The sequence below is a fragment of the Phyllostomus hastatus genome, unplaced genomic scaffold (assembly GCF_019186645.2).
Source record: "Phyllostomus hastatus isolate PE091 unplaced genomic scaffold, TTU_PhHast_1.1 phas_contig_38, whole genome shotgun sequence".
Classification (NCBI taxonomy): Eukaryota; Metazoa; Chordata; class Mammalia; order Chiroptera; family Phyllostomidae; genus Phyllostomus; species Phyllostomus hastatus.
This window is the reverse complement of record NW_025333869.1, coordinates 17,307,119-17,449,936: the sequence shown is the minus strand read 5'-3', so window position 1 is coordinate 17,449,936 and position 142,818 is coordinate 17,307,119. Positions and strand designations below refer to the sequence as shown.

At 45.8% G+C, this 142,818-nt stretch overlaps 2 protein-coding genes and 1 pseudogene across 12 annotated transcripts; all 3 read left to right on the top strand.

Moving 5' to 3' along the window:
- Positions 1-28,647: 28,647 nt before the first annotated feature.
- PRXL2A (peroxiredoxin like 2A) lies at positions 28,648-50,524 on the top strand. 8 transcript variants are annotated; one of them, XM_045842320.1, is made up of 8 exons: positions 28,653-28,819; positions 28,908-29,044; positions 29,422-29,456; positions 41,335-41,497; positions 43,037-43,128; positions 45,579-45,719; positions 46,371-46,535; positions 49,279-50,037. In XM_045842320.1, the coding sequence occupies exons 4-8, from the start codon at positions 41,353-41,355 to the stop codon at positions 49,390-49,392; spliced, it is 657 nt and encodes a 218-aa protein (XP_045698276.1). In that variant the 5' UTR covers positions 28,653-28,819; positions 28,908-29,044; positions 29,422-29,456; positions 41,335-41,352; the 3' UTR covers positions 49,393-50,037. The 8 variants fall into 8 exon arrangements, with proteins under 8 accessions (XP_045698277.1, XP_045698276.1, XP_045698273.1 ...); XM_045842321.1 differs by lacking the exons at positions 28,908-29,044; positions 49,279-50,037 and adding an exon at positions 50,263-50,524 and having other exon boundaries at positions 28,648-28,819; positions 41,318-41,497; XM_045842317.1 differs by lacking the exon at positions 28,908-29,044.
- Positions 50,525-81,871: 31,347 nt separating this feature from the next.
- On the top strand, positions 81,872-132,764 carry TSPAN14 (tetraspanin 14). 4 transcript variants are annotated; one of them, XM_045842079.1, is made up of 10 exons: positions 81,902-81,990; positions 86,459-86,588; positions 106,898-106,995; positions 121,439-121,489; positions 123,136-123,282; positions 124,564-124,734; positions 126,845-126,970; positions 128,110-128,154; positions 129,812-129,931; positions 131,021-132,764. In XM_045842079.1, the coding sequence occupies exons 3-10, from the start codon at positions 106,915-106,917 to the stop codon at positions 131,090-131,092; spliced, it is 813 nt and encodes a 270-aa protein (XP_045698035.1). In that variant the 5' UTR covers positions 81,902-81,990; positions 86,459-86,588; positions 106,898-106,914; the 3' UTR covers positions 131,093-132,764. The 4 variants fall into 4 exon arrangements, with proteins under 4 accessions (XP_045698036.1, XP_045698035.1, XP_045698038.1 ...); XM_045842080.1 differs by lacking the exon at positions 86,459-86,588 and having other exon boundaries at positions 81,872-81,990; XM_045842082.1 differs by lacking the exon at positions 126,845-126,970.
- LOC123820935 lies at positions 100,710-101,025 on the top strand (annotated as a pseudogene).
- Positions 132,765-142,818: the final 10,054 nt, after the last annotated feature.

The window sequence follows — 142,818 nt, the reverse complement described above, 5'->3', positions numbered from 1 at the left end:
CAACCCTTTTCATCCTATGGCACACATAAACTAATTAGTAAAATTCTATGTCACATCAAACAAATATATTTTTGCCAGTCTGACCCAAAAAACCAGGTATAATTTTGATTCACTTATACCAGATGGCTATTGTCATGCTGGATGTTGTTACTTTTTTATTTGATAGTCTAAGGGAAAAGAGGTCAGTGCCCCTGACTAAACAATCACATATTGCGTATTTTAAAAATTCTTGCAACACACCAGTTGAAAATTGCTGGGTTATAGGAATAGGCCCCATAAAATTAGTGATACAACGTAGGAATAGGCCCTCAGGCATGGACTTACTAGACAAGGTGTTGTGATTACACACCAAGAAGGTATGAGAAGATTTATTACTTCCATAATGAAGCTTTCAGGGAACAACAGGACAGGCTCCCCAGGCTGGTTTGACAATGGCTTGAGAGAGCAAGGAAGGGAGACTAGCTTGGGGTTTATATTGTGGTTAGGAAGGGGGCCCAGTAGGAGTTCCCATGCAAGGAAGGGGCTTGCATGGTTTGAAACTCCAAATTTGGAAACACCTGAGCTGATCACCTTGCTCAAATGTGGGGCACAAGACTAAGAGAGTGGAAACCTAAAAGCTGCCTAAAAGCTGCCATAAAAAAAAAGAAAGAAAGAAAGTGGAGCCAGACTCCAATAAAATGGGTAAAATTAGGAAATGAGGTGAGGTACTGCCATTTGTGCCAGCATAGATGGACCTTGAAAATATTATGCTAAGTAAGTCAGTCAGTCAGACAAAGCTAAGAACTGCATGAGCTCACTCCTATGTGGGATATAAACTGAAACTCACAGACACAGACAACAGTATGGTAGTTACCAGGGGGGAGGGGGTGGAGAATAGTAAAAGGTAAAGGAGTACAAATACATGGTGATGAAGATGATTTAATTTTGGGTAGTGAGCACACAATGCAACATACAGATCATGCATCATGGAAATGTACTCTTGAAACCTATATGACCCTATTAACAATGTCACCTCAATAAATGTAACAATTTTTTAAAAGTGGTAAAACTAGGAAACTCTGAGTGGCCTCAATCTATTGAATCTATCAGAAAAGTACTCCAGGCATGTGCTGAGGTCATCAATGCTAGTTTGCACCTGCTAGCAAAGCATGCAACCAGATGTTCCAGAGTAGCTGAAAAAGGCAAGAAGATCCTAAATCTTCACACAGAAGCAAAGAGAGAAGTCCAGAAGCTTGTCCTCTACCCAGGAGCTGCTATGTCTTGGATGTCACAGTCTGTGTGAAGTAAGTTTAACCTTTCCCTACTTTAAAGAAGTCCATGCTGTTTGGTTCAATATTTGATTATACTGAGGGCAGTGATAATTTAATCAATTGCTACTAACATTCTTTACATTGTTTCCAGGGTGGGTTTTGTTTTTGTGTTATTACTAAAAAAAAAAGTTACAGTGAACTTTCTTATACATGTGTATCCTAGTGAGTTTCTGCTGATATAGCTGTGGGTTGCTAAATTGAAAGATACAATTGACTCTTGAATAACACAGAGTTTGGGGTGCTGACCCTCCACATAGTTGAAAATCCACCTATAAATAACTGTTGACTCCCTCAGAACTTAACTACTAATAGCCTACTGTTGACTGGAAATCTTACTGATAACATAAACAGTCAATTAACACATAATTTGTATGTTACATGTATTATATACTATATTCTTACAATAAAACAAACCAGAGAAAAATGTTATTCAAAGAACATCATAAGGAAAAGAAAATTCATTTACAGTATTTATTGGAAAAAAATCCAAGTATAAGTGAACCCATGCAGTTCAAACCCGTGTTGTTCAAGGGTAAACACTATTGCATTTTGGCGGGCAAAGGACACAAACAGACATTTTACCAAAAAGTATGTACATGTGACAATCAAATGCATGAACATAATATGTTCAACATCATTAGCCACTAGGGAAATGCAAATTAAAATTGCAATGATATATCATTATGCACCTATCAGAATGGCACCAGATAAAAAGTAGTGACAACACCAATTGCTGGGGAGGATGAGGGGAAACTGGATAACTCACACTTAAATGGTGGGAATGTAAAATGGTACAGTTACTTCAAAAACTAGTTTGGTAGTTTCTTATAAAAGTACATCTATCCCCTGGCTGTGTAGCTCAGTGGATTGAGTGCTGGCCTGTAAACCAAAAGGTTGCCGGTTTGATTCCCAGTCAGGGCACAGGCCTGGGTTGCAAGTAGTACCCTGTTGGTGGTGTGCAAGAAGCAACATGTACCTCTCACATATTGATGCTTCTCTCTCTTTCTTCCTCCTTCCCTTCACTCTAAAATAAATAAAACCATTATTTTAAAAAAGATTTTTATTTATTTATTTATTTTATAGCGAGGAGAAGGGAGGGAAAAAGAGAGGGAGAGAAACATCAGTGTGTGGTTGCTTCTCGCATGCCCACTACTGGGGACCTGGCCCGCAACCCAGGCATGTGCCCTGACTGAGAATCAAACCAGCAACACTTTGGTTCGCAGGCTGGCAATTGGTCCACTGAGCTACACCAGACAGGGCAAATAAATAAAACCTTTCAAAAAAAAAAAAAGTAAACGTGCAACTACTGTATGACCCAGCAATTGTTCTCTTGGTCACTTAACCCAGAAAAATTAAACTTGTGTTCATACATAAACCTGTATGCAAATGTTTATATAAACTTTATTCAGAAAAGGCAAAAACTTGAAATAACGCAGATATTCTTCAATAGGTGAATAGTTAAACGAACTGTGATACATATGTATGAGCTATTGATACATGATAAGCTTGGATGAATCTGAAGGAAATTATACTGAGTTGAAAACTCTAATCCCAAAGGTAACATACTATATAATTCCTCTTATATAAGGTTCTTGAAATGACAAAACTACAGAAATGGAAACAATTAGTGATTTTCAAGGCAAGGGACAGGGGTTGGGAAAGGAGGTAGATGTGTGGAGACGGAACTGCTTCATATTTTAAGTATGATGGTGGATATATGAACCTACACATCTGAAAAATGTCACTTAGAATTAAATACACAAAAGCATACACACACAAATAAGTACAAGTAGGGGAATAGGAACCAGATTGTTGGATTGTATCAATGCCAATATCATAATTGTTCTATAGTTTTATAAGATGTTACCACTTGGGGAAACTAGTTAAGGACGCATAAAATCTCTCTATATTATTTCATATGAGTGCATGTAAGTCTATCATTGTCTTAAAATGCTTACTTTTTAAAGATAAAATTCTTACCTTTTATATAGTCCATTTTCAAATATCCTCAATTATCCTAATAATGTAATCCAGTTTTTATTTATTTTTCATTATTTATTTAAAAACAGAAAATTTTATTTCTAGTTGCAATTAATTTTGTGAAATTGTCATCTAGAAAGGCTAATTTACACACCGACATGAAAATGGTCATTTTTTTAATACTCTTGCCATCTTGCTTTTTTCTGCCAATCTAATATATGAAAAAAAGTAGACATCTCTATATGTATTCTGGATACAGAACCCTTATCATATACAGTTTTGCACATACATACTGTTATTTTTCCCATTTTACCAATGAACAAACTGAGGCATGGAGATATTAGATAGCGTGCTTGAACCCATGTGGCTAGAAGAACAGTGTTCAAATTCCAAAGTGAGGGTTTGAACTCACTCATCAGCAGTGCTCTCAGAATAGAAGCCACAAGAATCAAATAGTTAGGGGCACTTGGCCCAGGCAGCCCCACTTATCCCTCTCCCAGTGGAGATGGCCCGAGCTTGCGGTCCAGGGCAAACCAAGTCATGACTGGCAGCAATACTGTCACAGGCTTTACCGAGGGCTAGCCTTGTCCAGGACCTGAAAACTGCAACGTAAAAAGACCACCTCTCTCTTCCCTCCCCAGCGCAGTGGTTCTAGGTCACTGACAATGCTTTCACTGCCCCCTCCTGATGGACACAGTCTTTCTAAAGGGAGCTAGCTATATGTCTTCACTCCAAGTATAGTCTTTCTCCCGTCTCTCTCTAAGATAACAGTATGTATCTCACCTCTGACCAAGCTTGCTTTGCTCTTGTTGAGCAACAGAGACTTGTGGCTGGCAGCTCTCTTCACTTGTCCTGTGTACCCAAAAAGGGCAGCTGTGATGGGCAGGGGCGGCGAGGGATTCGGTGCTGAGCATATGGGAGATGTTCAGTGACCACAGCAAGAGTCCAGTGTAGGGAGAGATGATGGCAGAAACAAAGGCAGGTGAAAGACACCACAAGAGTGTTTCAGACCAAGGCAACAACCTGTGCAAAAGCAGGAAGGCAGGAGGGAGTACTGACAAGAGCTTAGGTAGGGTGTGTGTGCAGGAACTGCCAGCAAGGCTCAGGCTGTGGCAAAAGGCTGGTTCTGAGGGAGTCTGGCAGGAGGAACCCGCAGTCAGTGGGAGGGAAAAGTCTGAAAGAAATTCCAGCCTTTATTTGTTTAGCAGAAAATGAAAGGACCCAGTAAATATTTCCTATAATAATGCCTGTTTTTGAAATAACTTTAAAATCAGGACCATTCCCAAAGAGCCAGAACCTAGTATGGAGCACAGCTTCCCCTGCAGCTTGTGTGCTCATCACACCTTCTGTATTCTTCTAAAGGGAGTACGGAAATTCCCACTACACTCAACTTTATTCCTCCATGTGTGTTTAAACAGAGAAACAGACATGATTTATATAGCAGTACCTGAGTTGTCAATCATAGTAATATTTGACTTACATTGGATATTTAATATGTGCCAGGCACTATGCTAAGCACTTAATTACATACCACATTTAATTCTCACAACACTCCAGGAATAGGGCACTTAAATAATCCCCTTGTATGGATGAGGAAGCAACCAACGTTCAAAGGTTAATGGCTGGCCTAAGGTCAGACAACCAGGAGGTGGCGCTCAGGTCTGCCTGCCAGGAGCCCACACACTTGTCTGTCAGGCCATGCTGCCTAATGCCTTCTAACAAAGGAAGACTAATTCCCCTGCCCACGAGCATTTTGCTCCAAGTCACTTACAGTCTCTTTCTTACCTCTTAGGTGAAATGAAATCTTCAAAGAGCTTTCAAAGATCATTGTTATCCAGAAGCATTTAAGTTCACTCATGCATATTTTAGTTTCTTGATTATTAGCCCAAAGTAACTGAGGCTCTAAGCATTTACAATCCCAAACAGAATACTTCACAAATTCATTTTCAGTCTTTTATAATCATATAAGCGATGAAGCCCATATATTAAAGTCCTCGCCAGTGACAGAATAACTTTCAGTGAAAACATTCTTTTGAATAATTACTACTGAGTGATATCATTCTTATTATCCGTACATAAATTTTAAATATTTTTTCAAAAGGTTGAGTACTATTCTATGGAAAAATATATCACCTTTTTCTATCTTTAGAAAAGGAATAAGAAGAATGACTTTTGGGAAACAAAAGCTGTGATATCACAACCAGATGTTTTCAGAATATGAGATAAAAATGGTTATATCAACTAAAAATGTAGCTATAAGAAGATGCTTGTCAGCAAATAAAAGCTAGTGGATAATTTTCCTGGCAGGATAAAAATTTATGATTTGTATGAAGACACTTCAGTTCTTGGGCCGACAGTTCCTCAAGTATAGCTTACAGCTGAGTCATAGTGCATACTTCATTCTAGTAAAGGGAAGGTTCTCTGGATCTTTCTGTTTTCATATTTGAGTTCTATTTTTGAAGAAGAAACTTCTTCCACCTTGGCAAGGGGGCTGAGTTGGTTGGAGCATTGTCCCATACACCAAAGGGTTGTAGGTTCAATCCCCAGTCGGAGTGCATAGGAGAGGCAACCAATTGATGTCTCTTTCTCTCTTCCTTGCTCTCTCTCTAAATCAATAAACACATTCTCTGGTGAGGATTTTAAAGAAAGAAAAAACTTCTGATGTCTTTTAACAAAAGGCAAGTCCAACGTCACAGACGGAAGAGAATCTCAGTAAGTATTCCCAAAAAGCAGACTTTTGGAAGCATGCTGGCACTAGTGGGGTTTCTTGGATTTGCTGTCCTCTACAGTCATGGTCAAAAGATACCCATTCCAAAGAAATAGTTAGAAAAGAAAAAATTTGGTTGTCATAGTCAGGATGGATGACCCCCTGAAATAAAATTACAGGGTCCGAGGATGTCACTGTTGAAAATATCACACTTGTAGATAAGTTTAACTGAAGTGAAATAGAATAATAAAAAATATCAGGAGTGCTTTCCAGCTAGTGCCAAGTCATAAGCATCTTTTGGTGTGGTGGATACCATTCAGCAGTATTCATCTCGGCTGTGGATGCTCGTCGAAACACAAGAAAAAAACATACACAGAGACAACCAGGTCCTGTGGGAAAATAGGAACAGGAGGGCTACTCTCTCTAGTAGGGAGAGCACCATGGCCACTCTCTCTAGTGGAGAGCGCGCCGTATCCATTCCCAAGCAGATTTTTATTGAGAATACAGACTTAGTTTGTGGATTCACAGCCTGGCAGAAAAGATCAAAAAAAGTAGGTGACTTACAAAGGTGCAGACAGAACCCCCGCTGTGATTCTGGGCAGAGATTGGGGTTTTATCTAACAGGGCTCAAAGGGCAGTTTTGGTTTCCTGTCTGTGCCTTCAAATTCTAATCTAATAACATCCTCCAGCAAACAGATCTCACAAGATCTTGCATATTCTATGTCTCAGGCCTGATTACCCTGGGGGTCAGCCGTTTCTCGTCTGGGCTGCACTGCCCCTGCTAATTTCCGCAGGCCTGAGTTAACAGAGAAGACAAAGGCAACCAGGGGACTTGCATTTCTCACAAGGACTCAGGCTTTGACAAAGCCATGTGGGCAGGGGTTGATGTCCATCACCCCTTCATGTCCAGAGCCCCAAGTCTCTTTCCTTAGGACATTCCCATGTGATCACATCTGTCTTAGATTCATTCTCTTTCCTAGAGAATTGTTACCCATCATTGACTGCCGATCATGCCAGGGAAATAAGTTTTGTCTCCTTAGTGGCTCCTGGTCTGGAGGTCTTTCACTCAGCCTAAGTCACAGGGGGTTACAGCTTCCTACGACCAGGCAGGGCAGTCCCCAACATTTTGGGACAACTGGCACAAGTGCTGCAAGACCAGGGACAAGAGAAAGCCCCACCACAAGAAGCAAAAATATTAGCTGGAACACCCTTCAGCCAACACTAATATTGGCCTCTGCTATATGCACATAGTCCGGTGGTGAGGAGGCAGCAAGAAGTACTGAGCTGTGAGGCTGGGCATGGGCAACTTCCCCTGGGGCTTTGAATGTTGTACATGCAAAACAAGGATCATTGATATTCTCTACAATTCATCCAACAACAAACTGGTCCCTACCAAGACCCTAGTAAAGAACTTCATCATGCTCATTGACAGCTCACCAAAATGGCAGTGTTACGAGTCCCACTACGCACTGCCCCTGGGCTGAGTTGGGGGCCAAGCTAACTCCTGAGAAGGAAGAGAATTTAAACAAAAAACAATCAGAGAAAATTCAGAAGAAATATGATGAAAGGAGAAGGAACACCACAATCACCTGTCTTCTTGAGGAGTTCCTGCAGGACAAGCTTCTTGCGTGCACCGCTTTGCCAGGCCGGTGTGGCCGAGCAGATGGCTGTTACTAGAGGGCAAGGAGCTGGAGTTCTATCTGAGGAAAGTCAAGGCCCATGAAGACAAATGAATATTCTTCCCACCCTTCTTAAAATCTCATGTAATAAAGGTGTTCATTCTTGGGGGAAAAAATATCAGGGGAAATAAAGTTCACAGATAAGAGTTGTTGGGGCAAAAATTTCTCAAGAAATACTAGAAAAGAAAGAGTCCATATGTAATGCCAAGAAGGGAGAAACTGATGAGAAATCATTGCCATTAATGATGAAACCTACAGCTTTCTTCAGCCAGGCTACAATTACCTCCTCACTACCTGCCACCCAAAGTCACCATTTTAGGGACATATTCCAAGACTAGACTGGGCCAGAATGAAAAACCTCCAGACCATTTGTTTGAAAAAATTAGCTATGTGGATGCAACTAGCTGAGGAGAGACTGCAAGAATTATCACCAGGGAAGATAAATTCTTCAGATGAGCCTGGCTAAGGAAAACAGTCCTGAGCGATGAACCAACAGAAAATAATTTTATGAGAAAAGCCAGGCAGAAAAAAATTCCTCAATATTCATCACCATCACATTCAGTGCATAAAATCAGTGTTTATGAGACTCCTCAAAAATCAGTTGCTAAGTGAAAAGATCCCATGAATAAAATTAGTCACAGAATAATTAGCCCAAGAGGGTCTGTTGAAGGCCTAAGAACCTTGGTTAAATAAAGCTATTAAGGACAAAGCTCTTCAAAAAGCAATGCTTATAAAATATATAAATATATGTATTTATATAATACATACTTAATATAAATTTTAGTCTTAATTTACATAATTTTATTAAATATATAATTTAATAAATATGAATATATATTTGGCTCACTATATATGAGCTCATTTTAAAAAAGGATATCAGGGCACATTTACTCAAGTGACAGCAATTGATTTCTCAGCAGTGGACAAATGGAACTGGGATCTAATTCTGCAAGCAGCTTTTTCAGGGAGGTTACCATGTAGAAAAGATACCGATCAACAAATGATTCCTCACCCCTATTCAGGAGCATTTGAGTCAAATTGGCAGAGAAATCCAGGGGGAAATTCCCCCCAAATTCTGGTCTGGATAAAGCATTTCCAGTTCTAAATTTAGAGCACAATTACTGAGGAAATGGCCTTAGAAAGAGAAGCTTCCACCAGCAGGATTGGCCAGGAAGATGATGTTCAGAAAGTTTATAGGGAAAAATAATACCTAAAGATCCAGACATTCAGAAAAAAACCTCAAAAGTGGTTGACTCTGAAGGATGACTTATTGACCCAATGAGAAATGCTAAAACTAAGCAAGTCTTGAAATCAGGAGGAGCTGAACCACTGCATAAGGGCAAGCCCCAGGGCTGCATTTCTTGGGATTACTCTTTGGGAACAGCCAGGTTTATGGAAGAGCTTCTGCAGGGTAAATATTCCTGAGCACCTGCCTTCAGGGACATTAATATTCATCTCCAGATCCCTTAAAAACAAAATACCCGAAAAATTATCATTTTGATGGGTAAAGCTCCTAACTAAACAACCCTAAATAAAGAACAAATTTCTCAACAAATGTCACCCCAGAAATGGTATATAAGTCTAGTAAAATAATGTCATCTGGAGATTCAAGTATAAGATTCAAGTATAAGATTAATCAGGATAAAAATCTTCCTAGGAATTCTTTAGGGGAGGAGCAAGGAATGAATACTTGGAGCCAGGGCAACTCTCCCCACAAATGCTGTGAGGAAGTCTATGGAGGGGATCCAACTCAGTGAAATGTCCTGTCCTGGCAAACACTATCCGAGGGAAGAAAACCTTTCAAGAAAGAGAGGACAAAATGTCTAAGCAGCCAGGAGTGGTTTGGAGTGTGACAGAGCTGCCCCTGAGCTCACAGTGCCATCTGCCTGTAGCCCACCAGGAAGAAGTGTTCTTCTGTGTGCTCTCCTGCAGAATTACCTCTGCTGAGCTAGGCTCCATTATCTCAATTCATCTCTTTTCAGGGGAAGCAGATAACACAAGTAAAGTGAATCCAGGCCCATTATTCCCACAGAGGCCATCTTGTAGTGCGAGCTCTGTAGTCAGTATTACCCAAGCCAAAGCTTTAGAAAAAGATCTGCCTTCAGTAGTCTCTGACCCATTTCTAGATAGTCATATAGTGCATGAAGATTTTCTCCACTTCAAGTTTAATTTGTTTATCTTTAGTGCTTCAAAAGCACAGTAGTCCTCCCTTGTCTATGAGGGCTATGTTCCCAGTCTCCCAGTGGATGCCTGAAACCACAGATAGTACCAAACTCTATATATACTATGTTTTTTTCTATACCTGCATACCTGTGATAAAGTTTAATTTCTGTATTAGGCACAATAAGAGACTAACAACAATAACTAACAATAAAATAGAACAATTATAATAATCTGCTGTAATAAAAGTTATGTGAATGGTTTTGGGATCATTATGAAGTAAAATGAGGGTCACTTGAACAAAAGCTCTGTGACGCCACAGTGGTTGACCTGATAACCAAGACAGCCACTAAGTGACGAAGGGACAGGAAGCACACACAGCAGCGTGGTGCACTGGGTGAAGGGATGGGTCACACCCTGGGCGGGACAGAATGGGACAGTGAGAGATTTCATCATGCTACTCAGAGCCACACCTAACTTAAAACCTGCTAATCATTTACTTCTGGAATTTTCCATTTAATATTTTCAGACCACAGTTGACCACAGGTAACTGAAACTGCAGAACTAGAAACCACAGATAAGGGGGACTACTATAATCATTTCAAAAATTTCCACAAGAAGTAACTCCAGACGAGTATCTTAGCAGACAAAAATGAAAGTCACAACATCAAAAAATGAAATCAGTCAGTATGAAGTTACCCCAGGAATGATTCCCAGACTATCTTTTAGAAAGGGATGAAGTTCCCAAAGATTTTCCACCTTAAGAGACAAGTCAGCAGCTGAGAGAGTGTTTCCTTTCCAGGAGAGGTGGTTGTTGGAGGTAAAACCAATGAACAGACACCATTAAAGAAATAAAAGAACCCAGCCAAACTTCATGAGAAATTTTCACCACATGAGTTCCCTGGGACTGTCAATCAAAATTGAATTGCTCCTGATATCCTCCAATCTGAGTAAAATTCCTTCTCAAAAGTGGTTATTCTATAGGTAACTAACTTTTCCACTGTGATTAAGTGATATTCTTTAGACTTGAATAATGATAATGAAATTATCTAAGAAATTATTTTTAAGAGATTATCAACAACATAACAAAATATGAGATCTAAAGGTACATCGGATACTTCAGAAATTCCACCAAAAAATCAAATGATTATATGGGTATCTAAAGGATAAATGAGAGGAGCCCATTAGTTCTATTGGGGAATGAAGACAAAACAAATATAAAGAATTGATAAGACTGGTCAATTTGTACTTGATTTTTCCCTGAGTTGAATTATTATTTAATTATAGAGCAAGCAACACAAAAATTTAAGAGCAAGACTTTTGGCCTTAGCACAACCTGGGTACAAATCCAAGACCTGAGCCTTACTAGCTGTATGACCACAAGCAAGTTACCTAACCTCTCTGTGCCCCTGATGCCTGCCTCCTCTAATATTAAGATACTAAATTGTTTTGGGATTTTCATGAGGCAGTGTATCTGTGTTCAAAAAACAGTAGCTACTTGCCATGTTTCCACAGCTCAACACTGGCCTCTGAAAACCATTACATTAAGAATAATTACCTGTATTTTAGTGGTGTTATTCCATTGCTTACTTTAGATTCTTCCCTAGATTATTTTTGTTATCCCTAGTAGATATGTCATGTGAGCTCATAGAGGACACCATGTAGTTTCTCTCCCACTCAGTGAATTTGCTCCCCAGGCCTCTGCAGTCTGAGGAATAGTTTGAAGGTGTCTCCCACCTGGCATCACTGCTCCCTCCTGCCTCCAGGGCAGCTGCTGCAGCTCTGCTCATCTCCAGGGGTTAAAGCTACACCATGCTTCTCAGAGACAGAGCCCTGAGGCTACAGGGTATTTTGGGAGAAGTAGGTAAAAGAACCTCTTGCCCCTTTGTGCCACCTGTTTCCACATGGCTCTAAAAGCAGGCCATTGTTGCTCCCAGTCTCGAAGAATTCTCTTGAAAGATTTGCAAGTGCTCTCCCAGCCTCTGTTTGCAGTCCCACTGCCCCCACTAAGGAAGAAAGGCATGAGAAGAAGCTTTTCAATTTAGCGAGATGTGTAAAGATGCATGTACAAAGTTGTTCATCAAAATATGCTTACAATGGTGAAAAACCCAAAGGAATCATAAGGTCCACCAATGGGGGAATGTGATGGCTAAACAATCATACAATTTTGGTGTATATATGGAATTATTGGGTATGTGTGTGAGTAAGGGGGCTGCAGAAAGGAAGAGGGGTTTGAAAAGATGCAATAAAAAAAGGTTTGGTTCTTTTACCTTATTCCAAAGCTTTAAATTCCAAAATTTTATTGCACTGAGAATCTACATAAGTAAAAAGGAACCTTCCCTCCCTTTTAGCATTTCTTCCTTCTGGCTAAGTTGTCCCCTTCCAGTAACCAAGGGATGGGAAAAAGAAGGAAAAGACAGGCAGGACTGGAGATTGCTGGGCCCAATCTTGACCACCCACCACCACCACCAGGGGGCAGTATCAGAGAGACAAGAGCAAATGTACAGGTGAGGATGTCTAGGGGTCTTGTTTTACATAACTGGCAAACTGAATGCCAGAGTCTTGTGCTGTTCTATCCTAGGTCCAATCTGCTTAACATCTAATCTTTTCTTAAAACAAAGATGTGAACATTTCCTGAACAACACAGAACAAAAGCAAAAACACACACAGACTGAGAACAATTTTGAGAGCTGATTACAAAAAGAATACTTCGATTTGGTATTTAATGTCTTGTATATTTCAGATTGATAGGTAGATAGAAAGAACAAAAGGCATCACTGGAATTCATCATGGAAATATTCCACTATAATCATCATGCAGTCATTAACAGCAGCAATGTAGAAAGATATGTGATAACATAGCAAACGTGTTATCTCAGGGCCTGCGTGTGTGCGAGCGCATGTGTCCATGCCTGGAGAAAAAAGATGGTCATTTGAGTGACAGTGTTACTGCTGAATTCTCTTTTGGTTTTACTTTTCTGTATCACTTAAACTTCTTCATAATGACAATGAATGCTTTATAAAATTAAAAGAAATAGTTATTATTACCATTAGGGAAGTAAAATTTATTTTTTTAAGTAAAATGTGTCCATACAAATCTAAGCAGCTCAATTTCTTTACTTTAAAAAGTATGACATGTACATTTGTAACTTTAGCTTTCACTGTGACTGTTAGATAGGAGGCTTAACTCCCAAGTCTTTGATTTTCATCAGTATTCTTCTACATCAGCCACCAGAATGGGACAATAATTCTTCTGGTTACTTTCTTCACCAACCTTTCCTCTAGGAGGAAAACCGATCCCTCTGGTTGTTGAGATTGTTAGGGACCTGCTAGGCTTGGGGTCACATTTTTTGCTGGACAGACTAAACATGTTAAATGTCACACTGTTTGTTTTTCCCCATTGTTCTCTTAAAGCTGTCCACATGTGTCAGAATTCAGCAGGTCTTCAGTCTCTCAGTCTCAGCTTCTCCCCTGTAATTTGTGGGAAAGTCAGGCTTGTGGTGGGTGATGGGAGACACGACCACATTCTTCAGTTTAGCTGCTTACCTATCTCTCTGAAGATAAGCCTAAATAGACAATTACTCCACCAAAATACAAGAGGAACTCACTGAAACTATTCTTCTGTCATAACACTACCCTTCAGATTGTAATTACTATAATGGCCTTTTCAATTTCTATTATCCATTGCTCATGGCTAGTCTTTTGATCACTATTATAATCATCATTAGTGAAATGCTTCTAACTCTTCCTACCAGGCATAGTCCTTCAGGCACCTCATAGTCAAAAGTCAGTCTCTAGTTATTCTACTTATGAACATCCACCTCCACCTTCCATTACCCCCTGTGACATTTAAATGAGTTAATTCACATGAAGCACATACAGTATTGTGCCTGGGACATAGAAAATCCTGAATAACATCAGTGCTGCTGCTATTATCATTATCGTTGTTGTCATTGTTATGCTAGACCCATGTAATTTTAAACCCGTATTTTCATTACTGCTGTGGGTTTCCCCCAGTAGCCCTCACTACCTTCACCATTTTCTGCTTTGACAGAAGCCCCAGGCTGTGTTTCCTGTCATCGCCAGATGGTGTCACCAGCACTTCATAAACACTCATCTGAAAAGGCTGGATATTAATAAATAATTTCAGGAGGCCTTTCAGCAGGGATTCAGATATGGAGCACATGTCTGCTTATGCAAAGAGCCAAGCCTAGACAAAGAACCTTTCCACAGATTGCATAAAGGTTTCCTTTCTGTGTTTGTTAGCACTTGATTTTGTGTAAAATATACCTGCTGTAGCCTCCATATTTCTCATTAACTATGCTAAGAAGATGGAAATAGACCAAGGGACAACTTGAAAATAATGGTCATTTATCAGGCACTTATCAGGTGCTAGAACTGTTTTAGGGAAGACAAAGACTCTGCTCTCCTGGAGTTTACAGAGCAAGCTGAGGCCAACTATGAAGATGAAGCTAGAGAAAGGACAAAAGCCACTGGGCAGATCATCTAGTAAAGCTAGAAGCTTAAAAATGGGGCAGCCCTGGACTGAGCCTGGTCCAGTGGCAGCCCCCAAACAGGCAGCTAACAACAGGATGCTGGGCCAGGTCCTCTGAGGGAAGCTGGCTGTCCTCAGTCTTGCATGATGGGTGTAATTTCAGGCTTGATTTTGGGTGTGAGGTGAAAATTTTGCCAATGCAAAGACATGTCAATGTACGTCTGTTTCACTTGGCCATCCATGTATCTATCCATGCATATGGAGATGAATTAAAACCCCAGCTCTTTTTCCTCACTCTATGACCTTGGGTAAGTCATTATTCTCATCTTTAAGAAGAGGATAGTAATGCTTTCTTTACAGAACTGATGTGAGAGTTACCTGAGATAATGTATGTAAAGCCTTAACACTGGGCCAGACAGATCATGAGCATATGGTAATTGGTAGTCATCTTCACTATTATAACAATTAAGTTCACAGTTCACACAAAACCATTTTGTACCAAGCATGAGCCAGGTACCATGCTTGCCTCTGAACACAACAGAGAAATCCTTCTCTAGAACAGATACTTTCCTGCTGAAGTGCCAGTGAAAGCTTCAAAAAGGGGATGGCACTGGAGTGGGCCTTGGTGGGATTTGGGGAAGATGCTCTAGGAAGGAAGAGAGCAAAGCAAGACAGAGGCGAAGGGTGGAATGCACAGACCATGTCGAGATCTGGCAAATAGGCCTGTGTTGCTGGAGCGAAGGACACTTGTGACAAGAACAGAAGCTCCAGTGTCTAAGTACTTCAGAGAGTACTTACGTGGTATCAGGTCTGGGCGAAGGTTTGGAGTGCATTATCTCATCAAATCCTCACCCCTGTCGTCTCCGTTTTTCTTTAACATAGGCTTGGTGCGATGAGTGACTATCTAAGGCTGAAGAAATAAAGGCTGTTAAGACTGGAATTCAACCCTGACCCAAAGTCCAACCTTAAGTCATTCACTTCTACTGAGCTGTGATTAGAAAAGTACACCAAGATTGGGTCAGAGAGGGCCTTGCACACCTAGCAAGGAGTATTGCATTCAGCAACACTGCAGTTCTGCAGTGAGAACATTTTGCAGGCCTCCAAGCTTGTAGTGAAGCCTTCTTAAGCCTAAACAGATAGGTGCATGCAGGCCCAAGCCAATAAACAACCCAACGTGGAGCCAGAAAAACTCTGATTCGAGGTAGGGCAGTGTCTGCTGGGAGTGGGATTGCAGATCCAGAGCACAGGAAAACTCTTTCCCAGGTGCTGGCTGTGCTCACTCTGCTATTCTTTGGCAAAGCTACAGGTTACTGTTATCTTTAGGACCCAAGTGGCATTTGACTTGTTTCTGTAGTTATAGATATCTGTGCCTAGTAAAAATGAGCAACCCAGGAAGCTGCTAAGGGAATGGAAAAGAAGAGAGTGAGACTGATGAGAACTCAGTGCCTCACAGGGCCCCTCCCACTGCTCTGGCTTTGCTTGGGCACACCGCAGGGTCTTGGGCTCCTCCTTTCCCTGATGCAGAAGGAGGAAGGAAAACTCACCAGAACCACAGCAGAAGCAGGCTGCTGGAGCACGAGAAACATCCAGCTGGGAGTCAGGTCACCTTGAATGAATGGATGATGAGTTTGGGTCAATCTCCGTGCCATCGATAAAATAGCAGAGCAGACGAGGTGACCCTGAAGAGTCTTCAGAGTTTTGTTTTATTGCTGTTTTAATTTTTTATTGTAATAAAAATGCATAACATAAAATTTACCATTTTAACCATTTTTAAGTGTACATCCCAGTAGTATTAAGTATATTTACATTGTTGGACAACAGATCTCCAGAACTTTTTTATTTTGCAAAACTGAGACTTCATATCCATGAAACAATAACTCCCATGTCCAACCCTCAACCCCTGGTAACCACCATTCTACTTTCTGTTTCTATGAGTTTGATTACTTTAGATGCAGTATATAAATGAAGTCACACAATTGTCTTTTTGTGACTGGCTTATTTCACTTAGCATAATGTCCTCAAGGTTCATCCACATTGTAATATGTAATGGGATTGTCTTCCTTGTTAAGGCTGAGTGATATTCCATTGTATGTATATATCCCATTTTGTTTTTCCACTCACCAGTTGATGGACATTTGGGTTATTCCCACCCCTTGGCTATTATGAATAATGCTGCTATGAACACAGATGTGCAAATATCTTTTTGAGACACTGCTTGACTCTCAGGTTTAAGATGCAATTAGTTTACTTGCATGTATAATTACTGCTTTGTTTTAAAAAACAAATAAACACAAAGCCTTTTGAAGAGTGAACAAATTGAAATTAACACTTCAGATACTACAGGCTGACATTTATTATGAGAAGTTTGCACAGTTAAAGCAACAATTTTGGCACTCAATAAACTGCTAAAGATGCACCCCCAGAAGGAGCTAGAACAGTCCTAAATTTGGGCCTTGTAGAGAGTCCTGGCATTCTGTAGCATAATTACAAATTTCAGTCACAACATTATCTGGAAAAAAACACTTTCAGCAGAGATCATGGGTATCTGTAAATATAAATCATTTGCTGAATGAGCCATGCATTGACTTGTTGGAAAATATGGGACATTACATGCCAGGTGTGCAGAAAAACATTCTTCAAATTCAGTTATGTATACTGTACCCCCAGGGAAAAACATTTAGAATCCATACACTTTCTTTTGAAAGGAAGGTTGGCTTTACTCTCCATGCTGAGTAGTGTGGTTGAAGGTCTGGCTGATGATCAAGCCCACAGACATGTCCCTAAATATTGGAACCTGCCCCTGCAGCACAATGACTCAGTGGGGGTGGTGGGTGTTTGCTAAGTGATTAATTTTTTAATATACATGTGCCTACTGGTTGGGGCACAGAAGTAACAGAAATCATTAATCACAGAATCCTCTTTAAAGAGAATGATTGATCCATTTCTGGATCCAAAACTGGTAATGGACCAGTTTTCTGACTTATCCATTATAACTTATCTCTTCGGGTTCATTTCCATGATCAGAATTCCTATCTCAGGGATAGCCAAGCCACTCTTCGTAATAACAGTTGCCAGACCCTTGTCTGGGAATGTGGATATAATGAGCACAGTCTCTGCCCTTGAGATCCTAGCCCAGTGGGGGAGGCAGAGAGAAGTAGTGTCTTTGAGAAACAGAAACTGTGAGAGCCCAGAAAGGGGAACTAACTCAGGCAGAGTGTGAGAAAAAGCCTCATGTTTGATATTTGACCTGCATAAGGAGTTTCACAGGAAGAACAGCACAAGGAAGGGCAGCCTAGGCTAGGGGAACAGCATGTGTGCAAAGATATCTTGGTGTTTGGAAATGTGTAAGAAAGTCCCTGTGGCTGAATAACCAAAGTAATGTGAGACTGAGATTTGTGAAGGCCTCTTTGTGAAGTGTGAATACACTAAAACAGGACCACAGAACTCCCAGGGGCCCTGCCAGGAGTCCTGGGCAGGCCCAATTCCATTCCTGGTCTCTCTGGACCACAGTTTTCATGGTGGGCCTGAGTGTCCAGAACCAAGATAGAAAATCGGTGTTGCCTCCTGGGTGGCACAGATGTCAGTTTCATGGCAACTTGGGGTGGAAGAGATAATGCTCATTCACCAAAGAGGATACTTCACCTGGTGTTTCCTCAGGTGAGGTCATGGTGAGTGTGAAGAATGCCCACCTCTGAGCCCCATCCTGCAGTAGGCAAACCACCCCGGCCACTGACCTGAAGCTCATCAACATCCCCAGGGTGCAGAAACAGCATGCACTGGCTCCAACCAGGTCACCAGGTGTTCTAAGCATGTGCCCATGAGGGGAAGTTGTTGATACTTTGAGATATCAGCAAGAGAATATACAGCAAGGTGAGTGGAGTCAGGGAGGAGCCTGTGTCTTCTCTCAGAAGGACTTGCTGGTGGCAACATGTTATTGTCCAAAGCCAGTTATTTGTAGTTTGGAAGATGATGATTTTTATTGTCAAACCTACGGTTTTCCTTTCTGGGACACGTTCTATACTGAATGGGACATTAGGAAAGCAGACAAAAATTTAGACAGTGTTAAGCAAACCTAGAATCTCTCTAATATGCTCTTCCCTCTAAACATTTTTAGAATGAAACTGAGAGTCTATTTGAAGAGCCTCTAATGAATGGTGCAACCAGTCTCACTAGACAGATTTCTCTTTGTCTGGAAGCTCTGAGAGTCTCTCCAACCTCAATGAAAGTGCAGGTGATTTTCAAAATAATAATTAGTAATGAAATGAGAGATAGACGGAGCTGGGAAGAACTATAGAGATATCTAGGGTGAGGGGATATGCTCAAGATAGGGACACTTTTATTTCTTTAACATTAGGGCAATTAAAAAAATTACATTGCTTTAAAAATGCCAACAGGAATCTACACATTGAAGAGTAAATTTCCCTCTCATCTTTTACCTCTCTGCACCTTCCCCCGCAAAATGTAACCATTGTTAGCTCTTTGCAGGGTTTCCTTGTAGACCTGTTCTACGCACACACAAGATCAGCATGCCAATACGGGCCTACACATAACTAGACATAGATACAGAGAAAGACAGAGAACCAGAACTGGCATAGAAACAGGGATAAAGACACATCCACTGTCAGTTGTTCTTTCAGTTCCTTAGGAACAGGGAATCTGAGTTTAGCTCTTGGGAATAGGGGGTGAGGAGTAAAAGTTTTCTGTTTCCAACTGGCTAAGCAGAATTATATTGGAGCCTCCCTTGGGAAGGAGAAACAAGTCAATGCACCCAGGGAGAGGCTGAAAAGCCAGGCACATAGGATGCTGAGATTTCTAAGGGTAACAGAAGAGATAAAATTAGGGGTACCCAATATGATGGAGGGTCTGAGCCCCCTCTGTCCCTAGATTGCTGAGGGATGTTTGTAGAGATTGGACCATTTGCACTAAAGCACCGAGAGTGGCTTCAGGGTGTAATGGCAAGTGTGCTGTCAGTGGAGCAAACCATGGAGGGCAATTGATGATGCCAAGTATTGGTGAGGGTGTGGAGCAGCTGTAACTCCTGTACATTGCTCATGGGAATGAAAATGATGCTCACTTTGCAAAACAGTTTGCGAGTGTCTTTGAAAGTTAAAAATACACTTACTATATAACCATTCCTAGCTATTGATCCAAGAGAAATGGCAATATATGTCCAAACAAAAGTATACAAATGTTCCCAGCATCTTTATTCTAACTTCCAAAAACTTAGAAACAACTCAAACAGTGTTTTGAACTGTGCATCTGATAGATTGCTTATCTCCATCTTGTTTAGTTATTTTTCTGGAGTTCTGTTCTGTTCTTTCATTTGGGCCATGTTCCTTGCCTCCTCATTTTGGAAGTTTCCCTGTGTTTGTTTCTGTGTGTTAGGTAGAGCTTCTTTGACTCCATGTCTTGGTAATATAGGTGTCTTGTAGGGTCCATCAATCAGTACAGCCTCCCCTACTACCCAAGCAGAATACCGTTCATGTGGGCTGAGTACAGCCTCCTTTTGTAGTTGAGCCTTGGTTGCTATTGGCAGATCAATGGGAGGGATTTACCCAGGCCAGTCAGCTGCAAGGACTGGCTGTTGACCACTGACCACCAACCTCTGCCCTACACTGGAGGATCAGCTGTGCAGGGGCAGGTCTGTAGCTGCCCATGGGGTGCGTTGGCCCAGGGGTTTCCCCGGGTGGTGCAAACCAAGGCCAGCCCTCACATGTGTTTTGCCCAGGGCACCCTGCCTTAGCTGTAAAGCCTTGTGAGATGGCTGCTTCTTGTGCTGGGCTTGGAGATTCTCAGGTGAAGCCAAACTGTGACTCTAATCTGGCTGCTATTTGAGCTCACTGATGCCAACTTTGGCTTGTTTGATAGGATTTAGGAGCCAAGACCAGCCATTCTTGTAGGAAACAGCTTGGGTGAGCCCTTAATTTGGGTGAGGTAGAGTCTCTGGTTCTCCAAGGTGGGTCACACTGTATTAGCCAGGTTGATGGAGTCTCAGATATGGCACCAGCACCAACCGGCTCTGTGGGGGTAGGACTTGGTTCAGCAAAGGGACAATGGCCTCTACTCACCCCTGATTGCAGACACTTCAGTCTCTCCTTGTATACCACTGGTGTCCTTCAAGCTGCCCCCAGCCCAGTGCTAGAGCTCAGAGGGAGTGAGTCTGGGTAGGTGAGTTCGTGCATGGGTTCCCCAAGAGGAACTGCTTAGGGCTCCAACAGCTTCCTTCACCAACTCAATACCCCCTGGTTTGCACAGCCAGATGTTGTGTGTACTTATCTTCCTTGCACTAGATCCTGGGCTGGGAGCTTGGTGTGGGTCTGGGACTCCTCACTCCCAAGATATCCCTCCCGAATTTTTATGCAGGTGGGTGTGGAGCCCACTCATTCTACATCCACACCTGTGCCTATGCCTGTCCTACCAGTCTGGATGGATGTGGTTTGTTCAATTCTATAGCCATCAGACTTCTATTCAGCTCAATTTCTGACATTCCTGAGTGATGGTTGTTCTATATTTCAGCTGTAATTTGGATGTGGTTGTGCAAAGAGGTGAGCCATGTCTGCTTATGTCTCCATCTTGACCAGAAGCTAATCTTTTTCATCTCATGGCACACATAAACTGATTTCTAAAATTTGTGTCACACCAAAAAATGGTATATTTCTGCTGATATGACAAAAAATAGTTATAATTTTGATTCATTCACACCAGACAGCTCTTATTGTGTTGGCTGTTGTAATTTTTTAAGTTTGACAATCTAAGGGAGAAGAGGTCAGTGCCCCTAATTAACAGTCAGGTATTGTATGTTCTGAAAATTCTTGTGGCACACTGATTGAAAATCACTGTTCTAAGTGAAAGGAGCCAGACCCAAAATACTATATACTGCATGATTCCATTTATATGAGGTATATTGCAAAAACCAATACTATAGTGACAGAACACAGATCAGTGGTTGTCTGGGGCGAGGGGAAGGGAACTGACAACAAAGGGGCATCGGAGGACTATTGGGGTGGTAGATAGGCTCCATGTAATCATGTGGTGATGGTAGATGCCTGTGTACATTTGTTGCAACTCTTCAAATTGACACTTAAAACTGGTGAATTTATTCTGAACTATAACTTAATTAACTAATACTTTACTGACACACTAACAAAATTTTTTAAATTCAAGCAAAAAGTGTGAAAAGAAAATTGATATCAGAATTGAGAAATGGGATATAACCATAGATAAAACAGAATTTTTAGAAAATCTTTAGTGAAGAACTTTAAGTAAATATACCTTAAAACTTAGTTGAAATGGCCAATGTTTTATTTAAAAAACAATTTAATAAACTGAATCAATGGAAAAGTTCTTGACTGTTTTTTACTCTGCTGGCATAATCCAGATGCCCCCAAACCTACCAAAGACAGTGAAGAATTTGAGGAAGAGTTCCCAAGACTATCCTCACTTCTGACATCAAATGATAATTCAGTGGAGGGGTTCAGAGAGCTTGCTGAAAGATTCTGTGTTGGGAACTGCCCTGACTGGTATCAGAGGCTGAAACCCCCGCCTAGCTAAAGCTAAGGGAATGCCCTTGGAACCGTAAGCCAGCAAGGAGATAAAAGCTTATCTTCCTGGCAGGAATGCTGCTTCTGCTGCTTTATTCATGACTGAACCCCCAAAAGCTTGGTCAGTTAGCCAAAGACGGGTAAGATTCCCCACGGGGGAAACGACCTAAGCCAGGCACGATCACTTTCGGAGGCCCCCCAAAAGAAGGACTTGGGGGGGGGGCTGCAGCAAAAGGGGGTGATGGACCCTCGCTCCTCGGCTCTGACGTAGCCTGAGTTCTCAGCGTCTGGGAGAAAATCTCCTTATCTCTTGGTTGCCTTAGTTCCCTTGCTCCACCTAAGCCTGAAACAATGACAGGGTGGTACAGCTCGGTACTGAGAAGTGCGGATTCCCCAGGGTGATCAGGCCTAAGAAAGAATATGTAAATTACTGTGAAACCTCCTTTGTTTAGAATGCTCTCAGTTGAATGAGAAGGGTCTTAGGAGGAAGTTAGTTTGTTCCTCAGTCTTACAGCTCTTTGACCCCCCAACTCAATAGACCGGCAGAGTTCTTTGTTTTCTATAGTTCCTTACTTCCCCTAATGAGTACTGTACTTTACCTGAATTATTATGCAGCATGAGCCCAATAAAAACAGGTATGGACTGTAAATCGGCGCGCTCCCCACTAGGGGGGGTGGCCATTCCGTCCCTACTTCCCCACAGAAACTAGTCTGTCTCTGTGCATGTGTCGTTTTCTCTCACGTGTTTATCGTCGAGCCATCCACAGCGTTCCGTGGTCACTGCTGGCCGGTGACCCACGCGCAACAATTCTGTGCTCATGGCTATAGTTTATTATAGGGACATGATTAAAGTTAGTCAACAGCAGAAGTGCAAAGAGAAAAGTCCACGAAAATGTCACCAGAAAGGGCCTGGGCTGGCGAAGGCTTCTCTGGAGTGTGTGGGTTCTTGACTTCAGGCAGGAAAGATTTTGCAAGACAGTCCAGGTGATTTTGAGAATATGTTTATTAGAGCTAGGGACAGTGAAACAAAGGAAGGGCTTAAAGGTAGAAGAGGCAAGATCACAGCAACAGGAGTGAGCCTAGACAGAGCTGCCTGGACCCTTTGGAAATGTGAGGAAGAGTTGAGCCTAGGTGAGACCATCTTGGCCCTTTGGAAAGAAAGTCATGGAGACAGAAGAGTGAGCCACCCTGGGCTGGGTGGGCTCAGGAAACAAGTGACAGGGGCAAAAGTAGGGTCCTTGGAGACAGGTCCAGGGGTTAGCCTGGGATGAGCTGCCACAGCCCTCTGCTCCTCTGGGTACAAGTCTTGTGAGAACCTTGCAGGGGTGTTCAACCTGCAGCCCAGGATGGCTATAAATGTGGCCCAACACAAAATCTTAAATTTACTTGAAACCCCCCCTTTTTTTTTGCTTATCAATTTCTGTGTTTGTTTATCTAATGTGTGGTCCAAGACAACTCTTCTTCCAGTGTGGCCCAGAGATGCCAAAAGTTTGAACACCCCTGCTTTAGAGCTTAGGAGAAAGAAAGCAATATACATACCTAAGTAAAGAAAGGTGGGTGGGGGCATGTTCAAGGGAGAACACCCACTGGCAGTTTTTGTTTTAAGGGTTTTTAAAAAATCTGTTTTCTAAAGGTGGGAGTTGTAGGGGAGATCTCATGAGAGGGTCTTAACAGAATATTCATCAGCTTTCCAGGTGTGTCCTTTAATATGCTGATCATCAGGATTAGCTTATGGGTTGGGGGAATCATTCTCTAGTCAGCTTCACCTTTATCTTGTATTCGTCTAGCTCTAAAAGAGTGTTTTGTTATTTATTCCCCTGACTTCACCCATGCCGGGGTTTGGCTGGCACTAGTGGCATCAACTGGGTCTCTGTTATTTAGCTCCCTGACTAGGGCAATTTAAACTACTCACTATCTGGTTAGTGGGGACAGATGTAAACCATTTTCTCCTAAGTGTCCTTGGTTAGAGAAAACAGGACTTTGCAATTTATTCCCTGGCTGTTAATTTTTCTCAGCAGTTCGTTTAGCTATTTGCCTCAGTTTCCCCATCCCACTTGCCAAGGAATTTCCTAGCTTCTTACTAACCTGCTTCAGAAATACTGAACTCAGAGCTTTTAGTTGTTTTCTAACTATGGAATGAATCGTGAACTGTGTTACTTTTCCAGTGGCCATGTGTAACAGTACACAGAGTATTGGCAACTAGAAAAGCTCACCTGGGCCTTGGCCTCCAGAGTCTTTATTAGGATTCAATCTAGCGAACCACATTAACTGTCCACCTGGGTGGCATCAGTCTCCCCACCCTAAATCATCACATTGTTGGTGTTACTCAAAGTCCCCACCCTAAATCACATTGTTACTATCTGGCTATACCAATATCTTATTAATTTGAATTACAATGACTTTATGGTATATTTTGATATTTGGTGAGGCAAATTTCACCTTCTTGGTCTGTCATGTTACTTTCGTAACTACTCTCATATAAAACTTTCATAACTACTCTCCTTATAAAACTTGAATTCTATATTAGTTCAATTGCATTTAGTTACAAGCACCACATTGTTTATACTCCATGAGTTGAGTATAATTGCTGTATAAAAATATTCTCAAAGATTACATTACATTTTGCCACTGAAATGAAAAAGTTATTGTGAATGCATAAATTCATGGAAACAGCAGTGGAATACAAATTTGATATTAGTAAAATAAATTTTGTCATTAGAAGAATAATTTCTTTTTCCTATTTTCTTACAAAGCAACAATAGAGCTTTACAGAACTAAGAGAGAAAGCTATTCCCCAACCTCCACTCCATCCCCCTCACACGCACACAAATGAAGTCTATTATGTTTTGCTTCTAAGATGCATTCAAAAGGATTGTAATGGAATGGAAAAATTTGCCAAATCTCTTGATAGATAAAAGAAATTCCAAAGCAATGGGAGGTTAGTGTCATCAATTCATGTGTTTTGAAGAACTACCATTAAGATGTCAAACATCTATTTATCAAAACTTCCTGCTGGCTTTGAGCAGATGACAGTAGTGAAGCCTGCTTTAAGAAACGCTGCATTACCAGTGTTCCTAATAACCACATAATATTATTGTGTGACAAATCCGGAGATCAGTGACTTTGAGTCCAGAAAGATAGAGAAGATGTGAAGGTGTCTTAGGAACACCTTGACACGTTTATTTCACTTTTTTTTCTTTGAGGTGGGAACTACCCAGACTATTTAGATCAATCAGAATGTAGCAATGCCTTGGCCACAGTGATTAACCAATCACAATGAGGCTCTGAGTTTTGTTCGCTCGATAGTTTGACTGCCCCCAACCCCTTGCCGGATCTTGGAAGACACACTATGACCAAGAGGAACCAGCCTTAAAACTAAGCCAATGCATAGACTGCAGAACACAGTAGCTATCTCTGCTGATGACATTACTGAACTGCAGGATCACCTCAAAGCAGTTAGAGTTAGAATTCCTGTTCCTTGAAAATCAAAGCTTCCTGACTAAATGAAGTTTCAATAAACGTTAATGACTAGAGCAAATGATAATGAGTGAGGGCACTTGAGGAAATGCTGTTATTCCCAACCTGGGGCCAGAACAATCCCACCGTCCAGCCCCCAGTCAGTTGTTGATTCACCTGGTGAACCGTTGGTGGTTGTTTATTGAGGGCTCCCGAGATGAGACCCTAGAGGGTTTACTGTGAGGCACACTGAGGAAGCAGAGCACCTTTATGTACTATTTATACTCTTTAAAAATAAGAAAAATTGGAATTCAGGGATATCAACAAGTAGGAAGATATTTGGAGCTGACCTGTGCATGCTTACAAGGGAGGATCCAAAACAGCCCCCAGAATTATCTTCTGGAAGGCGGGCCCCTTGTAGTATAGGCTTCCTCTGCTAGGTGAGTGTTCTAGGAACCATCAGTGTGCCAGCTGGCGTTGTTGTGTGAAGCTGCATTCCACTTCAGTGAATTTTTTTAAAGACTCTTTCAATGCATTTGCTCATTTCATGATGGGTGATTTACAAGCACCCCTGCCCACACAGCACTGAGCGTTCAGCAGTTTTTGACCAAAAATGGCATGACCCCCATTCCCCACCCTTCCTATTTGCCCGATCTCACTGCGAGTGACGTTTTTTTTGTTTGTTTGTTTTCCTGGATGAAAAAAGTCCTCAAAGGGAAATGTTTTGCTAAGAAGTGAAACAAAACACAGCAGAAGCACTAAAAGGCATCAAAATCGACGAGTTCAAAAACTGTTTTGAGCGGTGGAAAAAAACGTCTGGATAGGTGTAATGCATCAAATGGAGAGTACTTTGAAGGTGACTGAAGTTTAAACATATAATAATAAATACACAATTTTATATAAATTCCAGGTTTGGGGGGCCCCCATATTTTCATGGTTCATACACATTTTTAGATATTGATTTGACTTTCACTCAGCCACAGAATGGGAATCTAGGCCTGAGAGAGTGAAGTCAAGCACTATTTCTACTTTTATTTTCACTTGCATACTAGCTCCTTCCTGAAATTTTCCCACAGAGCCCAGACACAAAGCAGAACCATCAGCTTAAAAAATCATGTCATACTACAGGCACAGATCACTGCTGAATGAGTAGAAGAAGCCAGCTGAATCTGGAGGTGGCTGTGATGCTGAAAGAATCCCGAGCACTTATCCACATCTACCTCTTGCTAGCAGTGTTTTCTGCCTGCCCTATGAGGTTTGTGAAGGACAGAAAAGTTTCCTAGCCCCTGTCAAGAGGGTAACATACCTAAATTACCTAAGTTGTCACAAAGCTCCCAGTCAACCTTAGTTCCTACCCCCCTCAAATTCAAAATCTAGGTTTTTCTATGGTCCTTACAACACCAAAATTACTTTTACCTTTAAAACTTGACAGATTATTTTTTTGTTTTTGTTTTTAATCCTTCAATTTGTAAGTAAGTTTTCCTGTGCCTATTTGCCCATAGTTTAGTCTTCTGGTCTGATGACTGCTTTTTAATTAATTTAGCCTGTGCCTTTTGGGAAAGACTGGGATTGTGTGTTAATTGAAGTCCAGAACTTTGGAATATTACAGAGGTAAAAATATAATCATGGCTTTTGAATTTTGTAATTATATCACAGCTGAAATCTCAGGAATCCTTCTACCCCAGGATCCTGCTACCGCTGACCCCTGAACTGTTCTGCCATTGACATCAGTCTCTGGGGATCCATACCCAAAGGAAACAACTTCCTGTTTTGTTCTAAGTAACCATTATTCCCTGCAACCTTCCTCACTGTTTACCAAACTTCCTATTTCAGGATAGAGAGAATGAGCCTTCTCCTCTTCCTTTCACAGGGTAAGGGGGAATGACACAGGAGCGAGAGAAGTCCTCTACATCAGGGGTCTCCAACCCCCTGGGCCATGGACTGGTACCAGTCTGTGGCCTGTTGGGAACTGGGTCACACAGCAGAAGGTGAGCGGTGGGCAGCAGTGAGTGAAGCTTCACTGGCATCGCTGTCTGAACTCTGCCTCCTGTCCTCCTTCCCCACATCAGTCCCTGGTGCTCAAAATTTGGGGAACATTGCTCTGAGTCTGAAGGGTAAATTGCCTTCTTATGACTGTGCCCATATTGTATCAAATTGTCAATATACCAAATACCTTTGGGTCTTCAGATCAAATACCTGGTGGTATAAGAAGCCTACATGATCATTCAAGCTTAACCCTCTCACCCATAATCTAGAAACAACCTCTGTTTCACCACACTTCCCAAGTACATCTGCATGCTGGCCTTAGGCCAGCCTCTGGGGTCCCAAATGTGAAGCAAAGGATCTCACAGTCTGGTTAAGGAGAGACCTCTTGAATAGACTCTGTAGGTCCACAAGTTTAAAAGGAACCTGGAGACAGAGTGGGAGTTCAGGGAGGTAGATCAGGGAAGCTTTTGGGCTGGTGCACCAGTAGGTTGTTCCCAGGGAGTGGGAGAAGAGCTTTGTAGACAGATGGCCACCTCTGACTAGTGGAGGTGTCAGCCCTGCTCTACTACTTCATTGTACACTGCCCTATGACTGATCAAACCGTTGTCCCAGTGATATTTTAAGTGTTGTATTATGAATCAGTTCTACCTATTTCCGAAAAGGTGTTCTCTCAATCACCTATTTTTATAAAACAGTGTGGATGCAATATATGAGTAAATTATGAATGAATGGGTGGATAGGTGGGGGCCAAACTAGACCACGGTTACTCAAAATCTGAGAGAAGTGGTCAACATCCCAGGAGCCAGTGCTCCTGGCCACCCCTCACCACTGTCTGCCCATTGACTAACATTTTGGGATGAAAGGGAAGGTGGGATGGGGTCAGAGAATGGCAATTCTGAAGCCATTCCTAAATATCGAATGCATTGGTTTTAAGGATTCCTCCTACTGATAACCCCCTGCTCCCCCCACAAAAATAGACATCAAAAAACTGCTCTGAGGACTGAAAGGTGACCGCCTTCAGCTACAGGACAGGTGTGTCCAGATCCAATTACGTGAGTCCTTTTGCTCTGTAAACAGCCTCTAAAGTTAAGAATCAGAAGTCTAGGGTCACCATTCGCGAAGGACTGAACGAAGCTACAAGTGTGAGAGCGATGGACCGCATTTGAACTATCCTTAGGCCCTTAGAGCCTCGGAGAGGCTGGATCGCTTCCTGCACCACCAGCCACAGCACCAAAGAACTGCGGTGGGCCCTGAGCCAGAGCTCCTCCCACCGGGCGCGGGTAGGGGGCAGGTCACGTGGGAGCGACGCGACTCCCGCGCAGGCGTGGACCTGCGCGGGCTCTGGATCCACCCCTGTACCCATGGGGCTGGAGAGAATTAGAGGTTCGGTTCCCGTGCCTCACGCACTAGAGAAAGCGGGCGGGAGGGAAGCACAACCTGGACGTGTTACACACTGGGCTCTGCGAGGCACGTGACCTCCGCGAAGGTGGGCTCCGCCTCCGCGCAGGTGAGGAAACTGAGGCAAAGCTGGGTCGGCGGTGCGCGGATTGATTAGCAGCGGGTTTATTTTGTCCACCTGTCGGTCGGGTCCACAGCAGAGAGAGGAAACCGCTTCCGAACCCGCAGGGCGCTGCCGCGCCTGCCCGGAACCGAGGTAGCCCCAATCTCTTCCAGAGGACGACGCCTCCTCTTGGCTCCGCGGCGCTGATCCGCCCGCCCGAAGCGCCCTGCGGTCAGTGGAAAAACCCAGTGTTTGGGGTCAGAGACCCGGAGCTGGGACCGGCGCCTCTGACTCGCAAGGAACCCCCGTCTGTCTACCCCGCCAGGCTTTGAGCAGGGCATGTGGCACTGACATCCTTGAACTTCCGAGACAAAGAGCTGAGGAAAGGGCTTTGCCTTGGCGCGTAGGTCCCTTGGGGGCCGAGCCCGGGATGGGTCTGCGGGGCTGCCAGGGGTTCTCAAGCAGAACGGCTTGGAGGTGAGCGGGTGTAGCCTGAGGGACCTGGCGACCTCTTCTCTGTATTTGCATAGCGTCATGTGTTTTATGGGCCCATGGTATCTAGCTTTTTCAGAACCTCATAGGCACCTGTTTATCTCCTTTCCCAACAGGTTATAAACTCCTGACACAATTGGAAAGAGCCCAGGTAAACATTTTAAAACACTAGGCTGAAGTCTGGGAATGAAAAGCCAAACAAGGCACCAATCCTCGAGGTTCTTGTAGGGGCCGGGAGGTGAAGGAGATGAAGATGATTAAGACCTAGTCTGAAAGGGACTGTGGGGATGCACACCCATACCGTCCAAAAGCCAAACTGGGTCGGGCCCATCTGATTCTGAGCCTCTTTTCTTTACCACACTATCCTCTTTCCATAGCTCAATTACCTAGACCTCAGTTTAGTTACCGTTTTTTTTTTTTTTCAATTTTAATGTATTTTCCTTTGATCTTGGCAGATGAATAAAAAAGGTGAATAATTATTTAGGATTTATTTTGAAAAGCATTGTCCGAGAGCCAGCCTATATAGTCTTGGATGCTCCTGCTGTGGCCCAGCCTTGGAGACTGAGAATTGGGATTCAAAATGTGAACCCTGACTCCTTGAAACTTGCCCAGTCATCAGAAACCCTTCATTTTCTGTACAAACAGGATTTTAGGGGCAGTTGTTGACTAATCCAGAAAGTAGTAAGAATTATACCTCACATCAACGTCACTCTTTGAAAGGTAGCTTGCAAAGCACCACCTATGCATTTAGTCCTTTGATTCTTACCTGTTGTTAGGAGGCTGTGCAAACCAGGGGCAGATGAGCAGATATTTGGGAGGGTGGTCTCTGTAGCTTCAGGATCACTGATCAGAGAAAAGGACTACTAGCCCCCACATTCCTCCCTCACCCACAGCAGTGTCTAAGAGTTTCTCAGTAGCTTATTATGTTCCCTTATTCTGATTTCAGCATCTGTTCAACAAGTTCTGAATCTGGCCTCTGAGAGGCAGGCTGGGCCAGAGCTAGGCAGCTCATTGCAAATGGCTTCTATGATAGTTAATGACAAGGGTGGGTGGGGGCATATTCCCTAGTGCTCTTGGGGCCCTGGGTGTCTGTCACCAGGCTGCTTAACTGGCATTTTCAAGCCTGTGTTGTCAGCATTAAGAATTAACAGGACCTTTGTTTCTGTGGGTCAGAGAGATGCATAATGGCTTCTCAGCTGAAAATGGACAAGGTGACCCTAATGAAAACATTTGGCTTTGGATTATACAAAGAATTGGGTTTAGAAAGGCTGGTGCTCTTTCTAGCCACTAGATTCCCAGACACTGTTCAGGAGTAATTTTGCTTTCAGCATTCTTCAGGTCAGGGAGTAGACTTCAGAGCCTGTAGGCCCGCCCACCTTCCTGAGCCCTGACCTTCCACACTGTTCTAGCCTCTGCAGGAGTGTCCAGTGCAGGACAAATAATCATAGGCTAGGAGTTGGGGGACCTGGCACAGTCATGGACCAGCTCTCTTCCATGTGACCCTGAACTAGCTAGCCTCTTCTCTGTGCCTTCGTTTCCTTATTTACTCAGTTGAAGAAGGGGCTGAACTACAGCTCTGAGGGTAGGAGAGGGGAACAGAGCAGAGCAAAGAAGGGAGATGAGGCATCCTTTCAAGGCCTGTTCACTGAGGGCCGAGGTGAGGAGGCCATGTGCACCTATAGTTATCTCTTTCCCTCAACACCGCTTTCTTCATTCTGCCCTGGCTGTACCTCAGCCAGCTCATTCTGAGGAGGGAGGATTCCCTGGGTGGGGCTGAACTGGGCAGTTGTACTCTCAGTGTTTAGAATATGATGCTGTCTATACTTGTATCAGGCATGAGTTATCCACCCAGTGATGGTACTTTGTGTTTTGTTTTGTTTTGTTTTAATTATATTTTATTATGCTACTACAGTTGTCCTGATTTTCCCTTTTTGCCTCCCTCCACTCAGTGCCCCCTGAGCACTGAGTCAGGCAGTGCCCCCACCATTGTTCATATCCACAGGTCATGCATATAGGTTCTTTGGCTCCTCCCTTTCCTGTACTGTTCTTTACATCCCAATGACTGTTCTGTAATTACCTATTTGTACTTCTTAATCCCCTCCCCTCTTCACCCATTCTCCCCCCTCCTGCTCCCAGTAACTAACTACTTTTCTCTTGCTTTTAAGAGTCTCTCTTTAGCTTTAACCTTTGGCCTTTTAATAATGATGTGTCTTGGAGTGGGCCTCCTTGCATCCATCATAATTGGAACTCTGCACTTCCTTCACCAAATTAGGGAAGTTTTCTTTCACTGTTTTTCTTATAGATTTCTAATTTATTGCCCTTTCTCTTCTCCTTCTGGCACCCCTATGAGGTGAATATTAGACCTCTTAAAGTTGTTTGTCCCAGAGGCTGTTTATACTGTCCTCGTTGTTTTTGGATTCTTTTTTCTTCTTCTTGTTCTGTGTGGTTCTTTTTTGCTTCCATATGTTCCAAGTCATTGATTTGATTCTCAACTTCATGCACTCTGCTGTTGTTTCCTTGTAAATTGTTCTTTAATTAGTGTATCCTATGTTTCTGACTGGGACTTTTTTATGCTGCTGTGGTCCTCACTGAGTTTGTTGAGCATCCTTATAAACAGTGTTTTCAGCTGTGCATCTGATTGCTCATCTCCATTTCATTTAGCTCTCTTTCTGGAGTTTTGGCCTGTTCTTTCATTTAAGCCATGTTTTTTTTGTCATGTTGTCTTGGCAGCCTCCCTGTGTTTGTTTCTGTGTACTGGGAAGATCTTCTTTGACTCTGTGTCTTTTTAGTGTGGCCTAATATAGTAGGTGTCCTCTGGGGTCCTGTGGCACAGCTTCCCCATCACCCAAGCTGGGTACTCAAGTTGCACCCTCTGTGTGGGCTGAGCACAGCCTCCCCTTGTAGTTGAGCCTTGGTTGCTGTTGGCAGATCAATGGGAGGGATTTACCCAGGCCAGCCAGCTGCAAGGACTGGCTGTGACCACTGACCACCAACCTCTGCCTTACATGGAGGATCAGCTGTGCAGGGGGCAGGTCTGTAGCTGCCCATGGGGTGCGTTGGCCCAGAGGCTTCCCCGGGTGGTGCAGACCAAGGTCAGCCCTCACACGTGTTTTGCCCAGGGCACCCTGCCTTAGCTGTAAAGCCTTGTGAGATGGCTGCTTCTTGTGCTGGGCTTGGAGATTCTCAGGTGAGGCCAAGCTGTGACTCTAATCTGGCTGCTACTTGGGCTCACTGATGCCAACTTTGGCTTGTTTGATAGGATTTAGGAGCCAAGACCAGCCATTCTTGTAGGAAACAGCTTGGGTGAGCCCTTAATTTGGGTGAGGTAGAGTCTCCGTGGTTCTCCAAGGTGGGTCACACTGTATTAGCCAGGTTGATGGAGTCTCAGATATGGCACCAGCCTACTGGCTTTGAGCTCAGCAAAGGGATAATGGCCTCTGCTCACCTTCATGCCACATTTCAGTCTCTCCCTGGTACCCTTCAAGCTGCCCCCAGCCCAGTGCTAGAGCTCAGAGGGAGTGAGTCTGAGTAGGTGAGACTGTGTTTGGATTCCCCAGGAGGAACTGCTTAGGGCTCCAGCAGTCTCCTCCACCAACTCAGTCCCTACTGATTTTCACAGTCAGAAGTTGTGGGGACTTATCTTCCTAGCATTGGAATCTTGGGCTAGGAGCCTAGTGTGGGTCTGGGACTCCTCATTCCTAAGATATACCTCCTGAATTTTTTTTAAAGATTTTATTTATTTTTAGAGAAAGGGGAAGGGAGGGAGAAAGAGATACATCAATTTGTGGTTGCTTGGAGCATCTCCTTCTGGGGAACTGTCGCACAACCCAGGCATATGCCCTGACTGGGAATTGAACCAGAGAGCCTTTGGTTGCAGGCTGGCTCTCAGTCCACTGAGCCACACCAGGCAGGGCGTCCCTCCTGAGTTTTTATCTACATTGGTCTGGGGCCAGCCTGTTCCACATTGGTGTCCATGCTTGCTCCCCTCCTACCAGTCTGGATGGATATGGTTTCTTCAATTTCATAGATGTCAGACTTTCATTCAACTCAATTTCTGATATTCCTGAGTGATGGTTGTTTTTGTTGTAATTCTGATGTGGTTGTTTGAAGAGATGAGCCATGTCTGCCTGCATTGCCATCTTGACCGGAAACTCCTCCAATTATATTTTTCAGTACTTTGTTTTATTAAGACTTTATCAGTTCCTGTGTGTAGATGGTCCCTTGAGCAGGCAGGAGTTAGGCCTGGGGAAGCAGAGAGTGAGGATACACACCCAGCAAGAGAGTAGTAGTAGCAGGTGTTCCCATGGCTTTCTGGATGTCGGATCCCTGTAGTTGCAGTCATGTGGTACTTGAGTGTTTTTGGATGTCAGAACTGAGATAACCTCATGGGTTTTCTAGTTCCTCTCTCTGTGTACAGGTGAGAGACCCAGGCCCAGAGTGTATTTATAGCCTATGTTGGATTGCCCTGCCAGTGAGCAGTTGAGCTAGGACCCAACCTAAAGTTACCTAAACCCTCCCTGGCTGGCTGGCTCAGTGGATTGATTGCTGGCCTGTGAACCAAAGGGTCGCGTGTTCAATTCCCTGTCAAAGCACATGCCTAGATTGTGGGTCAGGTCCCCGGTGGGGGGCACGAGAGAGACAACCACACATCAATCTTTCTCTCCCTGTCTTTCTCTCTCCCTTCCCTTTCTCTAAAAAATAAACAAAATCTTTTAAAAAAATAATTTACCTAAACCCCAGGCTTGAGTATTTTCTTCAAGGTCATGCCAGTGCTGAAATTTGGTTGCTACAAATTAGTTCCAACTCTGCCTCACTGTGGAGTTTAAAGAGTAAAATTTAAATCTTGTCATTAGACATTTAATGCTTGCTAATTGCCAGGACTTCTGTTAAGCGCTGGAGATGCAGAAATGAGTAAGACAGTGGCCCCTGCCCTCATATTGGTCCACCATATTGTGTAGACAGACATGTAAAGAACTCAAATAGACTAAGTCCATTTGCTTATGCAGTGTGCAGAGGTATGTGTGTGTTTGCATATGCAAATCAGAGATAATCAGAGATGAGGAAACAGTCAGTTCTTCAGCCTTTCCAGAAAGGCTTTGGAGAGAAAGTGTGACTTGCTCTGGGCCTTTACATAGTTGGCATGGATGGGGAGCAAGTTCTGGGTAAAGGAAGCAACAGTGTGGAGTCTAACAATACCTGTTCTAGTCCTTCCACATTGAGTGATCTGGCATGGCTGTGAAGGTAGCAGGGATGAGGTTGAATGGTGGGCTGAAGTTAAACTGTGAAGGGCTCCATCAACACACTGAGGAGTTCATGGTGGGAGTCCAAAAGCAAGGGAAAGAGGCAATCAGGTCAGTGTTTTATAGTCACTGTGGCTACAGCATGAAGAACTAATTGCAGAGGACCTGACTAGAGGCAATCCAAGCTCGCTGTGTGTTACTGAAACGGGCCAGGACAGAGTAATAGGGATCTGGGCACAGACAGCAACAGTGAGGTTAAGAAGAGGGTGAGTGGCAAACACATTTTCCTGACTGATTGGATGTAGACTACAAGGGTGAAGGAAGTAAGTGACTCTCCATTTCTGGCTTGAGCTGTTTGCTAAATGTTGTGTCATTCCCTGAGATAAGGAACTCCAGAAGAGAAACTGACTTTAGAGGAGGTCACTTATGGACATAATGCAACAGTGATAACCTACAGAACACACAAGTGGAAACTGAGTCAGGATAGCAATAAAACCTGGAAGTCAATTCCAAGGTGGTGAGTGAAGTGCTAGAAGTTGGGGAAGTTGCCTAGGAAGGGAGTGTGGGTTGGAAGAAGCCACTTAAGTGGCAGAAAAAGAAGGGAAGGCAAATGAGGTAAAGAGCAGATAGCAGGTGAAGGGCCTCAGTTGTGCCAGCTGACTTCCTGGGTGTGGGTGAAGAACGGGGTAAGGTACAGGCTGCACAAGCAGCCACGGAGAAAGAGAAGTCTCCCTTTGATTTTTAGTTATTGCGACACATGGGCTGAAGGGCTTCACTTCATTAGACCACACCAGATAGCAGAGAGGGAGTCTGTTGGCACTTGACAAATGTTATCATTTGCATGACTGCCGATGACTCAAACTTTGCTCAACTATTTGAAGGACTGGGGGCCTTGGCAGCTTTCCATTTTGATATTTTTCTGGAAATTGACTATTGGCAGCTGCTGGAGTCCCAGGGTTGCTGGGTGACCTGGTCCTGCCCATGAAGTGAGTGAGCTTGAGGCCATAGGCAGGACTCTAGAGTCCCTCCCTCAGCCCCTCCCTTGCCGTCTAAGCCTTAATTCCTGTGTGCTCACTGGGTTAGCCTCTCTTAGCAGAAGGAGTGTGGATGCTTTGAATGGTGAGTTCTTTGTTCCCAGGTTTGAACTGCCCAAGGTTGGGGATAAGGGACCATATTGCAGGAAGGGAAGACACCCATGAAACTCTGGGCTGCAGGGAAGAAACACTGTAAATTGAAATGGGGAGGAGAGGGTAGAGTTATGATGAAGAACCAAGAATGTGCAGACTCCAAAGTGAGCTGTTTTTGATAGTCACAGGATTGTCACTGGGGTGCTTTAGGAGCCTTAGCATTCACCTTGGCCAACCCCATCATTTCGAAGTTGAGGAAAATGAGGTGGGGGATTGGTGGTGAGAGAGCTGTGGTGGTGGAAGCAATCCAGCTTGACCTAGGGAGCCTAGCTGGGTCTCCTTCCCTAGCACTGTGCTCTTCCCAACCAGAGCTGCCAATCTGAGCTGCCACAGCTGTTATTAGTTTGGGGTCTTATCCTGCGTCACCGTCTTGCGTGGGAGAGGACAGATCAGATAAGTCCCACAGTGGAGAGCTGAATACTGTGGCTGTCAGGTGGGGGACAATAGGTCTGTAAACAACCTTGCTATTATCTTTCAGAGAAACTGATCCTTTCCTTAAGCAAAGGGGCTGAAAGGGAGGGAAGAGAAGGGACATCTGTCACATGGTAAATTTCCTTTAGAGTAAACATGGTTTGACTATTTGATGACAGGAAAAATGAGTTGATCTTTTAAAATTGTCTTTAAGATGAAGGAGATGGTACCCCTTGATCTCCAGAAACCCACAAATGAATGTGGAGATTGACAAAGTATGACAGTAGAAAGACCACAGGCTTTGGAGTCCTGGTGATTGGGTCCAGGTAGCAAACTGCTGCCTGCTGGATCTACCACCCTGATTTCATTCACCTGGGGAAGGTAATGAATTTATCTGAACTTCAGTGTTGTCAGCTATAAAATAGAGTAATCTCTGCATCGTAAGACTGTTCAGTGAATGAAATCAGGCCATGCATGTTGAGTGACACTAAGTTAATGCTGGCCTTGCTATATTTCTAGTTAGTAGCTTTAGAGACCCATGTGAAGTTCATTGTTCTATTAGATATTAAGGGTCCCTCTTCCCATTGTCTCTATTTTTTCAAATTATATTTTATTGATCATGCTATTACAATTGTCCTGATTTTTCCACTAGGCCTCCTTCCACCCAGCACCACCCACTCCCTTAGGCAATCCTCCACCATTGTTCATGTCCACAGGTCATGCATATAGGTTCTTTGGCTCCTCCCTTTCCTGTACTGTTCTTTACATCCCAATGACTGTTCTGTAATTACCTATTTGTACTTCTTAATCCCCTCCCCTCTTCACCCATTCTCCCCCTCCTGCTCCCAGTAACTAACTACTTTTCTCTTGCTTTTAAGAGTCTCTCTTTAGCTTTAACCTTTGGCCTTTTAATAATGATGTGTCTTGGAGTGGGCCTCCTTGCATCCATCATAATTGGAACTCTGCACTTCCTTCACCAAATTAGGGAAGTTTTCTTTCACTGTTTTTTCTTATAGATTTCTAATTTATTGCCCTTTCTCTTCTCCTTCTGGCACCCCTATGAGGTGAATATTAGACCTCTTAAAGTTGTTTGTCCCAGAGGCTGTTTATACTGTCCTCGTTGTTTTTGGATTCTTTTTTCTTCTTCTTGTTCTGTGTGGTTCTTTTTTGCTTCCATATGTTCCAAGTCATTGATTTGATTCTCAACTTCATGCACTCTGCTGTTGTTTCCTTGTAAATTGTTCTTTAATTAGTGTATCCTATGTTTCTGACTGGGACTTTTTTTATGCTGCTGTGGTCCTCACTGAGTTTGTTGAGCATCCTTATAAACAGTGTTTTCAGCTGTGCATCTGATTGCTCATCTCCATTTCATTTAGCTCTCTTTCTGGAGTTTTGGCCTGTTCTTTCATTTAAGCCATGTTTTTTTGTCATGTTGTCTTGGCAGCCTCCCTGTGTTTGTTTCTGTGTACTGGGAAGATCTTCTTTGACTCTGTGTCTTTTTAGTGTGGCCTAATATAGTAGGTGTCCTCTGGGGTCCTGTGGCACAGCTTCCCCATCACCCAAGCTGGGTACTCAAGTTGCACCCTCTGTGTGGGCTGAGCACAGCCTCCCCTTTGTAGTTGAGCCTTGGTTGCTGTTGGCAGATCAATGGGAGGGATTTACCCAGGCCAGCCAGCTGCAAGGACTGGCTGTGACCACTGACCACCAACCTCTGCCTTACATGGAGGATCAGCTGTGCAGGGGCAGGTCTGTAGCTGCCCATGGGGTGCGTTGGCCCAGAGGCTTCCCCGGGTGGTGCAGACCAAGGTCAGCCCTCACACGTGTTTTGCCCAGGGCACCCTGCCTTAGCTGTAAAGCCTTGTGAGATGGCTGCTTCTTGTGCTGGGCTTGGAGATTCTCAGGTGAGGCCAAGCTGTGACTCTAATCTGGCTGCTACTTGGGCTCACTGATGCCAACTTTGGCTTGTTTGATAGGATTTAGGAGCCAAGACCAGCCATTCTTGTAGGAAACAGCTTGGGTGAGCCCTTAATTTGGGTGAGGTAGAGTCTCCGTGGTTCTCCAAGGTGGGTCACACTGTATTAGCCAGGTTGATGGAGTCTCAGATATGGCACCAGCACCAACCGGCTCTGTGGGGGTAGGACTTGGTTCAGCAAAGGGACAATGGCCTTTACTCACCCCTGATTGCAGACACTTCAGTCTCTCCTTGTATACCACTGGTGTCCTTCAAGCTGCCCCCAGCCCAGTGCTAGAGCTCAGAGGGAGTGAGTCTGGGTAGGTGAGTTCGTGCATGGGTTCCCCAAGAGGAACTGCTTAGGGCTCCAACATCTGGGGACTTGTCTTCCTGGCACTGGATCCTAGGCTGGGAACCTGGTGTGGGTTTGGGTCTGGGACTTGTGGCTCCCAAGATATCCCTCCCAAATTTTTATCCAGAGGGGTCTGGGGTCAGAGTGTTCCACATTGGTGTCCATGCCTGCACCCCTCCATCCCGTCTGGATGGATGTGGTTTCTTCAATTCCGTTGTTTTTTCCATTCAGCTCAATTTTGTAGTTGTCAGACTTCCATTCAACTCAATTTCTGAAGTTCCTGAGTGATAGTGGTTCTGTATTTTAGTTGTAATTTTGATGTGGTTGTATATAGAGGCGAGTCATGTCTGCCTATATTGCCATCATGATCGGAAGCATCATCCTTTTTTTTTTGTAGATGGAAATAGATGTAATTCAGGGTCCAGAGTCAGCTCTATTGTGCAGCAGGTTGCGGTGGTACATCCTTTAAGACTTGCCAGATGGAAATTGCTTTGTAGCTCACAAGGCCTTGGGTGATGGGCTGCACCTACATAATTTCTAGGAGTTTCCCAAGTCAATTTCCACTACTTTCCACTGGCAGAGGAGCCACTGTTAGAGGCCCGCTGGAAGCATATGTAGATGGAGAGGCACGACTGTCACCTCTAGTGCTACGGGGGCTCTCACATATTAGTGCTACAAGGGCTGAGGAGGAGGTCCACACCCTGCTCACACTTTCTGGATCACATCCAGAAGTGGAGGTGGGGTGGTAAACATTGCTCCTGGAGCCCATGTCTTATACTCCATCTCTTGAACTTGAGGTAGACCCTGTCGGACATGGAAGTTTGCATTTTCAGAGTGCCTTCAGTGCTGACATCCACCTCTGCCAGCCTGCTGCTTCTCAGGTTTATTCAGCCCAGGCCTGACGCAGCTCTTCCATCCTGCACTCTGGGTCCTACCTCAGCTCCAAAGACACTTCCTTCTAGGTGCTTCTATGGCTGCCCAGAGCAGATGTAACAGCTTTCAGCCCTGCTCTACCATAGCCCCATGTTCATACCTTTCCCACGGTGCCTTACCTTTCCTCTTGAATTCCTGTTATCCTTGTACTAGGCTTGTCTCTCCTCAGGATTATATATCATTTAGTTTTATAATTGATTAAATTGCCATTTGTTAGACAGATCCATGTTGAATAAATATTTAGAAATAAATATTGAGTCTGGTTGTGTCTGATTCCCTTGTACTCTTGAGCAAACAGGCTAAATGCTTGTTGATGGAGCTTATTTGCCTCTAGCTTGAATAGCTGTGGTGTGTTGGAGGGCTATGGAGCTGACTTTTAGGGTCACTGGACTTCCTGAAGTGCACTGATGTGTTTCAGGAGTTGAAGCAATGCCTTTTGTAGGGTAGATGTAAGCTGGCCTTTGAGTACTGATGTGGAAATGTTATCAGGTCTGTAATCAGAGACTGTGCCACGTGCTCCTGAATCATACACATGTGTCAGAAATCCAGGGATGTTTTGGAAGTGTGTAAAGGTACAGCAGTTGTTCCAGACACTGGGACAACTGGGGAATCACTGGGGAATCTCTTGTTTACAGCAAGCAGGTGAGAGCTGTGATTTTCCTCCTAATTGTTTTGTGCACTGTAATCCAATAATGTGTAACTTTGCTACGTAAAAGAGTTGGAAGCTGGCCCGTGGGAGGTTCTTTCCTGCTTGGCCCAAGGACTTTGGTCTTCCACAAGTCGTCATCTTCCTCATTCAATTCTACTGAATTGATTTCAGCACATATTTATGGAGAACTCACTGTGTACCAAACAAGTACTGTGCAAGGCACAGGAGGTTCAGGGATAAACTGAGGAGCAGAGTCAAAGAAGAGAAAACTGGCCGATAGGTCCAAATCTTATGTTGAGCACATTAGACAGATCCCAGGTGCAATACAGTCACAGTACCAAGGTTGGGGTGAATGAACGAACACCCTTGGGCTGGGAGTTGGATAGGTAGAGCATCCAGGAAGACTTCTTGAAGAGGTACCTGTGTCTTCAAGAATAGACTAATGGGGTAGGGCATTTCAAGCAGAGGTGTGGAGATGTGTTCTGTCTTCGGCTGTCACCATCACTGCCCTCCCGCAGGAGCTGGGGCAACAGAAGTCAAGGCCTTGAGGGCCTCGCTTTCCAAGGCCAGCTTGCCCTTGGGGCCAACCAAACACAAAAATCCTGAATTCTTTGCCCCAAGACAGTGCTTCTCAGATGTTAATGTGCATGTGAATCGCTTGCCTGGTCTGATTAAAATGCAGTTTATGATTCCTTAGTTCTGAGATAAGGGTTGAAATTCTGCGTTTCTATGTGATGCCAATGCTGCCAGTCCATGAGACCACATTTTGAGTGGTGAGGTTATAAGAAACCTCTCCCAGCTTGAGTCCCTCACATCAGAGATACCATAGCAGCATACCCTCCCCCAATACACACACTGGGCTTCCCCTTTCTTCCCCTTCCCTAATATACAGAGATGCCAAATTCTCTTTAAACCCTATTTTCATTTGGTCATTCCTACCCCTACCCAGAGGAGCATCACAGAGCTAGCGTGGGGAGTGGGGGGGCTACAGCCTTGAGCATGGGCAAAGGAAGAGCAAGAGAAGCACCTGAGAGGGCTGTCGTTTCTCTGTCATCACTTTTGACTCACTGGTGAGCTCCTGAAGGCAGGAGCCTCCTTGTGTCTGTTGCTTCCAGCTCTTGTAGTGGTAGGTGCTCAGCAGCCCTTTTGCAGTCCCATGTCTGCTGCTCCCGCTCCCCTTGCCTCTGGACTCCAGGTGGCTGCCCAGCTGGAGCCTTGCACTTTGGGAGATCAGATTCCAGCTGTCTTGTGAGAACAGTAACGTTGTCTTCCTTCCTCTCAATCTCCAGAAATGTCTTTCCTCCAGGATCCAAGTTTCTTCACCATGGGGATGTGGTCGATTGGTGTGGGGGCTGTGGGGGCTGCCGCCCTGGCACTACTGCTGGCCAACACGGACATATTTCTGTCTAAGCCGCAGCAAGCAACCCTGGAGTATCTGGAAGAAATAGACCTGAAAACACTGGAGAAGGGTAAGCAGTGACCTTTCTGGTCTCAGTACTTTTCCGGGGCACTGGGATGCAAGCTTACTTATTTTTTTTTTCGTTATAAAATAACTTTTTTAAATTAAAAATAATATAACAACATTAGGAAAATGTAATAATGCTTTTTAAATAACTGATAATTCTGTTACACTAACAATAATCATTTTTATTTTTTAACATTTTTTGCATATTATATATTTGTGATCTGAGTGTATGTGATATTTTACAGTTTAGCTTTTTCTTACTAAAATCATTTTTCATTTTCATTCTCTAACTATAATGATAATTGTTCCATATTTAGTAATATTGTACCACTCGTTACTAAACTAGTCATTTCAGAGTGTGTTCTGAAGAATTTGGGCTTCTAGATCTTCAGAAAATAGGAGCTCCCAAGTCAAAAATTTGAGAAATACTGTGTGTCCAATTCTGTGTTCCTGATGCTCAGCACAGGGATTTGCTCATTGAAAGGAGGTGTCTGGGTTGTTACTGGTACAGGCATGGCCAGCCCCCACCTGTGGTGCGTGCAGCTGCCGCACATGGGGGACCACAAGGTTGCACTTGTAGAACGGACCTGCCTGTCTCCCTCTTCTTGGGGAGCCCCTTGGAGTCCTTAGAGGACAGCTGAGAGCCACACATTTCTGTGGTGAGCTCCATCACCTTACTGCTCTGGCACTGGATCTGTAGCTTGGGGGGATTTCTGTCATGCTGATAGTGTAAGTATAGTTGACATGTGAGTTGGGTAAAAGTTGGGGCTCACTGACTGGGAGGTCTCTAGGTTGGCCCCACAAACGGAGATTATTGTCATCTGTTCAGTAAATGAGGAAGTTTGTCAGCAGAAGGCAGGGACTGGGACTGATTTGTGATGTAGGTCACCTTTCTAAGGGACTGAGAAGCCCTGCAGAGAGAACTGTTGTGCTTTGTGTAACCCAGGGATTCCCAGTCTCATCCCCTGCCTCCAACTCCCATTTTTAATATAACATCCCACAGGGACATAGAACTCTCTGAAAAATGTTAAAATAATAATCTTTCATACTTATTGACCCCTCACTAACTCTGTGTTATCAGACACTGTGGTGAGCACTTCCACACCCATCTGTTAATACTCCCTGCAGCCCAGTGCTAAACATCTGCATTTACAAATGAAGAAACAGGTTCGGGGGGAGACACACCATGTCCAAGGTCACACAGCTAGATGCAGACTCACTGTGTCCCAGGAATCGGGCTTGACTGTTTAAGAGTTGGGGTTTTCTTAGCTGCATTTTTCCAGAAAAGTTTTAGTTTGGGATATTCAAGTTTGCAAATAGATTTTTATGGAGGAAGGGCACTTGGGTATATAATAGGATCCTCACACTATATTGATTTTGCTCAGAGGGTGGCTATTTCCTGTCTGTGTTTCCTGTGTGAAATGCCTGTGCAGGTCCTCTGGCAGGCCTGGTACCATCTGTGAACTGCTGAGCAGTCAGGGCGGGGCAGGGCGGGGCAGGGATGGGCAGAGATGATACTGAATACCCTTCTTATTCTCCCCAGAACCAAGGACTTTCAAAGCAAAGGAGCTCTGGGAAAAGACTGGAGCTGTGGTTATGGCTGTGCGGAGGCCAGGCTGTTTTCTCTGTCGAGAGGTGAGTACCTTTGAAGAACTGGCCAGAGAGAAAAGGATCTCGGCAAGCAGGGGCCAGTGCATTCCCAGCCTGAAGCAACGACCTGTAGGCCCACATTAGCCTTTGATCAGCACTGGTCCATTTTTTTGTTATTTGCTCTAAGTATTTCTTTGACTTATTTTGTTTCTGTTCACTTAATCACTCACCATATCCTGGGGTTAGCAACACACTGCATTCTCCTTTTTTACTCTCAAACCCTTGCACTCTTGTAATATTTGTGTCCTGGACCATCTTCCTGTTGAATCAAGGATAGAGACCGGGTCCCATTCCGTGTTCCTGATGCTCAGCACAGGGATTTGCTCATTGAAAGGAGGTGTCTGGGTTGTTACTGGTACAGGCATGGCCAGCCCCCACCTGTGGTGTGTGCGGCTGCCGCACATGGGGGACCACAAGGTTGCACTTGTAGAATGGACCTGCTTGTCTCCTTCTTCTTGGGGAGTCCCTAGAGTCGCTGGTAGACAGCTGAGAGCCACACATTTGTGTGGGGGAGCTCCATTGCCTCACTGTGCTTCTGGTATTGAATGTAGCTCAGGGAGGTTTCAGTCGTGCTGATAGTGTGGGTACCGTTGGCATGAGAGTTTGGTGAAAGTTGGGGCCCACTGCCTGGGCAGTCTCCAGGTTGGCCCCTCAGAGGGAAACCATTGTTGTCTGCTCAGAAAGTGAGGAAATTGTTAGGGGAAGGCAAGGTCCAGCCTTGTCAGTTTACAGATAGGTAAACTGAGGGCCAGAGTGGCTTGGTCACACAAGTCAGTTGGTGGCAGAAGATCCAGGTTCTGGGATCACTGGCCTGCCTGGGGGAGAACTAGGAATGACAGTCCTGCTCTTGAGACAGCTGTGTTTCTCAAGTAGTGGACTTGGTCCCTTGCAAGTTGTCATCCTCATCCCCCTTATCGTTCTTCCTAACCCTGAAGAATTTCTTTCAGCCTTGCAGATCTCTCCCCAGCTTTCGTGGTTGGGCTGGCCAAGAAGGTAGTGACATGATGCCCTGCTGTACCTTGCATTCGGGGTATTGTCATGCCCGCTACTTCATTTGTCCCTCACCATATTCCTAGAAAATAGAGTTTGTTGTTAGTCACATTTTATAGAGGAGAAAACAGAGGTGCAGAGGTTGTAGCAAAGTCACACTGCTATTGGGAGGTTACTAATTTCCTGTTCCTTCTGTCACAAATTATCACAAACTCAGTGGCTTTACAATACAAATTTATTATCTTACAGTTGTAGAGGTCAGAATTTGAAAATGGGTCTCTTGAGCATTTCTCCCGGAGGGTGTAGGAGGCAGTTTCCTTGCTTCTCCCAGCTTTAGGGGCATGTGCAGGCCTTGGCTCGCAGCCCCTTCCTCCGTGTGTAGAGCCAGCAGTGGCTGGTCAAGTCTTTTTCACATTGCAGGACCGTGACACTGATGTTCACTTTCCTCTTCCACATTTAAGGATCCTTGTGATTCCACATGGGAACCACCTAGATGATGCAGGATAATCTCCTTTAAGATCAGCAGACTGGCAACCTAAATTTCATCTGCTGCCTTAAATCCCCCTGGTCTTGTAACTACACATACTCACAGGTTTCCGGGATCAGGATACAGACCTCCTCAGAGGGTGGTAGTCTGCCTGCCACAGGTGAAGGTCAGAGCTTTTGATTCCGAGTCTGTGATACCTCTGAATACCAACATGGAGGCCTGTTGTGACTTGATTTCTCAAGACCAGTTAAACCCAAAAGGTTCCAAGAGCAACTACTCTGAGTAGTTACAACTTATTTCCTGTGCTCTGGTCTCTGCCTAGGTAGAGCATTTTGCAGAAACCTATGTTTCTAAGAGCATGGTCAGGTGGCAGTCCGAGCTATTTTGAGGGACCTGTGGAGGATGCATGTGACTGTCCACTTCATGGCTTTGTCCAGTGACACATTCAAAGTAAAGAGCCCAGGAAAAGAGAGTTAAACCTTCATTTCACACACAGGTGGTCTTTGACCATATCAAGCCTGTGGTCCTCTCTGCTCTAGGGCCAAGCTTGCCACTCACTAAAGTTCTTAATGAAAGCATTGTAATGAATCCTGCTTTGTTAGCCATCCCTTTTTAGCTAGGAGTAGAGCCCCATGTTTGGGTGCAGCCTCTTAGTTATTGGATGCTCCCTGGGCATTGGTTAGGACATACATAACAGGAGCCCAGCCTCTGCTTCCCACCAAGGAGAACACAAGAAGCCTGTGCTGAGGATGGGACTGATACCCTATACTGAGGCCTAGTGCCCAGCTGGGGCAGTGTTAGGCTGGGCTACACAAGCCTTAATTGTTTCTGGCATTTTGTTGTCTTTGTTCTTCTACATTTAGTGCCAGCCATGCACTGGGCCTGTGGGACACGGGGTGTTGGTTGGCCACAGATCCACAGATGTATATGCCCCTGACCTATTTCCTATTTTCCGAAGGAAGCTGCAGAACTGTCCTCCCTGAAGCCCAAGTTGGATGAGCTTGGTATCCCTCTCTATGCAGTGGTGAAGGAGCAGATCAAGACCGAAGTGGAGGACTTCCAGCCTTATTTCAAGGGAAAAATCTTCCTGGATGAAAAGGTACATGTGCTGTGAGCCTGTTAGACACAGACTGGTGGAAATTGTGTTTAGGTGTAGAGAGTTTGGTACCTTAGGGTGAGTCTGGCCTGGAGTTGGAGGTTGGGCTGGGCACCCCTGCAGCTGCCCTGAACTTGAAGCAGCCTTCCCGGCCCCCTGAGCTTAGCTTGATTGCACACTGAAAAGCTGTCTTCTCAAGTATTAGTTGAGCCCTTCCTGAATTGTCGCTTGGGAATGGGAACCTAGGAAGTAGCTGAAACTGCATTGGGTTTTTCCCACCATGCAGGTGGAGGCCCAGCCAAGCCCCTGCCCCTTAATTTATTAGTCATATTTCTTTCCTCTCTGCTTTCACCTCTGCAGAATGTCAGACTGTAATCATCCTGTCAGGCACGAGAACCCTGTATATCTCTAGCAGTAGGTTAGAGTCAGAGCTGAAGGCTGCCTGGGTCAGGCCTGCCTTTAAGTCGGCAGCTGTTTCCTTTGGGCAGTTGAGAGTGCCCCAGGGTGGAGCTGCCTGTGTGTTGTGGGAAGGACATGGACCAGCAGGCTTCGAGTTGTTGTCTCAAAATCAGTGCCCTGTTGGGAACCTTTCCTCCCTGGGGAAGGTAGGTGCACAGCCTATACTCATGGGGTCTGTCCTCCTCACTGCTGCAGAAAATGTTCTACGGCCCCCAAAGGCGGAAGATGATGTTCATGGGATTTGTCCGGCTGGGTGTCTGGAACAACTTCTTTCGGGCCCGGAACGGTGGCTTCTCTGGGAACCTGGAAGGTGAAGGCTTCATCCTCGGGGGCGTTTTTGTACTGGGATCAGGAAAGCAGGTAAATTTCTAGTGTTCACATTGTTCACATGTGGGTCTGTGGTTATCAGTGTCTGTGAGCGTGAGACCCCAGTGGGGAGTGACTTTTCCTCCTCAGTCTCCCAGTGTTCCTTCTAGAAAGCCAGGGAACATAAGGGAGGGAAACGGAGAGAAATTGTCATTCATCACACAGCTCACTCTTCACAGTAGTGTTATAAGGTAGTCACAGTTTTGCGGGCAAGGTGAGTGCCACACCCAAGAGCACAACTCATCAGTGGTCCTGCTGGGGTCTGAACCCAGCTGTTCTGATGTCAAGTTCTGTTCCTGTGCTTGAACAAAAACATGTTTTTTTTTCTGTCAAGAATGTACTTCTTTGCAGTGTTCCCAGGTCATCAAGGATGGACAATAGAGAGAAGTAAAGGGGAAAGAAGGATTCAAAACAGGCCAAGTTAGGGAAAGGAGCAAGGAGATGTGGGGAGACTGATCTTTTCACTGTGGGGTCCTGGTTTCAGAGCTGCCCCTGGAGGGGTAACAGACTTCTCATCGCACAGGCTGTCTTGTGCCCTGGTTAGGAGCATCCAGGGTAACTGGGCCTATGGGAAGGTGTGGGGAGATGAGGACTCTGTCAGCCCAGGGGGCAGGTGGGTGGGTGCTCCCTGTCAGACCATGGGCAGCCACAAGCCATGGTGGTTCCTCTGTGCTGGAGGGCAGTGCCAGCACAAGCCAGGAGGATACAGGGCAGGAATGGGGTAAAGCAGATGCAGCCTCAAGAACCTGGCAGGAGGACCCAGAGACTGGGTTCTTGACTTCTGGGCTGTTCTCTGACATCCTTAGCATGACACGAACACTTGATCTCATGTATGAAAAGACAGGTTGTCTGCATAGGTGGATCTCACTGCTAATATTGATAATTATGGAGTACTCTTCCTGATTTGGGAGGAATAAAGGCTAATGGGAATACAAATTTAAACTTTATGTCTAATCTCTTCCTGTAAAGCTGCTATTACTGGTCTGTATTAGAATCTAGCATGATTGGTGTCTGAACGTAAACCTATTTGCTGACTTTCTACTAAATATCAAAATATCATAGTGGTAGTGTCTGCCAGTGAGGGCCTACCTTCTCATGGTGTTCCTGTATGTGATCTCTTGTCATCTTCACAGCCAGTCTGGGGTGTTAGGTATTTTTATTCCCATCTACGTGTATGGAAGTGGGACTAGACATATGAAAAACAGGCAAAAGTACACAGCTAGTAAGTGGAAATGAAACTCATGAACTCAGATCTGTCCTGCTGCAGAAACCCTGCCCTTCCCTCACCCATAGCTGCTCTTTAGGAATGGTTCTCAGAGCCCCCTTCCAGATGTCCTTGCACTTGGGCAGGCCACTTGCTTATAGGATCACTCAGCGTCATCCCACGCTGGCACTCTGGGGTTCCTTCCACCTCCCTGTCTCTGCCTTCCCTCAGCCTCCAGGCCAGGGCTTGGCTCACCTGCCAGCCTCCTCTTGCCTGGAGTGACTCAGCTGGTGCTTACGGGCTCCCCAAGCCTGGCTGGCAGGCCCTGGTGTTACTAGGTGGGGTGTTTGGCTCTGTTGGTGCTCCCTGGAGCTCCTGCCTCCTTCCTTCCTCCTGGAAGGCTGACTGGCTGGCAGAGCTTCGGGACTGGCCTCCATGTTTCTTCAGCGCAGTTTTCGCAGTCCCGCTGTGCCAGGTGCCACGCAGTGGGGATTTCCTTTGTACTGATCTTTAAAGCATAATTACTTTAATGAGGTAATGTGTTATCCACATAAATAAATTGAAAACGAAGCAGTAGAAGATAGGGAGAGTTGCTCTCTATAAGCTCAGCCACCACAGACAACCTGTTAGCACAGAGCTAAGCCGAGAGGCCTTTTGTTTTCAAAACATGGTATCTTACCAAGCTAGATTTTTTTTCATTTAACACTATATTATGAACATATTCCCACGTCATTTATACTCCTGCTCAGGATTTTTAACGTCTTCATACTGCCTCGTTGAGCAAGGCAGTACAGCTTCCTGACCAGCTTCCCTGTAGTCACCACAGTGTGGTGGGACTTTCTGTTTTCTTTAAAGTGTTTACAAATAATAGCACAGTGACAGCTGTTTATTTATTTATTTATTTTAATTTAAGATGCATTCCCAGATGTCATGGGCCAAAGAACTCTTTAACAAGGATTTCTTGATTCTGGTCACAAACACGTTTTATTATTCTTACCGCTTCACAATACTTTGGGGTGTCCTGTGTCTTAGGGCATTTTTCACCCCAGTATCAGAGGTGAGGGGCTCCCAACTTCTTAGGAAAACTTAAGTGAAGAGAGGGTCTCCCTTTTCAGATGGTCATTCAACACCTGCCAAAGGCTGACATCTGAGCTCCATGTCCACACCCTTAGGCTTATTCAGTTCCCTTCTTCCGGGAATGCTCTTTTACCTCACCTCTGCTTGTAGACATCCTGGTCCCTCTCCTGCTTTGTCATCTGGGAAGCCTTCCTGGATTGCCTGATTAAATTTGATCACGCCTAACTTCTTGCTCCCGAAAAAAGCTGCTCATACAGTCCAAAGATTGTGATGTAGCTGTCCCCTTATCGCCCTTCCCCAAAAGACTAAACTCCTCAAGGGAAGTGCCAGGCCCGATTCTGGTCTCTGTCTCCTGCCACCGCAGGACAGGGCTTAACAGGTAGCTGCAGCTCCATATCTGTCCCCTGATCGAATGACTCAGAATGAGGATTGATGTTCCCTCCCCTTTCCTTTTAGGGCATTCTTCTCGAGCACCGAGAAAAAGAATTTGGAGATAAAGTAAATCCATTTTCTGTTCTGGAAGCTGCTAAGAAGATCAAACCACAGATTTCAGCCTCAGAGAAAAAGTGATTGTATGAAATTGCCCAGCTCCGGGGTCCCTAGGGGCACTCACCTGTGTTCATAATATGTTTGCACTCATGTCTCTAAAGGGTTGGAAACCCACTCATGCCATAGTCTCAGTGTAGATCGTTAAGGTATTCTAATACTGTACTCTGTTTAGGCTCAGTAAGACAAAGTAGCCCCCAAAGAAGATTGGTAAAAATCTAAGCAATGAGTGAGGGATGTTATAGCTAAACCTGGAAAATATGAGGCTTAGAGTTGACTAGTGTACCTCATTACAAATGTACATAGTGTTTGAGGTGCTATTATTTGAAATAAGTTTTATTTTCCTGTCTTTAAAAATCTAAGAAAAGTTGATGGTTGACTAGAAGATTAAGGATATAAGGTTTTTTGCTTGTGTATTTTCTGTTAATGATTCACTACATAGTGTTGAAGTAATACTTACATAAAGGAATTGATGCGCTTTGATGTGCTTTGAATGGCTGATAAAGATAGATTATAAAATTAAATCTGTTTTTTGTCTTTCATTCTGACCTCAGAGGTTTGTTTTTCTAGAAGAAATGGTTGTCTCTGGCTCTAATAAAAGTATGCATTAGAATTTGCCTGTAATACAAGTTTTTCTGATAAAGCTAACAATAAAATTATTTACCATAATGATGGTTGACTTTAAATCATCTGTGCCAAAGACACTGTGAAAAATCAGTGTTCTTCGTGTGTATGGGGTGAGGTGGCTGGTCGAGGACTAAGACGGTGACTAGGTCTGGTTTCATGTGTGCACAGGCCTGTAAAGGGCTGAGCTTCTGCAGACTGGAGGGCATATGGTTCAGTGCTCGAACTGAGTCAGTACAGTGACTCTGACCCCTGGGACTCCACTGACAGGATAACTCAGATGAGAACTCTTCGGTCCTGGAAGACACTTGATCCTGAAATGGCTGGAGAAGAGTGGCCCCTATAAGGACGTTGCAGCAATGGATGCATAAAGAGAAACCTTATTATGATTTCCTTCACCAACTGTTTTACTCCTGATTAGTATGTCATCATGGAAAACCACAGAGTCATGAGATGGGTAAGTTCTAGTTTAATCGCTGTGCAAGTTCAAGCAAAGCTTTGGCCCTCAGCTTTCTCATTAGTAAAATGAGCATTATAATCCCTATCTTCGTTCAGGTCTGTTTATTAAACATCATTGAGGGAGTGATAGATAATATAAAACAGTGCTTCTCAAACTTTAATGTACATGCAGATCACCTGAGGATCTTGTTCAGCTGGAGACTGTTAAAGGACAACTAACGCAGACACTAGTTAAAGGCAGTGAAGACAGGTTTTACTCAGTAGCGAGTGCAGTGGAGGAGAGCCCTCAACATAAAACTGGGCTCTGTGCAGAGGCGACTGGAATTTTAAAGGGAGAGTGAAGGAGCAGTGAGGGGGAATGCGTAAGGGCTTGAACTGAGTCAAGGTGGTGGAAAATTACAAAGAGCGGGTTGGGGCATTGGTCAGTGTGATTAGGCTATCTGTGTCTGCTAACTGGCTGACTTATCACATTAGGCTTCTCCCCTCCCACCGGAGACAGGGAGTTGGAGCTTTATCTGTGCTGGTGATTATATTTCAAAGGGAAGGCTCCTGGGTCCTTGAGGAAGAAAGACACTCTGGGTTTTCAGGAGATACAAACTTACACAACTCAAAAAGAGAAAGGATTTACAATTGTAAGGGCTTTTTGTTTTTGTTTTTAAGTGAATGCTCTTAAGAAAAGGGAGGTCAGGGACAGGGACCTACAGTCAGGTCTTAGGCTTTAACCAACCAAAACCTTTTGCCAGGCTTGAACTTGCCCCTACGAGGGACTCAAGGAAGGGCTAGGTCTTCCCAGGGAAACAGCCTTGAGCTTCTGGGAATTATTCTAGCATTTATTCAAGTCTTGTAGTGTAGGAGGTGGAAAAAATCATTTGTGCTGAAACTTTCACAGTTCTCAAGACTAGAGAATCTACATTTCTAACACGCTCCAGAGGATGTTGACAGTCTACTGGTCTAAGGCCCACACTTTGAGAAGCAAGAATTTCAGTGACACTATGAAGACAGTAATATCTGTGGGCTTTGGGTTTAAAGCTTCAGCAAGTCTCTGACAAACATTAGCAGATGCCCTTTTCTTTATTTGATAAACAAATTGAAAACCCACAATAATGCAAACTACTGAGAGAATGCAAGAAAGAGCCCTCAGTAAAAAGCTGAAGGTTCTCAATCTGGATACACAGAGGAACCACTGGGGATGTTTAAAAAAAATTCTGATGCCCAGGTCACACCCACAGGTCCATTCAATCAAAAGCTCTGGGATGAGACCCAGGCAATAGTGTTTCTTAAATCTCCTGAATGATTCCAACATGCAGCCAAGGTTGGGAACCATTGTAAAAGAACTCAATGTCAAGTTTGGAACATCAGAGTTCACAACTTACTCGGAACTAGGCTGCTCCCAATAATCTCTGATGAGTTTTGGAAAATAGTCTTTAGGTGGCAAGGGTCAGGGATGGTGTAGACATAGATGTACAAGGATCCCAGTCTGAAATCGAACCTTCAAAATAGAGAATATTTGAATAGGTAGAGAGGGTCAAGAGGTCATTTCATGCAGGATGAGGGCCCTGAACCAAGGTATGGCTACAGAGAATGTAGGTAGTAGGTGTGGGAGAATAGGGAAGAGTCTAGTCTGTTTCGTTTATCTGATTGCATGTCTTCTTTCCCAGTACAGTGAGGACTCAAATGCAGTTCCCTTTCACATCAATGAGTATTTGAAAATTAAACAAAATGAAACACTGAGGGAAAGTAGCAGTGCCTATGGCTACTTTTTCTCCCTTTTGCCTAGATACCACCGTGGTGGTCTTGGGTAAGGAAGGTGAGCAGTGGGGAAGCGGCTTTAGGGGGTTGTGAGCATAGAGGGTAAATGAAATCAGAGGGTCCAGACTGAACACTTCTCCTTAGCCCTGGCCACCTTCCCTCCATTCTCAGTTACTCTTGTCCCATGGGACAAGCAGGCAGGTATGAGCTTGTGAGTTTATGTTTGGGAGGGATGGGGAGGAAAAGTTGCCCTGCTTTAACCCCTCAAACCTTTCTAGGTTTAAAGGGGAAAGGTTTGTTTTGTTTTGTTTTTTTGTTGTTTGTTTTTAAACAGTTACCATAAAGAATGGCAGTAATCAGGGATCCCTAGATTTTGGGGAGTGATCTTTTCAAGGACATGCACCTTCCCGGCTATATCTGTGGTAGGCGTAAGCAGAGCAAGCACGATGGGCCAGGTTCAGGTCAGCAAGGCTGAAAGCCCCAGGTGCCTATCAACAGGCAAAACTGGAAAAACAGAGACCTCGCCCCAGGGGAACCTTTCCTCCCCTAGCATGTCACTGGTCATGTGGTTTTGAACCCCATGACTTATATTGCTGGTCATGCCATTCAGACCTCCTGACTTGTCCTCACTAAAGGAAACATCTAGGCCTCAATTGTTTCAGCCATAGGCCCAGAAAAGCAGCAAAACCAGACAATTGACGCCAGAGCTGACATCAGGACCAGCTGCGCTGACTAATGACCCTCTGCCCCAGTGCCAACCAATCAGTGGAGACCCCAACTCTGAAAGGACACACCTGAAAAGCTGATAAATATTCTATTGAGATGGTTTCCTGAGATCTCCCCTAAGAGTCCCAACTGCAAAAAAGAAATACAAACCCTCAGGACAAAGGACCCAGTGCGCACTCTTACCTCTGAGGAGCAGCCTGTGCCTTTTCCTTCCTCCTCTTCTTCTTCCACAGACACACATCTCCTAAACGCTAAGAAGCAGGGGTGTCCAGCCTTTAGGCATCTTTGGGCCGTACTGGAAGAAGAATTGTCTTGGGCCACAACATTAAATACACAAACACTAACAAAAACTGATGAGCAAAGAAAAGGTGTTAAGTAAATTTACGATTTTGCATTGGGCCACATTCATAGCCAACCTGGGCCACAGGTTGGATGTGGGGGAGCTTTGTCCGCAGAGACCCCCATCCTCCACGGATGAGAATAAGTCCACTAAGACATGATCTGCTTGGGGAGGAAAGGTGGCTGATCTCTCACAGGAGAAGGACCAAGAGCCTTTTCCTCAACGGCTTTTATTGGGTTTGTTTACACAGGAATTCAGCTAAAACTCATTACTCATTGCCAGAAGTAAGGATCAAATAACAAGGAACTCTGAGGGCCTATTTTGAGTCATGGTCAGGTTGCTAAAGAGCTGTAAAAAACTTTAAGGAACAAACTTACTTCTTCCTTGGACCCTTATCATTTAATTGAGAGCATTCTAAACAAAGCAGGTTTCACAGGATTTTACTTATTCTTTCCTAGGCCTGATCACCTGGGGAACCCGCCCTTTCCAGCACAGTGCTGCACCACGCTCTGTTATTGTTTCAGTCTTAGGTGGAGTAAGGGAAGTAAGGCAGCCAAGAGATTAGGAGATTTTCTGGCAGACAATGAGGACTCAGGCTATGTCAAAGCCGAGGGGCCAGGGTCCATCACCCCCTTTTGCTGTAGCCCCCAAAGTCCTTCCCTGGGGCTTCCCCATGACCGTGCCTGTCTTAGGTCATCCCTCCTTTGAGGAATCTTACCCATCATTGGCTAACTGACCAAGCATTGGGGGTCAGGCAGGGTGAAGTAAAACGAGCAGAAGTGGTGCTCCTACCAGGGAGATAAGCTTTTGTCTCCTTGGTGGCTTATGGTCCGAGGTCATTCCCTCAGCCTTAGCTTTGGTGGGGGTTACAGCTTCTGATACCAGGCACAGCAGTTCCCAACAGTTGGACACCTCTACAGGGGACCCCCATAAGACTTGCAACCAGGGGAGAAATGGGCAGTGGGAGCCCCTTCTGGGCTAATCCCCTGAACCTGTCTCCAAGGCCCCCTTTTCTCTGAGTTTTCAGTGAGCCAAGGAAGCCCAGCCTAGCGCCCCCCCCCCACACCCATTGCTTCTTCTATGCTAAGCCCTTCCTTATTGCACTGTTCTGAGTATGCTTTTGCTGCAGCCAATAAATTATTGCTTTATTGCACTTTCTCTCTTGACAAAAATTTTTCCTTAAGGCAAAAACCAAGGTCTTATCATCTCACCAATAACATATCTGGTCACTTTTCTGTGTTCTATAATAAAGGTTTGGGCCAACCCAACAAACTAATTAAGAGTAGGAGTCAGTTTTTCCTATAATTCAATATAAGGACAGAAAGTGATATAGACAGGTTGGCCAGGAAGGGCCTCTTTCATAAAATGACATTTGGGCAGAGACCTGGAAGAAAGTAGATCTTATGAATATTGGAGGAATGACATTCCAAACAGAGGGAACAGCAAGTACAAAAGCCCAGAGGTGGAGATGGGCCTGTTATAGTCAATGAATATTATAAAAGGACATATGGCTAGGGCAACATGCATGAGGGACAGAGGTAGCAAATAAGGTCAGAAAGTAGTGAGACAGCAGAGATGCACACCATGTAGTTCTGGCAGACCATGGTCAGAACTACTGAATTTGACTGAGAGATAGGAATCCACTGGAGAGTTTGGAGAAGAGGAGTGACATGATTGATATACACTATTCTGACTGCTTTGAGGCAATAGATTGTAGAGGATCAAAGGTTCCACCAGGGAGACCACTTAGGATGCTATTGCAATAATCCAGGCAAGAGACAATGATAGGAAGAACCAGATGGCAGCTGTGGAGGTGATGAGAAAGTGTCAGATGCTGGGTATGTTTGAAGGCAGAGCTAAGAGGATTTCCCAAATGATTGATTACTTGTGGGATGTCAGAGAAAGAGGAGTCAAGGATGACTGCAAGGTTTTTGCCTGAACAACTAACTGCGCATGTACTTTGCAGTAAAGGGGAGCAGAAAATGATGGGGCAAAGGGGAGGCTTTAATGTGCTACAACAGTTACAATGAGTATATTGGTGGTTTAAGTATCAATTCAGGGTGAATCAAAACAATGCTAGAGAAAAAGAACAGGCTTGGGTATGGTACACTCGGTGGGATACAATTTGCATAAATTTTTAAGGCATGAAAAACATTTTTGTTTAGACCTCCATACATACATGGTAAAGTGTAAAAACACATATGGAATGATAAACAATGTGCGGCCAGGGTCAAACACCATCTGGCTGCTTCACACCTTTAAAAATCCTATTTCCAAGGCAAGATCCTAGTCCAGTTACACCAGAATCTCTAGGGATGGATCCAATATCAGTATATTTTTCAAAGCTCCCGAGGGCATTCTAGTCTGGAGGAAGGGTGAAAATCATTGCCTTAAATTGAGAAACAACTGTAAAATCTTAGAGAAGCACAAGGAATTTATTTATTTGTTTTTCCCCCAGAGAGAGGGGAAAGGAAGGAGAGAGGGAGACAAACAGCAATGTGTGGTTGCCTTTCACGCACCCCCTCTTGGGGACCTGGTCTGTAACCCAGGCATGTGTCCTGACTGGGAATCGAATCAGTGACCTTTTGGTTCGCAGGCCAGCACTCAGTCCACTGAGCCATGCCAGCCAGGGCTGCTTTTTTATATTTAAGCCTTGGACAGAGTATCTGTTTTATAGTTAGGTAAGAGACACCCATACCCTAATTTTCATGTTGCAGCCAAGAAAACATGAAGAAACTCTCCCAAGAGACAGTTGAGCTCAGACTGTGGCCTTTTAATATCCAGGGAGCTTGGAGAAATGGCTGACTGCAGGCTTGAGGAAGAAAATGTACAAGATAATCCTGGAACATATTTTCATACTACATATCAAGTAAACTCTTAAAGATTAATGTAGGCTGAAGACAGGACCAGGATCTAGCTTAAAGAGGTTCTCTCTTGCTAAAGATGGGACAGTTTGAACATATATAATTGCATTGGATTAAAACACACCCAATATGTTCAACTGTATGAGTTTAAAATGATCCTTAAAAAGAAAAAGAAAATATTTGGATGATGCTAAAAAAACTCATTTTAAAACCTAGAAGAAAAAGAGATAAGCATTTATCCTGCCTTTGTTACTTCAAAGTACCCAAGAGTTGATGAGAGAACGTTCTCATTACAGAAGTACTCAGTCTGTCTAGCCAAGTTAGAATGAGAGGGATGGGGGTGGGGGGGCTGTGGGAGGGGCCAAGTCCCTGGAAACACCTCTCTGGATCTGTCTGTCCAGCAGCTCCCTGCAAAGCTCTCCCAGCAGATGATGGTCCCAGGTCCCAGTGCAAATGCTCCCCCAGCACAGACTGAATCTGTTAAAATCTTGATCTTACCCCCTCACTGTACTGGGGGAAACAAAGTTCTGGCGAGTTGATTTACACAAACCAAAGCTGGTCAGGAGCAGCTTTCTAATAAAGAGAAAAGAGCTCTGAACTAAGTCTCCAGAGCTGCTACCATGAAACCTTGGGCCAGTCTCTTCCTCACCAAGCCTGTTTCTATATCTATACCAGGTAGGTGCAGTTCTAGATTTGGTAGTTACAGGCCCTATAACTCCTTCATCAGGACCAAACCTGGAGTGCAGATCTCTGTCCACATCTGGTGCTGTTGTTACTAACTGATCCTCCTCTGTATCAATAATAGACTGGACATTCTAAGAAAGCAGGGCCATGTTGGTCTTGTTCTTCCTGGCTTCCTCAGCACCTAGCACTGAGCCTGGCCCTCAATAAATAACACAGCTTGAATGGCAAAATCAACCACTAGCAAAGTCAAAAGACCAACAAATAACTGGGAAAACAGATTTGTAATTCATACCACAAAGGGCTGCCTTTCTGAATACCAGCTCCTACAAATCATTAAAAGGTTAATAATGAGAATTCCAGTTTCCTGCCTGCATGTAAGAGGTGTTGGGTATTCACACCCCTGTCCTGGAAACCTAGCACTGCCTTCACCTGTCAATCAATATGTAACTTGTAACCTTTTAATCCGCTTCCCACCAACAGTGTAAGTCCTCAGGACAAAAAACTCTGGGGTTTGGCACTCTTGGCTCTCTGGCCAATTGCCAGGCAGGCTGCCTGGCCTGTGGCCACACTTGCACTTGCCACCCTGGTCCTCACCACCTCTGCATTTGCTCCCAGGCCTTTGGCCACCCTGAACTTTGCCGCCCTTACCCTACTTCACCCTGAACCAATGCCTTTCAGGCCTCCACCCTCACCTTAGCTAGGCCCGTTCTCTTCCATGAGAACAGAGCACCAATTAACCCTGCTACCCACTAATAGACTTGTTGATCTTTAATTCTTCACTGCACTGGTGAGAAGACCTGAGTTTCTGGGAGCTTCCCCCGTAACAGATCTATAAAAGAAGTGAGGAAACAGGGCAAACTGCTGTCCCCAAACCTGGAGAGACCAGCGGGCAAGTACAAAGAATCATGACTTACCAAAGCAGAAATCTATATGCAGAGACCGCTGTGGGTACCAGTCCCAAGGTGGGAAAACCTAAACTGTAATTGATAGGCTGCTGGAGGCTTAGTGTGGACAATTCTGAGAGTCAAAAACTCTAGGGGGACTAAGCGGAGGGGGAGACCCCACACTCTTGTGAGTTTTACCTCCAGAAACTCGACCAGGTTCTCACAGGAAATATTGGGGAAAAGTCTCCTCATGCTTCTGCTGGGGGGAGAAGAAAAGTGAGTATTTTGGAACATGTGCCTGTAGACCATTTGTACACACACATATTACTAAATTTTACCACCATATAACTAAAGGACTACTAACAGCAATTCCTTTTACTCAGTACGTTATGTCCAGCAATCAAAAAAAAAAATTAACAGTTATAGTAAAAGGAAAAAAACAAAACAAAACATAGTTTGGAGTTTCTAGTCCAGATGGCAAAATAGGCAAATGCTGTGCTTGCCTTCTCCCACACCACGTCAGAGTCACAACTAAATTACAGGACAACCCACATTCAGAAATACCTGAAGTCTAGCTGAACTGAAGTCCTATTGATGGGGGACTCAAATGTTGGAAAATTTTAGTTTCAGGTAATAACTAATAAGATTAGCAATCAATGTATGTGAAAAGCTATTGTTACAGGAACTGAAGATATGACCCACCCTGACTCCAGGAGACCATAAGCATTTCCACCTTGGTGCCTCAGGAGGACTGCCAGCAATTAAGATGGTATTTAGGCCATTGTGCTCCAGGGTGAGACGCCTACTGCCCAGGACACAGATGGAAGAATGCTGCAGCTTTTATCTGATTAACTTTATCCATGAATTCCAAACCCCTTACCTACACTTTTCTTCTCTTTGTAAAAAGGGTTGGTTTAAAATGGAATTTAAGGTGATCTGTTAGGGTACAAACCTGCTGTCTTCTCAGATCTCCAGCCATCTGAATAAAGTGCCCATAAAGATTCACTCCCTGTCTCTGCTTATTGGGTCTGATAGGTGACAGGCAGCACGAATGCCAACTTTTCTGGTTTTGCTATAACTAAGAAAATAAAAAAGAAGTCATTGTGAAACTGGCAGGAGAGCAGAGACTCTGGTGCACAAGGATAAGGTCCAACCAACTGGGCCACCTGGCCAGAGCAAGGCCAAGACTCTGAATGGGATGGTCCTACACCCATATGTGCTGGTTTAAAATCAGGAGGGATATCTGTACTACGGAGATCCCCCCAGAGGAGCAAGAGATCCCAGTCCCACACCAGGCCCCTCAGCCCAGGGTTCCAGTACCAGGCAGAAAATTCCACCTGGCTTCTGGCTGTGAAAACCAGCAGGAATTGTGGCTGAAACGTAGGGCTTCTGGATTTCCAGGTGTTTCTGTTAAAGGGCCTGTGCAGTGACTTATTGGGACTCACTCCTCGAAGGAGAGGAACTGAATTGTCTGATACCAGGGCAAGTGCTGAAGAGGCAGCTTTCTCCCACACAAGAGTGCTGGCAAGAGCCATTGTCCCTTTGCTGAGCCCTCCCTCAGGCAGGCACCATATCTCAGGGGTCATATCTGAGTCTCATCAACCTGGCAAACACTATTAGCCTAACCCTGATGATGTCCTGAGAACCTGCCCCACCCAACTTTCAGACACATCCGAATGACACAAAGCCATTTCCAGTGGCTTTTCCATACAAACAGCATGTCTTGCCTCCTGCTTCAGACTTTTCTTAAATCTACCAAACAAGCAGTATCTGGCTACAGAGTGTCCAGTAGCTCTTGCTAAATGATCCCAGGCCTGGCACTAGGGAAAGCCAGCATTGGTGTACCATTTGGCCTCTCTTGGTATACACCCAAGCCCAGCACAAGTATCAGCCATTTGCTGATCATTTTGTAGCTCATGCCAGGTGTTCCAGGGTAGAGAACAGGTAGCAACTGACCTTGGCCTGCAACTCCAGGGAGGCCCAAGAGCCAACACATCTGGTGGATAGCTCAGACCATGCCAAAACACCACATAACAACCTCCATAAGCAATGCACCTAAGGGGCAGGCTCAGCAGGCTCTAAAGCCCCACTGAAGCAAGTCATGCTATGTGGGGTCCGCCTCTGCACAGCAACTCCTCCATGTTGGTTATGGCCAGTCTCTGCAGCTGAATGGCCAGGGGTAAGTACCTCCCACTAATGCACTGACAGCAATCAAGGCTCAACTGCAACAGAAGGGTGCGCACAGACCACATGGGGGTGTACCTAAAACACTCAGTTCAGGTGACCAGGGAGGCTGTGCCACTGAGCCCTACAGGATACCTATTACATAAGGCCACTCTACCAAAAACAGAAGATGGAGAAGCTCTATCTAATACATGTAAACAAACAAAGAGAGGCAGCCAAAATGAGGAAAGAAACATGACCAAAAAAAAGTACAAAACTCCAGAAAAAAGAAGTAAACAATCTACCAGATGCAAAGTTCAAACACTGGTAAACTTAGGGAAAGAGTACATGAACTTAGTGAGAGCTTCAACAAAGGGATAGGCAACATAAAAACAGACATAGAAAATGTAAAAAAGAAATGAAGAATACAATAACTGAAATAAAGAATATATTACAGGGAATCAATAATAGGTAGATAAAGTAGACAACCAAATCAGTCATGTGGTGCCAGAAGGAAGAGAGAGACAGAGGAAGGAATTGAAAATCTATTGGAAAAAAATGGCAGAAAACTCTAGCGTGATGAAGGAAATAGACATGTAAGTCCAGAAAGTGCAGACTCCCCAAAAGATAAACCCCAAGAGGCCCACACCAAGATACATCATATTTAAAATACCAAAGATTAAACACAAAGAGAAAAGTCTTAAAAGCAGCAAAAAAAAAAAAAGGCAGTTAGTTATCTACAAGGGAACTCCCATAAAACTATCAGCTTATTTTTTAACAGAAACTTTGCATGTCAGAAGGGATTGGTGCAAAATATTCAAAATGATAATAAGCAAGGACTAACAACCAAGATTATTCTACACAGAAAAGCTATTATTTAGAATTAAAGGACAAAGAGCTTCCAAGATAAGAAAAGGCTGAGTTCATCACCACCAAACCAGTATTACAAGAAAAATTAAAGTGACTTTTTAAAGAAGAACATACAAATTAAAACTATAAATAATAAAATGACAATAAATACATATCCATTAATAATTACTTTAAATTTACATGGTTAAATGCTCCAAGCAAAAGACATATGGTGCCCTACATGAGTAGCTCAGTTGGTTAGAGCATCATCCTGATGCACCAAGGTTGCAGGTTTGATCCCCAGTCAGGGCATATATAAGAATCAACAAGAGGAGATGTGGAACAGCAGCAAATCATGCTTGCTCTCTCTCTCAAATCAGTAAATAAAAATTTAAAAATGAAAGAAAAAAACAAGAAACAAAAGACATACAGTGGCCGAATGGATAACAAAATAAGATTCTTACTTATGCTGTCTGTAAGAAACTTACTTCAGATCAAAAGAGAAAGACACACACACAGACTGAAAGTAAAAGCATGGAGAAAGATATTTCATGAAAATGGAAACAAACAAACAAACAGAAAAGCTGGGGTAGCAATACTTGTACCAGACAAAATAGACTTTCTTTTTTTTAAAGACTTGATTTATTTCTTTTTAGAAAGAGGGGAAGGGAGGGAGAAAGAGAGGGAGAGAAACATTGGTATGTGAGAGATACGTCGATCAGTTGCCTCTCGTGTGCTCCCAACTAGGGACCTGGCCCAAAACCTAGGCAAGCCCCTGACTGGGATATCTAACCAGCAACCTTTTGGTTTGCAGGCCAGCACTCAATCCACTGAGCCACACCAGCCAGGACCAAAACAAACTTTAAAACAAAGGCTATAACAAAAGACAAAGAAGGACTCACCAATTCCATGTCTGGGCATTTATCTGAAGAAATTCAAAACACTAAATTGATAGGACATACATCCATATGCTAATTGCATCATTATTTACAACAGCCAAGATATGGAAGCAACCTAAATGTCCACCAAAAGATAGAAAAGTGGTGCATATATGTAATGAAATATGACTCAACCATAAAAAAGAATGAAATCTTGACACCTGCCACAACATGGATGGACCTAGAGCAGGGGTCTGCAACTCCTGGACCATGGACCTGATCGCTGCTGCCTGGTAGGAACCCAGCACCAGGGAAGCTCATCTAAGCTCTACCTCCTGTCCTGTGTACCCTGCACTGCCCATCCACCATCTTCCACAAAACCAGTCCCTGGTGCCAAAAATATTGGGGACAGCTAACCTAGAGGATATTGTGCTGAATGAGATATGTTGGCCAGAGAAGGACAAATGTGCTGGGGGCCACCCTGCCTGGTCTCAGGAAACTGTAACCCACTGTGACTTAGGCTGAGTGAAAGACCTCCGGACCAGGAGCCACTAAGGAGACAAAAACTTATTTCCCTGGCATGAACGCTGCCAGTTCTGTGCCGAAACCTCCTAGCTTGATCAGTTAGCCAATGATGGGTAAGATTTCCCATGGTGGGAAATGCCTAAGACAGGCATGATCATGTGGAGGCTTCTGGGAGGGGACTCGGGGCTGTGGAAATGAAGGGGTGATGGACATCAACCCCTGCCCCCTTGGCTTTGTCAAAGCCTGAGTCCTTGTTCTTAGATGTGAGAAATCCAAGTCTCCTGGCTGCCTTTGTCTTCTCTGTTAACTCAGGCCTGCAGGAGCAGTCCAGTCCAGAAACGGCGGACCCCCAAGGTGATCAGGCCTGGGTCATAGAATATGTAAGATCCTGTGAGATCTGTTTGCTGGAGGATGTTATTAACTTGGAATTTAAAAGCACAGACAGGAAACCAAAACTAGCCCTTTGAGCCATATGTTAAAACCCCAAACCTTCCCCAGAATCACAGCAGGGGTTCTGTCTGTACCTTTGTAAGTCACCTACTTCTTTTGATCTTTTCTGCCAGACTGTGAATCTACAAACTAAGTCTGTATTCTCAATAAAAATCTGCTTGGGGATGGATATGGCACACCCTCCAGGAGAGAGGGTGGCCAAGCGGTGCCCTCCAGGAGAGAGGGTGACCAAAGGTGCTCCCCATGTGAGGAGTGGCCCTTCTGTTCCTGTTCCCCCACAGGACCTGGTTGTCTCTGTGCATATTTTTAGCATGTTTTGATGAACATCCACAGCCGAGATGGATACTGCTAGCCGGTATCATCCACACAAATGCCAGATGATTTCTCTTATATGTAGAATCTAAAAAAATAAAATAAATAAACTAGCAGAACTAAAACAGACTCATAGATACAGAGAACATTTTGACGGTTTATAGAGAACCGTTCCACTTGGCAATGGCAAATGTAGCCCAGCCCTATTGGAAAACCAGCAGGCATGAGTCGGCACATAGGAGCCAGACCCACAAAATCAGCTTTCCCCTGGGAAACCAGGCCCACATTATACCTAGGATGCTTTGAGGCTTGCTCTCGCTAAAACTCCCTCACCCTGAGTTGAAGCAGCAAATGTTTACTGCATATCTTTAAAGTAACTTCCTAAAGTCTGTGTTAAGTCTCCCAAGGAGGGAGTGTAACCAGACAAATCATTCTTATTGTTCCCTTGCATTTGCAGCATTCTTTCCTTGTTAATCTGTAAGAAGTAATCAGTAACATCCTTTCCTTTGTTACCTGTAAAAAGTAATCACCTAAAGCAAACCTGAGCATAATGAATGAGAACCTTCTTTAATGTACGCTATTAGAAAGCAATAAAAGCTAGTCCAGGCATTCTCTCTCTGAGAGTGGCTGAGCCATCCCTTTTTCTCCACAGAACTTCTGTAGTCTATGAGAATTTGTTCACGGCACCCACAACATATGGACCCCACTGGACAGAGTCCACATCAACAGTTGGCAAAATGGGAGGATTCATTGGGATGGGTAGAAAAGGGGAAGGGTTTCAGAAGCACAACTTGGTAGTTATAGATTAGTCATGGGAATGTAAAGCATAGGGAATATAGTCAGTAAAACTATAAATGATGTATGGTGTCAGATGAGTACTAGATTTATCAGGGTGATCACTTTGTAAGTTATGTAAATATCTTATCACTGGGCTGCACACCAGAAACTAATACAATACTGAACATGAAATATAATTAAAAATTACTTTAAAATCCTAGTTTGAAGAGGCAAAATAAGCATCAGAACCAGACTGAGATATGTCAAGGGTGTTGGAACTATCAGATTGGAAATGTAAAACAATTGTAATTAATGTGCTATGGACTCCAACAGATAAGTTAAACAGCATGCAAGAACAGATAGACAATGTAAGCAGAGAGATGAAAATTCTAATAAAGAATAAAAAAGAAATACTAGAGATAAAAAATAGGGTAACAAAAATGAAGAATGATTTTGATGAACTTACTAGTAAATTGGACACAGATGAGAAAAGAGTCTCTAAGATAGAGGATATCTCAACTGAATCTCCCAAAACTGAAAAGCAAAGAAAAAAAAAGACTACAAAGGATAGAACACAATGCTCAAGGAATGTAGGACCACTAAATATTAGGTATAACATGTACATAATTAGAATACCAAAAGGAGAAGAGAAAAACAAAAGAAACATTTGAAGCTATAATGATTGAGAATTTCCCCAAATTAATGTCAGACACCAAGCCACAGAACCAGGAAACTGAGAGAACACGAAGCAAGATCATGCAAAAACAAAAACAAAAAAAAAAAAAAAAGGAAAGAAAAGAAAAACTACATGTAGGTATATCATATTAAAATTGCAGAAAATCAAAAATAAAGAAAAAATCTTGACAAATCGGAGGGAAAACACTTTACTTATAGAAACCATGCAAACAAGCAGAGAGTAGTTTGTAATTTTTAAAGTGTTGTGGAAAAAAACTCACAAACAACACCAACTCAGACTTCTGTAACCTGTGAAATTATCCTTTAAAAATGAAAAGAAATAAAGAGTTTTTCAGACAAAAAAAACCCACAGAGGGACTTTGTTGGCAGTATACATATCTTCTTGGCAAGCAGTGTTAAAAGAAGATTTTTAGAGAGAAGGAAAATAATATAGGTCAGAAATCCAGATCTACATAAAGCGAGAAATGGCATCAAAGAAGAAATAAGTGAAATTAAAATAAAAACTTTATCTTTCTGTTCCTAATTGATCTAACAGATAAGTTTGTCAAAATAATAATATAGTAACAATACATTCCATTGTGTGTGCATAATTACATATCTATGGTTATGTATGTTTAGGTGTAAGTAAAATGAAGGACAGCAATGAAACAATAGAGAGGAGGGAGGAATTAGAATTATTTTATTAATATAAGGTACTCACACTGCCTATGAAATCATACAGTGTCATTTGAAGGTAGAGTTGGATTAGTTGCAAATATATACTACAAACTCTAGGACCACCACCAAAAAGAAGGAAGATAGCTGATATACTAAGGAAGGAGAGAAATTGGAATCACATAAAATCCTCAGTTAAAATCACACACACACACACACACACACACACACAAAACAGGAAAAAATTGGAAGACAAAAATAGGAACCAAAAAATATGGCAACAAATAGAAAACAATAATAAATATGGTAGATAATCCAACAATATCAATAATCACTTTAAATGTCAATGGTCAAAATACATTTTAAAAAGGCAGATTGTCACAGTGGATTAAAATCAAGACCCAGCCCTGGCTGGTGTGGCACAGTGGTTTGGGTCCTGGCCTGGGAACCAAAGGGTAACTGGTTTGATTCCCAGTCAAAGCATATGCCTAGGTTGCAGGCCAGGTCCCCAGTGGAGGGTACACAAGAGGCAACCACACATTGATGTTTTTCTTCCTTTCTTTCTCCCTCCCCTCCCCTCTCTAAAAATAAGTAAATAAAATATTTAAAAATAATCAAGACCCAACTGTTTGCTATCTATAAGAAACTCACTTTAAATGTAAAGGTTCATTTACACCCTGGCTGTTGTGGCTCAGTGGATTGAGCACCAGCTTGCAAATCAAAGGGTTTGCAGTTCAATTCCCAATCAGGTCACATGCCTGGGTTGCGGGCTGGGCCCCAGTAGGGGGTACTAAAGAGGCAACCACACATTAATGTTTCCCTTTCTTTCTCCTTCCCTTCCCTCTGTCTAAAAATAAATATATATTTTAAAAAGTCCTCAAAGAGAAACATTTAAAAGAATAAATGTAAAGATTCATTTATATTAAAAGTTCAATAGATGGAGAAAGATATAGCATGTTACCATGAGTCCCAAGACAACAGAAGAGCTCTATTAATTTCAGACAGAGCAGACTTCAGAGCCAGGAAAGTTATCTGGAATAAAGAGGGGGCACTGCATAATGATAAAGGGGTCAATTCTCTAAAAAAAACATATAATAATCCATTGTGTATAAACTTAACAGCAGAGCATCAAAACACATGAGGCAAACACTGATGGACCACAAGGAAAAGTAGATGAATCCACTATTTCAACACATGTCTGTCAAAAATGGACAAATCCAGCCAGTGGAAAATCATTAAGGACACAACTGCACTCCACAACAATTATCAAACAACTAGATATAATGGACATCTATAGACTGCTTCATCCAACTGCAGCAGAATACACATTCTCCTCAAGTTCACATGAAACATTCATTGAGATAGACCACAGTATGGGCCATAAAACACACCTTCACAAATTTTAAAGAATAAAAATCATACAGTGTCTGCTCTCAGACCAGAGTGCACTTAAACTAGAAATCAATAACCCAAAGAGAGCTAGAAATCCCCAAATACTTAGAGATTAAATGATGTACTGCTAAATAACACATGGGTAAAAGATGAAATCTCAAGAGAAATTTAAAAATTTTTTAACTAGAAAAAGAAAATAAAACTTATGAAAATTTGTGGGATGCAGTGAAAGCAGTATTTAGAGGGAAATTTAGAATATTGAATATATATATATATATATGAATGAATGAATGAATGAAAGAAAGATAAAAAATCAATAATCTAATCCTATACCTTAGGAACTAGAAAAAGAAGAGCAAATTACATCCAAAATAAGAAGAAGAAAATAAATAAAATATAGAGCAGAAATCAAGGAAATTAAAAACAGGAAATCAGTAAGAAAAATCAGCTAAACCAAAAGTTGATTCTTTGAAAAGATCAATAAAATTGATCAAGCCAGGCTAACTAAAAAGAAAAGAGAGAGAGAAATGACACAAATCACAATCACAGAAATAAAAGAAGTGAAATCAGTATAGATCCCAAGGACATTAAAAGAGTAAGAAGGGAATACTAAGAACAACTCTATACCCACAAATTTGTGGGTGAAATGCTTTATTTCCATGAAAGAAGTAATCTGGCCAAAACTCATCCATGATGAAATAGACCATTTGAATAGGTCTATGTCTGTTAGAGAAATTGAATAATAATTAATAACCTCTCCAAACAGAAAGCACAAGGCTCATGTGGCTTCACTGGTAAATTCTACCAAACATTTAAGGAAGAAATTATACCAATTCTCTACAATTTCTTTCAGATGGTGGAAGCAGAGTGAATACTTTCTAAATGATTCTGCAAGACTAGGGTTACCCTAATATCAAAACCAGGCAAAGACACTACAAGGAAACTACAGATCAATATCTCTCATGAACATAGATATAAAAATGTAAAAATTCTCAACAAAATATTACCAAATCAGCCCTGGATGGTATGGCTCAGATGGGTGGAGTGTCATCCCATAGACTGAAAGGTCATGGGTTCAATTCCTGGTCAGAGCACATACCCAGGTTATGGGTTCAATCTCAGGTTGGGGCATGTATGAGAAGGCAACCAATCGATGTTTCTCTCTCACATAAATGTTTCTCTCTGTCTCTATCTCCCTTCCTCTCCCTTTAAAAGCAATGAAAAATATAATGTCTTTGAGTGAGGATAAAATAAACCCCTAGTAAATCAAATCCAGCAATGTATAAAAAGAATTATATACCACAACAAAGTGGTATTTATCCTGGATATCTAAGGCTGGTTTAATTGATTCAAAATTCAGCCCTGGCTGGTGTGACTCAGTGGATTGAGTATGGGCCTGCAAACCAAGTGGTCGCTGGTTCGATTCCCATTCAGGGCACAGGCCAGGACCACAGAAGGGGGCACACAAGAGGCAACCACACATTGCTGTTTCTCTCCCTCTCTTTCTCCAACCCTTCCCCTCTTTCTAAAAATAAATAAATAAAGTCTATCCAAAAAAAGCAATTCACGCGATCTATCACATCAACAAGGTAAAGATAGAAAGGTCACATGATCATATCAAGACATGCAGAAAAAGCATTTAACAAAATCCAAAACCAATTGATAATAAAAATTCTCAGTAAATGAGCATAAAGGAGAACCTCCTCAATTGGATAAAGAATATTTAAAAACCTACATCATGTCATCTGCTCTCTATTTTGTTTCACTCTATATGCCTGTTTTTATGCCACTAACATACTATTTTGATTCCTATAGCTTTGTGATCGAGCTTGAATTAGAAAATGTGATGCCTCTATCTTTGTTCTTCTTTCTTATGATTGCTTTGACTATTCAGGGTCTTTTGTGGTTCCAAACAAATTTTACAATAGGTTTTTCTGTATCTGTGAAAAATTCCATTGGAATTTAGATAAGGATTGCATTGAATCTGTAGATTCCTTTGGGTAGTATGGACATTTTCACAATATTAATTCTTCCAGTCCAAGAGCATGGGGTATCTTTTCACTTGTTTATTTGTGTCTTCTTCATTCCTTCCATCAGTGTGTTACAGTTTTCAGTGTGCAGGTTTTTCACTTCCTTGGTCTAATTTATTCCTAAATATTTTATTGTTTTTGATGCTATTGTAAATAGGACTACTTTCTTTTTTCCTGTTATAGTCTTTTTTATTTCTGAACAGTGGATTATAATAGCCTCTCATTTCTTCACAATTTTAATAATTTGCTTATGTTTTGCCAGTCTAGCTAAAGATTTGTCAATTTTGTTGTTCTCTTTAAAGAATAAACTTTTGATTTTGTTGATTTCTTCTCTCTCTCTCTCTCTCTCTCTCTCTATATATATATATATATATATTTTTTTTTACTTTCTATTTTATTTATTTTGGCACTAATCTTTGTTATGTCCTTCCTTCTGTCTGTGTTGGGTTTAGTTTGCTCTTCTTTCTCTAGTACTTTAGGGTGCAGGTTAAGGTTATTGATTTGAAATCCTTCTTTTTTAATGTAGGTGTTTACACCTACAAATTTCTAACTAAGCATTGCTGCTTGCATAAATTTTGGTATGCTTTGTTTGAATTTTCATTCATCTCAAAATATTTTCTAATTTCCCTTGTGATTTTTTTTGACCTTTTGGTTATTTAGGAGTATGCTGTTTAACATTTACATAATTGTGAATTCTTTAAATTTCCTTGTGTAAATGACTTCTAATTCATTCCATTGTGCTCAGAGAATATACTTTGTATAATTTCAAGCTTTTATACATTTAAGATTTGATTGTCTAACATATGATTTATCCTGAAGAATGTTTTGTGTGCACTTGAGAAGAATGTGTGTCTGCTGTTGTTGGATGCCGATGACTGCTGGCTCAGTTGGTTCATGGGATCGCTTTCTCGATTTCTCTTTCAGGTGTTTTTTTTTGCTAGTGTATAAAAATGCAACTGTTTTCTGTATGTTGATTTTGTACCTTACATCTTTACTGAATTCATTGATTAGTTCTAGAAGGTTTTTTTTTTGAAGTTTCTAGGGTTTTCTATACCATGCTGCATGTAAAGAGAATTTTATTTCTCCCTTTCTGATGTGGATTGCTATTATTTCTTTTTCTTTTCTAATTGTTCCAGCTAGGACATATGCTGAATAGATATGGAAAGAGTGGGTATCCTTGTCTTGGTCCTAATCTTCTTTCTTTTACAATTTTTATTTATTTATTTTTAGAGAGAGGAGAAGGGATAGAGAAAGAGAGGGAGAGAAATATTAATGTGTGACTGCCTCTCCTGCACCCCCTGCTGGGGACTTGGCCCACAACCCAGGCTTGTGTCCTGACTAGGAATCAAATTGGCGAAGCTTTGGTTTGCAGGTGGGCACAGACTCCACTGAGCCACACCAGCCAGGTCTTGTTCCTTAATCTTAGAGGAAACACTTTTAACTTCATGTCATTGAGTATGGTATTAGCTGTGGGCTTGTCATACATGGCCTTTATTATGTTGAAGAACAGTACATTTTTATACCTAATTTGTTGAGAGTTTTGATCATTAAAGGATACTGAATTTGGTCAAATGCTAAGTGTCCTTTTTCCCTTGTGTTATAACCTGAAAGAAGTGCATATTGATTTCCCTTACATCCCATTGGGCAAGATTCAGGGCTCATCTTGACTGCAAAGTTGGCTGGAAAATGTAGTCTCTCTCATGGATGGTTTTGAACCCAACTAATTTTTGGTGATTCTGTCACTAAAAAAAAAAAAAGAAGAAGAAGAAAAAGAAAAGAAAATGAAGTCGAGGGTTCAGCCAGCATTGTCTGCCATAACATATTGATAGGAAAAATATTTGAAAAACTAGTAAGAGTATTTGCCTGTAGGAATAGGGTACTGGTGTGTGGGGACATAAGTAGAAAGGAAATGTCCCTTTTTTATGCCCTTTTGAGTTGTATAATATGTTACATGTAAGCATATTAATTAATTAAACATTTTAAATAAAGTAATAAAAACAGCACCACCTTACATGCTTTGTAAACATCCACAGCTGCTTCACCGACCGGAACCTTTTTGTGCCTTCACCCTCATGCCCGCAGAAAGGGTTATAGATGTGGTAGGAAACACAGGCCACATCAAACTGTAGAACATCATTTGGCTTGAGGAACTGGGAAAGCCCTATGGGCCTGCATGGGCAGAGGCCTGGAGAGGAATGCAAATTCAGATAAGCATCTGGAAGAGCTACTCTTCCTGAGCCAGTGGTCCCAGTTGGTACTGGGCCTTCCCTGTGCCGGACATGACTGTCCTAGGCATCCTTAGGGGGAGAAAAGGCCAATTCTGCTGCCAGCCTCTTGCCCGAGCACTGCTCATACACAGAGAGAGAAGGACACCAGCACCCTCTGGACAGGAGGGGTTAGGGAGCTGGGCCTTGAGATATAGCCAGCTCTTCAGGTGGGCAGTGCTGCTTGCCCTTTGAAGCAGAAAGCCTTTGAAGCTTCTGCCAGGCAGAGGCTTTTGAGCTCTTACCTGGCTCTCACCTCTTTCCCAGCCTTCCTAACTTAAGAGAACCTTGGGGCAAACTTCAGGCCTGCATAGGTTGAGGGCTGATGGGCTGCCAGCAGGGAACCCCTCATCCCAGTTCTTAGAGCCAGCCCCTCCCACTGGCCCTAGATGGGCTGTGGGACAGGGCACAGGAGAGGTACCCTCCCAGTCCCTGGTGCACAGACAGCATAGGTTCTGCTCCCTCAATGGACTCCCAGCACCCCAGGGGCCTCCCACAGCAGTTCCTCAGTGTCAAGGGCTCTGTCCACAGAGAAACACATCTAATTCTCCATCTTGTCTAATGCACAGTATAGGAAAACTGAAACAGTTACCATTTCTCTAAATATTTACATACTATTTCTACAATTAATACATTGAAATTTTATAATTTTAATAGATTTACCTGAACATTTAAACATTAAATTACACTCTTCCTAACTCTAATGATTCAGTCTCATAAATGTTTCAAACACCTTAAAAAATTGACATGTAAGAATATAATCACCACAAACTCAAATCTGCATACTCATAGTAAAACTGGTTACAAATGCTAATACATGGATCTCACTTTGTTGCTTTATAATTTGTAGTCAGCAACCCTGGCAGCAGGAGGGATAGACATTATATACCCAGATGCCACACATTACTGCCCTCTCTTGGGGATGTCAGAGTGCAGACCATGATACAGCTGTCATCACAGGCCCCTCCCCAGAGCTCTGAATCACAAATCCTCCAACCTGGGCACAGCAACTGGACCAAGGTGGGTCCTGGACTCTAAGGCAGGATATCCTCTCATGGGCTGGCCAGGCATCTGGCCGAGAAGTCTGGCTCAAGGAGGAATGTGGATGGTAACAGCTGACCCGAGTAATCAGCAACTCACTCTTGGGGCACCTGCATGTGCCTCTCAGAGAGAAGCAGGGGCTAAAACTAATGACTCAGAGAGGATGCCAGGTAGGGTCCCTGAGCAGAAGCTGGGGACCAGTTGGCCAGAAGCAGCTGGAGCAGTAGAAACAGAGGCATCAGTGTCGAGTATAAATAATGCTCTGGGGGCCAGTGACATGGGAACACCTCTATACTTGTTCTCCTCAAGAGCCAGCTGAGGGGCTCAGCTAAATGGTTTTCTGCTTCCTTGCCATGTCCTCACACAGGCAAAGGGGACAGGCAAAAATGTTGTAAGGTAAAAGGATGGCATGTGCTGAGGCCAAGGACACAGAGAACAGAAGGTGGCCCAGAGATTTGTGTGCAGAAAGTGAGGGAAGCAGGATGGGATGGGAGGAGAAATTGAACTGTAAGGCTTCAACTGACCCCACCAGGGGCCTGGAGCTGGGTTCATCCATCAGTTGTCTTTAAATGAGGAAAGGGGTTCTGGTGAACCTTGGGCAAGGCAAGGTTATATTTAAAAAATTAAAGTCTCAGCCCTGGCCACTGTGACTCAGTTGGTTGGAACCTTGCCCCATAACTGAAAGGTCACCAGTTCCATTCCCTGTCAGGGCACATGCCTAGGTTGCAGGTTCAATTCCCAGTCAGGGCACATGTAGGAGGCAACTGATCCATGTTTCTCTCTCACATCGATGTATCTTTCTCTCTCTCTCCTTTCTCTCTCTTCCCCTTCCCCTCTCTCTTGAATGAGAATAAAAAAATAAGCCTTTTTAAAAAGAAAGAAAGAAAGAAAGAAAGAAAGAAAGAAAAAGAAATTAAAGACTCAGAAAGAAACTGACCCTCCCCCTTACTTGCCTAAAGGAATTCATACAGAAAAAAACCTGCTTAAAGGAAGGGAGCATAAATTTATCATTATAATATAGACAAAATGTGGCAGACGGAGAAATCCAGCGAAGCCTGTTTGCTGAAAATCCCTGTGTCCCATTGTTTCTGAGTGGCTCAGCAGGAATTTGTTTACCACAGGTTTGCTCTTTATTATCTACTTGTAAATTGCTTACTTTCCTTTTGAAATCCCACATTCCTGCCTCCTTCTCCTTTGTCCAGAATAGCATATAAGCCTCAACTGCCCAATGCATACTTAGGTCTCATATTCTTATGACACCCCTGCGTGTACATTCATAATAAAATTCGGACATTTTCTCCTGTTAATGTCTCATGTTAATTTGATTACTAGTCAAGCCAGAATAACTTAAAAAGGTGGGAGAACATTAGCTTTTTCACCCCACAGAGCAGTCTGGGAAATGCAGCAACACTCATATGGAGGAGAGATCAGGATACTCCAAGGAGGTCAGGATACTCAAAGTGTTACAGCTGTTTTTTTAGCTAGAAAAGGGGAGCAAGGGGAACTAGACATTGAGCTTAATAAACTGGGGGACATAAGCCTGCTTGCTTAGCCAGGAAGCTACAGCTTCATACCCCAGGGGATCAAAGCATTGCTTAGCCAAGGGGATTAACACACCTCCCTCCCCCACTCTGGGACTGGACTGTTGGGGATGCAGGAGGATGTGCTGGATCATAGTGGCTGTCAGTCTAACTAGGGGGTGTGAACCCATCCAGAGCCTATAAAAGTCTGGGAAATGGACTGGTTTTTTTGAAAAGACACCTGGTCCATCTCAAGTCTAAATTAATATAATCCCAGGGCAACAAAAAAGAGTTCTCTCCCTCTTTCTCTCTCTATCTCTCTCTTCCCCACAGTGATGTACTCGCCCTATTTATTCATGGGCTGTCTTCCCCAGTAGCAAGCAAACATGTGGGTCTAACAGCTACTGGGCCCACAGCAGATGGTGTAGGGTCCAAAAAGACTAAGCTCTCTCTCTCTTGTCCATCCAGTAACACACTCACCTGGTGCACTTGATGTTTGTTCTCCCTCCATAGCCATGTGACCGTAGAAGCCTCATGGCCAGCAGCCATGTGGACTCTGCCACTGGAGCAGCCAGGAACAGGAATAAGCTAAGCTGCTTGGATGGGGACCAAGACCACTTAGCAGCTGCCTATGGGCTCCAAAGGACCAAGCTTTTTTTTTTAAAGATTTTATTTATTTATTTATTTATCTATCTATTTATTTATTTATTTATCTATCTATTTAGTTATTTTAGAGAGAGGAGAAGGGAGAGAGTAAGAGAGGGAGAGAAACATCAACATGCAAGAATTACATTGATCAGTTGCCTCTTGCATGCCCCCAACTGGGGACCTGGCCCACAACCCAGGTATGTGCTCTGACTGGGAATGGAACCAGCAAGCTTTAGGTTCACAGCCCCGTGCTCAATCCACTGAGCCACACCAGACAGGGCCAAGCTTTAACATGAAGCAAAACTCTGGACACTGGCTTTTGTGTTGGCCTTACTGAAGACATGGTTGGATTCTTTCCATGTTATGATGGACAGAGATGAAACATTGGAAACCCAAGTGGCTACTTCTATTTCTACACGAATAAACCATGCCACACCACAGTCTCCCATGTGTGGGTCCTTGGAATGCCTTCCTTGTGATCCCATGGAAGAGCCTAATTTCCACTGACAGCAAAGGGAGTTGGGTGTGCAACACATGGTCCCTCCTGAGGGGATAAATGGAAGAGGAGAACCAAGAGAACCAGTGCTCCAAGAAGAAAGAGATCTGCAGCACACACACACACACACACAGCCCTAGTGGCTTGATAAACTGAGTTCCGCCAATTGCCCCCTAGGTGTCAGTGTGTGCATGTGCTGGCAGCAGCCCAGCAAAGCTTCCCCAGAGACAGCCTGTTCTCCCCTGGAACCAGCTAAAAGCCCCAGAGCTATGAGAGGGACAGGAATAGGCACCTGTGATACCTGTGGCATACCTGTGCTCTGCTCTGCTTCAGGTACCCCTCTTTCTCCTTCCTGTGTGGGTGTGGGTGTGGGGTTCTATCAGGGTCTTACCAGGGTCCCTCCTGGCAGGGCCTGAGCATAGAGGCCCCAGGGACATAGCTGATCCCCAAATTCCTGTGTTTATGACTCTCCAGGACATAGTCTCGTATGGCAGATGGGGACAAATAGGAGACTCAGGTCTGGACATAAAGGTGATAGTTCTAGTTCTACCACTTACAGACTGACTCCCTCTGAGCCTCCTTTTCACATTTATTTTACAAATTCAGAGCTTTGGGAAGGTCAGTTCATGTGAGATTATTCCAGAAGAAACAGTTTTTATACTGTCAGGTGACTTTCACATCTGTGCATATCCCATAGCTCCATGAGTAGACATAGCTTTCAGGGGCAGAGCTGTGTTGAATCCAGCAATCTGACTCGAGAATCCTTATTTTTAACCTCTCTGATCTGCTCCCTCCTGACGAGGTCTTGTCTGGCCACATCTGGGACTTCTGTCTTTGGCAAAAACACCTTCTCCCACTTTGAGTAATTAGAGTGTGGTTGACTCACAGTCAGGGCTGGAAGGTCCAAACTTCTCTTTTCTCTCACCCTCGGTTTATGGATGGAACAACTGTGGTGAGAGAGATGATGGGACTCCTTGTCACCACCATCCATTAACACATTGAAATGTGCTCCATTGTATCTTGTGCTCACACGCATCTTGTGTTCCTATCACAGATCTCTACAGTCTTGTAGGGAACACGGTCTGAGGACAGAGGTCTCATGGCTGCAGATGCAAAAAATAGAACAAGAGGCCCTTGGAAGTGCCCAGATTCTTTAAAATAGATTGTTCTTTTTTTCAAACAGGTTCAAGGACCTACTTTTTTGACGTTGTCATTTCCCAGTGTCTCTTGGAGCTAAGGCTTGCCATATGACAAGACTTGACCAATGGAACATGAGAAGCAGATTGTGGGGCAATCTGGGAAAAGTTTACTTTCAGACACAGGTGCTGCTCCTTGAGCCTTTTTGCTTGTGCTTTTGCCCATCTGGGATTCAGGTGGGGTGCTGAAGCTGGAGCAGCCATTGAATTACCACAAGCTGACCCTGAAGATGAAAGGTTTCCAGTAAGGACAGCCAGAGCAGACCCATACATGGACCAGGGGCCTGAATGGCATTGTGGAGCTGCTGACCAGCCTTGTTCTACCTACCTTTAGACTTTTTGTTATGTCAGAGTTTTTCAACAATAGCAGAAAACAGCAACAAAACCTATTTGACCAACGGCAACGTAGTTGGGTTGCTGTTATGGAGGTTGAACACAAATCCCAAATTTATAGCTTCTGCTTAGATGTCTCTCCTGAACTCCAAACAACAAACTGGGCCTTCCTGCACTGTTCAGGGACACACTAAAAGGAAGAGGTCCAAGTCATCACCCCTCACCAAATACACACACACACACACACACAGAGTCACTTGGATTCCATGTCCCAGTGAACACCATCACTATCTGTGCAGCCAGGCTATGATATCTCTTTATTTCTCATCTTCCTATCCAATTAGTCACCCATCAATTGTACCTCCTTAATGTTGCTTGAATCTTCACCTCTTTCCATTTCATCATCAATTTCCTAAACCATAGGAACAGTTTCCTTCCTAAATCTTCTTTACTCCAATCTTGTTTCCTCCACTCCACTTTCCCCACAACCTTAGGGATCCTAAAGCACAAAAGTAATAACGTTACTTATTTTGCTTAAAACCATACGGTGACTGCTAGGGCCTAAGGAATACCAGGCATACATATATAAGGTTCTGCCAGGAGTTATGTTGGTCCTACACATGCAGCTTTTTTATTTGGTATTAGGTGCTGCCCTACTAACCAAAGGAACGGGCATGTGCCCAGGATCTGGTCCAGTTGTGGACTCTTCTCTCCTTCACCACAGTGATTGGTCCAGGGGTAGGCATATGACCAGAATTAGACCAATCAGAGTCTTTCCTTGGGATTAGTTCATACCAACCTAAAGGACAGAGTTATTCAGTCACATTTCCTATGTGGGGCAAACTGGAGCATTAGGAAAGACAGAAGAAGAGGCTCTTGGTCTTGGTAACCTGCAGGATCAGCCCCCAATGTCCAGAGTCACTCTAGTTTCAAGTTCTTTTGATTCTGTGAGTGTCGTGAGCATCATTTCACTAATCTCCCCTCCTCTGGCCTAAGCTGGTTTGAGTGAGGGTCTTCTCACTTTCAACCAAAACACTCCGACTAATATGAAGATTTTTGGTAGTGTGGCCCTAACAACCCAGATAACCAAGTTCCTTACAGCTCACAAGATGTTTTCTAAACATTATTTGATTCTTACTGTAAGCTTGTAAGGTAGGTTTTACCATCATCTTGACTTTATAGGTAAAATAACTAGGGCTCAAAGATGTAAAGTGTTTTGTTCAGGATCAAGAGACTGAGAATTAAAAGAGGGTGAACACCAAGTCCCTCTTCCATTCAAGCTCCCTCTCCCCCCACCCCTTGGCCTGAACAAACACAGAATGCTGCAAAGTAGAGCGCAGGATGAGTAAGAGCAGCACTGGGGCAGGAACCAGACGGGGATCATCCCAGACAGAGGGGTCAGGAGGAAATCAGAGGAAGATAAAGGCCAAGCTCTTCCATGTAAACTTTTATTTATAGTCAACTCCAGGTCCAGGAAAAAGAGAAGAAACTCTCTGCTTCTCTCTTTTCCTCATTTCTGTACTGTTTTTTGTTCCCATAATCCACGCTCAAGCTCTCAGTCTGCAGTACAATTCAGGTATACTCTTGTCAATTGCAGTTTTAGGGGCTATCCTGGAAACTAAGTCATGGGTTACAGTTCAGCTCTTTTCAGTTGGAGCTGTCCATATCTCACTTCTTTTCCATTTTTTATTTTTTAAAGATTTTATTTATTTATTTTTAAACAGATGGGGATGGGGGGAGAAAGGGGTGGGACAGAAACATCAATGTGTTGTTGCCTCTTGCACGCCCCACACTGAGGACCTGGCACGCAACCCAGGCATGTGCCCTGACTGGGAATCGAACCAGTGACCCTTTGGTTCTCAGGCTGGTGCTCAATCCACTGAGCCACACCAGCAAGGGATCTTTTCCATTTTTAAATAAAGGAAAATAAAATGGACCTGCTCTGCTTTGAATATCCCTGATGTCTCTGAAGCCCCCCTCCCCCAAAGTGCTGTAAAATTGAGTCAGGTAAAGATAATTGGGTCTCATATGGCAGTTGGGAATGGTAGGCAAGCATCACAAGTGACTGTAAAGTGGGGGCTGATTGAGAGTGGCACGGAGGCCATGCTGGCTTCTTGGACATTTCTCTCACCCTCTTCATGCCTGCAGCAGTGTGGCCAACTGGTCCAGAATGGAGGTATCTCCCAGAAGCTGCTCAGGCTGGCAAGACCTCCAATATTACCTAGTCCATGATTCACAAACTTCACTTCCCCCTCTGGTTCCTCCTTGTTCTAAGCTCACAACCTCCTTCACATCCAAGAGAAAATAGAATATATCAGGTGCGAATGATCATCTTTCCAATCCCAACCTTCAGTGGAAACATCTTCTTGCCTCCATACTCCCCTCCTTCACAATGGCAGAGTTACCTCTACCATGGGTGTCCTCTCCATTAGTGCCCATATCTCATCTCCTGTCACCCTTTCTTCAGAATCATCACTCCTGCCTTCTCTCCTGGTTCTCTCCTATCTTCTGCAAACCTGTTCTAATAACTTCCATATTTTAACAAAACCCTCCGTACTCTAACAAAAATAAAATTAGATGTGGCTATAAGCATCAGAAAATGAGACAGAAATTTCTTTCTTTTGTATACGAAGTCAAGAGGTAGGTTGACCAGAATATGTATGGTGGTTCCCTACACATTAGGATTTAGAGATAGTCTAACTAGTTCCACTAACATACTCAACACATGGCTTCTACTCAAAGTCTGATATGGCCACTTGAGCTGCAGCTACATATTCATACATATTCCAGTGAGCATGAAAGAGCAACAGCTGAGGAAAGCACAACATTGCCCTTTAAAGTTAGTTCTCACAAGTTGCACATGGGACACTTCCACTTACATTCTGTTGGCTGGAAATGAGTCATATGACCACATCTAGATGCAAAGGAGTCTGAGAAACATGCTTTTATTCTGGGAAGCCATGTGTCCAGCTAGAATTTGAAATTCTATGCTGAAGAAAAAGACAGAGAATGGCTATTAGGGTCATTTAGCAATTCTGCCAAAGGCCTCCTGATTCCACATCCCTTTCTAGAGCCCTCTCTGTTCTCTGTTAGACAAGTTGTCCAAAGATGATGGCTCTTCCAAAATCTGATTTCCACACTTCTACTCCAGGGACACTGCCCTTATCATGTTGACTAATTACGTTCACATTGCAAATCAATGGAACCTACCCTGTCCTCATCTTACCTGATCTCTAAGTAGCATCTAACATAGATGACCACTCCTTTCTGGAAACACTTTCCTTTCTCAGTCTCTGGGATACAGTGCTCTATTGGTTCACCTCTTCTCTCCCCAGCCTCTCTTTCTCAGCTTTTTTCCTACTCTGGCTCCTTTGTCTGGCTGTTCTGAGTCCCTCTTTAACCTTCTGCTCTTGTGCTGTCTACCTCCTCACTCTAAGTGATCTCAGATCCAATGGTTTTTACTATCTTTAAGATGATGCCTCCCAAAGCCTCACCTCCAGCCTGGGCATCTCTTCTGAGTTCCCAGTGACTGGACAATTGAATCGGATCTCTGACAGGCACTTCAAACTCAACAGAGGTAAAACAAAAAAAATTTTTTTTGAAAAATTTTATTGTATTTTTTCCATAATGATTTAATCTCCTTATACCCCCTTCCCCCAACAATCACCACATAGAATTCTTAATGTTCCTCCCTGAGATGTAGTCTCTTTCCTCCAGGCTACCCGATTCAATAAATGAGGCATAGTCTGCTCATTTATTCTAGCCAGAAACTTGAGAGTTATCTTTGATTTTCCCATTTCCTTCCACATTCACTCTACAATGTGTCCTGTCAATTTCATGTCCATAATAGCATCTCTCAACTAATCATCATAGTGTGACCACCACTTCAGTCCAAACCACAATCATCTTTTAAAAAAATAATTAATTAATTGATGAGAGAGATTTGTTGTCCCACTTAGATATTCATTCATTGGTTGATTCTTGTACATGTCCTGACCAGGGATTAAACATGCAACCTTAGCACACAGGGGCGACATTCCAACTGAGCTACCTGGCCAGGGCAAACCACCATCATCTTGGCCTGGATGGCCACAACAGTGTTGCCTTCCTTTTATTTTTGCCTGCCACCCACTCAATTTATTCTTCATACAACAGTAAATGTTAGTCTTCTGTATCAAACCCTTCAATTGTTTAATAAAAAGTCTCCATTCCTTGACAAAGTATTGTATGCCCTGGTCCCTGCCCACCTCCCCACATCATTCTGGTTCTCTTTCCTAGGCTGGCTATTCTGGTCACATTGATTTTCCTTCAGTTCCCTGACACATCCAAAGCTTACCTTTCTCAGCACAAACTGCTCTCAACACAGAATGTCTCTGCTGGCTTTTTCCAAGGCTATCTCATTCTTTGAATTCAAATCCAATGTCACCTCCTCAAAGAAACTTTCTTTGGCAGCTCCATCTAATGTGGCTCTTATTCTCTCTCCCAGTTCCTTGTTTTGTCCCAGCAATTACTTCAATTTGCAATTATCTTTCTTCTCCACAAACAATAAGCAACAGGCCTCAGCTGTCTTGTCCATTGCCTTACCTTCCAAGCATCAAAATAGGCCTGACACAGATCAAGCGCTCAATTTAGCGCTCACTGTCTGTCAAGTGAGTTGAATGGACAGATTCTGCAAGGAGGTTCCTGAACTGTCTACTGCATCACAGACAGGCTGCAGTCCCCTTAATTAAAAAACTGGGAATGGACTGAATAGTCTCCTTTTCAAGATCTCCTTTTTACATTGGCTTAACCTGGTGGTTGCTTGTATTAGAATGGAGTGCAATCAGTTTTTTGGCCCATATTTAAAAGATCTGTTTTCTGTTGCCCAGTGGAGTAAACCATCTCTCCTTCCTCTCCCTGAATGATTTGAGAATCAGTAGTGGGCCCTGGCTGGTGTGGCTCAATGGATTGAGTGCAGGCCTCTGGCTCTATTCCCTGTAGGGGCAGGTTCCTGGGTTGCAGGCCAGGTTCCCAGTGGGAGGCATGCCAGAGGCAACCACACACTATTGTTTCTCTTCCTCTCTTTCTCCCTCCCTTCTCCTCTCTCTAAATATAAGTAAATAAAATCTTTATTAAAAAAAAAGAATCAGTAGTGGTTCTGTGCCTCACTTTACAGACAGGTGGGCTGAGACCACAGAGGTCAGCCTTATTAAACACCAGAACCAAGCCAGCAGTATGAATATCCCTCCACCCCAGAAGTTCCTCCAGTTTCCCCTTCCTGCCTCAAGAATCCCCCCTGGCACCATCTCAGGATGAAGGTGAGGAAGAAAATCTCAGCAGGAGATTTAAAGAAAGATAGATATTATTAGCATCAAGGCTAATAGGGGCGAGTCTTTACTGCCCAGTTTGCAAAAAAAAAAGTTAATTTACTGTCCTTCTCTTGAAGCCTGCCTCCCATCCCAAATCTTCCAGGCCCGGCAGGAACACCACCAATTTCCAGTAAGGTCATTTTTCTAGTTCCGCGCCCAACTCTAACCGGTAACCCCTTATTCCTCGAGATGTGGCCTCCTCTTGGCCCCCACAAATCACGCTTCTCCCAGGCTAAGGTCGGGCCAGATCAGAGGCGAGGCCCGCACAGCAACCACACAGCACACCTCGGCCGAGCACTTCGAGGGCCGATGACGGTGAGCCCAGTCGGGGCTCCGCCTGTGCAGCGCAGCCGAGGGATGGGATGGACCAAGGCCTCCGGCACCGCCCCAATCAACACAAAGGGGCGGGCCCGGGACATGCCCCACCGCCTCCGCCGACGCGCGGGCTGGGGGAGGGGCGAGCCGGCGGGGGGCGGGCACGGGGCGCGAAGGGGTGGGGCCGGGCAGCGGCGCCGGGTGGCGGCAGAGAAAGGGGCGCCACTTCCCTTCGCCGCCTAGTGCGCCCCGCGCTCCTGGGCCCGCCCAGGCCCCGCCCCCCCCCCGCGCCCCGCCCCCGTCGCTCGGACCGCGGAGTCGCGCCCTCCCACCCGGCGCTCCCGAACTTGTTCTAACTTCCTCGGCTGAGCCGGGCCGCGCCGCCGTCGTAGCCGCTGTCCCCGGGTGAGTAGAGCGCCGAGCCCGGGCTGGAGCGGCGGGCCCTGTCCCTCTCATTGTCTGAGGCTGACCCCCCGAGCGCCCTCTGGGGACGAAGACTGCTCCCCAGGTCCGGCCTCGGCCCTTCAGGTTCCTTGGTCTTTGCCCGGGGGTGTCTCTGCGGGCAGTGCTGGCTTTGTTCGCCCAGATCGCCCGGGAGGGGCTGGAGGCCTTGGCCCGAACCCCGCTGAGCCGAACTCTGGGGCCGGGCGGAGTGAGAGCCACAGCGGGCCACCTGGCCGGCACTCGGGGTTCTGTCGCCCTCGCCCTTTCCGCGTCCCGTCCGCCGGGCCCAGCGGGTGTGAGATCTCTCGGGGAGGGAGGGGCTGGACCCGCCGAGGTTCGGGGCTCTGCCCCCCGTTCCCAGTTGCGAGCCCTGGGCTGGGCACTCCTTTCGGCCCCGTCACGGACCCTTGGCTGCACAAAGCTTGGGCCAGTGGTGGAGGGTGGCGCGGACCAGGGAGGGCTGTCCTCTGCCTTACCCCTGCCCCGCTGTGGGTGTGTTACAAGTCGCCCACCCCGGAGGTGCGTCCCATTCAGCCTTGCACGGGTTTGGATGGCCGGAGTTTGAGTAGGTGATGACCCAGCTTCTCCGTTTTGGTCGTTTGGGATTGTGCCTGGGATTAAAGCCCGACTCCTGATCTTACTGGAGCTTCGGTTGAGTTGGGTCTATGGCTACTGAGTTGACTCCTCCCGGGCCGCTGTTCCTAGGGGAACGGGTGGTGGTGCAGGTGGGTAGGAAGTGTGTGTGTATAGGGACTTCAGCCCTGGGGCCGCTGGGACGTGTATCTCGGGGAAGTGAAGTTGCTGTCTGGCTAGAAGCGGTCCATACTGTGCGTGTGGGTACCGGGGGTGGGGTGGGGTGGGAGGTAGGGGCGGGTGCCCGTGCCCGTGCCCGTCTGCCCTGGTACTGGCCTGGTGGCTGACTGTTCCTAGCGCTGGTGTCTGCTGCCATCAAGTCGTCCTGTGCCGTGAATGCAGAGCATTGCACCGTAGTCTGCTTTCTAGGGGTCTTACCCCCTTTGGAGATGAGAGTTGCCCTTGGGCTGATAAGAGCAGGGGGAGCTGCCTGCCAAATCCTCAAAAGTAGCCTATCCCTTGACCTCAAAGTAGGGGAAGTTAGTGTCTGCTGAGTGTTTGGGCCACTTTTCTCTATTCGTGAAGAGAAACCTGGGGCTCAGGGGATCAGAACACCCCCATATCCACTCTACATTAGCCAGCCTCTTGGAAGGTTGAGGTGCCCTTCCTTCTGGGGATCCTTCTGGGCCCTGCCACCCTTGGACTGAAGCCCACATTCCTCCATTGAGGACCCATATGCCTTTCTAACTCCTCTGTCAGCTGTCACCAAGCTTTGTCCATCTTATCATCCATAATGCCTGGGAGACAGGCCTTGGAAGCCCTGGCTACCAGTGGGGTTTTCCCTCTTATTGCTTCATCCTTTGTTGCTCCCCACCTTCAGCTGGAGAATTTCTTGATCTCTTCATCTCCACAACTCTGAACCCCACTGCTGGGTCACCATATGTGATCCTCGATTCGTTTAACAAAGCATGATTGAGACTCTGGGGTGCCAGATTGCCAGGTGCTGTTGCGAACACTGTTCCAGGCTCACTCACAATTACCTGGCTGGTTGTAAGCTCTGTGTGGTCTTAACCCAGGCTGGACACATAGTCGGTACTCCTAGCGTTTATTGATCTGAGCTTCAATTCAGCTTCGCAGCACTACTCAAGGCACACAGGAGTTCAAGTCCCCTGGTGCTTCTGGAGGTTTGTGGTTGCCTCTAGGAAGAAGGGGCATGGAGAGCAGGGGCCTGAAGGGTTGGCTGCCCTGGGAAGTTCACCTTTTACCAGCTTGGCAGCTGAGCTAACCTCACAGGATGGGTGAGGGTGCCTCCGTTGCTATGTTTGGGAGTGGGAGGACAAAGCTCATGCTCTTTGTGGGAGGGGAGGGGGTCCTACTGTGTATGTTTGTGGTGGCAGTGAAGTTCCCATGGGGGCCAGGGAGCAGGGAGTTCTGGAAGCCCTGAGTTCTAGAAACATTTCCTGAGGCTTAACTCTAGGCCACCAGTTCTCAGAGGTTTGACTTGTTCCTTGTTTAACTTCAGCTGAGGTAGAATTCAGTTTGGCAGTGCCTACAGAGTGAGTGCCTTTGTGCCAGTCCAGGGAAACTTTGCTGGGTTTGAAATCTCATGGAGATTATGGACAAGCTTACCACAGCACTGGTAAGGAAGGTTTAGTGTGTAGTAATGGTGAATTTATTGACACTTACTAAATAGTTCTTGAGACTTACACCAAGCATTATCCCAGAAACTTCACTTGTATTAACTCACTTAATCTTGAAACAACTGAGTATGGTAGATAATGTGAACGGTTCATTTTACCGATGAGGAAACTGGCCTAGAGAGGTCACATAGTAACTTGCTTAAGGTCTCAGTGTGAGCAGGTTTCCTCATTTCTTATCTAGATAATGCTTTCTTCTCAGAAGTGATTAAAGTTGATTAATACAGTGAATAAGCCTGGCCCACAGCAGAACTATTAAGTCCTTTAGTGTAGGTGCCCTTGTATCCCCTGCTTCTGAAAGCATCTCATCTGTCTGGGCGCATAGCAGCTGCCCCTGAACCTCTGCTGACTGACTGGTGATGGAACTTTTGTCTCCCTGAGGCTGGGGGAAGGGAAGGCCCATGCTGCCCTGCATAGAAGATTGGAGAGTGAGTATCTGTGTGTATCAGTCTAGATAGATCAGGGTTTGCTGTGGTATCAATCTCCGAATTTCAGACGCTTAAAGCAACAAAGGACTATTTCTTACACCACACCTATTGTGTATCTGCTTTATGTTGTTCTCCCACTGGGACCCATGTGGATTAATTGAAATATTCCTGGGCACTACAAAGAGCATGTTGGATCTCACTCTAGTTCTTAAAGCTTCCACCTAGAAATGGTATTTCAGTGGCCAAAGCAGTCACATGGCCATGCTTACTTATCTACAAAGGAGTCGGGGGGAGAAGATTGGAAACAGTTGGTGAACAGCGCAAATGCCTGCCACCTGCCTACCGCTGTGTCTTCCACTGTGACTTCTTTCCAAAGTTGACTGTCATACGTTTCTGTGTCACCAGGAACATTGATCATGACTTAATCAAAGAAATGTTATTTAGGTTAAAGTTGAATTGAGGTGCCTCATTTGAACAGCAGAGGTATGGTAGACAAGAATGTATGTTAGGACAGTGAGAGGTGGTATGCAGAGGCACCTATTTTTTTTTTTTTTTTACCCCTGGACTCTGGGCAAGTTATTTGAGTTCTTTGGTCTTCTTTTGCCTATTTATTTATTTATTCGTTTGCTCATTCATTCATTCATTCATTCATGGGCCCAAGGACTAGTTGTGAGTCCCAGGCCAGGGATTCTTACCAAGCACAACCTGGGGCTGGGAACTGAGATGATAATCCCTGTTTCTTGGTGGCCTCTAAAGAGTGATATTAATGTCCATGGAAAGGGAAGCAGGCTCCTGGTTCCCTCACTGCCCTAGCACAGCAGACCTTGGACTTCTTCGGGGTCTACCTGTACGTGGCTGGTAGGGGTAGTCACCTTTCCTAGAAGCAGGAGCATGTAGAGGAACCCTTATAGTCTTTGCCTTTCCACTTCCATGACTCGGGCTGAGCTTGCAGGCCTAGGGGTGTGGAGAGGAGAGCTGGTAAGGTTACCAGAGGATGGAATCACATGGAGAACAGGTTAAGTGTAGGGTCTGTCTGGTTCTCTGGCTTGTAGAAGGGGGTAGAACCCCTTTGTTAGCCGCATTTTTCACTTGGGTCGCCATGGCAGTGTTAAAGAGCTGGCTATGCTATCTTTGCTTTTGTGCTTTGTCATCTACTTAGTCTCTGGTGACATCCAGCAGGACCAGAAAACACTGGTAGAAGTGGTGAAATCTCAGGCTCTTTTGCATTGTGGTTAATTCAGTATCTTTAGTTGTATTTCCTCCTTTCTTGGGGCCTCTGTTTTGCCATCTGGAATAGAGGGAGAGGTGATGGCGGTTTAATGGGACCACAACAGTGGTCCCATTCTTGGCTGGTCATCAGGGTCCCCTGGGGGACTGCGTAGACCAGTGCTTTGAGAATCTTTGGTCTGGGCGAAAACCAGCGTTGCTGGTTTGTCTTAGCTTCCATTATAGCAGTGTCCTCTCTGACTGAATCCATGTGGAGTACTCATTATGTCTCCACAGCCATTTTCTCCCTTAGCAGCATATTTATTTTTGGCTCAGATAGGGCAAGTGTGGTTGCGCGGGAACAGCACAGAGCCTGGCCTGTGGGAAGTGTCCAGTGCCTCACCCAGTTTCATGTGAAGATGAATAACAGTCTTCGGTGTGTAGAGTGTGATTATGAGAGGCAGCTTTCGAGCTGTATCTACTTCCTAGCTAAGTGAGCTAAAAAAGTCTTTAATTTTTATTCAGCTTTTTCCTGGACTTGGTTTCCTCATCTGTAAAGTGAGAAGAATCTGCCTTTTCTGCCTCTGATGGAGTTACTATGAAGCAGAAGTTCACACTTCAGGTTTGAGAAGCAGATTCTGGAGCCTCAAGTTAGGTAGGCCTTACCCTCTGGGGCTGCTGCTACCATGCCAAAGGCTCTCAGCCAAGTGCTCACCAGCAGCTGATTCTGGGAACCCCACTTCCTCTGCTCTTGGGCTTGATGGGTTTGGGGAGCTGGGCCCTGAGTACTGTGGGTTTTCTCTTAGAGGCAGTAGGCCTGATGATCTGAGTTTAAGTGAGTTTGGACAGGCTAGAGTTAAAACTCTTCACTTCTTGAGGTCTTTTCTGCCTCCCTCTCTGAGTAGCCAGGGAGAGCCCTGGTGTCCATCAGCTAGATAGCTGGAGGGACTGACTCCTCCCTTCTTGGGCTGTGTCTGCCTATGCTGAATGGCTGAGGGCCATTGGCTCTAAAGTGGCCCCTGGGATCCTGGGTAAGAGGTGAGTTTCTGATGCCACCTCAGACTCTGTGTGTCCATGGCATTTGGGAGAGCTGAGGCAGGCCTTCCTGTCTGGGTAAGGCTTGGGGAGGGGCAGACCAGGACAAAGGGCAGGGCAGGAGTGGACCTGAGGAGAGATTTGGTGAACCTCCTCTCTGGGTTTTCCCTGACTGTGTGTACCAGCTGGTGGAGCCTGTGCTAATCTGCTCTGAAGAATTCAAAGGACATAAAAAAAAAGCTTTGAGGAATTTCTAGTCCTAACACCCAGAAGAGGGGCCCTCACAGCAGCTGGAATTAAACAAGTGAGTGTTCCCTAAATCTCTTTCATCTGTAGCTCAGGGTCAGAGTGGTGGGTCTGCGAGGGTCAAGGGTCGAGGGCAGGGTCTTTGCATCAGAAGCCTACCAGCTTGCCTCAGGAAACCCAGGCTTACTGGAAAGTGGCAAGTGCAAATAAGGAATACAGCCAATTCACTTCAGATTTGGGCCTCCCAGGAGGGGCAGTGGGACCCCACACACCCATCACAGCAGTTTGGTCCGAGGTGTGACTTTCCTCAGCAGGAGTCTTCATCCTCAGTCAGGAGCGCCCACTCAGCTCTGCGCAGGACCCTGTTCCTTCTCTGCTTCCCTCTGCTGCCATCAGCTCCAAAGAGAGGCTCTCGAGGGTTGTCCACTGAGTAACCATTGCAGTGAAGTAACCCTGTTTCCTCTCCAGGTGACCTCCCTAATGTCTGGCTACCCTGTGGATTGGCTGTCTGGTTTCGGCCCCTCAACCCTTGGCCAAGCAGACAGGGTCTGTCCCTACAGCTTGGTGGGGGAAGCCAGCCTCAACCCCAGGCCCAGTAATTCTTAGACTCTGGGTGAGAGCTCCGTATTATTAAAGAAAAAGGAATTTTTTCTGACACTTGATAACACATTAGGGCAGACTTTATTCAGGACTGTCATGATAGGTATAAGGACTACTACAGTGGGGTTTTGCAGTGGGAGATTGGCCTCACTCCAAAATGTCACAAGGCAATGTGGGAATTTATAGCCAAGGAGCAGAGTCAGACAGGGGTTCGATAGAGGGAAATTTCTGAGAGGGTAATTCTTTGTGTCCTGACCTAACAGGATTCTTGCCTATTCAACATAACAGGCAGCTAGGATGGTCAGGTATTACCTGGGGGTTATTCCATTAGGAGGATGAGAAATTTGGTCAGATAAGGAGGGTAATCAGAATGGAGGGTGGAGGATTCCTGCTAAACTGATTTAGCTGGATTATTGCTAAGAACTGAACTCTACAAGGACGGAGATACCCAAGGTCACACCTAGCCGAGTAGACAGAACCTGACTAAAGTCTGGTCAAGGAGTCACTTGTCAGTACCCAGAGGCCAGCTGCGGCCTGCCTTCAGGCTTGCCCGTGGTTCTTGCCTTGGCCTGACTCATCACTGTGTACACCTGTCCTTCAGGAGTGGTGTTCCTCCTTGTGGGCATCACTCACTTGTTTCTAGAAACCCTGTCCTTTTCTGTATTTGCTGGCTCCATGTCCCTTGGCTTCCTAACTCTCTGGTGGCTGGACTGCCCCTCTGCATCCAGGAATTAGCATGGACCTGGGGCCTTAGTTCCTGTGGCCTACTAGCACTGGCTTCCACTGCCAGATCTGTTGTGTACTAGACCACAGCCACCTGACTCTGGACAACCGCCCTCCCTGCCTGACCGTCTTTCCTTGGCCTCTCTTCCTTGTGTTTTCTGCTCTCCCTATTCTGGGCAAACCTGTCTGACAACTTTATGAATCTCTCCCTCTCTCACCCCTAGGGACTCATTGTCTTGCTTGTTTGAGCTAGGCTGAGGGAGGTGCTGTGGGGGATCTCCTACCCCTGCCTGGACTGTGCACTGGGGGGGCCTTCTGTCTGCATCCCCCCTTCCTTCCCTGTCTGAGGCCTTCCTATCCCTGAACCAGCCAACCTTGTTCTTCCCCCTCCATGCCTGAGGCTCCTCCTGGTTCTCTCTCTGCCTGTGCGCTCTCTACTTGGCCAGGCCTGCGCAGCTGACCCTGTTTGGTGTGGTTCATGTTCTCGTCTCAACAACCAGCTTTTTTAGGATCCAGGGCACCTGCTGTTGTGGGAAAAATGGTGTGTGAAGAAAACCTGTTGGCTGTGGGTGGGGGCCTTCCCCGTTTCCCGAAGACTCCACTGGCTTCCACTCTTATAGGGAAACAGTGGCAGTAACAGAAGCTGGCTGTGTGAGGCTGTCCTACTTGCTACAGTCATTTTCTGCTCTCTTCCTAGCTGCTTCCTGTGAAATTCAAGTTGTGGAATAAACACAGATAAGTTTTGTGAGTGCATGTCAATAAAAGAGTTTGTAGTAGTGGTGGGGTATTCATTCCCAAGGGAGCAAGGAGGAGGGCGTGGCATGTACCCAGGTACTAGGGTGGGGTGGTCAGGCCCTGCAGCTTTCTCTGTGGGAAGACAGATGAGGTGGTGGGGCAGGTGCCATCTGAGGTGTCCCAGGATTTGGTGTGTTGAGGATCAGGGCACTGCAGGAAGATGGTTGGAGAGGAACTGGTTTTGGTCTGATGGAGGGTTGTAGGATTCTGCATGAGAGCTGCTGAGGGTTTGGTACTGTAGTGGACCTGGCCTGTGAGGGGAGCAGGACTTGTTCCCAGCAGCTGAGGTATGAGGGCTCCAAGTGACAGTATGATTCCACTTGTTGGGAAGTCTCATCTGTGCTTCTTAATTTGGGGGCTACTTATTGAACATTGAGCAATTATCACAAAGCATCTTATGAAATAGGTGAGACAAACATACACCTTCCTTCTTCCCAGCCTTCTTTCTCTGGGACCTGGGTGGCCTGTGAGCTTGAGGTTATTAAGAGATCTTAGTGCCTGCATGGTAACCTGGGGGTGGGACCGGGGAGTTCTGCTAGGTAGTGTGAGCTCCATTCTCACTCCCTGCCCCCTAAATGGACTCACCCAAGCAGTCAGGCCAGTCCTGGTTCTAATGGGCATGTGTCATACCCTAGAGAAGCAGGAGAGAGGCGGGGATGGTTATTATATTGTTCCTTAGAGGGAAAATCACTTGGAGGAAATACAGCAGTGCTTCTAGTACAGAGTATTTATTGATGTGTCAGTTAAAGGAAGCTTTCAACAACATATATGCATCCCTTTAGTAAGGAATAAATACACAAATCCATCTCACAGTGCATTTTGCAGCTTCCATTTCCTGAAAGATACATGGAGTTTAGTGGTTAAGGGATTGGGGTTTTGAGCTGGGATTTTGAAGAAACTGTTTTTAGCTTGCCCTTGGAGTTGGGCCAGGCCTAGAAATCTGTTTAGGTGCTAAAATTGGATGGGCTCATAACACTAGAACCTTGAGCCTCCCTGATGTCTGGGAGGGTTCTTGCTGAGGCCTGGGTTGCATGCAGTTCAGTTCAAACCCTCCCCTCCCCTTCTCTGAACCTGGGAATCTTACAGTTTCCCCTCAGATCTGGCTACAGATGGTCCTCTCCATGGAATAACTTCAGGTTTCCCTTCTGCCTTTGTCAAAATCTGCTCTTGGTTTTCCTAGGAAAACTTTCTATTTTGGGACTTGGGGAGCAGTTGTGAGTTGGGAGCTAGCTAGCTCTTGGGTTGGTAAGTCTTTATTCGGGAGGCTGGCATTCCTTTTCCCTCCTCCCTCCACTGTTCCCTGTTCTAGAGAGATACCAGACACTGCCTGTAGAGAGCTACAAGTAACAGTTTAGGGATTTTAAATGTCAATTTAGGTTTAACTTTTTAATTAAAAAATGTATACATGATGCAAAACACATAACGTTATACAGTGAAAATGAGTATTTCCGTCCCTGATCCCGTCAGTTCTTCTCCCCTGAGGCTTCCATCAGCAGATGTTGGGTGCCTAGTCAAGCATCTCTGTACTTCACCCTTGTTTATTCTCTTGCTTGTATGCTAATCACGCAGTTCTGCACTTGCTGATTTTTACTTTAAAGTTTATCTTGGGATTGCTGCATTTCAGCACACACAGTTTAGACCATTCTTGTGAACAGCGGGATGTTATTCCTCTGTACAGTAAACTAGGATTCACTTTATCAGCCTCTTATTGATGGACATTGAGGCTGCTTCCAGTGTTTTGTTTCTGTGGCCAAGCTGCGGGAACACCTTGCACGTGCTCATAGCTCTGCAGTAGAGGTGGCTCACTGAGAATTCCAGGCATTGGGTGCTTAACAGGAAAAGAAACATGCTGTTTTGATTCCAAAAGGGTGAATGATGGATTCTGAGTTTTTCTTTTGGAGGGATCTTGCATTTCTGCAGTTGGAGCTTGCAGCTGGAGGGACTACAATGCAGTGCTGGGGTGGTGGTGCCCACCGTAGTCTCTGTTTCAGCTCAGGTCAGCCAGTCTCCAAAGCACCTGTTGTTTTCAGCCCTTGGCTCTGCCCTGGGGACCACAAGGCCTGTGTACCCCAAACTGTGATATAAAAAGGCGAAGAGGCAGCAGAACCAGAAAGGGTATGGGGATGGCAGAGGCTTCTCAATACATGGATCTGGGCAGCTGTAGGAATTGGGCAGGGCAAGAGGGTGGAGTCTTGGCTAAGAAACAAGCTGGACCTGGGAACCAGCTTTTAGAAGAGCAGATCCTCAGTTTTAGGGGTTGGTGTGAGGGTCAGGCCTCCTGTCCTGGCCTCCCTGGGCCTTCCACTGCTCTGGGATTCCTTCATTTCTTGCCAGCTCTGCAGCCCTGGCTCTGTTCTGCTTTAGGCTGCTTTGGGCTGCTGTGGGCCTGATTGCCACCCTGTGATTTTAAAAGCCTGGGTAGAAGGCACCTGATGTAAATAGTAGATGGGTTTTCTGTTTTGAACAGACAGATTCTTTTCAGAGCAGAAGCAGGGGGTGAAAGCAGATGAATTTTTCTTCCTGGGATGGGAAGCATGTGAGGAAGGGCATATGTCTGAGCCATCTTCTGGAGTCCTCCTGGAGTCCCAGGAGCTTTCTGCTGTTTCCACATCCTTGTGGCCTTAAGGTGCTTCTGAGATGACTATAACCCTTCCCTGTGTGGCTCTGGCTGCCCCATGCCTGGACAGGGAAGGGCAAGAATCAGGGAAGTTTTATGGCTGGCTGTTGATTACCCCCCACCTCACCCACCCCCACAACAGAAAGGTGGCTGACATGGCCCTTCGTGACCTGCTGGGTTTGAGGCCTGTGACCCTGATCTGGCTCTCCCACCATTGCTGTTACACGCTGCCCTGTGAGAAGTCCAGAGCATCCCATGCTCACAGCTCTGTTGTGTGGGCTTGGGGCCTTGGCAACACAGAACTTTCTATTGTGGTGGGGTGGCAGCTAGGACTGACCTGTGGGGCTGAGGAGGTGGGGCCTGGGGACTGACAGAGGAGCTATTCATGGGCTCTGCCCTGGTTTCCTGCTGCTTCCCATTGTGGATCTTTTGGTGAGGAGGGGAAGAAGAGAGGGGGTGGCCCGTGTTGCTATTGTTGCTGGCGCAAAGAGCCTATTATGCTTAATCAGAGTCCTTTGGTGGATGGATCTTAGCCCCTCCAGGGCCCCTCACGTGTTGTGTGATGCAGGGTGAGCTGCCTAGCCTGGGTCCTGCCCTCTCCCAGTGCCCCCTCCACCCCTGGATGTTAGGAAGGGCCCTGTCCTTTGTGGATACCTCTGTCAGGATCCCCCTTCCTCCCTCTCAAGTCCCCATGCTGTGCCTGGAACCCCCCTAGGTAAGAGTTTGGAGCAGCTGGCCAAGGAGCAGGAATGCCCTGTGCCTGTCTTGTCAGCCACCTGCCACCTGCCACTGCCTCTGGGACTGGATTCTGCCTGCGCAATCCCAGCCCAGCTGCGCCCTTGGGTGGGGGCCAGGCGAGTGCCTGGGTTGTTGTAAGTCTCGCAGGCCCCCACTTTCCTTTGTACCTCAGTGTTCAGCTCAGTGTCCCCTGTTCCTCACTTGAGCACTCATCTGCAGAAAAGCCTGTTTGCTGGCAGGCTGGCTTGTCACCTCCCCAGCTGCCTGAGCCACAGCCATATTCCTTTGTTCTGCCCTCTCTGGTCTCTTGAATGGCAGGCAGGCAGGCAGTAGGCAGCAGCCTCACAGCACCGCGGAAGCCCTTAAGATATGAATCTTTCCACTGAGCCAAAGGCATGCAGTACCCTGGCTGCACCCTCAGTTCCCCCAGCTGTAACCCCATCTCCCCAGAGGTGCTGAGATTTCTCTTTGTTTAGAGAGGGTCTGGCCCCCTTATTGGATAGAATGATGGTGACGTGTACAGCGGGACAGAGAGAGGTCTCACTTATTTGTGGCCACTGAAGGTGTGTGAGAGGGAGGGGGAGAGGGAGAGAGAGATCTAGGGGAGAGGGGGAGCTGCACAGGTACCTGTGGGAGCAGTGGCCTCCTGGTCTTTGGTAGAAAAAACCACTCCCAGGCACACTCCCTCCCGGTCCTTCTACATGACGTCTGTGGAGGAAGAGTTCTTAGCATTTAGTGGCAGGGGTCCTACAGAAAAGCTGAGTGCATCTCTGTAAATCAATGCGTGGTAAAGATGGGTGGGCTTTCGTCCCAATACTTGCCTTAATGTGGTTTTCTGTGTTGTTGCTTTCTGTTAGGCATCTTACGTCCTCTCTGTTCAAAGCACTGCCCACGTGCCTGTCAGGGGCAGCATTGCATCACCTGGGAGCTTGTTGAGATGGAGAATCTGGGGGCGGGGGTGTCTCACCCCACATCCACTTAATCAGAATATATTTTAACAAGTTTTTCAGGTGATTTGCATGCACTTTCAAGTTTAAGAAGCCCCAGTTCATATGCCTTTGTCCAGCCCCACCCCTTGCTCTAGCACCTGCTTTAGTCTGGGTTGTGGTTTTGCAGTCTTCACCCTCTTGCCTTCCTTAAAGTCATCAACTTGAACCTGTGTCTGGCAGGTATCCCTGGGCCCTGGGGGTGCCTCAGAGATGGGTGTGGGGACTGAGAAAGCTGCATTTGCTGGCAGCTGCGAGCATCTCCCCGAGCCTGCTGGCAAGGTCATTGGTGGGGCACAGAGCCTGGTGGTAATTGGAGCCCTGCTTTGTGAACGGGTGCTTCTGAGCCTCCCTTGGCCATCTGGTGCCACTCGCCCCGCCCAGTCTGTCCCAGCTGGATGATGGATTCAGAATCAGGTTGTAAATGTTGCTTGCTTGAAACATAAAGCATTCTATATAAAGATGTTTTGGTGTATGTTGAAGTTCAAAGAAATAGTCCAGGAGGGAGATTATACATTTATTTTTTTTTATAAAACTTTGTAGTGAAGAAAAGTTTGAGGTGCCTCCCCTGATTTTGCTAGGATTGCATGCCCACCCCCAGAATTCTCGTGAAGGTGGGTGGGGGCTTGTGGAGGAGAGCTCGTGCCTCCTGGACTGAGTGTGAGAATGCTGGAGGGCTAGAGGAGCCCTAGGCAAGCCTGCTCAGCTGCTGCCCCCCACCCCTGACCTTCTGGGACACTGTTTGGGGACTGAACTGTTAGTGTTCAGCCGACTCTCTTTCTATATTTCTGCTCAGACTTTTTCAGCAGTTTCCCACCATTGATTTGCATTTGAAAAAATCTGTTCCTCTCTTCACCCTTATTTTTTTTCTCTTGACATTTTCAGTGCAGTTTGTTTTATTTATTTTTCTCCAGCAGGCTTCACTTTTCATAGCTTGTTAGGGAAGTTCGTTCTGTTAGCTCTGTGAACCTTTCCTGCCAGGCTGTTTTGCATTGCTCAGAGGAGGCCAGGAGACAGGCTCTGTCCTGGGCTGGATGAGGGGTGCTCCCAATGCTGACCTTGGAGTGAAGTAGGTTGTCTTAAGGCACAGTAATATACTGTAATCTTGAATACAAAGATTTTTAACATCTTGGAACCACAATCTTTATGCCTTTGAAGCATGAAAAAGTGGAAGAAAAGTAGTAGACGTGTATAATTCTACATTCTCTTATATAGTTTCTTTGTGTTGGGGGGAGGGAGGACGGGGTTAGGGCAACACCTACAAAGAGATTTCAAATTTACGGTATACGTGCAGGTCAAACTTGCACCGTCCTGGAGCAGCTCCCTTAATGGCTGCCTGAAGACTCAGTTGTTGGAGATTTTATTTCTCCCTAAGAGTGGGTCCACTCATTACTCAGAATGTCTGTGGTGTTTAGGAGTGGCTCCCACCCCCAACTATGTCAGCCCTCTTAAGGGCAGCCACGCTGGTTGTGTTTTTGTACCACCTACAGACTGGGGACCCACTGAGGGTTCTCTTCATAACCCAGATTGGAGAATCTTGTCGGTTGCCATCATGTCAGGTTGCTGTGTGGTGTCTCCATCTAAGGGCTCAGTTGTTCCCCCCAAACTAGTGAGTGTCTGTCTACATGTTGGGTGCTCATCTAGTTAGTATGGAAACCATCTGCTATGTGCAGCATTTCCTGACCAACTTCCCGCCTCCTCCTTCCTTCCGGTGCCCAGTCCTGCCTCCAGCACCTACCTGACTCCCCAGTTAGTAGAGAGAATTGTGTCCTGAGACAGGCATGGGTCTTATTGCAACTTCTTCTTGGTCTCCATAGCCCCATGCTAGGTGCCTTGTACGCTGGTGCTTGAACCTGCAGAAAACAAGTCCTGAGGTGTTTCCCGCAACAAAAACCTTTTCACCCTGGAAACTGGACACAGTGGCAGCAGCCACTTTCAGGAATCCAGGAGTTTTCCCCACAAGAAGACACTACACAAAGCCACACAGGGGTTAGGTGTTGGGACTAGCAGAGTGAGTCTGTGTGCTGATGGATTGCCGTGCAGGTTGTCTTCAGTCTTGCCAATCTAGGGAGCCCTTGGCCCTCAGGCCTTCAGTTTAGAATTTCAGAGCAGACAAACGGCCCAGTCTGGTCCTCCTGAGGTTTGGAGGTCAGGGGTTCTTGTCCATGTTGGAGATGTCACTGTAAACTGGGTGTAGATTCTCCACATCTTGTGTGCAGCAGGTTTCTGAGTGTAGACATTTCATGTACGCTGAGGTTTTCAGAAACAGGCCTGCCATGATTATCAGGGTGCAGGGCTGAGTGCACCGTGGCACCCTCCCATGAGCTGGCAGCTTCACCCTCCACAGCAGAGTGAACACAGCTGCGAAGCCAGGAAGGCGCCAGGCCTCTTTTCACTGAGATTTTTGAGATGTTGGGGGCTGCAGCTGTGGTGACAAGGCCCTGCCTCACTGGGTGAGACGGTAATGCCCTGATGCTACTGATGCAGTTGAAGGAGCTGATGAGTCATCCTCAAGATCTGTGTTTGGGCCCTAGCCTTATTTGTTACCTGAGTATTTTATCCTGCCCCCACCTTTTTAAAAGGGAAGTGTCCACAAACTACATTTTGACTTTTGACTTGAGTCCAGTTATTTTGTATAAACTCCCCTAATTTGGGTTTCTTTGGTGTTTTCTCACTATGCAGGTTATGCACTTTGGGGTTGGGGTTTGGGGGGACATTCCACAGAAGTGCGTGTCCTTCTCAGTGCATTACCTCAGGAGGGACTGATGTTGGCTTAACTCACTGCGGGTGATGACTGCAGTGATCACTCAGTTAAGGTGGTATCTGGAGGCTTTCTCCACTGCTGAGTTACTATTCTCTTTGTAATTAGTAAGTGTCTAAGGGGGAGAGACTGAGACTGTGTAAACATGCTGTTATGTTCATCACACTTTCATCAACTAGTTTATGGTCTAAATGTTTGTCCTCCCTGCTCCCCCTGCATACACCATTCATGTAGCATTGAAATCCTAGTGCCCAATTTCATGGTATTAGGAGCTGGGGCCTTTGGGAGGTACTTAGGTCAGGAGAGTCGAGCCATTAGGGAAAGGGTTAGTGCTCCAGAGAGCCCCCTTTCCCTCCACTGTGTGAGTATACAGTGAACAGGTGTCAGCTTTGAACCAGGAAGAGGGCCCTCACCTGACCATGCTGGTGCTTGATTTTGGACTTCCCAGCCTCCAGAATTGTGAAAAATAAGTTTCTATTCTATTATTATTATTTGTAATCCTCACCTGAGGATATGTTTTTATCGATTTTAGAGAGAGAGGAAGGGAGGGGGGGAGGGAGAGAGAGAGAGAGAGAGAGAGAGAGAGAGAGAGAGAGAGAGAGAGAGGTGAGAGAAATATCAATCAGTTGCCTGCTATAAGCACCCCGACTGGGGATGGGACACACAACCTAGGTATATGCCCTGACTGGGAATCAAAAACCTGCAACCTTCTGGTACAGGAGGATGTTCCAACCAACTGAGCCACCCAGCCAGGGCTCCTGTTCTTTATAAACTATCCAGTCTGTGATATTCTGTTACAGCAGCCAGAACAGACCAAGACAGTATCCACTGATGATTCTTAATAGAATTAGTTATTTCTGTCATGGTTGCTGAAGGGTGATGATCTAATTCCTTCTACGTTTACTATTTGGCATTCTGCTGTAAAGAACTTTCCTTTCTCCCCCACTTGTTTATATGTCCATTTATTTGCCTATTAGAATGGACTCTTGGATTCTTATTTTATTCAGAGTGAAAATTCATTACTATTGTTTATTTTGAAGCTTGGATTGTTCCAGATTTTGTCGGTGGGAGTCCCTTTAAACTGCCTGCTTTGAAGGACGGCTCTTAAAAATGAGAATTTCCAGGTCTGCCACAGCCCCACTGAAGTCTCCGTGTACAGTTTGGAAAAGGCTCCTAGAGTGATCGATAGACTGTGGAATTTGGGGTCAGCCCCACTGGGCCCACCTTTTTCAAGTGTGCACCTCACAGAGTCGCCCCTTTCTCCCCCGCCACCTGAATGACAAGTGACCTGCTCTGCCTGCCTCCATGCTGGGTTTTTGGGTCAGAGTTTTTTTTTTTTTTGAACAAAGGCTCTGGTAGCTTAAAAAGTAATAAAAATAGTAAGTTTGAAAAAATCACTGGATTAAGTGACCTCCATTCCAGGCTCAGCATTTCTCCTGCTGAACCACTGCCTCCCTCCTTCCCTTGTCTGACCCACATGCCTCTCTCCTTGTGCTTCTTCCTGAGTGCAGTACTGAGATAGACAAATGCCTCCTCACCAGATCAGTGAGAAGGCCCCTCAGTGCTCCTTTAAACCCAGCAGGTTTGGGTTGTGGGTTTTTGGTGGTGGAAACTCATAATGCTGTGTTTGCTCCGTTCAGAGTTTCATACAGGAAGCCAAACACTTAGAACCCCAGTCCTGTTGGAGAGGCTCAGCCCCTGGTGGGGCTCAGAGCTGGTGGTCTGGGCTCTCTTGGACTCTACCTGATGGTTATCCCAGGCTGGCAGTCAAGGGCCTGAGGATCTCAACTCTGGGAACCTCCCTTTCCCCGCACCTGTGTGGCTCACCCTAACCCCTGTGTGGCCTTGTATAGTATCTTCCTTCTTGTGGTAAAGAGTCAAATTTCTGGATCCTTGAGAGTGGTTGCTGCCACTGTGTCCAGTTTCCAGTGTTTCTGGCAGACCCTGGGTATAGGGGGTTGGGTCCTAAGGGGTGTGGATTAGAGTAGGACGTAGACACTTTTGACTCTAAGTGTGAGTCAGAGAGCTGGGTGGGGAGCTCATGGATCTGAGGCCCTCCTTCCTTTCACAGAGGGTTCTGGTGCCTTGGGGTGAGGCACAGCATCTGTCCTCTGTGTGAGATTCACACCGGCAATGAGGCAGTCTGCTCCTACCTGCCTTTGTGACCTCCTCTCCTTCCAAGGGGAATGGAGGTCACTTTCCTTCGCCTTACTTATTCACCTGCCCCCTCCTAGATTTTTCCCCTTGGGCCCACCTATTCAGTTGGCCTGTGAATGTTTTCCAGCTCCCAGTGGGCTCAGAGGACTCCTTTCTAGGATGGTAGAAATGTCTTTGTCAACTCTGCACCTCACAGAGGCTCCCCTTTCTCCCAGCCTCCTGGGTAGAAAAGGGCTGCCCTAAGGTGTGCTACTTGGAGGTGCAGAAGGATGCCCAAGCCCTCGGGGGAGTATGTCTGCCCTTCCTGGGGAGGAGCCTGTGACCAGGCCATGTGTCAGTACTGGAGCCTCAAAGGCCTGGTGGAAAGGTTGAATCTTGGTAAATGACTGACTCTGGAGAATGAGGTGAGAGAGTAACTTGGGTTTAGCTTGGGATCTGGGCTACCGTGTTGTCCTGGTATAGTGTCGTTCAACTTGAGTTCTCTGCTCAGGGTCTCGCATGGACCAAATCAAGGTGCTGGCAGGGCTGTGTTTCTTTCTGGAAGCTCTGGGGAAGAATCAATCCCGCTTCCAAGTCACTCAGGCTGTTGTCAGAATCCAGTGCCTTGCTGTTGTAGGACTGAGGTCCTGTTTCCTTGCTGTCAGCTAGGCCACCCTTAACTCCCGAACCCTGTCTGGTCCTTGCGTGTGTCTTCTCTATCTCAGATCCCACAGCATTGCATCACATCCTCTTCATGCTTGGAATCTTTGACCACTGCCCTCAGCTGTGTGAAAGCTGTGCTTTTAAAGGCTCATATAATTATACTGGACCAATTTAGATAATTTTCCTATTTTAAGGTCAGTTGATTAGTCACATTAATTACATATGCAGTCTTTTTTGCCCATTTTATATGGTTATACATTATACTTCCTGTTTTATTTCTTTGCTCAATATAAAGATGGCACTAAAAATATTCTGAAGACTTCCTACAGATCTGGGTAAAAATGATGGATTGAGTGGATGCCCCTAATTTTACTTTATACTAAAATCCCGTTTTTTAAAAGGAATCAATCTACAAGGATAGGGAGAAGGGGAAAGGAGACAATAGCAAGAAAACATCGTAAGCCAGGAATAGATGGATGAGTGACCTAGTTTAAAATGTAGGTGTTGGTGTCACCATATTATTACTTTATATGGGGAGTAGGGGGAGGGAAGGAGCATCAGAAGTGTCTAAGTATAAGCACTGTTTGAAAGCAGTCAATGTGGTTAGATACCTAGATCCCTTTCCTTCTTCTATGATTGTTGGTGACTGCCTCTTTTCTTTAGCTGGACGTGGGGGATTTATTCTGCAGAAGGAAAAAACCAAGGGCCTGGTAGTGCGAGGTATTCTTGGAGGATTATATGAAGACCATCTTCATTCCCCAGCCTTCTACCTTCCCGTGGCTTATAGAAGCTGACAGCCAGCCCCTTACCTTCCATATAGGAGATAACAGATCTCGCTGGGGAGAACCTGTCTAGCCCAAGAGGAAAGAATTAATGATGTTGAAAACAGGGATTTCCCAGCAGGTGGCCTAGCCAGGCCATCCTGCACAGAAACTTGCCTGCCCCGGACTCAGTGCTTCCAGTTAGCTCTGAGGCACTCACTCTTAGTCATGAGGATTACCTAATTAGGCGGATTACCAAAGATTACTAACATCCTCCTGTGCCTAACATAACAGGAAGCAAAAAGAAACAGGAAAAAAAGCAATTTAAAAGAAATTTTCAGCTCTGGCCAGGTAGCTTAGTGGGTTAGAGCATCATCTTGATACACTAAGGTATGGGTTCCTTCTTGAGTCAGGGCACGTACCAATGAATGGATAAATCAATGGAACAACAAATCGATGTTTCTCTCTCTCCCTCCCCTTCCTTCTTCTTTAAAAGTCAGTCAATAAAAAAACTGTAAAAAGAAATAATTTAGAGAGATTTTGAAAAAAAATTAAGACATTTTCTCAGAGAAATAAGAGAAATGATGTATCCATGAAATAAGAACAGGATACTACAAAAATTTAGAAAACAAAAGGAAGTTTAAAAAATAAAGTCAGAGCAAAACTATTAACAGAATTATTAGAAGATTAAGGGGAAGGAGTTGATCCTAGAACCATGGCGTAATTGATCTGTAACCTCATGGAGAAGGCCCCTGCACTTGTAAACACCACTATGACTTTACTCTAAGAAACCAAAGCCTCAATTGGCCACATTTTCACACTATGCCAAGGTTGAGCTGGTTCTTCCCATTTCTGCTGAGATCCCTCCAGCTATTCAGAGCTTGCAAAAACAAGTAGCCGCTAGTGCTCAAACTGGTACCTTCAACCAGTTCACAGTTAAGGAAGCTCTGCTGAGTGATTTGGGGGCCACTGAGGTGTGGATGTGGTTTGACATCATAGGCAAACATGGCATCATTGGCTATAATGTTTGAAGACTAGTCTTTAACATTTGTTTCTTTTTGGTGTACTGTTCGAGTGTTCTTGGATCATGATTAATTGAAATGGTATTTGAATAAAAACAATATCAATAAAAAGGTGAATGAGTCTTCTAGAAGATGAAGAAGATGAAGAAATGGATAATAGAGTTGAAGAGGTAAGAAAAATTAAAGGCACAGCCAGGGTTCCCATATCCATTAATAGGAAGGAGTTGCAGAAAGAGAATAAAGAAAAAGTACAAGTGGGAAAATCATCAGGGAAAAAATTCCTTGTAAGAGAAGGATACTGGTTTCCGTATCAGAAGGGCTCATCAGACGTTCAGCCAAGTGGAGGAAGATAGAACCAGACCAGGATCCTGAATTTTCATTATGCTGGGGAGAAAGGGATAAACCTACAAGTTCACAGAGATATGGAGGTAACAGGTCAGATATAGAAATCAGGAACCTGAGTGGTTTTGGGTTTCTTAATGTACTGGAGTATGGGACATGCTAGTAGAGCCATGATGGTTCCACCACTCTCAGTGTGATTGATTTCCAACCTGGGATTCTTTACACAGCCAAACTGCTATTCAGGTAGATAGAATAAAGCTATATTCAGACATACAGGGTCTGAAAAACTTGCCTTTTGCCCTAAAGCAGGGCTGTCAAACTCATTTTCACTGGGGGCCACATTAGCCTTGCGGTTGCCTTTGAAGGGCCAAATGTAACTTTAGGACTGCATAAATGTAACTGCTCCTTAACAGTTAAGTGAGAGCTTGGTGCTGCTGCCAGGTAGAAACAAGGTGGCAGGCCGGATTTGGCCTGTGGGCCTTGTGTTTGCCACCTGTGCCCTAAAGGATTTCTCCACAAAGGTGAGCAAAGACTGGATCTCTCATAGGCTGAATCTCAAGCAAGGTGAAGAGAATTCTGTGCACCAGTCCAGATGGGAGCAGCTCAGAAGGCTTCAGGAGAGAGTTCTGGAAGAACTAGAAATAGAAGTAGAAATAGATGTGAATGGACTTATTAAGAGGAGATTTGGACAACTGGCATTGAATGTGGGGTTGAATATTGATAAAGCCATAGAAAAGTAAGAAAATAGAAAAATCAGAGAGAAATATTAACTCCAGAGAACAAAAAGTTGTACAGGAAAAGTAATCATGGTTTATATGGCTTGCTCACTCTGCTGACTCATTTGGTCATAATGATGAAAACTCTGAAAATTACTGTAGCTAAAGCTATGGTTTAATTATAATTGGAGTTAACTATAATTGGGAAGGAAGTGTGAGGCCATGGTTTGGGGGTGGTTTGTAGGGGTGTAAAGAGAGTTGTTATATCCTTGTCTTCCAGGGTAGGAAGTGGATAGGTAATAACTAAAACTGAAAAACCAGGGGTAGTAATATAAGCATATTATACAGAGAAATTTGTAAGAGATATTTGGGGCATAAACATTATTAGAAAAAAATTTCGAGATTTAATTGGCTTTATTAAGCAATTCATGAATCAGGCAGCATCTCATTTAGCAACTAGAAGGGTGCTCAGAGGCATTGTACAAAATGCAAGATTTTTATCTGAAGATGGGTGCTACTAACAAAAGATGTAATTATTTTTGGGCCTGGAAATCTTTGGGGGGATGAGGAGGGAGTTTTTACCACACAGATTGCCTCTGCTTTCTATGGGGGGACGTGGAGAGGGCCCATGTGACAGATTGGTTACCTTACTGGTGCTTGACCAGAAAATTCAAGACTGGTTAATTAAGATTATGTTTCTGGGAGAAGAAGAAACTGCAATTAGATCAGATATTAACTCTAGCTTTGGTGTCAGGTTTTTGTGCCTCTAGCACAGGTGACATTATGCTGGGCCTGTGATTTTTTGTTTGTTTGTTTGTTTAACAACAACAAGGTGAGCAAGAAGTTGAAAGTGTCCCTGGAAAGGGAAGGCCTGGCCCAGGGCCTAGGATCTGCTGTTTTTCTCAGCACAGCTTTTATAGTAGTTGACTTTTAGATTATGTGCAGGGACCATTTTTTCTTGTGTGGGGGAAACAATAGCAAGTCTAGAATGCATGCCATGTACTAAGGGGACGTATTGTTCCATGAAACTCATTTTAATTGAGTATGCAAGTATGTGTGTACTGGATTGATTCTAATAAATGTGTTTCTTTCTGTGGGCCATGGTGAAAAATTTGAAAGCCAGTGTTTAGTGCTTTCTCATCGCCAGCTTACTTTTCACACCTCTGTTCTTTAAATATTTTATGACTGAGCATGTGCTACTTTTGTAATTAAAAAAACAGGGAGAATAGGAGGAAGGAATATTATGGGTTAATAAAATCCCATAAAAGACAAGGCTTGTTTATAGTGACTGCTGAGGTCACCACCTGGGGGGCCAGCCTCCTTCAAACCCACATGCCCTCCCTGCCCCCAGCAACAATGGCCTCAGTTTACATGGGTAATACAAAGGTGGTGATGGTAAATGTGACAATGGAAACTTTTTTTAGAAAATCACTTGTAAATTCACCACCCCATGCAACCACTTTCGTGCTTTCACGTTCCATTTTGGCCTTTGACCACATGCTCACCAATTTTTCATGATTACAAAACATGTACAGATTTCATACTTAATGCATGTTCTTTTTCTTCTCTGGGTTTGTTTTCTTGAGGCAAATTTTTAGTCGTGCATTTATTGGATTAGGGGTATGACCACTTACAGGGGGAGTGGGGTTTGAATGTCTGTAACTGAATTGCTTACTGAAGGGTAGTAACAGTTTACTCTGCAGCATCAAAGTCTGAACATACCAGCCTCACCATGGGCTTGCCAGCTACAGTGGTGGTTATTCTGTGGAATTAAAAGGTGTAAAATAACATCTGGATTGTCTTGTAAGTTTCATTTCCTGTGATGTTGCATATTTTTCTGTTAATTATATTGTACTTTCATTTCAGTATAATAACTATTTGTCATTTTTCTGAAACTGGAGTAGTTTAAGTCTGAATTTTTTATATTGTAGATATTTACGGTACCCTTTGTTATAATTGCTGCAGTTGCAGATAACTTAACATCTTTTGTTTCCTTCTTAATTTTAGTGTTACTTTTAATTGTATGGGAATTTTAAAACATTGTGTTTTATATCTCCTTCATACAGGCTAGAACCTTAGCAGAGGTCTCAGGGGAAGGTTTTAGTAGAGTATTCATCAGCTCTCCAGGTGTGCCCTTTCAGGGTCATGGTCTCCTCTGATTGATCAGTGACAGGGCAGGGGGTCTTTGTAGTTGGTTCTGGTGTCACCCACCTGGTTTTGCTGCTTTTCTGGGCCAGGAGCTGAAATACAACTGAGGCCTAGATGTTATCTCCAGGAAGGAAAGGTTACCCTGGGGGTGAGGTCTTTGTTTTCCCAGTTTTGCCCTGGTGACCATCTGCACCTGGCTGTAAATTGCTCGGGCTGTTGTGTTCAGCTGTCTCAGTTTCCCTATTCCACTTGGTAAGGAATTTTCCTAGTTTCTCACTATCCTGTCTCAGGACCAGTCACTTTGGAGTCATTTTGGCTCAATTTTGGGTGCTGATGTAATATTTTCAGCACCACTGCCTTTATTGACTTCTTGGGATTCTCTCTGTAAATGTGGCTAACACTTCAGGCTGGCAGCTCAGGAGTACTCATCAGTCTTCATTCACCCTTCATTGAGGTTCCGAAGGCACTGAGCCAGGAGCTTAGCACTGGCTCTGTTCCCTCCAAACCAAAGGCCAGCAGGCCCTGTGCTAGGATGTGGCTTAGGCTGGGGTCCAAACAAGTTGTCCCATTACCTCTTTAATTTGAATTCTGAGCTGTGCCTATGTGGACACTAGACTCTTCTTATATGTGACATTGAAGTTCAGGACCTGCTTCTCCATCCCTGACCTGTGAAACAGAGAGCAGCCTAAGAGCAAGAGGCAGCTTTTCCTCCCTGCAGGGAAGGAGAGTAGGACTGGGAGTGGAGGATGGGAGGCAGCTCTCCTCGCCTTGCTGTGAGTTGAATGCCTTCCCTTCCCATGTGGAGGCATCAACAAGTGGGTGAAGAACCTCCAGAGTGTGGGGCCCTGAAGTCTGTATTTAGACCCAGTCACTCAGATGCTGCCAGCTGGTCTCCTCAACACCAGTGACATTAGGGATCAGTTGCCAAGAGCCCTGTTTTAGGTGAGGATGCTGAGGCCTTCAGAGGGTAGGGGCTTGTCTAGGGTCAGGTTGTGTTGCTGAAGGAAGGAGTGTCTGCTTCGGAGCTCCTGCTCCTCTCCGTGGAGCCACCTGTGTAGCCCAGGCTGTGCTCAGGCCTCCTGTGTGTCCTTGTGTCCAGTAGTGGCCTTCAGGGTTGTATTCACACTCAATAATTCTTGGAGGGGTCTTTGTGGAAGTGCTGTTCTGGTGGCGGGATGGGGAGGTGGGATGGGGCTGCTGGCTTTTGAGACCAGACTGGCCTGTCTTTCCCAACAGGCCACAGACCACTCTCCCATCCCTCTTGAAGGGAGGGGACAAGCCAATGGTGGAGTGCAGACTGTGCCTGTTGATGCTGCTCTGTGGGAAGGATGGTTGAGCCGTCACAACACCCACTTCTAGAGGACTGTGGTTTTCATGTCCCTGCATGGCACCGCTTTCTCAGAACAGCGGCCAGGCCCTGAGGCTGCCTCACAAGAAATGCAGCAGCCTCTCGTGCAGCGTGGCAGACACTAGTTTATTACTGGTGGTTGTGGGTGGGTTGTGTCCTCATTGCCAGTAGCCTTGTTTGTTTTTGCCTTCGTCCTGTTATGTTAGGAGATCTGAGAATTGGGAGGCAAACAGGGCTGGGGTTGAGCACTCCGCTGTAGGCCTCAGGTCCTGCCTTACCCTACAGTCAGCTGGAGGTACCACCCACCTTTCTCATCCTTCAGTCACAGTGTTGGCTGCAGGGCGTGGTGGAGTGAGGGGTTCTGGGTCAGGCCTTCTGAATTCCCCTTTGAGGGTACCTACTTTTTGTAGGATACTCTGAGAGTCTTTGGGGGACAGACTCAGATAAAAAAGAGTGACCCCAGCCCCCAGCCTTCACTATGTGCAGTTTATAGAGTGTTTTGTAGTTTAAGGACGAAACAATGGTCTTTGTTAGTGGGAGTAGTGTGGGGTAGAGGGGAGGTTAAGCAAGGGAGGAAGAGGAGGGGGGAATGAGCTCGTAGGATTTCCCTGCCAAGGCCAGGATGCTCTGCCTTCCTTACCTCTGTGGGGGCTGAACTCGAGAGGTTGTCTCAGAAAATTTTAGGTGAATAAATACGGAGCCTTAATTTTGGCTTTTCTTTACTGGCCAGTGGTAGATGATGTCCAAACTTGGCCAGTGTTAGATTTTGTGTTATCTTGTCAAAGTGTTTGAGTCCCGTTTCTTCATTTGGCTGTCCCTTCCTGCTGCTCTGCCCCAGGTAGTGGTAGGTGGAAAGAACATGGTCTGTGGAATCCGTCCTCAGTTCAGATCCTGGGGCCTGTTGTTTTTTTCCTTGTCCTTGAACAAGTCACATAACTTTTCTGAATCCTTGTTTTTCCCACTGTGAAGTGGAAAAATCAATACCCAATGGAGAGGTGATGAGGTGAATGTTTAAGGAGGAATGGGGCAGAAATCCTAGTATTTAGGAGATAGTTAAAAAATAGCCATTTTCCATTCTTTCAGAAATACTTCTCATTTTTTGGGCTGTTTTCAGAAAGTTGACTTAACCTGATTTTTGCCTAAGTTATAGCTGGCACTGATAGCAACCCTGTTCCTGGATGAGTGCAAGAACATGGGGAAACAATTTGGAGATTTCTGGAGTCTGTGTATGAGCCTTGTATTTTCTCTTTCTTTGGGAAGCAGGTTTTGGGGTGGTGGTTTGGAACTGAACCAGCAGCTATCTCATGGCTCCCACATCTCTCCACAGATCCTGCTTCACAGAAGATGCACTATTATCGATACTCTAATGCTGAGGTCAGCTGCTGGTACAAGTACCTCCTCTTCAGTTACAACATTGTCTTCTGGGTGAGTGGATGGGAGTGGCCACACTCCCTTGCTTAGTCCTTTATTTAGTAAATTATAATTTTTCACATACTTTTGACTTGCCAGGCCCTCTGAAGCTCTGGATGGATTGGTAGGCAGGGTTGGTCAGCCCTGCTTTAAGCAACAAGTAAATTATAATATGGACCCTTAAGTGCTGTGATGGGGAAGGCCAGGGTGATTGAAAACTAGCCTAATTCAATGGTCTAGGTGGTCTGGTAATTGAATACCAGACTACTCCAGCTTTGGGGGTTCAGGAAAACTTGGGGCTGTAGTCCAGATATGTGTTTGTCTCCCCACATCCCTGCCTCATTCCTGCCCCAGGAATGTCCCAAAGAGACATCAGAGCAGAGTAGTTTGTGTGTATCTGCCGGTGGGCCAGGCCCTCTTCTAGACTCTGGGAGTTAAGACTGGGCAAGGGCAACTGAAGCCCTGCCCTGTGATGCTGGGTTTAACCAAAAGTGGTGTTAGCCTACTGAGCAATGGAGCACAGAGGGAAAAGCTCCCTTAATGAGGGTGGTCAGAAAACAACATTATGATGAGGTGACTTATGGGCTGAGACCTGAATATGAGTGAAGAGGCAGCCTCATGGAGACGGGAGGATAGCCCCAGGCCGGGAGAATAGCATTTGCAAAAGGTCTGAGGCAGGAATGAGCTTGGCATAAGCAAGGCACAAAAAGAAGGCCATATGGCTGGAGCTGAGTACAGAGGAGAGGAGACACAGGTGATGAGAGAGGCAGGAAGGGGCCAGGTCATGTGGGACCATGCAGTTCTCAGTAAGTAGTTGGAATTACTTTCTGCTGTTTTTTTAGTAACTCCTGGTAGGTTATTAGTTGGATGGTGTGATCTGATTTTGGGATGATTCTGCAGAGAGGGGATGGATGGTAGTAGCCATGTTCTGAGGTGGAACGTTGGGGCAGAAGGGTGTGGAATGCCAGTCACATAGAGATGTCACTTTCATGTGTAAGTGGCCATTCTGGAGCCTTAACCACCATCACAGGAGGGGTGCACTGGATGAGATCATGGAAGGAGAGCATGTTGACGGAGAAGAGGAGAGGTCTGGATATTGAGCCCTGGGATGCTGGAGGTGGGGTTGAGATGGAAAGTCCACTCCAAAGTTGGCTGTGAGTGAGTGGCCTGAGGTGAAAGGAAGCCCTGGAGATTCTGTGTTGTGGAAGACTTGAGAGGAAGCCTTTCAAGAAGAAAGGAGCAATCAGCTGTACCACAGATGAAGTAGGAAGAGAACAGAAAATTGTCATTGGCTTTGACGGGGCAGGGGTTGTTGGTGACCTTGACCAGCACTGCTGTTTGCTCTGGGGGGACTGAAACCCAGCTGGAGTTGGCTGAGGAGCTGGTGGGATGTGAGGAAGTGGAGAGTGGTGGTTCTTTCAAGGGCTTTTGCCTAAAAGAGGAGCAGAACAGTTGGACAGTGGCTGGCCCAGGGGTTCAGAGAGATGCACCGTGTGTGTTGCCAGTGGGATTGGTCCAGGGAGGGGCAGACCTTGATTTTTCTGTGCAGGAGGGTGGGGGGACATGATCATGCACAAAGGAATGGCTGTGATGCCACATTTTGTCCCTACTGTGGGTTTTGGCATTTCCTATTTGGATTGGAACTTTTTTCCTTTAAATTTATTTTTAATTATAGTTGACATTCAATATCACATTAGTGTCAGGTGTACAACATGGTGAGTCAACATTTATATACCTTATGAAGTAATCATCACAATATATCTAATAACCATCTGACTTTCACACTTGGTTATACAGCATCATCTCCTGGTGATTGTCTCCAAGTTTTGGGGTTTTCTATCCTGGAGAAGTAGGGTAGGATTCAGTGGCTTGGCTGTGCACCTCAGGTCTTTTCCTGTGCTCAGACAACATTTCACCAACTTCATCGTTGCTCCTGAAGTAGGGCAGTGCCAGACTTTTCACGTGGTTCCTGTGGGCCTGCCCTTTCTAATGGGAGGACTGGCTGTATCCTCAAGACTTGTGGCTTCCCAGACCTGCATTGCTCCCTGTCTTGAGGCAGTCCTCTGGCCCCACCTGGAGTCCCCACCCCCCAGCTAATTGTATGGTGGAGAGCCATCTGGCCTAGGCGGGCAGTCTCACACTTTGGCCAGTTGTACACCCAGCTGTCATTATCACTGCCAGCTGTGCTCGTTTGGCCTTGTGACTTGACCTCTGATTCTCATTCTGATTTTTGTAGCTAGAGGGAACCTACTGCTGCTGTGGCTGAGGGCTCTGATATCTCTGTGTCTTCAGAGGATTTTCAGGACAGATTTCTTGCTCTTGAGCTTTTTTCCCTTGCCTGATAGTATCTTTGCAGCACCAAATTCAAATAGTGGACTCCACGAACCCAGAATCATAGCCGTCTGTTTGGTGATTGAAGGGTGCTGCAGCTTTATTGGAGTTTTGCAGAATTGTCATTGTGTGCGTTGGGAGAGTTAATCATTTCTCAGTTAGTGTGCACTGGGGCGGAACAGGAAGGGACACAAAGGAACAGTCAGGAAAATGAGTCCTGAGAGAGCTTGCTGGGGAAATTCATAGGGTGAGGCCAGGTGCCTGGCTGGGAGAGGCTACCTGGCCCTTCCCTGCTAAGTTCTTGGCGGTGATTTGTTGTCTTCATCTACACAGGAGCTGGGAATGTAGAGAATTGGGGTGTAAAGCTCTCAGGGACATACACAGTGCAGCAGAAGGCTTGTGGGGGCCAGTCCGGACTCACACCTGAACTAGTGACCTTGATAAACCTTAGTAGTTTCATTGTGAAATACAGTTCTCACCTGCCTGCTGCCTGCCTCAAACGGTTGCTGAAAATGTCTAAAATGATATGCTAAGCCCTTACCTTCTTAGAGAAGTTCCTTTTTTTAAAAAAAAGAGAATAATATAATGAATGGTCATGTTCCTATCACCTGGCTTCAGAAATTACCATCTTATCCAGTCTTGTGTAATTCTTACCCTACCCCCACCACCTGGATATTTTGAAGCAAAATACAGTTAGACTATTGTGCACAGAGTTTTTATAATACTTATTTTATTTTGATGAATTAACAATGACTAGTGGAGCAGGAGGACTGCGTGGGCTCAGCAGGCAGGTTTGGGTATGTAGAAGGCAACCTGTGGTTTCTTTGACCAATTCTGGGTGCCCAAGCAAGCCCAGGTTTATTTAGCAGTTTCTTATTCAGAATTATTTTCACAGCAACATTCTTTATTGCAAACACCTGTAAATCTCTAACAGCTTTCTTAAGCTTCTCTCCCTTCAGTTTAGGGGCAGGGATTTTTTCCAAGAGGCAGGTCATGATAACACTCACATAGGGTGAGAAATGTGGGTGCCACCGATGTCGGTCTCAGTTCTGAACTTTCTGAACTGTGTTTTACCGAGTGAGCATGGAGCTGGGCTTCATGGTGCTCGTATCTTAGGGATGTTAGGCAGGACACAGTGCTCCCAGCCAACATAGCATTTTGAAGGCCCTAGCATTTTTAAAAAATTATTATAATCATTCTTTGGTTATTGTAGGCCTGTTTCTAGGGCAAAATCTCACTTTGACTTAGGGAAATGCAAATCAAAACCACAGAGAGATACCACTTTACACCCATGAGGATGGCTATTATGAAAAGAACAGAACATAACAGATGTTGGCAAGGATGTGGAGAAATTGGAACCCATGTGCACTGTTTGTGAGACTGTAAAATGGTGCAGCTGCTATGGAAAATAGTGTGGTGGCTTCTCAAAAAGTTAAAAAGTTGAATTTCTGTATGATCCTGCAGTTCTACTTCTGGGCATTATACCCAGAATAATTGAAATCACGATCTTAAAAAGAGATATTTGTGCATCCATGTTCATAACAGCATTATTCACAATAGCCAAGGGGTAGAAATAACCCAGTGTCTACTGATGGATGAATGGATAACAAAATGTGGTATACACATGCAGTGGAATATTATTCAGCCTTAAAAAGGGAGGCAGTCCTGTCACATGCTACAACGTGGGTGAACCTTGAGGACATTATGCTAAGTGAAATAAGCAGGACACAAAAGGACAAACACTGTATGATTCCACTTATATGATTGTACCCAGAGGGGTCAAATTCATAGAAACAGAAAGTAAAAGAGTGTTTGCTAGGGATTGGGGTGGGACAAATGGGAAGTTACTGTTTAATGGGTAGAGGGTCGTTTTTGCAAGATAAAAAGCTCTGTGGATAGTGGTGATGGTGGCACAATGCTGTGAGTACACTGAGTACCACTAAGCTGTACGCTTAAAAATGGCTAATTTGATATTATGTATACTTACCACAATTAAAAACTAAAAAACAGATCTCACTTGGGCTTGCAGAGGAAGGGAAGCTGGGAGAGGTGAGTGTCGGAGGAACAGTGTCAGCCCTTTGTCTTCATTCTCTGTCATTCCACCTGGCTCCACAAAGAAACTGGGCTTCCTGGTTTTCCTGAGTGAGTCCTGTAGAGAGGTGATTCAGATGAGCTCTGCAGTTCCAGGATTGCTTCCCACCACAGACACTGAGTTTGATCTGCAACGTTTCCGAGAAAACCCTTGCCTGAATCTATTTCAGAGGAGGATTGATGAAGGGATGGACTGAGGCTCCTTGCGAGCACAGACAACACCCCTGTTACCTGTTACAGAGGAGAGAGCCCCCTGCCACTGTCTTCCTCAGCAACTTGGGCAGGTCTGAGCCACAGCGTCCCTGCTTACAAAATGCAGGAATTAGGTTCTGAGCCTACTGTGCAGCCTGTTTCTGAGTGAGAGGCGAGCCATGGCCAGGCCCCTTCCTTCCTTCCTTCCTTCCTTCCTTCCTTCCTTCCTTCCTTCCTTCCTTCCTATGCCTCCATGAGTACAGTGTACATGTAATTTATGGTCCAAATTGAGAAACTTAAGGTTATTTATTAAGAGAGGTTATTATGAATTTTGCCAGAACAACTGGTGTCCCTGAGGACTGTCCTAGGCAAACCAGGACATGTGGTCACCCAACCCAAGAGAGGCAAAGCAAGTCTGATGGGGAAGGACTTAAAAGGTTATCTCCCTTCTCCTGCCCTTGTTCACAGCATCTTTGTGGGTGGAGAGTCTTACTCTCTTCCTCTGGTCTTTATTGTGCTCCTTCTCTGCTGGGGAGGAGAGTCAGTACCTCCTGTGATAGGCTGATAGGCAATTGCCCATGTGCGAGCTGGACTCTGTCCAGGTAATATTAGACCTCAGGGCCTGATCCCAGGTCTGAGTGCAGATGCTGTCTCCTCTTCCATCCCTGGGTAATTGATGCAGTCAAAAAGGAAAAGGCTAGTGTTTTTTCATGAAGTGTCTTTTCATTTTCACTGCTGAGAAGTAGTGGTACCATTTTCTCTTCAAGTTTTATTTAAAAAACGTTTGCAATTACATGGAAATTCTGCACAAGGCATCCCAACTTGACTACATTCTTTCCACCATGCTCTGTTCGTCTGTGATGGTGCCCTTGGCCTTGCAGCCCCGAGGTCTGCGCTTTCGTGTCCACATCACCTGGTGTGGAACATTTCAGGTTGCTACAGAGGTTTCCTGATTGTTTTTGGAAATTCCCATATTGGGCATTTAGGTGGTTTTCTTTTTTCTTTTTGATAGATTCTTCCCTGTGGGAAAAGGAGGGAGATTATTTGCTGAGATCAATTCCCAGGAGGGAGATTGATGGGTCAGGAGGTGTGTACATTGTTTTGACTGGCCTGGCATGTTTATTTCGCCCAAATTGCTTCTCCAGAAGGGCTGTCCCAATTCTTAAGAAACAGATCACCTCATTACAAATGGGTATGTGTGTAATTTTCCATGTTTTTGCTTCCCAAGGCAGAGGTCAAGGATTGCTTAATCAGAGACTCCACTACAACTGGGAGTTGCCTGTGAAGCTGACCCTGCAGGGCCTCAGTTCCTGATCACCCCCACTCAGGCAAGCACGAGGAGAAGACCCCCAGTAGGGATTTCTGAGGAAGGGCCATTTCTGGGCACTGCTGCTACACCCTGGCACTTGTGATTGTTATTTACTCACAGGGTAGTGCCAAGTCTATCTGACTGGTGTGTGTGTGCATAACTGTGCATCCTTTGCCACTGCATAGCCAGCATGGCCCAGGTTGCTGGAATAGTTTATCTTCTGTGTGGGAATGTCTCATTCTCATCTTGTTTGTGCCTTTCTTTTCCCCTCCAAAAAGATTTTTAAAAATATCACCACTACTGAGGTGTAAATGAGACAGAATAACATTTAGCCACTTCCAGCATGTAGTTCAGAGAGCTGACAACTGTGTACCTATGTGACCACCATCACCACAGCAGAGACAGAAAACATCTCCACCACCTCAGAAATGTCTCTGTGCCCCTCTGCAGTCATTCTCCTCGTCCCTCTGTGGACAGGTAGCTGCTGATCTGCCTTCTGTCGCCATAAATTAGGTGTGACTTGTGAATCTGACTTTTAGGTGATTTCTTTTTCTTTTTATTTTTTAACTTTGTTAATTTCTTTTTAAAAATTTAAAAATTAGTTTTTATTGATTTTATTGATTTACTTTTATTATTTCCTTATTTTTTATTATCTCCTTCTTTCTATTCACTTTGGGATTATTTTGCTGGTTTTCTAGCATCTAAGGTAGAAAATTAGATTATTGATTTAAAATTTTTTACCTAGTATAAATATTTCATGCTATATGTTTTCTGCACCCCATACATTTTTTTAATCCCCACACAAGGATATGTTTATTCATTTAGGGGGGGAGAGAGAGAGAGAAAGAGAAATATCAGTGTGAGAGAGGAACATCTATGGTTGCCTCCTGTACACACTCTGACCAGGGATCGAACCCACAACCTAGGTATGTGCCCTGGTGGGGGATTGATGATGTTCCAACCAACTGAGTCACCCTGGCCAGGGCTACATCCCATATATTTTGATATGCTTTAATTTAGTTTGGTTAAAATATCATCTTGTATATGCATAATCTATGTAATGTGTCCTTTCTTCTTCCCTCTGGCTCACTTTAAGAGTTTCTCTTTATTCTATTTCTGATAGTTTCATTTGGATCTTTTCTATATTTTCTGTTTCTCTCCTGATTATGTTAATTTTTCCTTTAACTTCCTAAGCCTATTTACAATATCTGTTTTAGAATCTTTGCTAATTCCATTTTCTTTGTCATTTCTGTCTTTTTCTAGTGATTAATTTTTTTCTTACTATAGGTCATAGTTTCCCCCCTTTCTGCCTAACTGGTAACCTCAACTAGATGCTGTTCTACCAAAGTATTCTTACTGTCTTGTTCAGCTTAGGCTGACATAACAAAGTACCACAGGGTGGTTGACTTCACAGAAACTTATTTTCTCACATTTCTGGAGGCTGGAAGTCCGAGGGCAGGGTACTGGCATGGCCAGGTTCTTGTGCATGCTCTTTTCCTGGCTGGCAGATGGCTGTCTTCTTTCTGTGTCCTCCCATGCAGAGAGAGAGTGCTCTGGTTTCTCTTCTCCTTAGGACACTAATCATGGAGGCCCCACCCTTGTGACTCCTCTAACCCTGATCATCTCCCCAAAGCCCCACCTCAAAATGCCATCACAGTGGGCGTCAGGGCTTCAACATATGGAATTGAAGGGCGGAGAGGACCCACAAACATTCAGTTCAGGCCATAACACTTCCTTGACAGTATTATGTCATTTGAGTCTGACATCTTTTGTTAAATATTGTGTGTGAGATTCATTCATGCTGTTGTACGAAGTTATAGACGATTCATTCTCGTTGTCGTGTGACGTTCTGCTGTGGAAATGTATCCTTTGGGTTATTTACAGTGTTAGGATCTTAAGACCTGTTGAAGTAATGTAAAAACATACCAGGATTGTAGACCTGAATTATAGAGAAATTCCTGGGGCTCATGTGGCCAAACTGAAGGAAATCCTGTCTTTCGTCTCTAGATCCAGATGGTTTCAGTGTGATAGCAGAGTGCAGAACTTGGCTTTCAGGACAGGCCTGGCCCCCTGCCTGTTTTTGCACATACAATGTTAGGGGAACGCAGCCCTGCCTGTTCGTTTATGTGTCATCTGTGGCTGCTCCCCTGCTGTAACAGTGGAGTTGAGTAGTTGAAACAGTACTCGAAGCCGAACGTATTTGCCATCTGCCTTATAGAAATGCAGAGCCCTGACTTACTCATTTGGTTTTCTGCCCACTGTTAGTCACTGAACTGTGCCAGTGATGGCAGAGACTGGGGTGGGGGTGAGGCTGGGTTGGGGGTTCCTTCTCTCAGTTGCTTGGGTTGCTGCTTGTAAACTGCCTTGGATAACCCTGCCCTCCTTCCTTCCTTTCAAAGGCTTTGATGCAGTCAGATTCCTGGGTGGGGCTTGATGGCAGGGGGCTCTCTGTTATCAGGGAACACAGAGACTTCTGTAGAAGCTGCCCCAGAACACCCTGGGTAGTCCTCACCCCTCCCTGCTGGGGCCCCTGGCATGGGTTCACTGGCTGTGCTGAGAAGGGCACACGTGCTTCTAATTCTCAGAACCACCCTTCCGGCAGGAGGAAAAGCTGCTGTGTGATAGCTGTGTGACCCTGTGCAAGGCACCATCCTGTCCTGGGCTCTGTTTCCCTCTGTAACGAGGAAGTGGGGCTCCAGCGTCCCTTCCGGCTCCCAGACCTCCCAGATTCCCACTGAGAAGTGGCTTGGTTTAGACTCTTAATGTGGGACCAGTTTGAAAGGAACATTCCCTGTTCTGTATAGGGTTCAGAGTGGCCACAATCTTGAGGGGCAAGGCCTTCTAACCCTGACAATCCCTGGTCCTTGTCCTCAGTCCACTGGGTTCTCAGGACCAAGTTGGGATTAAGGTCTGTGCTCTCTGGCATCCTTTCTGGCCAGTACTTGAATTGTTGGCTTTTTAAAAAAGATTTTATTTATTTATTTTTAGGGAGGGAGAAAGAGAAGGAGAGAAACATTAATGTGTAGTTGCCTTTTGTGCATTCCCCACTGGGGACCTGGCCCACAGCCTAGGCATGTGACCCAAACTGGGAATCGAACCAACGACCCCCTGGTTCGCAGGCTGGCACTCACTCCACTGAGCCACACTAGCCAGGGCTGAATTGTTGGCTTTTTAAGTGGGCACAAACATCTCTGGTGTTCTCTGAACTCCCTAGGCCTGGAGTCAGGATTCTGGAGAATGCCAAGAGCATGGAGTTTCCACCTGGCATGATGTATGATGGCAAAGTTGAGACAGCAGGAAGTGCATAGATCTTTGTAGATCACCAGTCTCTGCTTGATTTGGCAGATCGGCTAACTGAGGTCCAGGAGAGGGATGGCTGGCTCAAGGCAGCTGGGTGAGTTAGGAACAGAGGTATGACTCTGTGCTGGCTTCTTCCACTCCTGCCCTGTTTTCTTTCTGTCATTCTTTCCTGTCTCACTTGAAAAGCCTCTAGAAGGCTCTGTTTCCTTAAACTCCAATTTACTCTTGTCTCTGGAGACCCAATAAAACAAGATGCCTCTGGAAGGAAGGACCTTGTCTTAGGACAAAAATTAGCGCTGAGGGTTTTCTGTGTGTGGGCAGCACGTACAGTGTTTTCAGTTCAGCAAATGCTGATGGCGTCTTGAAGGCCCCTCCATGCTTCTGCTCTGCCTCCTTCACAGGAGGGAAAGGCCTGCTCAGAACGGCTCTGTGCCCCAGGGTAAGTACGTGACATCTGATACCTCTTTCAATCCTACAACTCTTCTATGACCCAGGGTGGGTCACCCCATTTTGTAGAGGAAAACAGGCTTAGAGAAGTGCCCAGAATTGCATGAGGTCCAGTGTCTGTGAGGTTGCAGGGTGGAGATCAGAGCCAGGACCACTGACCTGTGCTGTTTGTTTGCTCAGCGCTGCCCTGGCCGGCCATGAGTTTCAAAGGCTTACTCTTTCTTGGTTTTCCATCTGGTTTTCTCTGAGGCTCCCAAGGGAGGCCCAGGGGAAGAAGCTTTGTGAGCGTTAGCCTGTGTCAGCCAGCCAGGGGAGTTTGCAAGAACCAGAGGCCAGCAGGGCAGAGCCTGAAGTGTTGCGTTGCTGCTGTTGCTGCTGCTTTGCCTCAAGCAGTTGAGTAAAGACCTCTGGGCCCACATGGATTGCCCAAGTATATGACATTTTGCAAGGGACCTAGGCCACTAAATTTTAGGTGACAAGAGGCTGCTTTTGACATGCTTGGTTTTGGAACCCTCCTTCAGTCCACCAGGGCCTGGCCAGATGTCTACACTTCTGTCATGACTTGACCCTCCTTAGGTGAAATACCATAGGCTTGTTCCCATGGTGAGTGGATTTTGTGTGGCTTTTATGTCAGGGTCAGGGCTGGACCAGCCCAGAGTGTGCCAGAAGACCTCTCACCTTCTTTCATAGGATCCTTTGCTTAAGGTGGAAAGGTCAGTATTGAATCTTCACAGTGGCAACCCCTTCTCCCTCAAAAGGGATTCTACTCCTTTGGCCATTTGCCCTGGTTGGGACACAGTGATCTTCACCACCTGATGGACAGTGGGGGCCCTTGGTTTTGTACAGCTAAGAAGACCCTTCCGTGAAGCTCCCACACCTATGGGCCCCTGTGACTGGCCCCTCTTCCTGGCCTGGGTGGCTGTCCTGTGGATGGTGAGATAATGGATGTTAGGAGGGTTAGAGATGCTCAGGTTTGATCTTAACTCATGGCCACTAGCTAGCCATGTGACTTTGGGAAAATAACCAAATCTGAGTTTTCCTATTTGAAAAATAGTGGTAAATGTACCAGTGTTCTGGGCATGAAAGGGCTTCTTTGGGTGCATGAAGTGTTTAACACAGCGCCTGGCAAGCAGGGAAGGTGGTGCTGCTCCCCATGGTGATCACTGCAGTATACATGCCTGATGGTCCAAGGCTGGCCTCCCTTTGAGCTCGGTGGGAATCGGACCTCATTCTGTGGGAAGGAGTTTAATCAGGTGATAGAAGAGAGACAGGGAAGGTTACTCTGAAGCTGGAAGGCACCCAGCTGAGCTGTCACTCCCAAATGGTTGGCAGCTTTTGAGGACAGCCCTATGAACCATGTGTTTGAGAGTTTCCCTGGGAGCTCGGTGAAGCTGGTGAGGATCCTGGCTCATTTACAGGGTTGTCGTATGAGCTCCCAGACAGGTCACTTTCCTGTCTGGTTCTTCTTCGGTCAGCTTGTCTCTAAAACAAGCATGGTCACCAAAGTTTCTTCCCTGGGCTGGTATTCATTAAACCCATGATTTGACATGTGACCCCCTAGTTCCTGTCTTTTCTGGTGTGAGTTAACTTTAGTTCTTTAAAACAGAATGGAAAACAACACTGGCCCTTCTTCTGTGAGAGCAGTCCTTGCGAGAGAAGGAGAACTGTGCTTGCTTAGTGATGGGGAGCTGGTCTCTCAAGTGGACTGAGATTCAGTGAGGGATTTCTGTGGTGCAGGCTTTTCTCGCCATCCTATGCGGTGCCAGGTGGTGGGTGGGCTGTCAGGGAATGCAGTTAGGTGAGCTAGAGCACTTGTTGGGGACACTGGGTGGGGGATAGGGATGGACAGCCTCGAGGCCCTATTTTGCCCTGATTCTAATGTCCTTGTGTAGGACTTGGCCTTGGACCTGGGCTAACCTGGGCTTCTGCCTGGCCTTCTCTTGCTTTGAAGGCATTTGGATTGAGTAAGACCTTGGAATGTGCCTGGGAGGGGAGCAGCAAGGATCACAAGCAAGGACTGCTCTGGTCTGAGAGCTCTGGTGACTCACTCATGCCTACTATATACCTACAAGGGCCAAGTCCTCCTTCAAGTTCTTGGGATCAGTCCTAAATAAAACAGAAAGTATCTCTGGCCTCAGAGGGCTTACGTGGGAGACACACGATAGACAGCTCATGTGGTCTTGGATGAGTGTGATAAGGCAAATCAAGCAGGGAAGGCTGTCAGGGGTGATGGGTGGGGAGTGGTCCTCTTAGGACACTAAAGGGAGGCATTCCTATGTTCTGAAGAACATAGGAATGAAGTGAGGGAGGAAACCAGGAGGGATATGGAGGAAGAACATGCTAGGCTGAGGAAATAGTGTCAAGTCTCTAAGACAGGATGAATCTGGTGGGTATAAGAGCTAGTAGCAATGCCAGAGTGGCCTGGGAGTGGGGTTAAGGTGGGGAGACGGGTAGTTCATGGAAAGGAGTGGGGTGTTTGTGGAATGGGGAAGAGCAGGGCGTAGCCTGCTATCTCTGACTGGGTAGGAGCAGATGTTGGAGGTGTGGGCCCAGGCTGGCCGTGGGCCCTTGTGGGCTATGGCAAGGACTTTGAATTTTATTCTGAGTGTAAAAGGAAGTCATTGGAGGGTTTGGAGGAGCAGAGTTATGTATTCTGTGTTTTTAAAGAATCATTCTAGTTGCTTGGGACCTGTGAGGAGACCATGAGGAGGCATCTGAGAGGGTGGAGCGTAGATCGGTGGGAACAGAGAGCTAGGAAGAAAACTGTCCACATACACTATGTGTTTTGGAGGTAGAACCAACAGAGGGTCCTGGCAGTGTGAATTTGGAGGCGTCAAGGATGAGGTTTGGGTTTTTTTCTCTTAAATGAGTGAGTAGATGGGTAGTGGTGCCATAATTTAATAAGGTATGAGTCGGAGGGAGCTGGTTGGGGATCCCTCCAAATGGAGACCAAGGCTCCATTTGGGGGCGTGTTAAGAATTGAAATGCCCTTACATCCCTCAGGTGGACAAGTCAAGTAGATGTTAGAGAATTTGGCTTGGGAGCAGCTGTGGCTGGAGATTTGGCTTTGTGAGTCAGCAGCGTATAGTGTAGATATAATTGAAAGCCATGTAAATTGCAAGATCATCCAGGGAGCTCAGGGCAGTGTGGGGGTTCAGGATTGAGCAGTGAGGTTCGCCAGCATTTAGAGAACTCTGAAGAGGAGGACAAGCCAACAGAAGGGATTGAGAAGGAGTAACAAGGAGGGTGGAAGACGACCGTGAATGTGTACTTTGTGGCACCAAAACTGAGTGGTCTGTGGAGAAGGGAATAATCTTCCATGTCTGCTGAGATGAGATAAATTGAGAAAGAAGATGACCTCCAGCTTTGGCAAGAGAAAGTAAGTCATCAGGGACTTGGAGAATGGTGGGGAGAGAAGCCTACAGGATTCAGCGGACACTGACCGGTCACCTTCAGGCTCACCAGCAGGCAGTCAGTGTGGATGGGAAGGACCATGTGAGCTTGGTGCTGGCTCCAGTGCTTGACACCATGCCTGACCTTAGGATGTGATCGGTCAGCATTTGTTGGATGAATGAGTGAATGAATGAATTAAACAGAGACTTAAGATCTGGGGCCTTCTCCACACTGCCTGGCATTTTGATCTTGGCCCTTTTGGACTGTGTTCCCCTTGAGGGATCAGATCCAGGCAGGGCTTCTTCACTTGGGGTCCATAGGCTGTGTGGGAACCAGCAATAAAAAGTCTGTGAACCCTTTGAAATTCCCTGTAAAATATTGGGCATGTACACATTTTCTGAAACTGGCCTGTGTTGCCAAAAACATTAAGGACTCCCAGGGCTTTCTTTAAGGGGTCTTTCCTTCCCACTCTAGCCACCTGCGGCTAGCAGTGAATCAAGTGCAGGAATGTCCTGAAGCTTGAGAATGCACTTAGGAAAGTTGAGAGCCATGGAGACACCTAGTTGTATTATTTAGCATGAGGTACTAATAAATGGTAGCTAAATACCAGCATAGTATAAAGTAGTTAACCAGAAAAACAGGAGGCTTCATAAAGGTGTTTTGTTTTACATGGAAAAATCCTCTCCGTTCAGGTGTCTATGTGGTGTACTGGGGAGTGAGGGAGGGTGGTGCATGTGAAGCAGCCTAGTCCCAGTGGGTTGCTGCAGGTAGGAAGCCAGGGTTGGGGACTGCTGCTTTTCTGGGGTGAGCATTAATAACTAATGAACCAGCATATCCTGAGCATATCCAACAAATGGCCTTGGTAGCAAATGTCTGTGCTCCAGACTAGGGGCCTGAGGTGGGTGGCAGAGGTGGTGCTGGGCTCTGTTCTCTTGACAGCAGTGCCTTGTTCTATGCAGAGCCTCAGCTGCCCAGGGAGCCTGGGAAGGCACCTGGGCCAGCTGTCTTGAGGGGTGATGTCTTCTTATACACCAGACAGTGCATTGAAAGGAGTAGGGTGTTTGTGGAATGGGGAAGAAACAGGGCATAGCCTGCTGTCTCTGACTGTGTGGGCTATCTAGGACAGCGCCTTCTGAGGTTCTTTGCCTCTGCATGGAGCTGTGGGGGTTGAAGAGGTTTGTCCACATGTTCAGGGAAGGTGTGGGTTATCCAAAGAAACTTGCTGTCCCTTTCATCTGTAGGGGCCAGGAGGCCACCTTGCCCCTGATCCACTCACCGTGGATGTGAGCCAATGACATTCCCCTACTACCAGTGTGGATCCTACTCTAAGAAGCACATTCATGATGCTGGTTTCCAACCTAATTGTCTCTGTATCATCCCCCCAACCCCCAACAGTTGGCTGGAGTTGCCTTCCTTGGAGCTGGACTGTGGGCATGGAGCGAAAAGGTAGGTGTAGCTATCACTGGGACCCTGAGCATCAGACAGCCAGAACCAGGTTGGTTCAGCTTTAATTGTTCCTCCTCCCTCCTCTCACAAGCATTTCTTGTGCAAGGTAATGATTTGTAGTTATTAATCTTCACAGAGCCAGCTCTTGGAAACTTATTAAACTTGCCATGAACACTTCTTTCCCATGCTAGGGTCACTGCTGGTGACCAGGGCTGGGCTGGCTGGGTTTTTGAGCTCTGTGAGTGTGGAGAGCCGTTTTCTGTTCCTGAAAGCTCTAAGTTGCCCTGGCGTTTGTCTGCAGCCAAGTAGGCCTGGGGCCACCTTCCTTGGACCAAGTAGGTCCCTGTATTTATTCCCGAAGCTCCTGTCCTTGCCCACAGAAAGAACCCCTAAACCAGGGAGCAGGCTCTGTTATATGCCCCTGTGGGACAGGTGTAGGCCTCTATGCATCTATGCATCTCCTTGCTCAGCCCGTGGAGGACAGGTGAGGAGGAGAGCCCAGGCTTTTAACATTGGAAAGACAAAGGGCAGTTGGAGCTCCAGGGAGGGTACTAGACTGGATGTGTGCAGTGTGGAGCTGTGGTGCCACCTTTTGCTTTGTGGGTAGGTGGGTGCTGGGGAGGTGGTTAGGGCTGAACAGGGCCCTCACTACAGAGATGGAGGGAGGGGGAGGGGAGAGAAGGAACAAAGGCCAGTAGACTAGGCAGGAACCACTAGGAACTAAAGCTTCCTCTTGAGCCTTAGGCCCAGGGCTCTCTTTCTTCAGTGAGGCCTCCCTTTGCCTCTGGAAGAAGGCAGTAGGAGTGCTTAGATCTCTGGGCTTTCTTGCCGTGGCCTAGGAAATGGATAAGGCCTGCCTTTGGGTTTGGGCACCTTTAAGGTGGCCTGTGAACCCCTAAAAGGCTGGAGCTGAGGTGCAGTGTTTCTGTCCTAGTGACCTGGAAGCAGGTGTAAGTCACTACTCATAGCGGCACCATGTGGCCATCTCCAGAACAACAGCAGCTCAACCTGTAGCTGCCTGGTCCAGGCTTGGTTACCTGGTCTGGCTGTTTTCTCCTCCCTTCTCTGAATCCCAGAAAGTTGCTCTATCCATTTTGGTTGCCACTAGCTACATGTGACTATATTTAAATTAATTGAAATGAAATACAAATTAAAATTCGTTTCTTCAGTTCCACTAGCCACACTTCAGGTACTCAATAGTGCATATGACCAGTGGTTATCATTTTGGACAGTCCAGATGTAGAATGCCACCGTCATCACAGAAAGTTTTATGGATAGTGCTGCCTTTGTGTGCCCTTGGTGAGTGTATTTTGCACAGGGTACCTTAAGCAAAGGCCACAGGGCCCCTCAGGGCTCCCTCCTTCTCAAGGCCTGGCATAGGCACCCTACAGGCTACAATCAAAGTGTTTGGGGGGCAGATTTGTCTGGGAGGAACTCACAGCCTAGGTAGAGACTAGGAATGCTGCATGTGAGGCCTTGGGAGCCAAGGTGGGCAAGGATCTGCTGGGCAGAGGCCTATAAGGGGGCTTGAGCCTTGCAAGGCAGGTCCCTGCCCTCGGTTTAGTTCTATATACAGCCTAGTCCTCCCAGGGCATCCTTGACCCCTTTCAAGGCTGATCTTGCCCTGCTGTCTCTGATTCTTGCAGGGGGTGCTCTCCGACCTCACCAAAGTGACCCGACTGCATGGAATTGACCCTGTGGTGCTGGTGCTGATAGTGGGCGTGGTGATGTTCACACTGGGGTTTGCTGGCTGTGTGGGGGCCCTGCGGGAGAACATCTGCCTGCTCAAGTTTGTGAGTGGCCCCAGGGATAGGGAAGGGGACAGGTAGGGAGTGGGCTGTGCTAGGCAGGCTTATACTTTATCTGGTTGGGCTGGGAGCAGCTCTTGTAAGCCTCCTTGAACCCCAGCAGTGGGGGGTGGGGAGACAGCCCTTTGAACCCTGCTGCCCCAGCAGATGGTAAGATTTCAGGAAATGGTCAGCTGAGCTAGCTCCTCATTGCCAGAGAAAGAGAAGTTGGCCCCTCTAGTTTTCAGCTCACAGGGAGAGGAGTCAACTGCTCACAGGCCAACTCCCTTCTCCCTCTCTTGCCTTTTATCTCCCCTCCCAAGTTCTAAAGGAATTGTTTGTCCACTGCTCACCTTTGCCCTTCCTGGCTAAGATCAGAAGATATTGTTGGTAACATTAGGAAATCGTTTCCTTGCTGCAGGGTATGTTGGAAGTGCCGCGCAGAATCCTTAACTTGCTGGCAGAACTGGGACTCACCCAGAGTTGAGTTTTATATTTAGATACACGTTCATTTTGAAATGCATTCAGTTAAAATTAAATAGCACCTGAGAGGAAAAACACATCATTATGTTTTGCAACATATTATTTGTTGAATTTAATAGATCAAGCTTCCTCTTTCCTGAGCTTAACTTAAAAAGCAAAACATGTGTTTCTTCCCCTAGTTATTTTTTCTTGAAAGTGTTTTGTTTTGTATCTTACTTCTATATGAATGGAGATTCCATTTAGGAATGCTGTGTGTGTGTGTGTGTGTGTGCGCGCGTGCGCGCATACATACATATATACATACATACCCTGTCTTAGGCTGCTGTCTGGCCAGTGAAAATGGCAGTGGGAAGTTGACCTCGATGGAAGGGAGGGATGTAGGTCCTTGCAGAATGCCACCACTGCTGTGGGCAAGGGCAGTTGTGCTTCTGAGACCGCTTTGTGCAGTTGACCATCACATGCCCCCACAGTGAGTGGGCACCAATAACACTGCCAACTCCAGAGTTGTGCAGAGCCCTGCCAGGAAGTTCACGTGTCCTGTGTGAGCTATGCAACCTCAGCAGCTGTGTGCCTGAGTGAGCCTCAGTTTCCTTCCTAGGAAGTGTTTGGCACATTGGCTTGGAACTTTCTCATACTTTCACTCATGAAACAATGCAGTGTATGGGTAGGAATGAGTCCCTCCATTTTACAGATGAGGTGGAATTGCCCAGAATCGTCCAGCTAATGACGTGGGACTCAGGAATAGAGGGTATGGGTCTGGCTGGAAGCCTGGAAGTGTGACCCCACTCTCATCCTCATCCCCAGTTCTGTGGCACCATCGTGCTCATCTTCTTCCTGGAGCTGGCGGTGGCTGTCCTGGCCTTCTTATTCCAGGACTGGGTGAGGGACCGGTTCCGGGAGTTCTTTGAGAGCAACATCAGAGCCTACCGTGATGACATCGACCTGCAGAACCTCATCGACTCCCTTCAGAAAGCTGTAAGTACCGCCTGTGGTGGCACCCTTCTACTGTGCATGCTTTCCTGGTTTGAGTCTGTGTGTGCTGCTTGGGAGCCAGGCTAGCGGGAACATGGCACATGGAGGGCCTAGAGGGGCCACCTCCACGTCAGCTCAGTCAGCTTTGCCTCCTCATGACTACCCAGGGTCCAGGGTTGCTCTTCATGTGCCCTCCCCGCACGTGGATTGGGCAGGCAAGTCCAGCAGTCCCCATGGCCACCCTTCCTCAGGAGCCCGATCTTCTCCTCCCTTTTTGGGGCCCAGACTTCTCTAGCCCTGGCCACTTGGGTGGCCACAGTCCCCTGGGCACTGTGGGTACTGAGGGACAGTGCTTCTCCACCCAAGGCATGTGACTCACTGTCTGAGGCTATTCCTGTCCCCTTCCTCCCCAGGACCTTTTCCCCTTCCTGTTTAAGAGGGCAGAACTGCCTGGAGGAAACTGCCTCAGATAGAGAGGAATGTAGCCTCCCTGGAACATGTCCCTGGGGGTTTGTCTGAGCAGTCCCAGGCCTGGCCTCTTCTCCAGCTGGCCTCTGTGCCCCCTGAATGTGGCTGCACCTGGAGGCTTGGACTGCAGCTGGCCCTCCCCCTGGGAGGAACGCACTCCCCCCACGCCAGCCTGTGCAGGGCTCTTGTTTGGTCTGTGTTCTACCAGAAAACCTCGCTTCCTTAGGAACTTTTACATGGGACACTTGAGTTTTGAGAGTAAATTAGAGAGCATTAATAATAACTATGATCTGCTCTTATTATTAACCAAGACTTGTTTACCCTTATTTCATGTATCATGAGATATAGCAGAACCCCATTTATGAGACCAGAGATCCCTCCTATTTTGTTAACTGTGACCTATGTTAGTTTGTGAAGGTCACCAAGTCCCAGGCATTTTCTAATGACCCTCACTGTGCCTTTTCTGTTCAATGTTGCCATTCTCACTTCATTTTCATGTCATCTTGGGCTCGCTGGTGTAGAGCGAGCCTGGTGGCTCCTCCCCCATTGGCCTGAAAGACACTGTAGTTTTCTCTAATACCTTCCTTTCCTTTCAAGAACAGAATTCCCCAGAGGTCTTCAGTAAATTATGGAACCTCCTAACGAGGCGAGGGTGGGGAAAATGGGATTTTACCTCAGCAGTACAAAAACCCAGAAATCCTGGTTGTGTGTTTGTTATGATTATAGCCATAACCATGTAAGGACAAGTGCAAAAATGAAATATGCTCTTGGGTTGGGGCACCTTTAATGTCACAGTGCTGCTTTCGGTGTGTTTGGTTTTACACCATTTTAGACAAATGGGGTTTCTCTTTGCAGCTACACCACATAGTGGGGGAGGGTGGTGGGGGCAGAGCTTTGACTGTGTCCCATTCACCACAGTTGGGAGTAGACATCCAGTTGCTGGGGTTTTTTGTTCTTGTTTTTTAGAGTTTATTTATTTATTTTTAGAGAGAGGGGAAGGGAGGGAGAAAGAGAGAAAGAAACATCCATGTGTGGTTTCCTCTCACGTGGCCTCTACTGGGGACCTGGACCGCAACCCAGGCATGTGCCCTGACTGGGAATCAAACTGGCGACCTTTTGGTTCACAGCCCATGCTCAATCCACTGAGCCATACCTGTCAGGGCTCAGCTATTTCTGTAAATAAGCAAAAAAGGTAGGTGGGACCAGCTCGGAAATTTCTTGGGGAGGAAAACACTGCCCACCAGATGTTCTCTTAGGGATAGTGGAGGACCACATCAGTGGTGCAGAGGGGCCCCAAGGGGACAGTGAGATGCCTGCTGTGGGCTGGGGGTGGAGAGGAAGGGATCGCTTCAGGTTGAGGAAGGACTGGAGCTGAGCGGCTCTGCCCTGTGCCAAGGGCACCTTGGAGCCAGCCCTGCATGTTGGACCCAGGAGGCATCATGGCTGCAGTTTCCTTCGTAAAGGGCTATCTGGCATGTCGCTCAGCATCTCTGTGCATGTGGGCAGGTCAGTGGAGTGGGCCTTGAGTTCTCTGTGTGGTAGAGAGAGGCACACTGAACCCTGTGTCCCTAGGACTGACCCCCTGTGCTGGGCGGCCACAGCCCTGGCTCAGGAACCCTGATGGCTCTGGGCTCTGTGATTGTAGAACCAGTGCTGCGGAGCGTACGGCCCTGAAGACTGGGACCTCAATGTCTACTTCAACTGCAGTGGTGCCAGCTACAGCCGAGAGAAGTGTGGGGTGCCCTTCTCCTGCTGTGTGCCAGACCCCGCGGTGAGTCGGCCTGCGCCTGGCAGGAAGCACCTGGCCACCCCGGAGCGGAGCAGTTCCTGACTCTGAGTGCTCTGGACGCTTCTCTTCTGCAGATGGAATGAGTGCCCTGCGCACCGTCCATGCACTGCCCAGGGCTCTTCCGGCTCTGAAATCCTCCACAGATAGATTCCAGGAACTTACCTGCATGGCCCACCTTGGCTCTCCTGCTCTGGGTGAAGCGGGAGAAAACCTGCATATCCCTCCCTGGAGGGCTTTCAGTGTATCCAGCCCTGGTCTCCCCTTTTCATTCTCCTTTCTCTAGAGAAAATGCTCAGTTTTTAGAAGCCCTCAGGGGCAGTGGGGGCACATACCACCTGGGATTGGTAGAGAATTCCGTTCTGTCTTCTTCACCTGTTTTCATTCCCAGCCCACAGCCTAGGTCCTTAGGTTTCAGAAACCTGTGAAAGAGCACTGAATGTCTGCCTGAACTGAGTCTGGGCAGGACTGAGCCCTTTATAGAACTTGGTGCAGTTATTACACAGGCCTGGTGCTGAGCCACGGGGCTCTGACCAGCCAGGGCCTCGTCTCTGTTGTACGGGTGAGTCCCCAGCTCAGGAGAGGCTCAGGTGTGCTGCACTTGCACAGCTGCTGTCTGAGGTCTGCACTGTGGCTGGGAATACTGAGTCAGTGTCACTTCCCTCCTGGTACAGGGATTGACCAGCGATGACCCGGGGCAAAGCTGGACTGCTGCCTGTTTCTGTGTGATCTTCAAGCCAAGAATGGTTTTAGACACTTATAAATGGTTGAAAGTAAAGGATAACATTTTTTGACATGTGAAAATTATGTGAAATTCAAATTTCAGTGCCCATAATGCAAATTGTATTGAAATACACCCATGCCCATTCGTTTTATGTTGGCACTGGCTGCTGCCAGCTGCTCCACAGACGAGTCAGAAATACTTATCATCTAGCATTTCGCAGAGAAAGTTTGCCCACCCATCCTAGCCTGAAAGGTTAATCGGCACCATAATTGAAGGACATGAGCTATAATGGAATTTGGACAGGTGTTAACTGGCATTTGGTTGTGACTTTTTCAGAGCCTTCTACCACCAGCTTCTTAAGGGAACAAAAATGACTAATTTTTTTCTGCTTTTCTTACAGCAAAAAGTTGTGAACACGCAGTGTGGATATGATGTCAGGACTCAGGTGAGAGCCCCAGTGCACATAACTCTGTGATCTTCTGGCTTGCTCCCTGTGGCCTAGCTTCCCGATTTAGCACGAGTGCAAATTGGAGTGGGAGAACTGGTGGAGATGAAGTGCAGAGGTGCCACCTGCGCTGGGAGTGAGGTGACCAGTGGCATGCCCTCTGCCTGAGCTGGCGGCAGGACTCGGGAGCAGTGATGGGTGTGGTCTCCAGCCTGTGAGTTATAGTCGCAGATCCTTGCAGTTGCTACATTAGCGGAAAGAGGTCAGATGATAGTTTTGGAGTACAAAGACTACATTTTTAAGAGATTGCTTGGTGTCTACTGTTTAGTGGTCCAGGATGAAGCTGCAGGAGCTTATGATTTGGTCCTGCTGCCATATGGAGGCAGCGGTGACAGTAGGGAGGAAGACGGGTCTCAGGGCAGGACTGGGTCAGTCTTTAGGGCTTTCTTCAGGCCGCAGGGAGTGTGAAGTGAGTCCCCACCCCTTCCTTGCGCTGGTGGCTTTTGGTGATATGAACAACTGTTCTGATGAGAAGGGATCTGTAGACACTCCTGTTGGCCATGTGCGCCTCTGGTTTGGGAAACCTCAAGTCCTTCTGCATTGACCTCCATTCCGCAGAGGTGGGCCTATCTCAACAGCAGCTTGTCCAGTTATGAATTTGATTGCCACCTGTGTTGGATGCTAGGGTTACCATAACAAAGGTTCCACAGATTATGTACCTTAAACAGCAGAAATTTATTTTCTCAGTATCTTGGAGGTTAGAAGTCCTCCTTGGAGGACTCTAAGAAGTCCACCAAGAAACCTCCAATGTTTCTTCTGAGGCTCTTCTTACTAAGACACCAGTCATATTAGATTAGGACCCACCCCAGTGACTTCAGTTTAATCTGTTCACCTCTTTGAATACCTTGTCTCCAAATACAGTCTCATTCTGAGGTGTTGGGAGTCAGGAGTTTAACATGTGAGTTTTAGGGGAACACAATTCAGCCGCTAACACCCCTAAAGTGAATTAATGTTCCAATGGTGCTGCCACAGTGGAGGCAGAGGGAGCAGGACTGCTGTGTATGAGGTGGGTGAGGGTGGGTTGTGTATGGTCGGGTGAGATCCCCATATGTTTACCCAGCCTCTGCTAGCGGCTGGGACCAGCACACTCAGAATCAGGGACAACCTTGGCTTCATTATGGAGTCCAGAGTTTGTGACTGCCCCTGTTGGCTCTGGTCTCTGGAGCCAAGCTTACTTGGATTGAGGGACATACCCAGAGAAGCCACTGTCCCTTCCTCTTCCAGCTAAATCCTCTGACTCAGAAGACGCTGAACCCTCTTCTCCCAGTTTCTCTCTCTAAAGACACAGCTTCCTTCTCCAGGCATTCAGCCCCCCTCCCCTTTCTCCAGATGTGGGCTGTAGAGGTGTTGTTACACAAGTTGATCTTTAAATCTGTGGCAGCCCAAACAGAAATGGGTTAAAAGTCATAGGCTTGGTAGGCAGGTTACTGATGCAGACTGCCCAGGGTAGGGGCAGAGACCGAGACAAAAGTCCAGGTTCCTCCTAGAGTGTTCTGTCTGTCCTTGGCACCTGCCCCCATGCTCCCTGACGGAGCCTGCTGCGGGTTGGGGATGTCTGCAGGTTCTGGGCTCAGGCTACTGTGGTGTTTTCCTGCAGCTGAAGAGCAAGTGGGACGAGTTCATCTTCACGAAAGGCTGCATCCAGGCACTGGAGGGCTGGCTTCCGCGGAATATTTACATCGTGGCCGGCATCTTCATTGCCATCTCACTGCTGCAGGTCTGTTCCCATGCCCCTGTGGCTTCCTTTCCCCTTGCAGGCTGCACCTGTTCATTTGACTCAGATTTCACATGTGGGAAGGCAGCGGTGGCCAAGCGGGCAGTGAGTCTTGGGGTGTGTAGGCTGGCAAGTGTCCATTAGGAGACCTGGCAGGAGAAAGTCAAGAACTCAGTGAGTCAGAGAAGCCTGGAGTTTTTCCAGCATGCCCAGGGCTCGTGGGGAGAAGCTGGCAGCCCCCAGCAGCATCTGGGACAGCTGTTGCTGCTGCTGCTGCTGTGTGGCAAATGCACCATTTAGAAAATGTTTGGCTCTGACTTTGCCTTGAACAGGGTGACTGAGGTGGACCTGGGGCCACCAGCCAGCCACGTACTCCTTCCTCCTTCACTCAACAGATGTGTTGAGTGATTGCAAAGGAAGGCTAAGAGATCCAAGCGTCTAGAAAAGTAAAGAAAAAAATTTGTTTGCAAAGTGGGCAAAGGAATAAGACCTTAGAAGGGCTGACTCATCAAATAACAAACCACAAAAATTTCAAGGGGGGGGAAAATCAAAATTCCTAAGGGGACCAAGTTCATATTAGTCTGTTCCTGGTAGAAAAAATTAGTCTTCCTACATGATAATCTGGTTGCTAAGGTCAGGATGTAGCCTCAGGTACCAGCACAGTCGGAAGCAGGCATGACCTTGGTTTTATTATGGAGTCCAGGTTTACAGGAAACATTCAGGATTTATTATTTTGGGAATCAGAACCAGTCAGAGTGACCCTGTTTAGTTTAACCCTGGGCATGAGGTGTGTCTTTGACTGTGATGTGTGACATGCCTAGTGGTGTTGGAGGCTGGGTAGTGTCTGTTTGCTTCTGTGGTGTGCACTCTTTGCCCCTTCAGAGATCTAGGGATAAGCATGATGGGCCCCAGGACTCACTTTTTATGGTGGGCTGGTCCTGTGTTGCCACATGCTTGGTGGTTACTTTTATAGTGTCCTCAGTCTCTGTACAGTGGGAGTGGGTTGCAGGGCACCCCGCACGGCCTTTCTGAGCCTGCCCCTTCCTTTGTGTTTCAACACTGATGGCCACTGTCTCTGCTGCCTGGTTTCAGATATTTGGCATCTTCCTGGCAAAGACTCTGATCTCAGACATCGAGGCAGTGAAGGCTGGCCATCACTTCTAAAGAGCCAAGGTGAGCGAGCAGAGCTGAGCCACACCGTGGAGGCCAGAGCTCTCCACTGTTGTCAACTCTACATCCAGAGGGAGAGAAGCGGATGCCCCCTCGCCAGAGCCAGCACCCTGTCTTCAGCATCAGAGTGATGTGACCTCTTTGATATTGCTTGCTGGTGCTGAAGACCGAGAGGCCTCTTCTTAACTGAAGGAACTTGTGACCAAGATCCCTGCTGGGGTCTACGCAGAGACAGAATGTCTTTAGGTGGGGGTGGTAACTGAGAGACAGCTGGCGCCTGTGGCTGCAGGGAGGGTTTGATTCAGTCCCCCTGAGCCCAAGTGTGTCCACAGGGTGCCCTGGCCTCCTCCCCACTCTTGACATCGGGGTTGGCCCCGGGGGCAGCCATGTCTTTTGTGAATAGGACATGGGTAAGGGACCAGCAGGCATGGACAAGACTTCTCCCAGCAGCCTAGGGGTGCTGCCTGTAATTGAAGAGGGGGGTGGAGCAAGTGGACCTCGGAGGCTGAGGGGTGCTCTGCAGTATCTGCCCAAGTCCAGTGTTTGCAGAATCCTCAGCCACGTCCAAGTGAAGTGAGCCTGAGCCAGTGCATGGACTGGGGTGCAGAGTGCCTGGCTGCTGCCCTCCGGCCGAGAACTGCCCCCAGTCTCCATAGCATTATGCCCTGAAGGCACAAGAGGGACCGTGGGCATGGTTCTTCTCTGAGAGTGGACTCTCCTTTTCTTATTGTGTGTAAATAGTTTATTTATAGGGGTAAAAATGTTTTCACGCCATCTCTTCATTTCCTCTGGCATTCTCCTCCAGGTAGCCTTATATTGTGTCTGGGACTGAAGTCATCCCTTTTAGTTCCTTGGAGTGTATCCAGGACATCTCCAAGGACATCAACATCTCCTTTCCATCCCTAACAAGCCAGGTCCACATATGTACACCCGCTTTGTGCACCCCCATTGCACACACTGCCCTCTCCAGCTTGGCCTCACTGTCTTCTGGTCTTGGTGCTACTGAAACTGTCACCTGGAACTTGAATACTGACTCTTCCTCCACTGCAAGGCTGAGGAGCCCGGCCAGAGACAGCCAGCCTGAACCCTCCAGCCAGTGCTCCTTGCAAGGCCACATGCTAAGGGCCAGCTGACCAGCCTGGCATTGCCTGTCCCTAGAGAGAGAAGCTCTGTGGCCAGTCCCTTGTGCCAAGCCACAGATCTGGGCCTGCAGCTGTGGAGAAGCTCAGGACGTCTTTTTGCTAACTTTTAGATGATTCCCTCCTCCCCGACTGGGGTATCTGTGGTCACCATATCCACCCTTCTTCCTGTCAGGGCTATTCTGGGCTTGCTCTTAGAAATGAAGTCTGTCTTGTGTACTGAGCCCCCCAGGGATAGCTGAGCATCTGTGCACCTTGGGCTGGGCTACTTTCTAATGCTTTTCTGGATCTTGTACACGTCCTGTCCTCACTGTTCAGGGATGAGTGCTACCTTTAATGATGTGCTGACGTGTACATGCTAGTGTGGTGTATACTGGTGAGTGTTTGTTGATAATATTGTTATATTTTTTCTTTCTTTTTTTTTACAATTTTTTCTGTAGACTAGGTGAAGAATGTTTGTGTTTTTAGGACATGTGATGCTTTTCTTTGACTGCCAAACTCTTTTATGGAATATATCTTTATAATAATGCTGTTGTTTTGGTGGTTTTTGTTTTGGCTTCACATCACGATGGCATTAAGCATCTCAGTGGTACACTAGGAACCAGTGGGATAGGGTATGGTGAGACATGATGGGAGGTTGGCGGGTAAAGGCCGTCCATAGTTGGTACATCTGAGACACATTTTATCCAGTGATTTGTTGTAGATTCTGTGAGCCACTTTCAGTTGTGCTTTGTGTGGAGGTTACAACTGGTGAGAACTGGCTTGTGGCCTAGCACTGTCCTGCTAGAAGCACAGGCAGAAGAACTTTGACTCCATAGGCCTAGAGGAAGTGTTATTTTAGGTCATCTCTGTCCAGCCCCAGGCAGTATGATCCAGGCAATGTAACTTGGGGACACTGAGTTGGAACTGGACCTGCTGGCATATCTGTGGTGGGGGTTAGTGCCCCCATCACCAGGTACCTCTGACCCAGCCTGCCCAGGAGGAAGTTGATGGTCCCAGACCCTCCCTGCCAGTGTATGGGTGCCAACAGCTCCTGGATGGCTCCACTTCCCTTTATCCAGGTAGACCTGGTGGGTGGACCCCTTGCAGATCTTTTCACAGGTCACAGCCTAGTTCATGGGGAACGTCTAGAGTTGGGTTTGTTTTCCAATTAGTTTATACAACTTTTGGGCCATTTTTAGCCATTGCATATGACTCTGAGTAGTTGGATGAGAGTAGAAAAGAAACCGAGGGTTAGTGGTGCACACATGGGGGTCTCCAACAAACATGGGCTCTGTCTGCACTCCCCCTAGCCTTCCCTGAATTCCACCCACTCCTGTCCCCTCAGACTGGGATGGAGACCAAGGTAGGCTCTCCACATTTCCCCTTTGCTGTTCACCCTGTTACTAAACTCAGTGTCTCACTGACCTTTTTAGCGCCTGACACTCTAGGTCATCCCCTCCTTAGAATCTTCCACTTCTGTGACCCAGGCTTGTCAGCTCCCCAGCCTTGCCAGCTCCCCAGCCTGCTGCCACCCATCCTTGTCAACACCTGCCATTGCCCGGCTCACCAGTCTTTGGGGCTCCCGCTGTTCAAAGGGCAGGGCTGGGCGCTGGCAGGAAAACCCTCTGCGCAGGTGCAAGAGAAATCTGTGCGTAGTTTCCCTACATGAATAACAGTAAAGATCAATGGATAAAGAAACTTTCTGGAACACAGAAAGAGCTCAGGGTCCCTAATGGTAAATAAATTTGTTCAGTCACCAGAACAGCTCCAAGGAAGCCATTTTTGTGTCCCAAACCTGAGACTGGGAGAAAGGTAAGTTCCTGCCAAGGATTTGGAAGCATTGCCCCAGATCCTGTACCTGCAAATAAAATGGGAGGTTTGGTGCCTGCCAGCCCTGAATTCTGAAGCTCTCAGCTCTTGCTGAGCAGAACCACAGCAAGGGCAAGCATGAGAAGATTTCCTGAAGATTGTACTGTTAATTGGGCCCTGGCAGGTGACAGGCATTTAAAGAAAGCCAGAGTGCTGATCCCTGCCTCTATACCTAGATTTGGGGGCTGGGTTTTGTTTTGGGGGCCTGTGGGGAAGAGCATGATGTTGGCCCCAAGTAGCTCAGCCCCACCCTGCACTGGAGGCCCTGGTTCTGGGCAGCCGGCTCCCTGCTCTGCAAAGCACGAGGGCTCTCTGTGCAGAGTGGTGAGAATTCAGACACAGCCTTTTCTCCAGGAGATAACTTGCTGTGTAGTGGCTGCCACTGTGACCTTAGGGATTGCCAGGGGAGAGCTCCCCAGAGAGTCTAGATTGGAGGCCAGCAGAGGAGAGAGGACCTCTGGCCCAGCAGCAGGGGCCACTGGATATGTTCTGCCAGCAGCCCCAGTGTGGACTGCAGGGGGTCAGAGAAAGGGGAGGGTCTGTTGTAGTAGTCCCAGCACCCAACAACTTTCCTGGGAGACTGTCCTGGGAAGGGCCTCCCCAAGGGTCATCGGCTTGACACTGCCACCCAGTGGTCCAGTGCCCTCAGCTGTACCAGGTGAATGGGAAGGCTGTGTAACCTTCACCTTTTTAGCTCTAGGGTCACACTGGAGGTCTGTCCATAGGCCACAGGGTTTTTAGGTCATCTGCCCCTAAACTGTGCTAACCTATCCCCAGGGATGGAACTTGGTACGGGTGCTTCTCGTGTCTGTCATCCAAGTGGATGCTGCCCAGCCTTCCAGGGCAGACTGGGTCTCTGTAGCACTGTTCTCATTCATTTGGGTGCACCTCCAAAAATCCGAAGACCTGTACACTTGAGGGCCTTTTTAGCTCCTTATTAAGTCAGCACGACCCAGCTTTTCCTCCTCAAAGGCTGCAATAAAGGTATGTTCATTATGAAAATGCTTTGGGGGGTTTCCAGGGTGCTCCCAGAAAACCTGAAGTGGGCCAGAGGGCATTTCCTCTGGTGCCAGGCAGATTCTTTGGGTTAGAGCCTGCGCTGGGGTGGGAAGAGTGCTGAGCTTGAGTTTGAGCTTGGTCTCAAAAACATCCCCAACACCTCGGTGCCTCAGTTTTTTCATTGGCAAAGTAGATTGGGGACTGTGGTACAACTTCAGGAGGAAGAAAAAGTGAAGGATATTTTTAAGTAAATCCTCTTCTGGTGAAGTCAGCAATTTGAGAGATCCCAGCCTTAGAGAAGGAGGAAGTAAGTATTCCTGACAAAGTCTGAGGTGATTATTTCTTCACTCTGCTTTCTTCCTGTGCTCTGCATCTCATTTTTCAGTAGGGGCTTGAAAAGCATGGTTTAATAAATACCAAAATAAATTATCACCTTGGTCTGTAATTTTGTTGCCTCAAAAGACTTTTAAACTAGTCTCTCTTTTTTTAAAAATTTATAAGTAAAGCAATTTAAGCATAGGAGAGTGTAAAGTATGTCTTCTGTTCCCCAGAGGCAACCACCATTCGGTTCCCTTCCAGAAAATACCCATGCACATTCAGATGTCTTTCACACAAAGGAGACTCATATTTTATAAGTATTCTGCAATTCATTTTACTTAATGTGTCTCAGAACTATTTCTCCATTGGTGCATCCCCATCCATGGCACATTTCCATGGTCACGCTGTCCTTTGCAGGACTGCCACAAGTGAATGAACCTCGCTCTGTGCAGGGGAGTCTGTGTACAGTCCCCGGTAACCGAAACCCAGTTCAAGCCGGCCTAAACAATGAGGGGAGGTTTTTGGCTCCTGAAACTGGAAAGTCCAGCAGTGGGGTGAGTTTCAGGGTTGGCTTGATCTGAGTGGCTCAGTGACGCCAGCAGGATCTGGTTTCCCTGTTTCTGCTCTGCCTTCCACGGTGTTTTCATCACTCCAGGCAGAGGGTGGGGAGATCCTCCAGGTCAACCTCGGGCCCCACTGATGGGGACAGCATGAAGGTGAAGCCATCGAGGGAAGGACCACATGGCAGGGAAACAGGCCCCTGCTGAAGGGGATGAACACCGGGGAGGCTGCCAACAACCTGTCACGCTTCTGTGGATGGATGTTTTAGTTGGTTTTGTTCTTACAGGAGCTTATAAAAACACAATGGTGTTTTATTATTGAGATTACTTCTGAGGAGGGTTTGTAAGAAAAACTTGTTTTTAAAGTTCTCCCGGATGGTGGGCTGATATTGTAATGAGCAGGTCCTCAGGGCTAGGCCATAGCTGGTACTTGGCGAGGGTACCCTGAGCATTTGTGGGCTGGTTCTGTGCCTCAGGGGTTCCGGAAGGGGACGAGGCCTCTCAGCACAGGTTCTTCTGGGAGGCTGAGCCAGATGGGCAGGGGAGCCAAAGCTTTCTTTCTGCCTTTGCCTTGGCAGAGGGCCAGTCACGTGGGATAGTGACTTAGGGTGGTGTCCTCATGTGTACGTAAGGACACGGACTCAAGGTTCAGTGCTGCCCCTGAGGTTGCACAGGTTGCACCTGCCATCCTGGCTGTAGTTCCAGGATGTGGCCTTTGTGGCGCTGGGAGAAGCCTCATCTCATCGAATGCCCTAGTGCCCTGTGATGGTGCTTGGGGTCCAGACAGCTCACTCACTGCCTGCCCCTGGTGGCTGGGCTTCTGCTGCTCCTGGAGAAGGGCACTCTCCAGTGGGCTCAGCCTGCCTGCATGGCCACTTCCCCTGAGAGCCATGCACCTGTCCCATGTCCGATGGCCTAGGAGTAAGTGGGGAAGGGAGTGGGGTGGTCACATCTCTATGAGGGTGCCTCCTCGGTGGACACAGAGATGGGACTGTGGAGGGATCTTCCATTTCCTCTGGTGCCAGGCAGATTCCTTTGGGTTAGCAGCCTGCGCTGGGGTGCTTAGCCTGAGTTTGAGCTTGGGCTCAAAAGCACCCCAAACACCTTGGTGCCTCAGTTTCTTCCTTGGCAAGATGGAGATAATTATCTTTATTTCATGGGTTTCGAGAGTATGAGATGAAATAAACAGATGGGTAAATTTGAAAGCTGACATTGACTCCTCAGTCCCCTTATTCACCAGCCCTGTGGCCTTTGGCAAGTCATTTAACCTCTTCAGGTCTTTTTCATACAATGGGGGTAATAATACTCCCACATGGGGCTGTTTCAAGGATTAAATGAGATGAGGTGGGTAAAGCGTTTTATCATAGGACCAGATTACTTAGTATACATTCCAAATGTTACTGCTAATGTAATTATTGAAGAGGTTTTATCAGTATCTACCACTTCCCTTGGGGCTGAGCCACCTGGGTTACATGTGACATAGCTCAAGCTGAAATAAATGAGGCTCTTCTCCGTTGTTTTTTTTTCTTCTTTTTTAAGGAAGAAGGCTTTAAGGTCTACAGGGAGCCTCCACAGGGATTTGGAGTTCAAGATCTGTTTGCTCTCTGTCTCATAAGGGTGAGGAGGCGGGAGAGGGGATCCTGCAGGAAACCAACACAACCCGAGAAGTTACCTCTGGAGCCTCCAGAGGAAGCAAAGTGGCCCTTACTTGCCAAGGAGCCCAGGGCTGTCTGCAGAGACCGGCCCAAGGAAGCCAGCAGAGGGGCCACAGCCTGCCTTTGAGAGACCCAGGAGGGGTGGTCTGGGGAGAAGGGGGGTTAGGCTAGAGTAGTCTGGAATGAGAAAGAGGAAAGGGCTGGAAGCAGTCATTGCACATGTTCTGAAAATGGCAGGACATCATTTGGATGCAGGGTAGGGGTGTGTTTATGTATGTGTATGAGAGAGACAAATGCATGGGCCCTGCATGGGCTGACCCATGCCTCCCTCCACATTCAGGGGAAAAAACTCCTATGTATGAAAACATGCTGGAAGTCCCTCAAGGTCAGGAAGTCAGCCAGGTACACAGTGTCTCCATCCAGGTTCTGTTCTAAGGCAGTGTGAGCCCAGTGATCTCCCCTTGGTGGCAATACCCAGCCCACATGTCCTCTCTCCTCCCTGTGCAAACAGCTCAGCATTGCTGGCCCTGTTTGTAGATAATGCTTTGGGCACAAGCAGTCTTTCATCTGCAGTGTTGGTAAGGGTGGGAATGTGTTTTCTTTTAGTTTTACACCTGATTTTCTTTTTGGCTTTTTAAGATCTGCACAGCTGTGGTCCAATATGAAAAGAAGTGGAGTGGCCTATGGGAGGGACTGAGTGCCCTGCCCGGGAGGTTTGCAAACACCTTCCTGTTGGGGTTCTGTGGATGGGGCTGAGAGTGCAGGGGCCATGGCAGGTCTTTCCTTCTCTGAGAGGCAGTAATCCTTTCTGTGCCCTGTTAGAGATAATTTTCCAAATATATATATATAAGTGTATATATATACTTATATAAATATATATGCATACATGAAGTATTTTATTTAACTCATTAATTAAATGAGGGAGCTAGTAAGATTAACCTCCAGTATAAAGGAGAAATCACAAGAACCTATATGGAGTAAAGGAAGAGACTGCCGTTTTTGTTTTTTTCCGGAAGTGGGCAGAGGTCAATTGGGCCTCATTAGGATGTGCTAAAGGTGTGCCCATAGACAAGAAGTGTTTTCCACGAACTCTACAGCTTAGTTGTAAAAGAGCTCAAAGGTGGTGAAAGTCTCAGTCAGAATCAGATAAGTGGAAGGGGATGTTCTAAACAATGCACTATTTTCCACCAGACACACCCAGAATCTGTTCTGCTTATTCAAACTTCCTTCCACTCCTTGTCCACCTGGCAGAACTCACTTTTTAAAATAGGACCTTGGCAATGAATCCAGAGGACCCAATCTCCTACTGCAAAGTGGGGGCCAGGGTTTCTGCCAGGTGCCCTAGGTAAGGGGCAGCCATTGTGGGAGGCGTCCTGGAGGCACTGGCTGCCCTCTCAGTAATGAATGGATGGATGACACAGGCTGTCTGCTGCCTAGAGAGCCTGGCTGTCAGCAAAGCTGCTTTAGACTGTATCCCTGTCCACTCCTATGGACATCTCAGTCACTGGATCCAAAATTGAATTTTTCTTCTCTTCCCCAACCCCAGATGTCACCCATAACCCAGCCTGCTTCTCCTGTCTTCCTCAACTGAGGGCACCACCATCCACACATTGGGCCCGGAGGACAGTATCAACTCCATAGTCAATAGAACATCAAGTCACCTATTATAAAAGTTAAACACTTCATCTAGCCAAGAGGTCTTTAAAAACTTTTTTTAACTTTATTTCTTAGAGGGAGAGGGAGGCAGATAGAAAGGGAGTGAAACACTGATGTGCAAGAAAAACATCAACTGGATGCCTCTCGCATGGCACCAACTGGGGACCTGGCCTGCAACCCAGCCATGTTCCCTGACCTGGAATTGATTGGTGACCTTTTAGTTCACAGACCATTGCTCAACCCATTGAGCCACACCAGCGAGGGCAAGATCTATTTTTTTAATTACATTTTATTGTTTATGCTATTATAGTTGCCTCAAATTTTCCCCCTTTGTCCCCCTCCACCCAGCACTTGCCCCCCACTCCTTTAGGCAATCCCCACATCATTGTCCATGTCCATGGGTCCTGCATATATGTTCTTTGGCTACTCTAGTCCCTATGCTGTACTTTATATCCCCATGACTATTCTGTAACTACCTCTTTGTACTTCTTAATCCCTTCATCTTTTCCACTCATCTCCCTGACTGTGCCTCCCCCCCCCCCAAAATGGGAACCATCAGAAAGAACTTTGTATCTCTGATTCTGTTTTGCTTGTTTATTTTGTTTTTTAGATCCAATTGTTGATAGATATGCATTTATTGCTATTGTTCATATTTTTGATCTTCTTCTTAAAGAAGACCCTTTGACATCTCATATAATAATGGTTTGGTGATGATGAATTCCTTCCGTTGTTTCTTGTCTGGGAAGCTTTTTATCTGTTCTTCATTTCTAAATAACTTCTTTGCTAGGTAGAGTAATCTTGGTTGTAGGTCCTTACTTTTCATCCCTTTGGATATTTCTTGCTAATACCTCCTAGCCTGCTAACTTTCTTTTAAGAAATCAGCTGACAGTTTTATGGGGGCTCCCTTGTAGGTAACTAACTGCTTTTACGATTCTCTCTCCTTATGTTTTACATTTAGCATTTTAATTATGATGTGTTTTGAATTGGGCCTCTTTGGGTCCATCCTGTTTGTGACTCTCTGTGCTTCCTGGAACTTGTATGTCTATTTCCTTCAACAAGTTATAGAAGTTTTCTTTCATCATTTTTTCAAATAAGTTTCCAGTTTCTTGCTTTTCCTCTTGTCTTTCTGGCACCCCTATGAGGCAAATGCTGGTAGGCTTGAAGTTGCCCTAGAGGCTCCTTATACTATCTTTATTTTTTTTTAAATTCTTTTTCTTTTTGCTATTCTGATTGGTTGGATTTTTTTGCTTCCTTATGTTCCAGATCTCTGATTTGATTCTTGGCTTCACCCACTCTACTGTTGATTTCCTGTAAAGTGTTCTTTATTTCAATTAGTGTATCCTTCATTTCTGGCTAGATCTTTTTTGTGTTGTTGAGGTCCTCACTAAGTTTCTTGAGCATCCTTATAACCAGTGTTTTGAAGTCTGCATCTGATAGATTGCTCATATCCATTTTGTTTAGTTCTTTTTCTGGAGCTTTGATCTGTTCTTTCATTTGGGCCATATCTCTTTGTTTCCTCACTTTGGCTGTCTCCCTGTGTTTGCTTCTATGTATTAGGTATAGCTACTATGTCTCCCATGCTTGACAGAGTGGCTTAATGTAGTAAGTGTTCTGTAGGGTCCAATGGCCCCATTACCCAAGCTGGGTATTCAAGCTCTGCCCATCACATGGGCTGTGTACCTCCTCCTCTTGTAGTTGAGCCTTGATTACTGTTGGCATGTGCAAGGTCAGCCACTGCCTGTGTTCTGTCCTGAGACATACAGCATTAGCCACAAAGTGATCTTCAGATGGCTGCTACTTGTGCTGGGCTTGGAGGTGCCAGGAAAGGCCAAACTGAACCAAGGCCAACTGCTGCTAATGCCAGGCCTGGGGCAACTTAGTGGGATATATGGGGTTTGCTGATGCCAGAGGCTGCTTGCTTGAGAGAATTTAGGAAAATCTGAAGCATGGGTCAAGACAAGTCATTCATATGGAAAAGCCCCTGGAAACAGCTTGGGTAGGCCTGTAAGTTGGGCAGGGCAGGGCCTCAGGGAATCAACAGAGTGGGGTAAACAGTGTGAGCCAGGTTGAGGGAGTCTCAGATATGGTGTCTGCCTGCTGGCTCTGTGGCTCTGGCTCTGTGGCTCTGTGGGGGGTGGGGTGCTCAGAAAAGGAACAATGGACTCTGCTATCACTTCTGTCAAGGAGAATGCTGCCCCACAGCTCTTGCCCTGATGCTGGACAATTCAGTTCCTCCCCAAATGTCTCTGATGCCTTTCAGTCTGCAGCCCCCACACAGGAGCTCAGAGGGAGTGAGTCTGAGTAAGTCTGTGCACAGGCCCTTTAAGAGGAACTGCCTAGGATTCCAGCAGTTTCTGTCTTCCACAGTCTCAATCCCACTGGCTTTTACAGACAGAAATTATAGAGACTTCTCTTCTTGGTGCTGGAACCTAGGCTGGGGAGCATGGTGTGGGGCTGGGACCTCTTGTTCCTGATATATCCCTCCCAATTTTTATCCACCACTCATGGGTGTTGGACCAGCCTGTTCCACATCTCCACCCCTCCTACCAGTCTCAATGTGGTTTCTTCTTTAATTCTGTAGTTGTAGGACTTCCATTCAGCTCAATTTCTGATGGTTCTGAAGGATGTTGGTCTATAGTTTAGTTGTAATTTTGATGTGTTTGTGCAAGGAGGCAAGCCACATTTACCTACACTGCCATCTTTCTTTTTAACTTTTAAAGAACATTTTATTTATTTTTTAGAGAGAGAGGAAGGCAGGGAGAAAGAGAGGGAGAGAAACATCAATATGTGGTTGCCTCTCGGGCACTCCCTACTGGGAACCTGGCCCCAGGCCTAGGCATGTGCCCTGACTAGGAATCAAACCAGTGATCCTTTGGTTCACAGGCCGGCACTCAAGCCACAGAACCACACTAGCCAGGGTTGCACTGCCATCTTGACCATCTTGGTTCTTAACGAAGACACCTTAACATCTCCCTAGAACAACTGTCATGAGAGATTTTGGTGTCATTCTTCCTTTTTCCTCTGAACAATTCCTGGAACTCCTGTTGTTATGTGTGAATTGAAATTTCAAGCATAATTGCATTTTGAAGTGAATTTACCTCCCTTTTGTGGGTCTCTAAGTGATTCTGGGAAGCTGCAGGAGTGGGAGGATTTTGGTGGTAAACCCATGTGAAAGAGAATCTATAACAGAAGTTCTAAGAAACTGGAGTGTGGGTGTCACCAGCCCCTGGCTGATGAACTCTCCCCTCTTCCTTCTTGCAACACAATCCCTATTCCTGGCAAAGGCCTTTGTTTTCACCCCACACCCTCCCTCCCTCCCCAAGGCTGCATCAGGATAGATGTCAGCCACTGACCTTGGAGGCAGCAGTATGGGCAAGTTTCCACTGTGGTTCTCATGGGCAAGGCTGGAACAGGGGCATCTAGGACCAGAGTTCTTTTGTTTAATCCTATGTAGCTGCTACTAAAGTGTGACAGTCCAACATTCTCATTAACAACTCCTGTGGGCCCAGCACGTCTGGTCTGGTAGTGTATATGTGGGATTG

Coding starts and splice junctions, on each gene's coding strand:
- PRXL2A (XM_045842315.1), top strand. CDS start 41,320: ATGTCTTTCCTCCAGGATCCAAGTTTCTTCACCATGGGGATGTGGTCG. Junction 43,129..45,578: donor GCTGTTTTCTCTGTCGAGAG/GTGAGTACCTTT, acceptor TATTTTCCGAAG/GAAGCTGCAGAACTGTCCTC. Junction 46,536..49,278: donor TACTGGGATCAGGAAAGCAG/GTAAATTTCTAG, acceptor CTTTCCTTTTAG/GGCATTCTTCTCGAGCACCG.
- TSPAN14 (XM_045842080.1), top strand. CDS start 106,915: ATGCACTATTATCGATACTCTAATGCTGAGGTCAGCTGCTGGTACAAG. Junction 106,996..121,438: donor GTTACAACATTGTCTTCTGG/GTGAGTGGATGG, acceptor AACCCCCAACAG/TTGGCTGGAGTTGCCTTCCT. Junction 123,283..124,563: donor ACATCTGCCTGCTCAAGTTT/GTGAGTGGCCCC, acceptor CCTCATCCCCAG/TTCTGTGGCACCATCGTGCT.